Source organism: Malania oleifera, chromosome 5 (genome assembly GCF_029873635.1).
Source record: "Malania oleifera isolate guangnan ecotype guangnan chromosome 5, ASM2987363v1, whole genome shotgun sequence".
Lineage (NCBI taxonomy): Eukaryota > Viridiplantae > Streptophyta > Magnoliopsida > Santalales > Ximeniaceae > Malania > Malania oleifera.
In genome coordinates, this window is record NC_080421.1 from 59,556,871 (window position 1) to 59,701,049 (window position 144,179).

The 144,179-nt window shown below is 36.3% G+C and overlaps 3 protein-coding genes across 7 annotated transcripts in view; 1 reads left to right on the plus strand and 2 right to left on the minus strand.

Annotated features, from left to right (window-relative positions):
- The window catches only part of LOC131155982 (uncharacterized), a 1,866-nt gene extending 1,324 nt beyond the window's left edge, over nt 1-542 (minus strand). The window contains exons 1-2 of the mRNA XM_058109436.1: nt 535-542; nt 292-441 (exon numbers count right to left, since the gene is read on the minus strand). Coding sequence (XP_057965419.1) covers nt 292-441; nt 535-542 — 158 coding nt within the window. The remainder of the gene's footprint in view (nt 1-291; nt 442-534) is intronic.
- A 12,232-nt stretch (nt 543-12,774) lies between these two features.
- Nucleotides 12,775-97,847, plus strand: LOC131155469 (adenylylsulfatase HINT3). The gene is made up of 7 exons (XM_058108635.1): nt 12,775-13,176; nt 17,609-17,664; nt 51,154-51,211; nt 70,406-70,472; nt 82,042-82,097; nt 97,335-97,388; nt 97,469-97,847. Exons 1-7 carry the CDS (start codon nt 12,976-12,978, stop codon nt 97,598-97,600), a joined length of 624 nt encoding a protein of 207 aa, XP_057964618.1. The 5' UTR covers nt 12,775-12,975; the 3' UTR covers nt 97,601-97,847.
- Nucleotides 97,848-127,794: 29,947 nt separating this feature from the next.
- LOC131155355 (uncharacterized) overlaps nt 127,795-144,179 on the minus strand; it is a 24,793-nt gene continuing 8,408 nt past the window's right edge. Inside the window, exons 2-4 of one of the 5 annotated variants that reach the window (XM_058108425.1) lie at nt 135,688-135,964; nt 134,908-135,063; nt 127,795-128,073 (exon numbers count right to left, since the gene is read on the minus strand). In XM_058108425.1, the coding sequence (XP_057964408.1) occupies nt 128,062-128,073; nt 134,908-135,063; nt 135,688-135,792 (273 nt within the window). In that variant the 5' untranslated portion in view covers nt 135,793-135,964 and the 3' untranslated portion in view covers nt 127,795-128,061. Of the gene's footprint in view, nt 128,074-134,894; nt 135,064-135,687; nt 135,974-144,179 lie in introns of all 5 variants that reach the window. The other 4 variants (XM_058108424.1, XM_058108422.1, XM_058108423.1 and 1 more) reach the window with 4 other exon arrangements.

Below are 144,179 nucleotides of genomic sequence, written 5' to 3' on the forward strand. Positions count from 1 at the left end.
AATACCACTGGAATGGGTCGATGCTCCTAAAGCATCTTCACAGACTTCCACCATCTCTCCGCTTCGCCCGACAACTTAAACGTTGCGAAGGCCACTTTCTGCTTCTCAGTGTAGTTCAGGACGTCCAGAATCTTCTCAATCTCCCCAATCCAATTCTCAACTCAAATCGGGTTTGCACTTCCCATGAAAATAGGAGGCTTCGGTTGGGTGAACTGATAAATAGAACAACCCAACTCAGCCGTAAAACGATCTTGCTACCTATTCATCCAAACCACCTCAGCGATTAGTTACTGAGCGAAGTCTTGCAGAACATTCGTGGAGTCACTGCCAGCCTCAGGGCCAGCTCCCTCACTACTATTGCCTCTAACATTGGAAGTATTATCCTTGGATTCCATCCTACTATTGCCTCGAACATTGGCAATATTATCCTTGGATTCCATCCTGAAAAACAAAAGAGAAACCCATCTTAGAATTTTTAATACTCTACATATCGATTACTCACAATACTATAAAACTTCAAGTTCTCAATTCTACATTCCCATTTTAACTCAAATTCCGCCCCCTCTACTTGGAAACAAAATCGTCAATAGATTGCCATTGCTTTTTGAACCTTTCGATTGATCGAGAAAAACACAGAATTCGGTCAATGTATTTATGTCTCCAGGTAATATAAGTAAAACTCAAGGTCTTATCCTCTTCCTATACTCTAGTATATTCTAATCTACAGAACCTAGTAACCTAAGCTCTGAGTATACCCCTAACCAGGAAGTCTAAATCACATTACACTTCCGACTGGTTAAGGGCTCTGATACCAAACTATAACACCCCGACCCTTGATACGAACCCAGAGTGTTACTACACAAATGTTATACCTGTATCTGATAACATACATAAACAACCCGTCCTAAACAGGGACAAACGGGTGTACAAGACTCTACGCGCCAAAGTCCCTCTAGAAGACTAGGATCGACGTCCTGTAGGACCTGAAACAAAGGTTGAAAGATTAGGGTGAGACACTTCTTAGTAAGGTGGAAGATATTAGATCGACACGTGATTGCATGAGTTTATTCTAATTAGAAATAATTGCACAATATCACATTCACAATACTATACTATAGAAGATATATAAACATAATTCTACATCATTACAAGTGAGAATTCCCGAGGTTAGGGTAGAGTACAGGCCTATACACTATACGATCCATCCACTTGGTACTCAACCCTGTGACTTTGCCTATTTTAGTTTTTAAATCATGTATATGAATATTCAAAACAATGACCAGCTTTGGAACTTCATAAATATGCATAATTACGCCGTGGCATGGGTTGTGCACTAATAAACTCTGACAGGGCCCTGTCCATATAGGCATTGTCAAGCATCACATATATAGTCCGACTGCTCCACTTGTTCCATTATTTCACCAGTGGCCTCACACACTCTTGCAAGCCGACTATCTTGATACCCACACTGATTCACATGTGTGGTTGCACTGTACCTTCAGTAACAACAGAACCGCGCCTCAAGTTATTTAAAGTTTCATATAACCTAGAGTGTCTTTCAACTCCTAGGTCAATTCAAATTCTACAAACAGCATTACACAAGCCTAGGGTCTTTCTATATAATCATAACCCAATCAAATATTTAAACAATTAAACACATGTACTGCATATAATAAATCAAATAAAAAACATAAGTGTGCTGAAATTGAAAGTGCGGAAAAATAAAATTGCACTAAATATGTTATCAGGGTTCGACCAAAATTGCCTACGTCCCCGCCTCAAGCTCACAAGTAAGAGGATTCCACTATGGCTCACTTAGCGGGTGGAGCGGCACCTAATACAACACCTTAACAGAATGGTGCACCTAGTTCTCCTAACCTAGTTTGAACTAATTCGAGATTTTTCACAGGGCAAGTCTCCCTCTTCCGACCACATATCGAGAGCTAAAAATGATTTTATCAAAACGCAAAGAAAGCTTATGAAACTTTCAATAAGGATGCAAGTTCTTAAGCCAATGAAGAGTTTTTTCCAATCTAATATTTATGAATAAAATACAAAGGGAAAAACTTTAAGCTACTCTCCAAAATTCAATACACAACAAATGCAAGTATGGGAGAGAGATAACCTTTTGAGTAGTATGGAATATTCTCACAAAAGAATAACCCACAACCTAGTTTCAAAATGCAATCAATATGCAAATGAAGAAGGTGAGGAGAATATGCTCTTTCAAAAGATATATGATCAAATGAGTATAAGAAAGAGTTTTTGGCAATATACTTGTAAAGAGGGTAGGAGTATGAAAGATTTAGCTTAATAAAGTTTTCAAAGAAAACTTGCTAATCTATATGCTAATCTACCTTTAATTATGACAAAGGAGGGGGTATATCTAGAGTAGGGCAAAAATCTTACCGTTGGGGACATATAGGGTATTTTAAAAATTGTTTAATTATGTTTAATGCAAATTAATCCTTAGTTAACCTCAGTTACTGCGGTTAAAAAATATGGCAACCCGAGCGTTTCGGTCTACTATATTTTAAGTTCGGTCGACCCAATTGCCATGTTCGGTCGATCGAGGTACTTTTGAACTACATATATAGTTGACTAAATTAAGGAGATTTTGAAAGAGTTTAAGGTTTGGTTGACTATATTTTAAGTTCAATTTGCTATTCATATGGTTTGGTTGACTCAATCATAAATGAACTAGAAGTTCGGTTGGCTGAATAGTTGGGTGTCAGACACGAGTCAGTTCGGTCGATTGTGGAAGATACGTTCAAAACCATTCGGTCGGTTGAACATTGTTCAAACTATTGACCCCTGAATGGTTCGGTCGACTAAGTTGAATATACACAGCTGGGTTCGGTCGACCGAGACAAGTGACATTCCCATTTTGCCCCTGAGGTCAGCTATGGTCCTTGTTTAGTTCCCTACGGTCGAAGCTTTTGATTTAAGCAAAAAAATCTGGCGTCGGTCGACTAAAGTTTTTGTAAACTTTGTTTTAGCCCTAATCTTTGACCCGAACCAATTAATTAATTTAAGAAAAAAGTTTTTGTGAAAAGTGCTGGTCCCTAGCGTCAGTCTATGGTTATCTGAGCTTATTATCCACATCATGCATTATATTATAGACCAAAACAAAATAAAAATGCATTTACAATTTAAACAATCTTCTTTTTCTTCTTTGCTCGTTCATAGAATGCGCTAGATACATATGATCTTGGTTTTTCTTCTAGATTCCAAATCCCTTGATCCTATATGTGCTGAAATTAAGACATGTTCACATACTTAAATACACATAAGATACTGGTGCTTTGTCAGCATCAAAACAGAAATTGGACTCAAAAAGTCAACTTTTTGATGATGGCAAACACCGAGGAGCAAAATGAGTTATGCTTGAAAAAGGCTCCCCCAAGAATATGCAAAACTTGAAAATAAACAATATAGACTAAGCATATTCACAAAAGAAGACATCTCAAATAATATGTATTTAGTTTTGACAATAAAGCATATATATGTGGCATGCAATATATAGCTAAGAAGTTTTGTCATTTTGCTCTCCCTCTCCCCCTTTTGGCATCAGCAAAAGGGTTAAGCTAAGAAAAAATATTGGATCATTAAAAAAATCTTAGCTTAAAATGGCATTCCCCCATTTTGATATAAGATTTTGAAAATATAACTCCCTTTTTTTGATTTAAAAAACTGTTCATAACAATTTAGCACACAAGCAAGAAACAAAATATATCACATGTAAAATTTCTTACCAATAAAATTATATATATATATATGTATGTATACAAATATATATCCCCCTTCTCATGTCATCAAGAAGTACTGGGGGGGGGGGGGCAGATGCTTGCAAAAAAAAATTAATTCAATGCTTAAGCAAGCCATGTCTTTCTGATTTGACATGTAAGAGCAATCCATAATATAACTAGAAAGAGCAACGACATTGATCCGCAAGATATTAGAAGATTAAAATAGGATCATATGGCAAATACAAAGATCATGTGGCAAAGCAATATCTTTTCATTCAATATATTCAACAAAATCATCATGATTAAGCACATGCCACAGTGAATTCTCAACAGATCTAAGTAAAAGGTCTTGAAGAGCATATCATGATGAGAGTTTAGTTTTAGATGCTTCCCATTTCAATTTGCATCCATGCTTAGATACAAGGAATTGCTTATACTTGATAAAGGTTAATTCCATTAAGTATGCCAAGCAGTATAAGCCTTTTTCCAAAAGCACAACTATACTGAGTATGGATTGATGCTGTCTTTATCATCTTCCCAGTATAGTCTCCCTATAGACCATAGATGCATAAGAAAATGTATATTAAGGTATGCAATAGAGTTCATGACCCAAGAACATTTTATATCAAATCATAAAGCTTTAAGAGCAGGATATAATGTTCAGGGATTTCAGAAGAGCCTCAATATTCAAAAAGGCAAAGTGATGCATGTAAGTCCTCCATGATCTTTTTATAGGAATAGAGCTTAGCTCCCATAATTAGTTCGATGATTATGTGAAGATGAAATTTAATTATTCAATTGATTTTCACTCATCATTTCAAAAATATTTTAACTTTCATTTTATCATAATCATCTTTGTACATGGTTTTATTTGGGAAAATTTTAATGAAATTTCGGCAACATGATGTCTTTAAATTGGACATTTTCCCATAAAACCTGTACTTGAAAAATGATTGTTTTCAACAAAATAGTTCACAAAAGCATACAACAACCTATAATCTACTATCAACATGCAATTCACATCCATTGCATCCGCCATGCAGGAGGCATTCAATTACAAGCATGCAAACCAGTAGTACAATCAACATTTCATTCAAAAATATAAACTATCCATTAAGCATTACATTTTCAATAAACCACAGAGAATAGTTATAAATTCATTGCAATATTCACATGAACATTTAGGCATAAATGATATATGCACATATAAAAATGAGAGCATTTTAATTTATATAGTCATGAAAGATAAGTGCTCCTCCTGAGTTGTGCACAATTACTATCTTATGGCTTTTCAATTCTTCAAATTCTTAGCCAAGAGTTCTTTAAGATTTTCAATGACTCGAACTTGGCTTTGATTGCATTAGGCTTATCGGGTCAAAAAGTCACAATGAATATTCGTTAAGATGATAAGCCTATGTCTGCCTGTTTTCTTATGAATTTCCAAATGTATGAGGCCCAAGATTGAATGGATATGATCGTGGTTTGGTAAAGAGTCCTATGGATGGGATGGTGAACTAAAATAGAGTATTTCTATATTTTAAGCTCAGGGAATATTTTGATTTACTTTGATGAGGAGCTTGATTCTCTTAGTGGATGCCTCTAATTTTGATTATGAGGAGGATGCCTTTTAAATTGCACTTGTATAATAGGCATTTATGATCATTAGTGCTTAAACCTGGAGTGATGACTGAATTTTGATCAAGGCTTTTATGACAATCAAGTGAGTTTAAGATTAAATGATATATAGTGAAAGATGGATCCCCTAAACCGCAAACTTGTGTGATGGACAAAATGTGCTTAACTTAAGATATCCCTATTTAAATATTGATTAAGCATTAAGAATTATTCACCTAGAAAAGATTTCGTGTCCATTTGGAAGTGGATGCGTGTACTGAGTTTTTACATTTTAAGCCCGAACCACTTCGTAAGCCTTTTAGTCACCACTAACCCAAACCCCAAGAACTAAGGAAGAATTTAAAAATATTTATTTAATTCATATAGAGATTCGATCTTCCTTTGGTTCTACAAGATTTGCCATCATGACAACCCACATCATTTCTTTATCTAAGCCTTTGACACTTCTAGATAGATAAGTGAATTGAATGTGCCACATCATTTTACAAAATAAGCAAATTTTTTATATGCGTGAAGGGTTTTGCTTATTTTTTTTATATTTTTATCAAAAGAGGTAGATGAATGAATATGGGATTTATGAATTAGGCCTGAACCCTTTTTGAAAAGAATTTTCTTTTTGATTCCAAAGGGTTTATTTTGATTATTATTTTTATTTTTAGTCCTGAATATAGTTCTTGAATAATCATCTATTTCCTCCTCTAAGTAGATAATTTTCAATATCTTTATGATCTTTTTCTTTTCTATTTTCTTTCTTTATGACTTTGTTTTGCTTAGACATCCAAAATAGAAGCTTATGCATTTTAAGTAAGTCCTTTTCCAGTTCTTCGTAAAATGGCATGCTTTCATTTATCAAATTAGCACATGATTCAACACAGGAATTATTACAATCATTATCATATGAATCATTGCATGCATCATTCTTAGTATAATTACTAGGTTTAATAGAATTTCCACATGAGGCATCAGATGATTCATCACATGATATACTACAAAAACTAGCACAAGAATCATCAATAGATATAAAGTTGGATTCATATACCCCAAATTCTGTTAATGGAATCACCCTATGATTTACCACTTCTAGTTCATTTGAGCTTGACATTTCTAAAGTGGTGGTCTCGTTTTCTTGGGTCTCTCCATACTTCTTTTCGAACTCAACCTAGATCTCCCTCGCATTTGTACATGTCATAATCTCATGAAGAATATTAGTATCTAAAGCACAGTTCCATGGCATGTGAATTTGCATGCATTAAAATATTATCATTTTCTATTAACATACAAATTCCTTTATCAATCACCTGCTAGGCCGTCCAATCCATAGATTTTATAAAAATGCTCATTCGAATTTTCTAGTTGGTGTAGTTAACACCAAAAAACAATGGAGGACTAGTAGGTGACTATCCCTCTCCGAATGGGGATACACCAATGTGAGCCATCTCGATCTTTAGCAAAAACAATTAAGTCAATGCCACGAGACTTTGATACCAATTGTTGGAATTGGTGCATTCCCGAGAGGAGAGGTGAATTGGGTATTTAAAACTTTTCCCTTAGGTCAATTCAAATTCCATAAACAATATTACACAAGCCTAGGGTCTTTTTATAAAATCACAAACCAAATCAAATATTAAAACAACCAAACACATGTATTGCATATAATAAATCAAACATAAAATATACATGTGCTAAAATTGAAAGTGTGAAAAAATAAAAGCTGCACCAGATATGTTATCGATGTTCGGCCAATACTGCCGACGTCCTCGCCTCAAGTTCACAAGAAAGAGGATTCCACTATGGCTCGCTTAAGGGTGGAGCGGCACCTAATACAACACCTTAACAGGATGGTGCACCTAGTTCTCCTAACCTAGTTTGAACCAATTCGAGACTTTTCACAGGGCAAGTCTTCCTCTTTCGACCGCACATCGGGAATATAATAGATATTCAAATATTGTGTACAAAGAAATGCTTCTAATACAAGAAGATATGTACCACTATACGCACAATGTAATTAATGCACTCACGAATGATAAGATATTAAACTCAAGTGAGATTTCATTAACCAATGTGTTAACTCTCAACAATATGTGTGTCAAATATATATGTGAGAGTGAGACCTTTGATTTCAAGATAATGTATTTGCAATATGAGTGTTCAAAGCATCTCTAGAACCCTAAACAAATATCTCAAAAATATTTTTCACGTATCAAGCACAATGGATATTAGGGTTTAAGCTTGCTAAAAATGATTTTATCAAAACGCAAAGAAAGCTGATGAAACTTGTAATAAGGATGCAAGTTCTTAAGCCAATGAAGAGTTTTTTCCAATCTAATATTTATAAATAAAATACAATGGGAAAAACTTTAAAGTACTCTTCAAAAATTAATACACAACAAATGCAAGTATGGGAGAGAGATAACCTTTTGAGTAGCATGAAATATTCTCACAAAAGAATAACACTCAACCTAGCTTCAAAATGCAATCAATATGCAAATGAAGAAGGTGAGGAAAATATGCTCTTTCTAAAGATACATGATCAAATGAGTATAAGAAAGAGTTTTTGGCAATACACTTGTAAAGAGGGCAGGAGTATGAAAGATTTAGCTTAATAAAGTTTTCAGAGAAAATTTTCTAATCTATATGCTAATCTACCTTTAATTATGACAAATGAGGGGGTATATATAGAGTAGGGCAAAAATCTAACCGTTGGGGACATATAGGGTATTTTAGAAATTGTTTAATTATGTTTAATGCAAATTAATCCTTAGTTAACCTCAGTTACTATGGTTAAAAAATATGGCAACCCGAGAGTTTTAGTCGACTATATTTTAAGTTCGGTCGACCCAATTGCCATGTTCGGTCGACCGAGGTACTTTTGAACTGCAGATATAGTCGATTGAATTAAAAAGGTTTTGAAAGTGTTCAAGGTTTGGTCGACTATATTTTAAGTTCGGTTTGCTATTCGTATGGTTTGGTCTTCTCAATCATAAATGAACTAGAGGTTCGATCGGCTAAACAGTTGGGTGTCAGACACGGGTCAGTTCGGTCGATTGTGGAAGATACGTTCAAAATCGTTCGGTCGGCTGAACATTGGTCAAACTGTTGACCTATGAATGGTTCGGTCAACTGAGCTAAATATGCATAGCTGGGTTCGGTCGACTGAGACAAATGAAATTCCCATTTTGCCTCTGAGGTTAGCTATGGTCCTTGTCTGGTTCCCTGTGGTTGAAGCTTTTGATTTAAGCTAAAAAATCTGGCATCGGTCGACTAAAGTTTTTGTAAACTTTGTTTTAGCCCTAATCTTTGACCCAAACCAATTAGTTAATTTAAGAAAAAAGTTTATGTGAAAAGTGCTAGTCCCTAGTGTTAGTCCATGGTTGTTTGAGCTTGTCATCCACATAATGCATTCCATGCATTATATTATAGACAAAAACAAGATAAAGATGCATTTACAATTTAAACAATCTTCTTTTTCTACTTTGCTCATTCATGGAATGCGCCAGATACATATGATCTTGGTTTTTCTTCTAGCTTCCAAATTCCTTTATCTTATATGTGCTGAAATTTAAACTAGTTTGCATACTTAAACACACATAAGATACTGGTGCTTTATCAGCATGAAAACAGAAATCAGACTCAAAAAGTTAATAAAGATGCAATGTTGGGTTCTGATACCAAACTGTAATGCCCTGATTTTCTACCATTTTTTTCCAATAAATAATAATAGTCATCATTACCTGTCAACCAACTCTGATACCATATTTCAAGATAACCCGACCCAAAGTGGGGTACCAGGTAACCAGTCTATCATATACAAATATACCTAACAACGGAAGTCAACATTTACATATCATTTCAAATACAAATAACTAGAGTTTTATACATCCATACACATCCCAAAAAATCCATAACATACTCTAGGGAATCATACATCCCTAGGACAAAACACTTACCCAGACTACTAGGGTACCAGCTCCCCTCTATCTCGGAGCTCTCTCTACTAGACAGTCTTGATTACCTGAAATGTTCAAATTTATGGGTGAGACACCTCTCTGTAAGACGCAATAAATTATTCATAGTGTATGACAATATGAGTTTAGTTATATCTTTATACACTCATTAAAATGATTATATCATTTGAGAAAATATATAGATATGTACTCATAATCATATAGATATAAAACATAGTTTCATAAGCTTTGATATCATTTCTCATACTCATAATCATAAGCTATCATCTCTCATAATCATATACATATACTTTCATTTCTCAAATCATATTTATATACTTTCATATCTCATCTTGAAATTCATACTCTTTCATTTCTCATATTCATTTTCACATTCTAGCATATGGGTATCCTCCAGTATATATCACAACGTGTCTGTAACCCATGGCTCTTCATTATCGTGTCTGTAATGAGTAACCATAATCTAGCTCATGAGTTTCCGCCAGTATAGAATCCACTACGTGTCTGTAACTTGTGGCTGCCTTGACGATATTCACATCGTCATGTTTCACCCTCATGACTGGGTTGTGCGGCCCAAAAGCTGGTCCTAACCGTGATTGGCCTGCTTGGTTAGATCAAAGGGGAACGTGTTTGTAGTACGAATGACCTACCCAACCTTGGTCTGGACCTTGGGGGGGCAACACAACCCTTCACAGGCCCATTTGACTGTCTCGCCAAACTTTGCACCAGATGTGTGGTTGCACTATCACCATGCTAGCAACGATACCGTGTTCTCTGTACAACTATGGTCCATCAGGGTTCTCATTTTCACATTTTCATATTCACATTTCATTACTTCTGTATATCTCAACATATCAGTATTATTTTCATCATTTCTGTATACATTCCATTTCATGTCTGTATATATCTCAATTCAGCATTTCTGTATAAAACACATCTGTGCATTTCACATACATCATCATTTCTCAATAAAACATATCCATATTTCATATTTCCTCATTCATCATAGAAAACATTTCTATGTGTCATATTCCATCATTTCCAAGTAAAATACACATTGGTATGTCACATTTCATCGTTCATATTCCATCATTTCCCAGTAAAATACACAATGGTATATCACAATTCATCGTTTCTCTATAAAACAATTCTGTATTCCACTTTTCATTGTTTCCATATAAAAATCTTATATCATCACAAATAAGTACATAAAATATAACTGAGTTTCCCCTATCTTCATTTCTACATAAAACATTTCAATATGCATACATATATATATATATATATATATATATTAATCTTATTATTCTTAGTGCAAATCACATATCCCAGTTTCAATTACATTCCCAGTATATCTGTTATATCATATTACTTTTGCCACACAATTTTTATCTGATATTCATAGCATTTAACCACAGGAAAGATATCATATTCCTATTTTCATATTCACACCACAGGAAAAATATCATATTCCCATTTTCATATTCATACTCAACAATTAATTTCCAAAAATACCTCTTATAATTTATTCTCTTTACCAGCTTACTGAGAGGCCTGCTAAAATCCCTAAATCCATGCCCACAGCGTTCAGAATTCAAAACCCTGAAATTCATATTTTCCCCAGTTCAAACAACTAAATCTCAGAATTATACTCATTAAAATATCTTTAAACCCATATACTTCATTTAATCTATAAAATACCAACATTTAACACCCTTACCTCAACTTTGGAGTGGTGCTCAGGAACTTCAAAACACAATTTCTCTCCAATTAAATCGCTAAGGATCGCTCCTAGAATCCTGTGGTAGCTTCTGATCGTCAATTCGGGCTAATGAAGAGAGAAGGGAGAGGGTGCTGTAGGGTTTTAGAGAGAGAGAGAGAGAGAGAGAGAGAGAGAGAGAGAGAGAGAGAGAGAGAGAGAGAGAGAGAGAGGGAGATTTATGTTTTGTTTAATAAAATGAAGCTCGCAGGACTCCTTTAATTCAACACTGCCAGACAAAACCATCGACGATTTTCCTTAAACCGTCGACGTTTTGGTCTATACCAAACTAAAAATCCTCTTTTATTTTATTTTTCATTATTTAAATTTCCATGGTCTCTACAATAATAGTTATTACGAATTTGCTTTGAAAAAATTGACTTCTCATTCATTTTTTCTCAATCCCAGCAAATACTTACCAATCATATAATTAGGAAGTAGATGGATCTTCAACCGCATGGTATAAAGAATTTGTAAACTTAACAAGCAAACTCTTACAACAAGGTTCAGTTTTACCCCAATGCTTCTAAGATTATGAGTGATCACTCCTAAAAAACTCCTACAATTATGTTTATTGATCATGACTAGTTTTTTCTCCATATATAAGTCTTGCATATAAAATTTCATACGGAATATAAACCAACTTTTGAAATTTGGTTAATTGATGTGAACCTTTGCATAAAAAAGATGACCCCCCTTTAATTATCATTATACACTATTATGTATATATTTCTCAGGGGATGGGGTGAAATTTTTAACACAAAGTCAATGAAAGGTCAATTAAAATTTGCATGCAACGGTTCTCTCAATTATTCATAGAAATTAACATGAAGTTTGCATGAATTGAATCTTTAGTTATAGAAAATTATGAGTAGTCCATTTGGTTTTTATAAATTGACTTTCTAAAAATCCTAATAACTTGCACAAATTTTACAAGTGACTTTGCAAAAGATATTTGGGTAAGTTAAAAATTAATTCCTGAATATGGGAAAAAAACATCCATTACAATAATATCTTCTAATTATGGTTGTGTGATTTGACATATCTTTTATAATTTAGGAATAAAATATCATATTTTTTTTCATAGGGAAACTAATGAGAAAGGTAAAGAAGAATGAAGTAATTACCTTTGAATCTTTGTGCAATCAACAAAGAATTTCGCTGCCTTACTAAGGTAGCTTTGATTGCCCAGGTAAGACATTGTTCCATTATGACGAGAATGAATTTCTCTGTAATGTAGAATAGAAGAGTTATCAAAACATATTTTTGAAAGTCGGGTTAATGTTAGGTTCGTCTGTTGCATGCATGCATTGTAAAACTATCTTTTGGATAGTTAGTATTTACTTTACGAAAATTATTACAAAAGCTAAAAGTATATTTTCAAATATGGGTAGAGCATCCATTACAATAATATCTTCAAACTATTGTTGTGTGATTTGACGCATTTTTCCTAATTTAGCAATAAAAGATTTATCTTTTTTATAGAGAAATTAATGAGAAAAAAAAAAAAAGCAAAGAATGAAGTAATAATATTCAAATTTTCACGAAGCTCATCTTAATAAGTTTACTTTGTTGCATTGCATGCATGTAAAAAACTGACTTTTCGGTTTTACCTAAGTCGGCTTCGTCGTGAGAGTTAATATCACTAACATTATCCTGTCCTATTGTATTTTTCTCTCTCTCTCTTTTTTTTCTCTTATAGATAGAGCAAAAGGTTTTCAAATCACGACAGCCACTGCCCGACCCACAGCAACCTCATATCACCACTACCACTACCACCACCACGCCAGCAACCTTCGTTCTCCTCTTCTTCTTCTTCGTCTTCGTCTTACATTTGGAGAAAGCATTCAAACATGGCGGCACACTGATGGAGGCGCAAAGAAGGGTCGCTATTCTCTGTGCCCATCTTCGCCCGACTTCTCACTGCCCGTTCGTGCTTGTCTCAACTTTCAATTGTGTTGCTGGTGCCAACAATAGGGGCCGTCTATTGTTTGGCTCCGAGAAGCAGAGTCGAGTGAGCGATTGTGTTTTTTGCGATATTGTTCAAGGGGAGTCTCCCGCTTTGAAGGTATTTTGCTTTACGTCAAATCGCCAATTCTTCTTTTAGCATCTATTTGGCCGTTCATAAGTTTGGGGATAGGGAAATAAAGTAAATTTTTTGTGTTTGGTGCGGTTGGATTGAATTTTGGCCTTTCGGGGTTTCATATATGATGAAAAAATTTATGATTCAGAGTTTCAATTCTGAGCCAATCAATGGAAGAAATAGATGTTTGGTATGATGCGTGTAACTTGCTAAACTCAATGAATGTGGTTGGGGTGGTATTCGTGTATTGTCATGGTACGAGTTTGGCACTGCCAAACACGGATTGAGTTGGTATTGATGTCAATTTGGATGGTCTTAGATCTTTTAGGTCAACTGGTGATCTGTCATGGTATCAAGGGTGTTCCGGGAGATCCTGGGTTTTAGTCTTACTATTTGTGCTTTTTACCCATTATGTTTCACGTTGTTGTATTTGTGTTTGTGCTCCTGTTTAAGTTCACACATTTAAGGGGGGAAAAAGGGGGGGGTGGGGGGGGTAGGTTTGGTTTTAAAAATATTAATATTTATATTTAAAATATATTGAAAAATACATTAATATTAGTTATTATAATTCAATTTGAGATTGAACAAGAATTATTTATTAGTTTAAATTAATATTAAATATATTCAAATTAAAATTTAATTAATAATATTATTAATTAAAAATATTAATCTTGTATTATTTTTAATAGAAAATATTTAAATTTTAATTTTAAAATATTAAAATAATTATTAATGAAATTTTTAATTAAAAAAATATTAGTATACTAAAAGTAAGCATTCAAATACCACTAATTTTAAACACAACCAAACACTAACTTATAACTTTTAGCACTTCTCTAATTCAACACTTATTATCAGCACTTATTAAATTCAGAACATTTTTTGAAAAACACTTCTACATAAATGGTTCCAAACGATCCCTAAGGGCCTATTTGGTATCAATGTAATAAATTATGAAAGTGAAAACTTGAAACTAAAAATAAAAAATCAGCAACTTGTTTGGTTAATTATGAAATTAATCAAATTAGAACTTTTGTTAAGATTAATACAAACTTTATTAATCTTTTTGTACACAAAAAACTGTACAAGGCCATCCTTTTATAGGGGAAGGAGGTAGACTACAAGAGTATTTTAGGGAGATATACGAGGGTATTTTGGGGAGATATATGAGAGAGATATGCTAACATCCCCCCTCAAACTCAAGGTGGCATCAAAGATGTCATCTGGAGTTTGCAGACTAAAATACGATGATGACTAGATGGATGAGCTTTCGTGAAGATATCAGCCAACTGATCAGCCGAAGGAACTGACAAGAGGCGAAGTGTCCCATCCTGAAGATGATGACGCACAAAATGACAGTCGATCTTGATATGATTGGTGCGTTCATGAAAGACATCGTTGTGAGCGATCTGGACAGCACTATGATTGTCACAATAAAGCGGAGTGCTCGAAGGTTGAGGAACTCCCATATCTTGGAGAAGCCAACGAAGCCCAAGAAACTCAGAAGTAGTATCAGCGAGGGCCCGATGCTTAGCCTCAGTGCTAGAGCGAGCAACAGCAGTCTACTTTTTGCTCCGCCAAGAGATAAGAGAGTCACCGAGTAAAAAAAGAAAACCAGTGGTAGACCGACGATCAGTAGGGTCCCCTGCCCAATCAGCATTTGAATAAACTTGTAAAGTCAAGGATGAGTGAGAGGAAAAAAAAAGGCCATGAAATAAAGTGCCCTTCACATAACGTAAGATGTGAAGAACAGCTGCATAGTGAACGGAACGAGGAGCCAACATAAGCTGGCTAACAAGGTGCACCGCATAGGCAATGTCTGGTCTAGTGACAGTGAGATAAATCAAGCTCCCAACAAGCTGTCGGTAACGAGTGGCATCAAGAAGGAGCTCCCCATGAGCAGGACGAAGTTTGATGTTGGGCTCCAGTGGACTATCAGTTATCTTACAATCGATGAGAGCAGCACGTGTGAGAAGATCAGAGACATATTTGGCTTGGGTCAAGGAGTAGCCATCAGAGGTAGGGGACACTTCTAAGCCAAGGAAGTAGCGAAGAGAACCGAGGTCTTTCATCTCAAACTGCTGACACAGAAATTGCTTAAGCTCATGAATACCAGAAGTATCATCACCGGTAATGATCATATTGTCAACATAAAGTAGCAGTGTGACGGGTAAAAAGGGCTGAGTCATATGAGCTAGAAGCAAACCCAAGCTAGGCAACAGTGGAGCTGAACTTGGCAAACCAAGCACGAGGAGCTTGCTTAAGCCCATATAAAGCACGGCGGAGACAACAGACCTGACCGAGAGAATGAGGATACCCAGGAGGGGGCTGCATATATACCTCCTCAGCCAAATCACCATGTAAGAAGGCATTCTTGACATCCATCTGAAATAAAGGCCATCGCCGAGCAGAGGCAACAGCCAAAAGGGAGCAAACGGAGGTAATACGAGCAATAGGGGCAAATGTCTCCTCATAATCAATGCCATATTTTTGAGTAAAGCCCTTTGCCACTAAACGAGCTTTATGTCGTACTTCAGAACCATCGGAGTTTGTTTTTCGTTTATACACCTATTTGTTCCCTACTACAGTTTTACCAGGACGCAGGTCAACTAGGTCCCAAGTATGGGTTTTGTGAAGTGCGTCAAGTTCTTCAGACATAGCTTGCTGCCAAATAGGGACACAACAAGCTTCGCAATAACTGCGAGGCTCGTGAAGGGAGTCAAGAGTAGAAAAATAGTGATAGTCACTAAGATAGGTAGGAGGTGCCCTTACCCGACTAGAACGACAAACATCCAAATCAGTGGACTCGGGCGGAGTGGAAACGACAGCAGGTTCATCAGACGGTCCAGGTGCGGGAGCGGCAGACGCAGAGGGATCACCTGATGAGTTGGCATGACCTGCATTAGAAGAGAAAGCGGGAGAGGGATCGATGGCAGGATCAGTGAAAATGGGGGAGTATGAGGGACATTTGGAAGAAAATGGAGAGATACTAGCGAACATTCTGTGTTCCCAAAACTGAACATGCCGAGAGACGCGAAGACGCTTGGCTATGGGGTATGAAATGTTAATTCACAAAAGTTAATTCTAAATATAAAAGTATTAGCAATAAGTTGCCAAAGCAACTGAAAACCAAATGAAAACTGATAACAAAAAGAGAAAATTGGCAACGTAAACAAGCGTGTTGTCATAATTTGTTTCTTCACTACACAAAATCGAAAATAGAAAATAGAAATGATACTAAACAAACCCTAAAATTTGTAAAACTAGCAATTTGGTTAATATTTCCAAAGCAATAACAAAAGTTAGAAGCCTAATTGAACTTGCTTTCCTTTTTTGTCCTTGAATCAAATAAAAATTAATAATAAAAAGATATAATTAATTATAATTATTTTATTGTAGCTACTATGTTTTGAAACTCACTTTTTTAGTGCCCTTAGAAGAATCTCAGGGCACATGACAATTGAAAAATGCAAAAAATGAATTTTTGAATGACTTGTAATTTTTTTTTTCATATTTTTATAAAATTTATAGATTTTTTAAGTTCACATGGTCATTTTAATTTAATTTAATTAGAAGTATTATAGTGACTAATTTATTTATTCCATAAATGTCAATTTAGCATATTAAAATACCTTTGCAACAAGTTGCCATTGAAAATCATAAAATTTGGATTCTAGTTATTGTGAAAACTGACAAACAGAAAGCAAGCGAAGTGTCTTTGTTGCTTGAAGTTCTAATTGACACCATGTGCCTTGTTTCCTCTTTTTATTTATTTATTTTTTATTCATCACTTCACTGTCTCTTGCTCTCTTATGATATCAAAGTTTCATGACAAGCAACATGAGCAATTATCTAAATAGACCACCTAAGGCTTTATGGCAAACAACATGAGTAATTATTGGCGACTCTTTTTTTGGTAAAGTCTTAAGTGGTATATTTAGTTGTGGAAAGCAATTTTCATGTTGAACTTCCAGTTTTGAAAAAAATGTTGGAAAATTGAAAAACAAGGTGACATTTTGTATTTTGAATTGGAAATGGAAAATGAAATTTATTTTTCATAACTAAACAAGTCCTTAACTGTTTTGACTAAGGAATAGAAATGATAAATCTTGGTCATGGATTTAATTTTCCTTGTTGAAGTTGAAAGAGTTCTTGAAGTCAAAACTTATAGATAAACACACATGGACAGATAGCCATGAGTCTTGGCCAAAATTTTAAAAATCATGACTCTAAAAATGTAGAAAATTTAGAATATGTTTTTTAAAATTTTGCTTTAAGGTTGATCCTTGGAGTAGAATGTGAAAGACCTGCCTTTAAATATTAGTGAGATCTCAAATGATGGGCTTTTCTTTTTAATTTTTAATTTTTATGTTAGTTTTTTTTTTCCCTGCATTTTAACTGAATTTGATTATTGCAGCTGTATGAAGATGATACATGCATCTGTATTTTGGATACAAATCCGCTGAGTCATGGGTAAGGTATCATCTAGCTGAGATGCAACCATAAGATACTGTTCTACTTGTTTTACATAGGTTATGCTAAAGTTTGGAGTTCCCATCTAGATATTTTGTTTGTTTGTTATTTTTATTTTTTTATTTTTTATTTTTTATTTTTTCAGTAACATCAACCTAGTTGAAATAAAAACCCACCATTGATATTATTTGTGAGAATTACAAAAAAAAGGTTACAAATTTTTGGCTTTCTCAGGATTGTTATGTTACTTCCCTAAGATGGAAATGTTTATGCCACTTCAGGCCCTAGTCGGCAAACAAACAAACTTATAAATATAAAAGAAGATCCTCCTCTCACTATGGAAGTATGATTTTGCTTTTTTTTTTTTTTGGTTTTGTTTTTTTGTGTTTTATTTTGCATCAATAAAAAAGGGGCAAGCTGTCGAACACGAAGGAACAAAACACATGGAGCATCCCACTCTATGTAGACAATCAGAGGTGTAGAACAGAATTAGAATGAAGTTGGGAGGTGAGAAGTCTGGTTTGAGGAGTAAAGGAAAGCACATGGTGAGAGTTGGTGATAGTGATTGTGCTTCCAATTATTTTGACGACGATGAGAGGTTTTCCTTATATCTTACAGCCATAAAGGTAAGGACTTGTTGGTTGAGCACCTACGAAAATTAGAAGATATCACAAATGTTTAGAATACAGAAAATGGCCCTACTTTAAAGATGCTCTTGGCAACTTTCAAGGTGAGGAAGGGGAGGAGTTGAACTTTGTTAATGGTTATTTAGTCATTTAGCATTATTATTATGTGTCAGAGTTTTTTTTAGTGAGTTAGTAAGGGTATTATGGTCATTCCAATTGTACTTGACGTATATTATAAATAGAGGAAGAGACCTATCACTGAGTTTAGGTCTTCCACTTTACCCAATTACTCCACATGGTATCAGAGCATGATTCTGAAACCTTACCACCACCCTAAAACCCAATTTGCTGCATGGCTACCATCATAGAAGAATTTGCAGCAATATTATAGCCCAAGAAAACAGTCAGCAGCAGCCAAAAGTCAGACCAGTCACTGGAATTTTCTGGGCGACACTGCCAGTTCGAGAACATCAAATCTACTGTAGATTTTGCAAAAGCAATGCCATAGTCACCCACAGACACTGCCGATCTGCCCCTCACTGAAATCTCATCACCAGGCAGTGTCCCATGTGCCCTCATGAGCCGATCAAAAGCTGCCAGGGCCGACCCCATGCGCTGGCGTGTGAAGCTATTTTCAGGCATGGTTTTGACCTGAAATATCATCCTGCAGTGATCCAATCCCTTTATTAACATATTATTGGAGTTTTTTTGTGATGTTTTTTGTCCAAAAATCTTACCTTTTTTAATTGCTCATGTGCGACACCCAAGGAATGGTTGTTTGATGCTTTGTGAGGCTGTTTATCAATGGTTATTAAGTTTCTTGGGTCTGAAACAGTGGTGTTTGCTGTGTTTTTTGATTCACTGTTCTTATCCTTCCATATACCAAAATATCAAGCTGTTGGGCATGTGTTTTTGCTCAAAGATCCAATTTTTGTTGTGACAATGCACTCGTGGTAATTCGTTAGTTGTTGTTCAGTGTTAGTAATGGTCATTGGTGACTTTCTTGGGGCAGCGACAGTGCTCATAAGCTGTTTTTTTGAGGCTGTGGCAGTGTTTCTTTCTTGGGGCTGCGTCTGAGGTTGTTGATGATTTGTTCATGGTAGTTTTGGTGGTTCACCTCTCCAATTGTTCCAGTGCTGAGTGTTGCTTTCTTGAGGCTGCGTCTGAGTTTCTTGGTGCTGTGGCAGCCTTTTGCTGATTTAGTTGTAACTTGTGCATGATAGGTCACCTTTTTTGTGGTTGTTCTGATTGTTCCAGCAAGTGTTCAAGGTTTGTACAGAATCAATTGCCTCAACAAGCATCTTATCACATTGATTCTTTTGCCCAGAAAGGTCCTATAGTCTGTATGTCATCTGGTATCCTTCCTATTAGTCCTTGGATTATCAATTCTGCTGCCACTGACCATATAACAGGTGCAACCAACTTCTTTTCTGATCTCCAGCATCCTTAAAATCTACCTCAAGTTACCCTTGCTGATGGGTCCACTATTGCTGTTAAGGGGATAGGAACAGTAAATCCTACTCCCATCTCTCTTTCTTCTACTTTATACATTCCTAAATCTCCTTTCAATCTTATGTTAGTTAGTAAGCTTACAAAGTCACTAAATTGTTCTGTCACATTCCTTCCTGATTCTGTGGTTATTCAGGGTCCGAAGACGAGAAAGGAAATTGGCACAAGATGTGAGCCTTGTGGACTTTACTACTTTAAGTCACCTTCTCCACCCATTGCTTGCACAATTGCAGCTACACCACTTCAAATCCATTGTCACCTTGGTCATCTGTTGCTGGACAAGTTGAAATAGCTAGTTCCTACATTGAGTTTTGTGTCTAATCTTGAGTGTGAGTCTTGTCAATTGGGCAAGCATCATCATGTTCCCTTTGCCTCCTGGTTGACAAATGGGTGGTTAGTTGTTTCATGCTCGTCCATTCTGATATTTGGGGTCCTAGTTGTGTCACATCAAAGTTGGGGTTTTGGAACTTTGCTACATTTGTTGATGACTATTCTAGGATGACTTGGTTTTTTTAATGAAAGATCGTTCTGAGTAGTTTGATATCTTTTGTGCCTTCTTTTCCCAAATAAAGACTTAATTTGGTATATCAGTCAGGATACTTCGTGGTGATAATGCTAAGGAGTACTTCAGTACCCGATTCAATACTTATATGACTAACTTTGGTATGATCCTCATGTCAAAGTATTGTGTGAATGGCCGAATGATTTGGCCTTGAGTTTTGTATATTATATATAGACTTTACAAGAATGCCATACATGGAAAGTAAATAAGTTCTAGCATGATTCTAGCCCTATACATGTAAACTATAATTTGTCATGTCCTATACATGTAAACTAAATATATGCTAACTGTACAAAATAATGAATTGAAAAATAAGGAAATAATTGTGGGCTGAAGTAAGGAAAGAAATCGTTTGCTTTGCTGTTTGCTATTCTGTTGACAGCCCTCCTCAAATTGATGCGGGTCGATCAATAAGCATCAATTTGCTACCTAGGAAGCAATGTCAATGACGAGTGAGAGCTTGGTGAAGATATCCGCAATTTGTAATTCAGTGGAAATGTGTGGAAGAGTGATAACACGAGCTTCAAATGCTTCACGGATAGAGTGACAATTGACTTCAATATGCTTCGTGCGCTCATGATAGACAGGATTGGCTGTGATTTGGATAATACTCGTATTATCGGCATGTAGAGGTGTTGGATCAGTCTCAGAAAAATCTAGCTCAGCAAGCAAACCTCAAAGACAAATAATTTCAAAATAAGCAAGAGACATCACCCGGTATTCAGATTCCGTCGATGACTTAGAAAATCTGTCTTGCTTCTTACTCTTCCAAAAGATCAATGCATCACCTAAGAACACACACCAACTAGTAATGGAGCAATGTGTATCCGCACAACTAGCCCAATTAGCATCGTTATAAGCAGCAAGGCGAGTAGAATTGCTTGTAGGGAAGAATAAACCGCAGGCAAAAGTGCCTTGAACATAGTGTATGATCCTATGGACAACAGCCAAATGAAGATGACGAGGAGTCTAAAGAAACTCGCTGACTTGCTGTACAACAAAAGAAATGTCTAGTCTAGTAATGGTGAGATAGACAAGACTACCCACCAACTTCCGATATAATTTGGGATCAGCAAGTAAGTCAACCTCCTTTTTGCGCTTGACATTTAATTCCATGGGAGTATCAACAAAAGTACCCTTCTAAAGGCCAGCTGTGGCCACCAAGTCACTAGCATATTTATGTTGACTGAGTGAAATACCTGAGGGACTATGATTCACCTCAAGACCAAGAAAATATGTGAGAGACCCAAGATCTTTCATATGAAAGGACTCAGAGAGATGAATCTTGAGCTGAGCAAGTAAAGCAGAATCAGAACCAGTAATCACAATATCATCAACATAAACCAAAAGAACAACTATACCCATGTTTGATTTCCAAAGAAACAATGAAGTGTCATACTTGCTCTGCTTGAATGAAAATTGTAATAAAGTGGTGCGGAATTTATCAAACCAAGCCCTTGGAGCTTGTTTGAGACCATAAAGAGAGCAACGAAGCTTATGCACATGTGATGTTGGAGAGGGAAATAAGCCCAGGGGTGGCTTCATATAAATACACTCTTTAAGATCCCCATGAAGAAAGTTTTTCTTGACATCCATTTGATATTGTGGCCAATCACTAGAAGCAGTAATAACCAGAATCGTACGAACAGTAGTCATCTTAGCCACATGAGCAAAGGTCTTTTCATAATTGACACCATATTCCTGATTATTCCCAGGTGCAACAAGGCGAGCTTTGTAACGATCCAGACTTCCATTAGATCGGACCTTGACTGAGTAAACCCATTTACAACTCAGAGGAACAATGGTGGGAGGACAAGGCTCAATATCCCAGGTGTGATTGGCCTATAGAGTGGCAATTTCTTCCTACATAGCTTGTCGCCAACAATCATGCTTGGCAGTGTGTGAGTAGGATGTGGGAATAATATCTAAATTGGACAATGTAGTAGTAAGAGTTGAAACAGAATTGCCATAACTTGAAGAGGGAAACCCATACCTATCCGGGGGTACAGTCACTTGAGAAGAGCGACGTACCAAAGGCTCTGGAGGTGCTGCAACTGACTGAATCTGGAGTGTGGTAGGATTAGATATCGGATGAGCTACCGGAAGAGACTGTGGGCGGGAGTGTCGCGTATACACAATACTTGGTTTGAAACGAGAACTAACTTGATGAGGATCCGAGAACTGCTCCTCAAAGGAGGAGAGAATCACAGTAGAAGAGAAGAGTACAAAGGATACAGGAAAGAAATGTTGATTTTCAAAGACAATAACATTCCTAGAAATGCGTGTACGATGTAATGTAAGATCATAAAAAAAAAAAAAAAGATCCCTTTTGAGACACATTATATCCCAAGAATGCACATTGTACAGATTGAGTAGATAATTTATGTCGCTCATGAGGAGGTAAATGAACAAAACATACACAATCAAAGGTATGGAGGTTATCGTAACTAGGTTGCTTAGCAAATAAGTAGAAATAGGGAGACTCCATGAGTAGGACTTGAGAAGGTAAACGATTAATCAAGTAAGTAGCAGTTTTCAGAGCCTTAACCCATAATAAGGATGGAACAGAGATTCTAGCTACCACATCTAAGAGATGACGATTTTTCTGTGTGGCTACTCCATTATGTTGGGGAGTAGCAGGACCTGAACGTTGATGAATAATACCTTTAGAAGCCAAAAATGCCTGAAACTTAGTAGACACATATTCGCCACCAAAATCTGTGCGTAATGTCTTAATAGAAGCAGAAAATTGATTGTCAACATACGCTAAAAACTTAGTGAAATTACGAAAAACCTTAGATTTAGAGCAAAGAAAGTAGACCCAAGTAAATCTTCTAAGATCATCAGTGAAAGTCACATAGTATTTAAATTTTTCATGTGAATTAACCGAGGAAGGTCCCCAAACATCACTATGGATAAGATCAAAGCACTGAGAAGTCTACTAGCATGCAAAGGGAAGGGAAGAGTTTTGCTTTTACCAAGTTTGCATGTGGCACACTCAAGATATAAAGAAGAACATTCTTTATTACCAGGTAAACTAGAGTTCAATACATGAGATAAGATTTGAGCATTGGGATGGCCTAAACAACGATGCCACACCATACTAAGATCTGAAACATTATTACAAGCAAAAGACTTAATAGAAGAAATTGGAGAATGTGCTAGAACAAGAAAAAGTAGTGGAAACTAGCGCCCCATTTTAGGTTCCTTCGCGATTGGCTCCCCCGTTACCTGGTCCTGCGCTACACAACCATTACTAGAAAAATTAACAGCACAATTGTTATCAACTAATTGACCAACAAAAATAAGATTCGTGGAAAGCTGAGGAGCAAGAAACACATCAGTGAACTTAGAAGAGGCATCTCCGATAGTAGCTATCGGCAAAGAACTGCCAATGGCAATCTGAATAGCAGATTGACCAGCGTAGGGCCAAACATGACATAGGGTAGTGGGATTATTCGTCATGTGATTAGAGGCACTCGAGTCCACATACCAAAGTTTAGTAGAATTGTTACCTTGGAGCCCCATTGCTTATAATGCCGAAATTAGCATTTGTTGCACCATTTCAGGTGTGCAGTAATTCGCTATAGGAGGTGCAGGAATAGAGGAGTCACTTGAAGAAGAGCCAGGGGCTGCAAAAGTCACTGTGGGGGGTACACTAATAGAAGTTTGTAATGCCTGTGCTTGACGATTCTGCGAGCGGATACAACAGTTTTTGATAATGTGACCCTTCTTCTTGCAATAAAAGTGGACTTTCTTGGAACAATTAGCAGCGGTATGCCCAAATTCTTTGCAGCAAAAACACTGCAAGGTGCTGGAATGTGCAGGCGGTCCTCGTCGTTGAGCAGCATAAGCCAGAGGGACAAACCCTGAACTACCATGAGATTGTGCCAGAGTAACTTGAGTACTAAGCCGTTGTTCTTCACGAAGTAACTCACCAAAACAAGCATCAAGAGAAGGAAAAGGAGAGTGATTCAGCAGAGACGAGCGATCAGATTCATACTCGGGGCGGAGTTTCATAAGAAACTGATCACGACGACTAGTCTCGTGAAGACGTTGAATAATGGGAAGAGAGGCAACAGGAATATCTACAGTAAGTAGATCAAAATATTCGTTTCAAAGAGTTAGAAACCCCGAATAATAGTCTTGGATGGAACGATTGTCATGTTTAAACATGGCAATCACATGCTCTAACTGAAAACGACGGGCACCGTTATCTTGATGTTATACTATAATTAAGTCCACATGGATTGAGCGGTGCAATGAGGTCGCAAGTTGGGGACAATATGTGGCTCAACCGAGCCAAGAAGCCAAGACATAATTCAAGCATCAACCACAACACATGAAGGACAAGCCGCTGAATCCTTGGCACCAAGCACAGCCCATGAAGGACAAGCCGCTGACTCTTTGTATTATCAGGATTGGGTGCACAATCCGTGCCATCAATATGACCCCAAAGATCAAATTAAAAAGCCCACATAGAATAATTGTTGCCTGTAAATTTGGCACACACAGGTGCGCAGTCCATGCTAAAATAAAGGAGAGAATTGAGAAGCCAAAAAAAAAAAAAAAAAAACAGATTGTGCCGAAAGAAAAAACCACCAGAAAATCTAGAAGCCCAAAAAATAAACAATGCAAATACAAAGAAAACCAAGAACAACCTGCCGGCACTAAAAAATAAACTTGAACCAAAAATAACCTACTGTGCCGAGAATCACAAGTACAGAGAAGCACCAGAAACAGCAACAGAGAGAACCAAGACCAACCTTCCTGCACTTAAAAAAATAAATCTTGAACCAAGAAACCTGCTGTGCCGAGAATCACAAGGACAGAAACCTGTTGTGCCGAGATAGAGAAGTACCTGAAACAACAATAGAAAGCTGTTGCCTGCTTGCCGAGAATCACAAGGACAGAAACTTGCTGTGTCGAGACAGAGAAGCACCAGGAACAGCAACAGAAAGTTGTTGCCTGCACTAAAATAAATTGCAAGCCAGAAAACCTGCTGTGCCGACAGCCACTCAGCCACAGAAGTAGCGAAAGAACTGAGAAGAAAAAAAATTCCAGACGAGAAAAAAAACAACAACAGCCACGAAACCGAGAAGACAAAAAAATTGGAAGGGGAAAAAAAACTTAGCAGTCGGCTGGCTCTGATACCATGTCAAAGTATTGTGTGAATGGCCGAATGATTTGGCCTTGAGTTCTGTATATAATATATAGACTTTACAAGAATGCTATACATGGAAAGTAAATAAGTTCTAGCATGATTCTAGCCCTATACATGTAAACTATAATTTGTCAAGCCCTATACATGTAAACTATATATATGCTAACTGTACAAATTAATGAATTGAAAAATAACGAAATAATTGTGGGCTGAAGTAAGGAAAGAAATCTTTTGCTTTGCTGTTTGCTGTTCCGTTGACACCTCAGTCCTCTTGTGCCCACACTCCACAACAAAATGGAGTTGCTAAGTAGAAAAATAGACATATTCTTGAAGTCACTTGTACCCTATTGTATCAAATGAATGTCCCCAAAGTCTTTTGGAGTGATGCTGTGCTCACAACTTGCTCCCTCATGAATAAAATGCCATCCTCTGTCCTTGGTGGTAAAATCCTGTATTTAGTTACCTTTCCTAAGGCTCCTCTGTTCTCCCTTCCTCCTTGTATATTTGGTTGTGTGTCCTATGTCCATCAATTATCTCCAAGAACGGATAAGTTGGATCCTTGTGCTATCAAATGTATTTTTCTGGGCTATTCCTATACTCGAAGGGGATATCGTTGTTATATTTCTACTTTACATTGATTCTTTGTCTTTGCAAATGTAACCTCTTTTGAGTCTACACCATACTACTTTGATTCCTTGAGTTTTGTTGACCTTGACGAGTCCTTTCCTCTGCCTTGCCTTCCAAATCCAAACCTTGTATTTGTGTCCAATTTTCTTACATCTTCATCCAATTTGAGTCCTCGTCGCTTGAATCATCCCAATTTGCAGGTATACACATGACGACTTCAATGACCGGGGGGGGGGGGAGGGGAGTGCCTCCTCCAGCTTCTTCCACTGTGCCTCTAGTTCCCTCGTCCAATGATCTTATATCTTATGGTGTTGATCCTCTTATAGCTGTTCGAAAAGGTAAACACACTTGTACCCAAGATCCGATCTCTAATTTTGTTTGTTATGATTTCTTGTCACCCTATTATTACTGTTTTGTCAGTATTCTATCTTCTATTGCTCTTCCAAGATCTATTTTTGAAGCCTTATCCCATTCTGGGTGGAGGACAACAATGGTTGAAGAGATCTGTGCACTGCATGATAATGATACTTGGGATTTGGTACCTCTTCCTCCTGATAAAGTCTGTGGTCGGTTGTCACTGGGTGTACAATGTGAATGTCAATTCTAATGGTTTTGTGGCTTGTCCGAAGGCTTGCCTTGTTGCTAAGGGGTATACTCAATTGTATTGTTTGGATTATTCTGACACATTCTCCGCAGTCACTAAACTTGCCTCTATATGTTTGTTCATTTCTCTAGCCACCACTTTTCGTTAGACTCTACATTAGTTAGATGTGAAGACTGCTTTCCTATACGGTGATCTTCTTGAGGAGGTATATGTGGAGTGACCTCCTAGGTTTGTTGCTTAGGGGGAGTCAGGCTCAGTATGTCAGCTTAGAAATCATTGTATGGATTAAAACAAACTCCAAGAGCATGGTTTGGCCATTTTAGTGTTGTAGTACTTGAGTTTAGCCTCCATCGGTGTGTAGTAGATCGCTCTGTATTTTATCGTCACACTCCATCGGCTAGGATTTTGCTTATTGTGTATGTGGATGACATTGTGATCACTGGTGATGATGATTGTGGCATCCAGGACCTAAAGTTTTTTCTAAAGAGGAAGTTTCAAATCAAAGACTTGGGACCATTGAATTACTTATTGGGTATAGAAGTATTGAGATCTCGTACGAGAACTCTCTTGTCACAGACGAAGTATGTTCTAGATATTTTAAATGAGATGGGGCTGTTGGAATCCAAACTTGTTGATACACCCATGGATCCCAATAGTAAGTTAATACCAGATATGGGTGATTTGTTGCCTAACCCAAGTCGGTACCGGAGACTTGTTGGAAAGTTGAATTATCTCACAGTCACTCGACTAGATATATGCTTCACAACAAGTGTTGTGAGTCAATTTCTTGATTCCCCGAGAACAAGTCACTGGGATGCAGTAATTCGCATTTTGAGATATCTCAAAGGTGCACCAGGGAGAGGTCTCTATATCAAGGTTGGGGTGACACTCATATTCAGGGATATACAGATGCAAATTGGCTCGGGTCACCTTTCGATCGAAGATCCACAACTAGGTATTGTATCTTTGTTGGTGGTAATTTGGCGTCTTGGAAAAGTAGGAAACAAACTGTGTTAGCCAGGTCGAGTGCTGAGTCAGAGTATAGGGCTATGGTACACACTACATGTGAACTTGTTTGGTTGAAATGTTGAAAGAACTAGGTTTTCCACATTCTTAGCCTATGGAGTTGATAGGTGATAATCGAGATGCTACTTATATTGCCTTCATCCTTGTCTTCCATGAGCAGAAAAAGCACATTGAAGTTGATTGCCACTTTATTCGAGAGAAACTTGTATAGAAGCTCATTATGACCACTCATGTGGTGTCTGAGTTTCAACTTGCCAATTTGTTCACTAAAGTCTTGGGAGGTGCTCGTGTAATATTCATTTGTAACATGCTAGGAGCATATGATATATATGCTCTAGCTTGAGGGGGAGTGTTAATGATTATTTAGTCATTTAGTATAATTATTATGTGTTAAAGTTATGTTAGTAATAAGTGTGAGTTAGTAAGGGTATTATGGTCGTTCCTATTGTACTCGACAAGCATTATAAATAGAGGGAGAGACCTATGATTGAGTTTAGGTCTTCAATTTTACCTAATTACTCAACAATAAGGGCTCCAAATCTAGATAGTTAGGGTTCCCAGAGTTTGGATGAAACTCTCAGACTTTGGTTTCTTCCCCCAATGCTTCTCCTTTGAAAATCCCAAGTTCGATTCCTACAGAAACCCAAGTTTGTAACATAGGGGATGAATTTATTAGGACTACTTTGATTAGTGTGGTTAAACCAATATGTATTCTTCAATCCCAAAGCATTCCTAACATGTACCCTTGTGCCAAAAGTGGTTAACTAAGATTTGGGACTTACATTTAGTGGACCTCCTAAGAGATGAGAGGGACAACCATGGAGCTTAAACCTGTCTTGATGTTGGGGCCTTAGAATTGTGACTTGTGAGGGAGAAGTGGTCAAGATTAGCCGGAAAGGGGTGTTTGGGGGGGTGGGGGGGGGATGAGGGAGAGGAAAATATCCTCCAATTTTAGCAAATAATTAGGTAGCTTGCCTCCTTGGTCAATTATGATAAGGGAGAAAGGTGTACGGACAATGTTAATGAAGCTTCTTTCTTGGAATGTCCAATGATTAGGAAATAATAGGAAGATGGGAGTGGTGAGAGAATTAATGGATCAAGCTTCTTTGGAAATCTGTTCATCCAAGAATCTAACTCTAAACAATGGATGCCTTCTTGGTGAGAAGTATTTGGGACTCCAAGCTTAGAGATTGGGTGTTCTTTCATCCTTAGGAGCTTCTATGGGCAAATTATTGTTTCAAATGCTAGGGTGGTGTTTGTTAGGGATTGTGTTGTAGATCACTTCTCTCTCTCTCTCTCTCTCTCTCTCTATATATATATATGTGTGTGTGTGTGTGTGTGTGTGTGTTGCTTGAGGTGAAGGGTTTTGGGGAATGGTGGTTCTTGTTTGTTTGTGGACCATAACTTTCTCATTTTCGGATTAATTTCTTTGAGGATTTGGCTAGCCTCTTTGGCCTTTGTAATACATAGTGGGTGGTGGGTGGGGACATCAATACCATTTGGCATATGTCGGGGAAGGATGGGGGTTGTACAGTGATTAGTAGCTTGAGGACCTTTAATTGCATTGTTTGAGATTGCGGGCTTGTGGACTTGTTGTAGGCTAATTGTCACTTCACTCGGGTAGCTTTGGGAGATAGGGCCACTTCTTCCCATATTGACCTATTGACATTCACCTATAAATGGGAAGACTCCCCTGACTGTTACTTAAGAGATTCTAGTTAGACTAGTTTAGGATCATTGTGCTATTCTTTTGGATGCCAATCCCATTCACTAGGGCTTTATCCCATTCCATTTTGAGAATATGTGGCTCATGCATCCTTCTTTTAGGTTTTGTATAAAGACTTGGTAGAAGGAGAGAAATGGTCAAGGGTGGACAGGCTTTAGATTTATAAGGCAGTTGACATATGTGAAAAACTTTGGAGTAAGGATGTTTTTAATGATTTGAAAGAGAAAAAAAAAAAAAATCTGATTTTGAATGAGATCTAGTGCTTGGACAGATGGGAGGAGTGTGGCTTGGTGAAGAGGATAGGGCTTTAAAGGGGCAACTTTATAATGATTTGGATGTGATCTTTTTGGGAAAGGTATTATTTGGAAACAAAAATTTAGGATGAAGTGGGTCATGAGTGAAAAAAGGGGATTGCAATACCAAATTATTTCACAAGGTGGCCGATGTGAGAAGGTGGAAGAATCTGACTGAGAAGCTGGTATTAGATATGGGAACTGTGGTGTGTGACTCAAAACAAATTGTGGAGGTGATTACAGACTTCTAAAGGGTTGCATGATTACTGGAGCCATATTGAAGAAAACCTTTTGTGATGGTTGAAAGGCCTTTTGACATAGAGTTGATCAAGGGGACAGTTAATGAAATGGATAAAGGCAAGATCCTAGTTCCTAACTACTTCACCATAGCTAGGAGATACTCTATGAGGACTTAATTGCCTTCTTTTGCACCTTTCGAAAGTTCCATAGAAATGGGGTGGTGGGGAAGAATGTGCATGCCACTTTTGTTACTTTTGACCCTTAGAAGGAGTGTTCAAAGTGGGTGAAGGATTTCTATACAAAATGCTTGCCAAGGTTTTGTCTAAGAGGCTATGGAAGGCATAGGGGGAAGAACTACTGTAGAACAGTCTGCCTTCATTAAAGAGAGACAAAGTCAAAATGCTGCCTTGGTTGCTGACGAGGTAGGGGAGGATGTGAGAAGGGGGGGATTGATGGAGAACTTTAGATGTTTATTTGGTCACTAAAATTTTTATTTTAGCCTGGGATATTTTTGGTTATTTTAGGAATTTGGCTAATTTAGGTTTATTTTGCACAATTAAGTACTTTGGGGTTATTTTGTAATTCCTTGTTTTATTGGGTGTTTTTATGGGTTTGTTGTAGAAGTGGTATAAGTGCTGGACATGTGAGTTATTGTAGATATGGGAATTTTTCTTTGCCTTGCAATCTCACTTGACTACTCAAAGTCCAATCTCAACTCTTTTTCTCTCTTTATGCTACATGATGGTCCTTCGAAGCTGCCAAAAAGTTAGACCACTTTGGGAAGGCTGATCCTTGATCCCCTACATGACCTCCCCTCACAGGCAGCTGCAACTTAAGAGGAGACAGTTCTAGAGCAGGGACCCGCTTATTCTCCAAATGATACTGGAAGACTAGCCCTTGTCCCTAACCTCTAGTACTGGCTATGACACTTGTGTGTCAATACCAAGTTTGAGGATTTGATTGATAGACCTCATTTTGATACTTTGAATGACTTAGACTCAAACAACGCTTACTTCAAGAATTAGGTATCTCTTTAGGTTCTTCTAAGTTGAAATTGATAAGCAAAACCCTAGGCGTGTCCTTTGAAGGGTTTGCGGAAAGAGCCTTACAATTGTTTGAGGATATTGAAAGAAAGAGAAGAGAGGATGGGAAGCAATCACAAAAAACCTTTAGCCAGTATTATAAAGTTGGATACCAATAGGGAATTAAAGAGCTTGGAATGCACAATGAACTATGGAAAAACAGGAGGATGCTTAGAAATGGTAGAGGCATGTAGTAGCTAGAGCCCTTCTGTTAAATAATGTTAAAGAAAAATAATTTCTTGGAATGTGAGGGGTCTTAACGACAAATCTAAGAGGAGTGTAATAAAGTCCTTTCTTAAGGATTGGAGGGGTGATGTGGTGTGCTTGTAAGAAACTAAGGTGGAGGTGATGGAGTATCTCTTGATCAATGACCTTTGGGGTCGAGATGCCTATGATTGGATGTCCTTTGGAGCAGTAGGCCGCTCAGGGAGTATAGGAAGCCTAGTGTTGTGGAATTGTTGGACCACTCCATCAACTCCTCAATATCTTGTTTGTTCAAAAGCATGAATGATAACTTTTAGTGGATTTTCATAGCGGTTTATGGACTAGGTGAAGGACCCCCTAGGTCTCTTTTTTCGGAATGAGCTCATTGAGATTAGGAGTAGATGGGATGCTCCTTGGATTATTGGAGGTGATTTTAATATGATCATGTATCTGCATGAAAGAAGTGAGGGTAGCTTGAGACCAAGAGCATGAGAGAATTCCTTGACTTTATCAACGTGAATGCCTTTATTGATCTCCCTTTTGTTGGTGGTAACTTCACTTGGTCGAACTCCATGGAGCTGCCTTCATTTTCAAGGATAGATAGGTTCCTAATCTTGGTAGAGTTGGAACTTTATTTTCCTCATGTGATTTAGAGTCTACTTCCTAGGCTCATCTCAGATCATTTCCCCATCTCCCTTGACACAGGGGGGATTAAATGGTGGCCAACCCCTCTCGAGAATATGTGGCTAAAACATGATGGTTTTGGGGAATTAGAGAAAATTTGATGGTCTTCTTTTCTAGTCATGGGGAAGGCTAGTTTTGTGCTTGTCTCAAAGTTGAAAGGAATAAAAGAAAAGCTAAAGATATGGAATAGAAACACCTTTGGGAATGCCCAAGCAAAGAAGATTGTTATCCTTAATGGCATCAAATAGATTAATGGGCAGGAAATAATCTAGGGTCTTTATGAAGAATAAAGAGCCAAAAGAGCTATGTGTCACAGACCCCCAAAATGGGACTCAAGTAAGGGCCATGTGGCACTTGTTGAGAGCTCTCCCTCAACAAGTTAGCCAAATCTCATACGTTCAAGCCTGCAAGCACGAGCACCAGGTGAGTCTCCATACTCAAGAAAACAAGGAACAACAGGATATCACACGAGCAATATATTCTCATACACAAAATAAGACTATAACAATCAGGAATATCACAATCCAAGGCAACAAAACACCATAATGAAAAGGACTACTTGTATTAATCAACTCCAAGAGAATAACCGTACAAATGTTAACACAGATAATCATATATTCATTCTAAATCCCTGGAGAATACAATTATAGCAGTATCTCTCTCCCCCTTTTCCCCATTACATTGTCACACCCTAACACTATGCTTAAGAAGGAGCTGAACAAGGTTATTAATCTTGAAGAGATATCTTGGAGGCAAAAATCCAAAGCTTTATGGCTCAAAGAGGGGGACCGTAATACAAAATTTTCTTTCATTGGATAGCAAACGTTCATCGTAAAAGTAATACCTTATCTAACATTGAAATTAGGGAAATCACCTCATTGCCAAAGCACTACCTGAGAGGTTAAAAAATACTGGAAGTCATTGGTCAGTATCAACATGCTTTTGTGGTTGGAAGATAGATTATAGATGCTGCTATTATTGCTAATGAGGTGGTGGATGCCTATGTGAAGGAGGGAAAAAGGGGAATGGTGTGCAAGATGGATATGGAGAAAGCATTTGATCATGCCATCTGGAACTTCCTTCTTTATCTCCTTGGGAAAATGGGTTTTGGGGAGCTATGGTGTAGTTGGATTGCTTAATGCATCAAAAGCCCCATGCTTCTCAGTGCTCATAAATGGCTGCCCTTCTAATTTCTTTCGCTCCTCGAGAGGCTTGAGAAAAGGTGATCCCTTGTCCCCCTCTTCTATTTATTTTGGTTATAAGGTGCTTAGCGTCACGCTGATGAAAGATGCTGGAGGAGGGATCTTTAGAGGTCTCAAGGTGGGCAGAAATGGAAGTCTTACAAGTTTCATTCCGCGATAGTTATTACACTTCTACGTATCACCTTTGTTTTTGTATATAGGTATCAACGTGCTTTTCCTCTCATCCTTCGACATTTTCTTAGTTTTTATTATAATGTTGGTAGATCTGTAAACTCTCAAAAAACCCATTGAAGATCGAGAGAGAAACTGAAGCCAACCGTGGTAGATTTGTAAACTCTCCAAATAATCACAAATTTGACCACCAAAAGGTGGGATCAACAAGGATTCCTTCAACATTAGCAATGATCAGTGCAAAGAGAGACTAGCAGATTAGAAGCATCGGGGAGAGAGGAAATAAGGGTTTTTTCTTCTCTTGTAGATTTGGTCTCTGCGAGTGTGCTTCACAAAGACAATGCAACAATTGAAAACTAATCATAGAGAGACGTTTGCACTTTGGATTGAGATAGTACAACGATCATAAAAATTTTTTTAACTTAATTTGCCTTAAAGAGACTAAATGAGTAAAGTGAGAAATTGCAAAATTATGAGTTTTGGTACATTGGAAAAGAGAAACCTGCAAATGGGGGTGGGAACCGACAAAGGCCTAATGATGAGCTTGAGATGTCTCCCTTCGAGACTACAAGCATGGCGGGATTCATCTTTCCACTTTCTCCTTACCCTACTCCTTGATACCTCCTTCTATTGGTACCGTAACCTAGAAATTGAATCAGAGCATCACCAAAACAACATCAATCGAACCTTATTTTGCTCCTACTTCTAGAAATTCCTTTTGCCCACTGGAAAACTCCTTGATTAGATTGCCACATCTTCTTTCGGCAAGTCCTCCTTGGCCATTAGAGACCGCTCAACTTCCAACAATGCCTATTTACAATGCACCATCCATTTTTTTCATCAACCATCATTTGCCCTTCGGATCAAATCTAGAATCTTTTCGATTCAAAGTTTGCTCGACTCATTCCAGTGAGAAAGTCCCTTTTATATGCTAGTTTCCTCCACAAGCAATCTTCAACCATGTCTTTTTCTATCATGATTGATAGGAAAGTGTTCTCCTTTGAATGGTTCCTAATTTGTATGTGCTTAGAATATGAGAAAGGTTTGGGACTTGAGTATCTCAATGCTTATTGTTGGCAAATGAAGTGAAAGGGATCCTACAACAATTCAACAAACTTTGGACACAAAATTCGAATTACCATTGGGTAAAAATGATGCGAAACCTAGGAGGATTAGTGATTATGTGTTTGTTATCCAATGAATTCGAACTCTTGTTATAGAGAAACTCTCATATTCTTGGGGAAGAGTTCCACTGAGGATTTTAGAGGGGAAGGAGGCTTTCAATTGGTGGTGTTCCTGCAAAATGCTAATAGTAGGTAAAGGTAATGGATAGAATATTGAAGCTCAATAGTTGTTGGACAAGATGGGTTTATGGTTGACTAATTCTGGAGGCAAAGAAGTTGGTTTAGGTTGATGTGAAAGCAATGGGAGATCGGTGAGGATGAGATAGAAAATTTAAAGTCTTCTACCAATTATGTTAGCAAAGGTTTAAGAAAGGGCTTCTTAGTTTGTTTATGTTGAGTTTTTTTTATTTGCCCCTTTTTGTATTTTTTTTTCCTATTATTTTACTTCCTTATTTCTTGAGGATTTCTAGTCCTTCTTTTGCTTGTAATTCTTTTTATTCTTTCTTAATATGTTTCTTTTCTTATAAAAAAAATTATATATACATGTTCACTTTGGGAGAATGTACATTATGTATCTATCATTATAAGTTAAGGGATATCTGGTAGTTGAAATAACTTTACGTGGTCAATGCTAACTTTATGTGGTCAGTGGAAGGTGCTAAAGAGGTGGCAAGTAGGCTTGATAGATTCCTTTTTTGCACGGAGAGGGAGGATGAGTTCCCTAATCTCACTTAATCTATTTTACCTAGGCCCTTCTGACATCTTTCCTGTCATGTTGGAATCGAGGAAGGTTTCTTAGAGTCCTAATCCTTTTAGATTTGAAAATTTTTGGTTGGATAATGATTCCTTTTAGTCCTTAGTTAGGAATTCTTGGAATAAGGATGTGGAGAGGGCATGGGAAAGTTTTAGATTCATGAAGAAATCGATGAGGTTAAAAGAGAAGTTGAAAGATTGGAATGGGGAGGTGCTCATAGATTTAAGGTTTAAAAAGGCTAGTAGTTTAGGAGAGTTGGCCCAGTTAGATAAGAAGGAAGAAGATAGTATTCTCTCAGGAGAGGAACAAATGAGAAAAGTATCTTTGAAGAATGAATTGGAGGAAGTGATTTTTAAGGAAATGAGAAGGAGGACTTCTACCTTTTGATAATGGACTTCTTTCACAGGCTCTAGCTCTCCAAGATACAAATTGAAATGATCAAACTTTGGGACAAAATTAGAATAGTAGTAGGTTAGTTTCCACACAATATTGTGATGTTAAAGATGAGACTAGTGTTGAAGAGAGATCAATAGGTGGGGTGGCTAGGAGTGAAAAACTAGAAGCCATCTTTAGGAATTTCATATTTTTTGTCCAAATTCTAACATATTTGAAGGCAACAAGGTTTATTGCTTGTTGGAAGGCAGCTCGTATGGGTGCGGAGATGAGGAAGGTGTTTGATGATAAGAGAGAAAAATCTGGTGTGTCAATTCCAAAGGTATTAAGGAGAGATTCTAAAGGAGAATTTCACATATTGGAATACTCTCATGCAAAGAAGGAAATTGGGGGTAGCAACGGGGCAAGTAAAGGAAAGGAGATAAAGAAATGGTGGACTTTTTCAGATTTAGAGAGTGACAATAGTAGTGAGCTCAATAATGGTATGGGATTGTAGTTGGATGAGATTTGAGAACAATATGGCTATGTTTCTGATTATTGTGATGAACTAGGGTATTTATCTTATGTTCATCCTCCTTAACTGGAAGGATTGAGGGAGTATCTTTTTTTGAAAATGATGGGCTGGTTAATAATTTATTTAGTCTAGTGATGGAGTTTTGCCTGCACTGGTGGAGGAGATTACTAAGAAGGAGGTAGAAGCTCAAGATCTTTTGGATAAAATGGATTTAAAGTTGTTTGATTTTAGAGAAAATGAAGTGTGATTAGATGGTGGCAAAAGTCAAAAGATGAAGGGTCGAAGAGAGTTAGAAAATTTGAAGAGCTCAATAAATTATGATGGAAAGGGTTTGAAAAGGGCTTTCATTGGTTAATTTAGTCTAGTTTTTTTTTTTGTGATCTTGAGTGATTTGTTTTTTTGTTTTTTGTTTTTTTCTTTGATGGTTTTTATTTGGCGGACTCCTTGTTCTCGCACGTTGTATCTTCTCTTCATTTTATCTAAGATAGCTTCTTTTATTATCTGAAAAAAGGAAATGAGAGGTTGGAGGCAGAAGATGAAGTTTAAATGGATCAAAGATGGTGATTGTAATTCTAAAATTTTTCATGGGATAACTAATGGGAAAATGAGTAAGAATTTGATTAGGGAGTTGGAAGTGGAAGGAGGGGGGGGGGGTCATGATCTTCGATCAAAGTCAAGTTGCTTCTGAAATCACCGAGTTTTATTATAATTTGTATTCCAAGGAGAATGTTAATAGACTAGTTGTTGAAGGTTTAGATTGGAACCCTTTGCTTGGTGATGAGGTAGTTTGGTTGGAGAGACCTTTTGAGGAAAAGGAAGTGAGGGCCATGGTTTTTGGGATGGTGAAGGATAAAGCTCTAGGACTTGATGAATTTAATATGACTTTCTTCCAAGATTGTTGGGAGGTGGGTAACGCCGACTTGCTTAAAGTCTTTGTTGAATTTTATGGGAATGAGATTTTAAGCAAGAGTACCGATTCTAATTTCATAACTCTAGTGCTGAAGAAGAATAAATCTATGAAGATGTCGGTCTATAGACCTATTAGCTTAGTTTCTAGCGTTTATAAAATCACAATAAAGTTGAATTCTTTTCCTATTAATGAATTTCTTTTTCTATTAAAAAAGTCATTACTAAAGTTTTAGCTTATAGCTTGAATGCGGTGCTTGATAGGACTATTTCGAAGTCTCAAAGTGCGTTTGTGGGGTCGACAAATTTGTGGATACCATTTTGGTTGCCAGGGAGGTTGTTGAGGATATTCAAAGAAGTAAGAAGGAAATACATTTTAAGTAGGATTTCCAGAAAGCTTATGATAGAGTGAATTGGATTTCTTGGAGAAGATTTTTGTGAGGAAGGGGTTGGTGAGAGATGGCAGCGTTGGATTAGAGGCTGCTTGCATAATGTGAGCTAGTTGTTTTTAGTGAATGAAGAGTCTAAATCTAGGTTTAAGGCTATGAGAGGGATTGGGCAAGGTGACCCTCTTTCACCATTTTTGATTGTTTTAGTGGTTGGTATCTTGAGTAGGATGGTGAATAGGGCAGTGGATAGAGGTTTAGTAAAAGGATTGGAGGTGGGGAAAGAGGGGATCAAGGTGTCACACCTTTAGTTTGCCGATGATGCTATCTTCTTTTTAGAGGATCATAGACCCTCCTTTATGAATATTTTGGGTCTTCTTCACGTTTTCAAGAAGATATCTTGGCTTAAGATTAATATGGGGAAGAGCGGTATTGAGGCTATCAATACGCATGTCAAGAGTCCTAGGGAGTTGTCTGTGGAGGTGGGTTGTAATGTGAGTTGGGTTTTAATGTTTCGGATTGATCGTTGTCCTATCTAGGGTTCCTTCGGGTGGTAACCCTAGACCTGTCAGCTTTTGGGATCTGGTCGTGGAAAGGGTTTCTAAGAGACTGGATGGGTGGAAAGGTGCTCTTTTCTTTCTCGGTGGTTGAATTATGCTTATCTAGGCTTGTCTTTCTAGTATCCCTTTATACCTTTTTTTTTTGGTGTCAATTTTTAAGATTCCAATGGGGGTTGCTAGCAAGATTGAGAAGATAATGAGGGACTCTTGTCGTCAGGGATAGGGGGTTTTCAGGATCATTTGGCAAGTTGGGAAGTGGTGGGTAGGTCTAAAGAGGAGGGTGGTTTGGGTATTGGAAACTTGGTGTCTAAAATTGCAACTCTTTTGGCTAAATGGCTTTGGCGGTTGCTGCTAGAGAATTATCCTGTGGCATTTAGTTGTTAGAAATAAGTACGGATTAGACGAGAATGGGTGGGATACTAATTTGAGATTTAGATGTTCTTCAGAGTCTGTGGAAAGCTCTCTCTCAGAGTTATACCGTCTTCATTCTCCATATTAAACTCCTGGTGGGAAGAGGTAGTAATATTTGTTTTTGGAAAGATCTTTGGTTGGGGAAAGCAATTTTGTCAACCTCCTTTCCAAGCCTATTTCGCTTGAGCTCAGGGCAGGTTGTTGATGTAGGTGGTCCTTTGCTTTATTGGGATTTCCACTTTTGTAGAATTTTAAAAGACGGGAGTTGGTAGAGCTATCCTCTTTGTTAGTCTTGTTGAATAACTGCCGTTTTTTCTTTAGAGGAGGATAGTTGGCCTTGGTCTTTGGATCATTTGGGGGTTTACTCTTGCAAATCTTTTTATGATTTTCTGAATAGGTCTAATTTATCTTTTCCTCTCTATAGATTCATTTGGAAGGCCAAAGTTCCCTTTAAAATCAAGGCTTTTATTTGGTTGGTTGCGCTTGATAGAATTGATACCAATAACTTGTTGCAGGTTAGGAGAACTTTGATGGCTCTATCTCCAGATGTCTGTGTTCTTTGTTTTAACTGTTCAGAATCTGCATCGCAGTTGTTCATTCATTGTGATTATGCTTGGAGGGTATGAATTAAGCTATTTGGTATTCTAGGCTTATGTTGGGTGAGCTCAGAGGTTGTGGAGGATTTTTTGGCAGTTTCTTTTGCTGGTTTTGATGAGAAAAGGAAATGGCAGCGCCCAGGAAATGTGTGTGTTTTTTTTTTCTTTGTGCAGTCTTTTGGGGGTTGTGAATGGAGTGTAATGCGCATATTTTCCTAGGGAAAAAGTTATCACATTTGTTGGTTTGGGAAAAGATATGTTATTTGGCTCTTATTTGGTGTGTGGGGCAGGGAATTTTGAGGGGTTGAGCTTTCAGACATTCATTGCGAATGGCGTTTTGTGCTGGATTGTTAGCTTGGACTTGTTTTTTATGTTTTTTTGGTTTTTTTTTTTTTTTTTTTTTTTTGTTTTTGTTTTTTTTTTGTTTTTTCGAGTTTTCAGGTTTTTTCTTTGTTTTTTTTCCTGGATTTTCCATACTATGTTAAGGAGATGTCTTGTTCTCCTGGCTGTATATTCTTAATCTATTAATGAAATTCTTCTTTTGCTATAAAAAAATTCTAGTTGACATTACAATTTGAAGGCCTTATCTCCATATGTTTGCGTGCTATGTTATTTGAATTCTGAAACGGCACCTCACCTATTTTTACACTGATTATGCTTGGAGAATCTGGAATAAATTTCTTGGCATGATGGGAGATTCTTGGGTTTGCTTGATGTTGGTGGGGGGAATTCTTGTCCATTTCTTTTAAAGGGTTTGGTAGAAGGAAGAAGAGGGTTGCACTTTGGAAATGTGGAATTTTTGCAGTGTTGTGGGGATTATGGTTGGAGGTAAGCACAAATTTTTCCAGGGAGAAAATTGAATTGGTAGCTGGTGTGGGAGAAGGTTTGTTACCTGGACTTTTTATGGTGTGTTGGCTTCTGTTGCTTTAAGAGAGTTTTTAAGAGGTTTTGGTATCAATGAAATCTCTTCTTTTGCTATCTAAAAAAAAAACAAAATTAAATTTGGACTTGATGGGAATGGATGGGATACTAATTTGGGTTTTAGATGCTCTTCAGAAAGTTTGTGGAAAGCTATATCTCAGATTTACCCTCATTTTATTCCCCATACTAAATTTGTTTTGGGTAAGGTTTGTAATATTCGTTTTTGGAAAGATCTATGGATGGGGAATGTTGTTTTGTCCACCTCTTTTCCTTACCTTTGTCGCTTAGCTCATGGCAAAATGATCCCATTTCTTCATTTAGAGTGGGCTTGGGCGGTTCTTTACCCTCATGGGATTTTCATTTCAGGAGAGCCTTGAATGATAGGAAAATTATTATCTTCTTTATTGATTATGTTGAGTAATTGTAGGGTATCTTCTGAAAATGATAGTCGATATTGGTTGGATTCTTCGAGAGTCTATTCTTGTAAATATTTATTTGAATTCTTGGTTGGGACCAATTTCTCTCTTCCTCTTTACAAGGTTATATAGGAGGTCAAAGTACGCCCCCTAAAATCAAAGCTTTTCTTTGTTTGGTTTTACTTAATAGGATAAATACTAATGACTTGTAGCAGATGAGGAGACCTTTAAAGGCTCCCCTTCCTGATCTATGTATGCTTTGCTTTAATTGTTCAGAGTTTGTTTTACACCTTTTTCTGCACAGAGATTTTGCATGGAAGGTTTGGAACAAATTATTCAATTACTTTGAAGAAAGCTGGGTTTGTCCTAATACAGTGGAGGAATTCTTGGCAATTTCTTTTGTGGGGTTTGGGGGGAAGAAGGGAGGAATTGCATTATGGAATTTTGCTTTATTTGCAGTGTTTTGGGGTTTGTGGAAGGAACATAATGCGCGTATATTTGCAGAGAAGAAGTAACAATATTGGTTGGTGTGGGAAATGATTCTTTTTATGGCTTCTTTATGGTACATGGGCTTTGGAAAGTTCAAGGGAATGTGTGTTTCAGATGTTCAGTGCGATTGAAAGTCTCTTCTTAGGGCATCTTGAGTTTCTTTTGTCATTTTTTATTTTTGCAATTTTATTATTTTTTGGTTTTTCTGAGGATTTTATCAGACTTTGCTAAGGAGATGTCTTCTCTCCTGCTTGTAAATTCCTTCTTTATCTAATGAATTTCTTTTTCTATATAAAAAAAAAAGCTGAATCTAATATTCATAAGAATCCTGACAACTGAACAAAAATGTGCTTGTGAGACAGTAATCTTATTCCTGGGCATAAGATATGTTGGAAAGTAATTCTAAGAGGGCACTTAGGACAACCGGGGTCAAATGTCCCCGGGTATCACATCAGGAGTCAATGAGCATCAGCTAACTAACTGAAAGTCAAGGTGTAATCCCAAGAGAGGGGTGAATTGGGTATTTTAAAATTTTATGTGCAGAAGCTTAATCAATTTCAAAACTGATTCTACACGTGCTCTAACTTCTTAACAACAGCAGTATTCTCAAACAATAGTCTTATCAATTTATATATTCTTAAATTCTAAAGAATATGAGCTAAGATTTAAATATGAAATCAAACTACAAGATATTGACAATACTTACAGCTGATCAATATTGATAAAAATATGCTTAGCCACACAAAAGTTTATGCTATGATTTGAATGAGTAATAAACCAATACAATAAAATTCCCAGCAGCTAAGCAATATTATATTCATAACTACAGCAGATGTTTAATCAATAAGAGTAATCACAACATTCACAAATCAAAGTAAATATGCTTGGAAAATAAAGGAGATAGTAACACTCGATTTTTTACAAGGTTCGGCTACTATGCCTACGTCCTTGCCTCAAGCAACCTGCTATGAGGATTCACTAATTCCTCCTTCAGTAGGTGGAGACACTTCTCTCCTTCAGTAGGCGGAGAAGCCTCTCAAGCAAAAACAATCCTTCCGCTTGTCAACAACTCAATCACAGAGTCGTTAGTTTACACAAGGAAATCAAGAACTGATTTTGTACAAAGAGAACTCTCTAACAAGAGTAGATTAGTACATAATAAACACTCTACAATACTCTCAAAAGATATTTGCTAAGAAGTTCAAGGAGATTGGCTAAGTTTTCTGGGTTTTGAAAGCTCTGAACTTGAAAGAACAACTCAGAAAAATATACTCAGCAAGAATGGCGCAAGGGATAATTAATCAGTGTAAAATCGTTGTAATCTCTGTGCAAAACACGATTAGGGTTGGCTATTTATAGGTAAGTTTGACTTATAGCCGTTTGTGCGTGTTTTGGTAACATTATATTTGAGAATCAAAAAGATTTTCGGCCGTTTGCGAAACTTATCGCTGCGCTTCGGTCGACTGAACTGGCAGTTCGGTCACCTGAACTAGTTAATTTATGAATTTCAAAACTGGCAGTAGCCATTCGGTCGATTGAACTCCAAGTTCGGTTGTCTGAACACATTCGGTCTACTAAACCTCAGGTTTAGTCGTCCAAACTAACACTGTCTGGAACTTTAACAATGGCAGTAGCCATTCGATTGACTGAAGTTGCTCAAACTCTCTGTTGCCAGACCAGTTTGTTCAGACTCCCGCATTCGGTTGACTGAGCATTAGCCCCAGGCGCCTGAACATTTTGAAATTCTATATTCCTTTAAAATTTTGATTCCAAAAATGATTTCTAACTTCTTGAAATAACATTTGGACTTTGAAAAAATATCTTCCAAATCTTTAAAAGGTATCTAGGGTCCAAATATATAACCTAAGAGCTTCATAACAAAAACCAACTAAGGTGTAATTACATGAAGCCTATTTTACAATACACATGATACGCTATTTAGGTCTTCATGTCCTTAAGCTTGGTCTTCATCCAAGCTTTCCTTCAACAGCCATCTTTCATTTACTTGTGTTCTTCATGGCTTTCCATTATGCATCTTTTATTGTGCTTTTATATAGTACTACCTGTAAATACACTTGATAGCACAATTAGATGCCTTGGTTTGTCATTATCAAAATGAGATTAAGCCTTGTTAGGCCAACAATCTCCCCCTTTTTGATGATGACAAACAAGGAACAAAATGAGGTAGCCTTGATAAGGCTCCCCCTCACAATAAGCATAATCAAAAGAATAAGCAATGTAAAAATATTTGTTTAAGCTCAATTGTGATTAAATTCTCTCCTCTTCTAAAAAATTCTCCCCCTTTTTACTTAGAATTCAAAAAGGTATTTTATAATAGTTTTTGCATTTTGCTTAAAAATTTCTCCCCCTTTTGACATAGAAATCAAAAGTATTATTTTACCATTTAAAAATTTCATTTTGCTTATTATTCTCCCCCTTTGGACATCCGCAAAAAAACTCTCAACAAAAATTCAGCATTATAGTACAACCAACATTCGGCAATCAGCATGCATACACAGTCAGCATTTCAACATAGAACTCATAATGGTTGCAAAACAAGCATATATCTATTAATAGAGATAATCATACATAACAATGCTGTTTTCAACCGAACACGAACTGAAACAAGTACAATTAAAGTACAATCAGTTACAAAAAGTTTCAAAGATCTCTCTTTCTAATAACTAGCAAAACTCTCATCTAGTCCTCATCGATAGGATCTCCACTGGATGAGCTTTCATCCTCCTTATCATCATCTTCACCCTCTTCTTCGTCCTTTTCACTTGAGCTGGTTTCCATGGGTGCTTTCCCTTTAAATGAGGAAGCACTACCCATGTTGCTTTCAATCCTTGCGAGGCGCTGATTGACGGAACTGAAGTTACTGTGAATATCTCGCTGCATAGTGTCAAATCTGAAGTCCATATGCCGACGAAGATTATTTAGAGTTCCTATAATGGAGGCATAATCAGGAGGAGCAGTGGCTGTAACAGCAGGGGTAGGTGGCTGCTCATGGTGTGGATCATCCCTATGCGCATATTCACGTTCCTCCTCCATGCGTACATTCACATCATCACGCGGAAATTGACGGTTTTTAAGGAACCAACCAAGTACACCATCCAACTCATAGCCCATTTGTTTAACAGTGGTTGATGAGAATTTATCAGATGTTTTTATTCTAACAAATAAAGTGGAAGGGCGGGCAATGCCAAGATGTTCAAAAATGAGGTTTAAAGCCCCTCCATAAGGAAGAATGATTCTACAGGTTTCCTCTTTGACGATCATCCACTTTATGATGAGAGAGGGAAGATTCAGACGCTACATCACAAAACAATCCAGATAAGACATGTGATCCCAAGACCCGGTTCTAGGAAGGATGTTATTTTGGCTTCAAGAGTCAGATTTTTATATAACGGGGAATGTCCAAAATCATTGCTTGGCTCAGTTAAAACAAGAGGCAAAGAGGCTTGGGGGGTGAAATCATGTTCCATTATCCAACTAGGTCCTACTCTAGAACACTCAAAATCTCCACATCTAAGGTTGAACCTTGCAACAATGTTGATGGGAGTGAGCGTAAAGGTTATGGACATGATTTGTGTAGTATATTGGTTACCTTCCCTTACTAAATTAGCATAGAAGAGGCGTACTAGATTTGATATACCCCTTGGGGTTGATAAGTTACAAACCTATCCCAACCTAAATCAGAAAACATACAAAGAATATTTGGAAAATGTTCTTGCATGAATGGAATGTCAAGAATCTTACCTAGAATAGGTTCCAAAGAGCGAAGATGCTCATTGTATATTTTCTTAGCTCTTGGATTCAAAAGCCATTGATGAATGAACTCAGTGTCATCTTGACTTGAGGAGGGAGTTTTGCATGCAACACTCTTGGCTCTTGGCGTGGTTTTGGATTTCGAATGCAGAGAAAACACGAATCTGGAGATGAAATATGAGATTATGAAGAGAAATTGAAGATTAGATCTTAGTTTAGGAAGATAAATTGAAGTGTAAAAGGTTCAAATAGGTTGAGACGCATGTTCGGGTGAGAGAGAAATAGGGTTCGGGGAACTAAAGAGGCAAAAGTTAGGGCTTTTATGCGAGTTTAAGTTTTTATATCTGTGCGGTTCGGTCGACTAAATGAGTAGTTCGGTCACACGAACGTACTGGATTTTTAAAAACACCTAACACAGTAGGTGTTCGGTTGACTAGACAAGGGATTTAGTCGCCCGAATGTCCTAAATTTTCAAAATACTTGAAATTACCCTGAAATACTTAAGTTAATGAACTAATTCTTCTCAAACTACTTCCCTAGCATGCAATAAGCCTAATTCACATCTTATTAAGATGAAACGATGTTCTTGAAGGGGTTTCGTGAATATATCGACCCATTGTTCATTTGTGCTCACAAATTCAAGACTAATATTCTCCTTTTGCACATGATCTCAGAGAAAACGATGTCTTATATCTATGTGCTTTGTTCTTGAATGTGATATTGGATTTTTAGAGATGTTTATGGCGCTGGTATTATCACACTTGATTGGCACAGACTCATAATTCAATTTGTAGTCTTTAAGTTGTTGCTTCATGTACAATACTTGAGCACAACAACTGCCTGCGGCAACATATTCAGCCTTAGTGGTAGATAAAGCCCCAAAATTCTATTTCTTGGAAAACTAAGATACCAAAGAACGTCCTAGGAAGTGACACGTACCACTTGTACTCTTGCGGTCAATTTTGCACCCGGCATAGTCCGCATCAGAGTAGCTGATTATTTCAAGGGATGTGTCCTTTGGATACTATAAACCTAAGTCTATAGTACTAATCAGATATCATAAAATCCTTTTAATAGCTATTTGGTATGATTCCTTAGGTGAGGCTTGAAACCTAGCACACATGCAAATGTTGAACATGATATCTGGTCTACTAGCTGTTACGTAGAGGAGACTCCTAATCATACCTCGGTAGTACTTGATATCTACCGATTTCCCTTGCTCATCCTTATCAAGATTAGTGGAAGTGCTCATTGGTGCTCCCAATGCCTTGCCACCTTCTATATCAAATTTCTTGAGTAGGTCTTTTATATACTTTGATTGGTTTATGAATGTGCCATTCTAGGCTTGCTTGATTTGAGTCCAAGAAAAAATGTAAGTTCGCCCATCATACTCATTTCAAATTTGTCTTGCATGCATTTAGCAAACTCTTTGCATAGATCCTCATTCGTGGCACCAAATATGATATCATCAACGTAAATTTGAATGATGAGCATATCATTTACTGGGTTTTGATAAAGAGAGTACTATCCTTCTTTCCTCTCGAGAATCCATTTTCTAGCAGAAAACCACTCAGTCTTTCATACCTAGCTCTAGGAGCTTGTTTTAAACCATAAAAGGCTTTCGACAATTTTAACACATGGTTTGAAAAATGGAAATCTTCAAAACCTTGGGGTTGTTTGGCATAGACTTCCTCATCTATGAAACCATTTAGAAATGCACTCTTCACATACATTTGATAGAGTTTGAAGTTTTTGTGGGATGCATAGGCAAGTAGCATGCGAATGACTTCCATTCTAGCTACTGGTGCATAGGTTTCCTCAAAATCAATACCTTCCTTTTGATTGAAACATTGTGTGACTAGTCTAGCCTTGTTACGGACAACAATGCCATTTTCATCTTTTTTGTTGCTATATACCCATTTAGTCCCTATGTCTGAATGATCATTTGGCCTAGGAACTAACTTCCAAATTTTATTTCTTTCAAATCAACTCCATTTCGTTGAGGTGATGGAGGTGCTGAAAAATTGTGTGAAATGCCATTTTCATCACAAAAGTTTTCAATATCTTTATTTCTAAACTCTCCACCTCTATCACTTCGGATGTGTAAAATGCCATGACCCTTTTCATTTTTGAGTTTCTTACACAACTTGGTAAGCATTTTACACACTTCATCTTTGGAGACTAAGTATAAGTCCCAGGTGAACCTGGTGTAGTCATCTACTATGACAACTGCATATTGTTTTCCTCCTAGACTTTGTGTTTTTGTAGGGCCAAATAGATCAAGATGAATTAATTCCAATGGCCTTCCAGTGGATATTAATTGCTTCTTTTTGAAGCTTGTCTTGGCTTGCTTTCCAAGTTGGCAAGCATCACAAATTTTGTCTTTCATGAATTTAGTTTTGGGTAAACCCTTGACTAAATCCTTCTTAACTAACTTTGATAGGAGATCCATGCTTGCATGTCCTAGTCTCCTATGCCTTAACCAGCTAGATTCATTCAAGGCTGTAAAACACTTTACGTCTTGAGACACGTTTTCACAACGATTTGCAATAAAAAGTGTTTTGTGTTTTTCTGCATTCTCAACAATACACTTTTAAAGGTAATGTCAAAGCCTATGTCACAAAGTTGACTAATACTTAGCAAGTTATGTTTTAAACCTTCTACCAATAAAATGTTCTCAATAATTAAAGAATGCTCCTTAACAACTTTGCCGATGCCGATAATCCTACCTTTGGCGTTGTCTCCAAAGGTAACGTGTCCACCTTGCTTTAGTGTTAATGATGTGAACTTGGACTTGTTTTCCGTCATATGCCTTGAGCATCCACTATCTAAGTACCACTTTTCTTTAGAAGGGGTCGACCTAAAGCGTACCTACAAAAGGATTTAAGTAACTTTCTTAGGTTCTCAAATCTTCTTTGTTCCTTTTAGGTTAGCTTTTGATGTTTCTTCAATTTTCCACACCTTTTTAGTTTTGACATTCTTTCTTTTAAACAGGCAATCAAATTTAATATGACCCTTCTTTTTGCATAAGAAACACATGGTGTGTGTTACACACTGTTTGAAGAAGTGCTGGCATAATGTTTAGATTCTCTTACAAAATAACCCATGTAGAGATTCTTCTTTCTCTTATTTTCTTTTCCATTAAAGCCAATGCCTTTATCCAAAGTCATCTTTTAAGAACCAACTAGCTTATCAAAGTTGTCTTTCCCATTTGTGAAGTTATAGATTATTTTAGAATAATCTTCTACTTTTCTTTATAAACTAGTGATCTTTAAATCCTTCTCATTTTCAAAAGTGGCTTGTGATTTCAAGTCTTCTAGTTCTTTTGACAGTTTTATAGTCTTATTCTCTAGTGTAGCAATGTATGAGTCTTTTTCCTTTTCAAAAATGTGATTTGATTCTAATTCCGTCACTAATGCTTCCTTCTCACTTTTCAGTGTGGTGTTTCGTTTGGATACCCTAACAAAACTTTTATGTAATTTAAATAGTTCAATTTGCAATTTAGTATATGAGGGCATGTTATCACATGATTCATTATAGGATTCATCAATAGGTTCAATAAACAAGTTAGAGTAAGAGTTTTGTACCTCATCATTTAGTGCCAGAAGGCAGAAGTTTGCCACCTCCTGATCGCTCGAGTGACTTTCTAAGCTGCTTGAGCTGGAGTCATCCCAAGTTGTGGCCTTCATAGCCTTCTTCTTCTTCTTCTTCTTCTTAGAATCCTTTTTGAGCTGTGGACAATCAGGTTTAATATGACCCACCTTCTTGCAGTTGTAGCAAGTAGGAGGTTCTGCTTTTGTTTCTTTTCTACTTGATTCTCCTTTGTCCATCCTAGATCCTTGAAATTTTCTAGTGAATTTTTTATTCTCTTTAAAGAACCTACTGAGTCATTTGGTGATTAGGGCAGTATCTTCTTCATCCATCGCTTCATCTTCCTCATCACTTGAGCTTTCCTTAAAAGCTTTTAGTGTGATGGCTTTCTTAGCTTTGCTGTTTTTAGTTGCTCTTTCATTTATGGCCATCTCGTATATGAGAAGTGTCTCGATGAGCTCGTCTAAGGTCATCACCTTTAAATTTCTACCCTCAGCAATTGTTGTGGCCTTAGGTTCCCATATGGATGGGAGTCCTCTGAGAATTTTTCTAATCATCTCATATGTGGGGTAGTTCTTTCCAAGTGCGTTGAGGGAGTTTATGATATGAGTGAACCTAGCGTACATACTAGATATGGATTCATCAGGGTTCATTCTAAAGGCTTCATACTCACTAGTGAGCATGTCTATCATACTATTTGCTAACGTCTATGGTTCTTTCATAAGTCATTTCTAACTTCTCCCTTTCTTTGGCACTCTCATAGCCCATTATCCTATTAAATTCATTTGTGTCTAATGCACAGTATAAGGCACTCATGGCACTAGAGTTGATTTGCATTAGTTTCATGTCTGTTTCGTTCATTTCACTTTTAGCCTTAGGAACTTCTTTATTTTTAGTGAATTTTGTAGGCACGTAATTTCCTTGGACAACAACTCTCCAAGCTCTCCAATCCATGGTTTGTAGAAAAATTCTCATCCTTTGTTTCCAAAAGGTTTAGTTAACACTGCAAAATATTGGAGGCCTTGTGGAGGATTGACCTTCATCAAATGGGACACACCTAGGTTTGCCATTTAGATCTTTGTGCAACTACTTATTAGGATTTGTTGTAACCTACGCTCTGATACCAATTGAAAGTCGAGGTGTAATCCCAAGAGTGGGGTGAATTGGGTTTTTTAAAATTTTATGCGTGGAAGCTTAATTAATTTTAAAATTGATTCTACAGGTGCTCCAACTTCTTAAAAATAGTAGTATTCTCAAACAATAGTCTTATCAATTTCTATATTCTTAAATTCTAAAGAGTATGAGCTAAGATTTAAATATGCAATCAAACTACAAGATATTGAGAGTACTTACAGCAGATTAATATTGATAAAAATATGCTAATCCACACAAAAGTTTATGCTATAATTTGAATGAGTAATAAACCAAAACAATAAAATTCCTAGCAGCTAAATCAATATTATATTCGTAACTACAACAAATGTTTAATTAATAAGAGTATTCACAACATTCACAACATTCACAAATCAAAGTAAATATTCTTGGAAAATAAAGGAGATAAGGGAGAGAGTAACACCCGATTTTTTACAAGGTTTGGAAACCATGCCTACGTCCTTGTCTCAAGCAACCCGTTATGAGGATTCACTAATCCCTCCTTCAAGTAGGTGAAGACACCTCTCTCCTTCAATAGGCGGAGAAGCCTCTAAAGAAAAAACAATCCTTCCGCTTGTCAACAACCCAATCACAGAGTCATCAGTTTACACGAAGAAATCAAGAACTGATTTTGTACAAAGAGAACTCTCTAACCAGAGTAGATTAGTACATAATAAACATTCTACAATACTCTCAAAAGATATTTGCTAACAAGCTCAAGGAGATTGGCTAAATTTTCTGGGTTTTGAAAGCTTTGAACTTGAAAGAACAACTCAGAAAAATATACTCAGCTAGAATGGCGCAAGGGATAATTAATCTATTTAAAATTGTTGTAATCTTTGTGCAAAACACAATTAGGGTTGGCTAATTATACATAGGTTTGAATTATAGCCCTTTGTGCATGTTTTGGTAACATTATATTTGAGAATCAAAAAGATTTTTGGCCGTTTGCGAAACTTATTGCTGCGCTTCAGTCGACTGAATTGGCAGTTCGGTCCGCCCGAACCAGTTAATTTATGAATTTCAGAACTGGCAGTAGCCATTCGGTCGACTAAGCTTGAGGTTTGGTAGCCCGAACTAACACTGTCTAGAACTTTAACAATGGTAGTAGCCATTCGGGTGACTGAACCTGTGATTCAGTCGCCCAAACTCTCTGATGCCAAACCAGTATGTTCAGACTCTTGCATTCGGTCGACTTAGCATTACCCTTAGGCGCTCGAACATTCTGAAATTCAATATTCCTTTAAAATTTTGATTCCCAAAAGTATTTTTAACCTTTTGAAATAACATTTGGACTTTGTGAAAATATTTTCCAAATCCTTAAAAGGTATCTAGGGTCCAAATGTATAACCTAAGAGTTTCATAACAAAAACCAACTAAGATTACATGAAACCTATTTTACAATACACATGATACGCTATTTAGGTCTTCATGTCCTTAGGCTTGGTCTTCATCGAAGCTTTCCTTCAGCAGCCATCTTTCATTTACTTGTGTTCTTCATGGCTTTCCATTATGCATCTTTTATTGTGCTTTTATATAGTAATACCTGCAAATACACTTGATAGCACAATTAGATGCCTTGGTTTGTCATCATCAAAACTAGATCAAGCCTTGTTAGGCCAACACTTACCATTACATTTTGTGTATAAATAGGGTTAAAGAGTTTGCTTTTATCTGGGAATCTTTATTATTATTGGACACCATTTACTTAAATAATATGTGTAGTACCCTCTATTGTCTTCATATTTATTTATATTGGCCTTTGTACGTTTTGTTTTCTTCCAGGCACTCTCTTATTATCCCAAAATCTCATTTTTCTACTTTGGAAGCAACTCCTGCACCTGTAAGTAATTTCACTGTGATCACTTTGCATTTAATTTTTTCAGTTCTTACTGGATTTTAGCACCTGAAAGCTTGCCTTTGCATAGCCCCAGTGTGACGTAGGAATCTTGTACATTGGGGACATTTTTTAGCTCATTTATTGGTGCAAAATTCTTTATACTTGTTAGCATGGCTGTATTTCCTTGTATATTTTGGAATGAGAGATTTTGGAGTAAGGGCATGGTTCTACTTTCCACAGAGATAATATAAATGCAGGAGTCATAGTGTGAGATGAGCTACAACACTTACGTTCTCTCTTTCTCTCTCTCTCTCTCTCTCTCTCCCTATTCTTCCATGCTAAGGAATCTTATTTCGATTCCTAGGTTCAAAACTCAACTTGCTATCAGAGCCAATCCACAAGAACATATTGGATAACCTTCAATAAAGGTTGTGCCTATTGACAAGCAACATCTCAAGACTGAATGATTGATGCCAGCATTTGAATGATTTCAGTTCGCTGATTTTAATGCATGCCTGTGTTTCTTTAATTTTTTTTTTGGTTTTATTAGTTTAATCCAACTCAGAACCATGCATTTAGAAGTTCTTCCCCCTCCCCCCCCCCCCCCCAAAAAAAACCCACCAATTCCTTTGTTGTTCTAGGAGATGTCAGAAGGTTGTGCGACTTCTATCAATGCCAGGATGGATTGTGTGTATCTTGGAAATAACCCCTCCCTTCAGATTAATTTATAAAAGTTGAATGGAAGTAATTATTTGGCTCAGTCATGGTCTTTCTTCTTGTCAATACAATTTAGTGGCTCGTAAGGTTACCTCACAGGAGCAAATAAGAGGCCAGTGGATTTTCTTATTCAGCTGCCCCAATGTATTGGTACTCCCTGAGAAAAGATTCTTCGAGTGGTAAAAAAGTCAGCGAATGGACAATTGGATGGTGACTGCACTCTTGTACTTGCACTCGCTTTCGCTCAACTATTTCTGCTCTCAATCCCCCCCTCGAGTTTTCTTTCATTCATCTTGATTGATAGAATCATATATAGTTACAGAAGTCAAACTTCCACAAAACGGTGCAGATTGAAAGAAAGTCCTTCTGTTTGCAACTGGAAAAGCTTGGGGTAGGGGATCTTGTTCACCTGGAAGAGAAAACGCTGATTTGCAGCCAATGGATTAGGATTTCCCTCTTGTCAGCTAGATAGGTTTGTGAGTGCTTAACTTCGATTTTGAAGTTGGAGAAGAGCACTTGTTAGAGAAAGTTTGGCAAGATAAAGGTTTGGCTGGCTACTAAAGCAAATTTGAAGGGTAATTTTTTGGAGCTGGGTTTATAAATGAATGGTAAGGATCATGAGGTTTTCATTCCAGAAGGTCTGGAAGGGGAGGGTTGGCAGAGCTTCTTTCAGGAGTTGCAGGCAATTTTTGATTTGGAGACAATGAATACAGTTGAGGTTCAATATTCAACGAATCACAACTTCTGGGGCTGGAAGAAGGTCCTATCTGGTTGTTCAGAGACAGCGAAGAGTGGATAGCAATGTAGGACTTGTGGAGGTTCTCAAATAGTGAATGCAAGACTAGTGGCGGCTAGTGTTCCAGGAGTTTTTGGGAAAACTAGGAATTCAGAGGGGAAGGGGTTGATCGCAAAAGTACCAGAGGGTGGAGTGGGATTCATCTGGGCCCAGGCCTAATTGCTGGAAATAAGCTGGGGGCTTTTAAGGAAGATCTGGCCCAATTCCAACTAGTTGGCTTCTTGAGGGAGCTTTAAAGGTTTTGGAGATATCTAATTCAAAGCCAGAATGAGGTTTTTTCTTCTTCACAGGTCCATGCTCCAGGGGGGCAATATACAACCAAAGAAGCTGTACAGTTGACCTCACCTCAAGCCCATTAGCTAATTTAGAAGATTGGGAGTGGTGAGAGTTGTACAGCTGAGGCTTACAACAGTGGGCTTTGAAAAGGAGAGCGGCAGGTATGGCTTGGGGAAAAGTGAGCAAGGGAAGGAGAATCAGATTTGTAATACATCATCTCTGGCGAAAGGGATTTGTGTGAGTGGCAGCATATATCCTCTTCTGATGGGCAGCGAGATGATGGGAGGGATGTGAAATTTAAAGACTCCCTAAGAGGGAGTTCTTTGGAGGATGAGGGTCCCAATATGCAGCGGGAGGCTAATTTAGTTGCTGATCAAGCTGGGAATCAAGACAAGTGTGAGTTCAAGTAATAACAAGGTGGGGATGTATGAGGAAAAAATCTCAAGAATTGATCTACCAAAAACGGTCAGTCTGGAAATTCTATTGGGCAGAACAAATGGGGTGGTGTTTCAGATGAGGAGGGTGAGTTAGACACTGATTTTGATTTTGATGGAGGGCTACTTATGGATGAAGGTTCGTGAACAGCTTGGGTCAGAATCAGAATTTTCTGAGGGAGTTTCGGACTCAGAGAAGGATGGAATAGGCAATGATGAGCATGCTAAGACTGTTCCTGGTTCCTCAGTTTCAGCATTTTCTGGACAAAATGGGTCTGGGGCTAGCTAACTCAGAAGGGCAGGAAATCCAGTTGGATGGTGGTAAGAGTAAGGCTTAAAAGGGTCAAAAGGAATTGGCAAATTTGTAATGATCTATTCATTATGATGGGAAGGGTCTGAAAAGGGATTTCTTCAGTAGTGCTTGTTAGGTCTTTGGGTTGGTGGGTAGCTAGGCTTTGGGAAGGTTTTCCTTTCTTTGTTTTTAGTTTCTTTCTTGAGGACCCCTTATCCTCTACTGCTTGCATTCTCGTCCTTTCTTAATTTATCTTTTTTTTTTTAATGAAAAAAAAGGCCAGAGTTGATCCTAGTTATGGCAAGTGGGTTTCAAAAAAGTCTGGTAGTAGTGGTTTGTCTTACTACTACGATATTATGCAGAAAATTTGGATTGCTGTGGTGCAGACTTATTTACGGACCGGGAATCATGCCTAAGCTTATGAACTTATAAAAAAGATATGGAAGACTCATAAACAAGAAATGATAGTTTCTTTTGCAGAATTATGATCTTTATGGCAAGAAATTGATTAATATTTAGACTTCCAGCCCAAGTGAATTGATGCTGCAACATGCTTGAAGATGATCAGGAAAGAGCATGTGTATCAGTGTATGATTTTCTAGCAGGGCTTAATATGTAGAATGACTTGATACATGTTTTAGTCTTGCTCTCTTTCCCTCTTAATGGCAAGTACAAGCCTGTGTTTAGCAAGATGAGAGTCTGAGAAGTGCTATGTTACATTCTTCTTCACAATATCATTTTGAATTGCTTGTTATCCCTCAGTGGGATGCAAACTTAGGTCCAATACATACTTCTAGCAAAGGGAAGAGTAGACATACTAAAGAGCATTGTTGCAAGGTTGATGGTTGCCCTTCCAGTGGACCCTGGTGACTGTAGTTATAACCATGGTTTTAAATTTCCATGAAATTGTTGAAATTTCTCGTTTCAGTCACCCCTGAAATTGAAATGGCAGTCGATTTCTGTCTTGCATATTTCCGTCGAAATCTCAACGAATCATCCAAAATTTACGAAATCTCGATATTTTAGCACAACTTGTCAAAATTTTAACTATACACTGAAATTTGCTCAAAATTCAAATGAGAGATTTAGGAGTGAGTGAAATTTCTCTCTTTATTTATTTTATTTATTTTTATTGAAATGAAAGATTCTTACAAGTGCTTTTGAAATTATATGAAAAAATAAACTTACAGTAACATTTTATTTAACCATTCATGTCTAAATTATCATTATTTGTATAATAAATAATATTTAAATGATTTATGAATTGCATTTGTTTCAACTGAATATGTTTAATGTATATTATTTTACAAATATGTTTGTAACACATTCTATATTGCAACATTTCCACCTCATGCACAGCATAGATGTATTTAACTTGCAATATATTAGTCCTCAAACTTACATTATTATGTCTATTAACCATTTCTAAAATTTCACAAAGTATTCCATGCTTTACTACTAATTTCTGTTATTTTTTCAAATCAAAATCGAAATTGACATTGAAATCGAAATTTCCGTCGAGATTTCTCTACTTTTTGGAGCTTCGAAATTTGAGTTGAAATCAAATTTAAGACCTTGGTCGTAATGTGTGGTCACATGCTCATCTTAGACTTTAGAAGCTCTTCACTCTCCATTGCTAGCAAACTCTCAAGCATCTAAAGGCAATACTTGATATTTTTTCTACTAGTGGTTCTTCTTCCATGATGCTACTTCCTGCTTTGCTCATACAGGCATATCTGCATTGTGTGTCATACTTCTACTTTCTGGATCATTGATTTTGGAGCTCTTGATCATATGAGGTTCTTTTCAGCATATACTCTTTGTTCTGGTGAAGATAAGTTAGTAGCACATGGTAAGGTGTCCTCCATATCAGGCAAAGGCTCTATTTCTTGTTCTTAATCCATTCACTTTCTTCAGTACAACATGTTCCAAATTTTTCTCTGTTAGTTCTATCATCATCACTTTGAATTGCTGCCGAATGTTCTTCCTACCCATTGTGTTGACCTAGAGAAGAGGAAAATGATTGGCAATGGTTGAGCACATGTTGGTATATGTTTGTTGGACATAGTCATCCCAGTTCAGATAAGTTATCAACAGGAGGAACACTTAAAGTTTCTGTTTGTTTTAGAATAACTTCTCCAGTGGCTTAGGCAATTAGTGCTTCCATATTTTAATGGGTTAGACAGATTTTTTCCTTCATTATATAGACAATGTATCATTATATCTCTTTTTTTATTCGATGCTTTTGATTTTGCTTAGCATAAATCTATTTCATATCAAAGCAATAACAATAGAAGTGTCTCTCCTTTCATAATTGTTCATCTTGACGCGTGGAGACCTTCACGAGTAACCTTAAACTTCTGGATATCACTGGTCTGTTGCCTCTATTTACTGTTTATTGTGGTGTCACTTGGGTTTATTTACTTCACTCAAAAACTTAAGTGTTCCCTTGTTTTGAAACCTTCCATAGAATGGTTTCTATTTAATTTGATGGCAAGATCAAAGTTATTCGGAGTGATATTGGGACTGAATACATTGAACAAGAGTTTAGAGCAGCTGTTAATGCTTGATATACATTGTTGGCTTACAAGCTAAAGGTTGAAGCTTTTAGGTAAAGTTGTAATTTAGCATAGTATGAGAGGGTGTTCCTTGTCAGCCTTATGCCTGTATATCACCCTAGGAGGGATGTCCATGTACTGCTGACCTGAACAAACTCCCGAAATTGTCGGAAAATTGCTGGATAACTCTGCCAGATTAAAACCACAGATCCCTTCAAGTTTTTGGAAAACAAACATGATAGTTGTTCATAAACCATGCCAATCTACAAGTCCCTGAAAGATTATCACTGGCACACACCCCCTCTCGCCAATCGCAAGCTGACAGCTCTGTGTACACCGGTGTGTGAAGCTTCATGGAAGCCTGTTTTTGCTTTGATTTGATTTCTGTGGCTTGAATCCTCTAATAGGCCTTGATATCAAGTCGAATGCTATGTTTTTCAGCCCAAAATTTCATCCTTTTTGGTTGTTTGCTTGCAGTCAATCAGCTGCATTCTTTTAAAGTGTGTTTGCTACCTTCAGAGATCTGTTTGTTAATGGTAACTGATGCCATTGGGTGCTGGAGCAGTTACTATGTTACTGTGTTTGTTATTGAATCTGTTGATGTGGTTGTTTGTTTTGTTCGTTGTTGGTCTTTTTAGTGTTTTTCGTAATGGAGTTCATTAATCCCAAAAGTTTAATTCCTTCATTGTTGCTGCATATTATGACCAATAAATGGAATGGTAATGATTATTTGTGAGGCTGCCAAGATCTATTTTACAGGCTTATGCAAGTCCGAATACCTATTTCAATTTTGGCTAGTAATGATAACTGGAAGAAGGCATGTACTTTTAGGAAGATGTGGTGATTATCTTACTTCTGTTTGGGAAAAAGCTGTATTCTTTGCTCGTTTGGGAGAAGATGCATTACCTGGCTTCACTTTGATGTGTTGGCTCTGGGTGCTTTAATGGTGCGAGCTTCTAAGATATTCAACGGGATTGGATCTATTTTCTGGCTTGGTTTGTGCTTTCTATTTTTCTTTTCCCCTTTGTTGGTTTGTGCTTTCTGGGAGCTCGTGATGTACTAAACATTATGCAACCCATAACAGCCAATGTCTGTGAGATGCAAAAGATGAGGGAAGAAATCATAGTTCTTTGGGTCCTAGTGGGCAAGGTCTTAAATTTCAATTTCCACTCAAATTTTGAAGCTCCAAAAGTACGGAAATTTCGATGGAAATTTCGATTTCGATGTCAATTTCGATTTCGATTTGAAAAAATAATGAAAATTAATAGTAAAGCATGGAATTCTTTGTGAAACTTTAGAAATGGTTAACAAACATAATAATATAAGTTTTAGGACTAATATATTAAAAATTAAATACATCTATGTTTTGTATGAGGTAGAAAACTTGTCAAATAGTATGTGTATCAAACATATTTGTAAGATAATGTACATTAAACATATTCAGTTAATACAAATGAAATTCATAAATCATATAATTATTATTTATTATACAAATAATGATAATTTAGACATGAATGGTTAAATAAAATGTTATTGTAAGTTTATTTTTTCATATAATTTCAAAAGCACTTGTAAATCTTTTTTTTCGATAAAATAAATTAAGGTAGAAATTTCACTTCACTCCGAAATTTCTCATTTGAATTTTGACAAAATTTCACCATATAGTTAAAATTTCGATAAGTTTCGCTAAAATTTCAAAATTTCGATAAATTTCGGATGATTCGTTGAGATTGTGACGGAAATTATGCAAGATAGAAATTGACTGCCATTTTGATTTGGAGGGTGACAGAAATCGGAAATTTCAATGGAATTTTTGACAATTCTGTGGAAATTTAAGACCATGCTAGTGGGTCTGAAATTGTAGTTTGAGGCATTCTGATCTCAAATTCTCTCAGTAGTGCAAAGTTGCTTGCTTTTGATGAGATTAAGTCTCATCTAATTGTTCCACTCTCCAAAATTCATTAGCCAGTGCCTAGTTTGGGTGTTCTAGCTTCTGGGTTCGAGAAGTCCTCATTTGTCACATGATGGGTAGGTCTGTCAGTCAGTCGAGTAGTAATAGAAGTTCTTGGGGTAGTTCAAAAAATCATGGAGGAAGGGGTGGATATGGTGGAGATACCTCACGCATGCATCCTCATTGCAGGTGGGGTGTGTGGCAATTCAATCGAGCAGTGTTGGTATCTTCCTCAGAAGAGATTTAGCGCATGAAGACTCATTGTGACGGTTCAAGGATGTGATAGCCAAGTTCCAAGAAGCTATGATGAGTATGTCAACATATTAGGTGGTGGAGAATGTCCCAACCTGCCAATTCAAGCTTATGAGGGGCAATGTGGATGCATACATGGGCATTACGTGGATGCCTATGTGGTTCTCCTCTAGTCTTCTTTACATGCTTTGGCTCTTCTTAGTCTTCTCGACATGCTTTTTATAGCTGCATTCTTGGAAGAAGTTAAATTCTAGACATGGGGTGTGTGTATATTTATTTATTTTGGTCCACTCTACCTTATCATAGGGGTCAATCATTTGTTGCTATTGTTTGGATTTAGAAACAACTAAGGTAGATCTTAACATTAGTAGATTAAAACACTGATTCCCTTCCCTATAACGCTCCTGCAAAAAGGACCTGCAAAAAGAAGCTAGAGTTCTTTCTATCAAAGTCCTCATCGCACCTACCCTAAAGAAAAGTAAATGCAACACAAGGCACAAGGCTTCAAGGCCCTAGGATTCTACTGGGGTCAAATGTATGCATCTTGCCTCAACAATTGGAGGTTTGATGACTTGATCAGCTTCTTGATTTGATGTAAATAAAAAAAAAAAAAAAATGTACCACATAAATAGTTGTCCAACGACTCTAGCCCATTTCTATCTTCCTTTCAATTGGTTATATATTTTCTTACTTTTAATGACTAATAACTAGTCTTCCCCACACTCTAATTTCTTTTCACTTTGATTACCTCATGTATAATTTATCTATATCCCAATATATGGTCACATGTGAGTGTAGGGTAAAATAAATATACTTTGTTCAAGGAGTTTCATCACTTTCATGATGTTTGGAGTACAATTTCTTTCAATATATCAATATTCAAAGTATCAAACTTTCATCTTTCTACCTCTATTGAATTAAACTTAAGTTGTTAATTTGTTCAATGTTTCAAAAGCAGCTGTTGAAGTTTGGTTTGAGGTTCACCTCAAGACGATGTGTGCATAAAATTCCCCAAAATTGAAGTCCTCCCCAGCCCCACCCATTAAGAAAGTAAATGCAACGCATAGTGCACAAGGCTTCCAGGCCATTTTGGGATTCTTGAGGGGTCAGATGTATGGGATCTCACATCAACATTTGGAGATTTGATTACTTGGTTGGCTTCTCGATTTGGTGTAAATAAAAAAGAAGAAGATCTGTACCATATATAAAGCAGTCCGGCCAATTCCTATTTCCTTTAAATTGGTTTTATATTTTCCTTACAAGTGACTAATAATTTGTCTTCACCACCCTTTAATTTCTTTTTCCCTCTGGTTAACCCACCTCTCTCTCTTTCTCTCCCCTTCTCTCATATGCATAATTTTTTTTTTTCAAGACTGCTGGGATATTATTGAGGATGACTTTGTTAAGTTTTTGCTGAATTTTTTACGGGAATGGGATCCTGAGCAAGAGCATTAATTCCACTTTAATTACCCTTGTGCCTTAGAATTCTAGGTGCATTAGGGTAGAGGACTTCAAACCTAATAGTCTAGTCTCTAGTGTTTATAAGATCATAAGCAAAGTTCTAGCTAATAAGTTGAGTACGGTGCCTAATGAGATTACTTCTACAACTTAGAGTTCTTTTTTGGGGGTAGATAAATAGTGGATGCTATTTTGGTGGCTAACGAGGTGGTGGAGGATATTTATTGGAGGAATAAAAGAGGTTTCATTTTTGAAATGGATTTTGAGAAGGCTTATGATATAGTTAGTTAGAGTTTTTTTGGAAAAAGTTTGACAGGGTTTTGGTGAGCGTTGGCGTAGGTGGTTGTTTGTCTAATGTGCAGTTGGGGAACCTAAGTCATGGTTTAGGGCTTCGAGAGGTATTAGACAAGGTGATCCACTTTCTGCCTTTTTGTTTGTTTTAGTAGTTGATATGCTGTGTAGAATGGTGGATAGGGTTGTGAATAGGGGGTTGATGAAGGGTTTGGAAGTGGGGAGAGAGGTTGTGGTCGTTTCTCAACTTCAGTTTGTGGATTGTTGTTAGTCATTTTTTACCTAGTAAAATAAAGATTGAGTTGAACATATGAAAGTTAGGTCAAAAACATAAAAGGAAATAAAACTACATGAGGTGAAACTATTGAGCGGTCGACCGGTCCCTTTCTAGCTTCTGTTGTTTGGCACCTCAAGTAGTTGATTGACCAGCTCATTCAGGCAGTTGATTGGTCTTGGAAAAATTTAAAATTATGTGTTGTTTCCATGTGATTGGTTGGGAGATTTGGGCATGCCATATGTCCTAAGGTTGTCGCATGTCAAGCGGCGATATTGGCAATTGGCGGTTGGTAGTTAATTTGAGTTTGAATTTTCAAATTCAAATTCAATTTCAAAGAGGCTTTTCCCTCCATTCCATTGGTGGTCTATAAAAAGACCTCTTGGGAGAGAGAGGAGGGCATGTCCAGCAGTCCAGGTGGGGGCAAGGAGAGAAATTACAAGTGTTTTCGTGCATTTACTTGGGAAATGATGAAGGGTTTTGTTGAAGGATTTAAGAGAGAAGTCCATCTCTCATTCATTGTTTTGTGGTTTTTGGGGAGTGAACCAAAGTGAGGGTGTTTCCACTTGATCTATGGAAGATTTTTCTTCAATAAGGTCGGTGTCTAATCCTTCACTTCATTCATTTTCACATTTTTCTATGAGTTTTGTATGATGAAGCATATTGATATGTTCGGGAATGTCCATGTTTAGTGATTCATGATTTCTCCATTAATTTATGTCAATAATGCATGTTAGAGGTGCTAGGACATGTTTCTATTTTAATTGCATAGAAAAAAGCTTGTTTGAAATTCAAAATTGCATGTTTGATCAAAATTGATAAGCGGGTGGTCAACTAGTTCATCCAGGCGACTGACCACCCCCTGTTGATGTGAAAAAGTAGTCATTGGCTACCAGGCAGTTGATGCCCCCTTTGCAAGTGGTTGACCACCAAATCTGGAGAGTGCATATTTTTGCACTTTTTTGTGGTTTTCTCCAAGATTTCAAGTTCTTTTGAGTCGCTACATGCAGTAAAATGTATTTGGTCGAGTTTGGATGCTGTTTTGCTGAGAGTTTTCATGGTTTTTTCATAAAAAAAGGAGTTTTTTATTTTAAAAATGAATTCACATGAGTTTTCAAAAAGTTTTTAAGTTTTGCAAAGTTTGCAATCAATTTTTGGAGACATACATGCATGATGTGGCTTTTGGATGTTCTCCAAATCTTTTCTATATATATTTCATAGGCAGGTTTGTGGTTCTCCAACCAAAAATCCACATTTTATTTTTTCAAATTTAAATAATAAAAAACACAATTTTCCAAAGTAATCATCTATGAAGTGGCTTGAGAGCGGAAAAATGAGTTTTCCTTGTAGTTTAACTTGAATTTAATCTTTATTTTATAGAGTTTTCATTGAAAAATCAGTCTTTTTAATAAAAAACAAGTGGTTTTTCAATAAGTTGTTAAGTGTTTTCTAATGTTTTCTAAAAGATCATTAAAATATTTTCTTAAAAGCTTGTTTTGAAACATTTTGTTGAACTACAAGTGGCTTGATTCTCCAATGGAGGATATGTAGGCAATATACCTTCGTAGATTCAGTCACAACTCTAAAAAGCTTTAAGTATTTTCTTTGTTTTTTTTTTCTCTTTTCTCTTTGTTTGTGTGTTTTATTCGAGGATTTTGGAAAGGTACTCAAAAGTTGTAGAGTTTTCATGGAGCTGATTCTTCTGCATGAACTCTACGAAGGACTTTTCAAAAGGGGTTGGGGGCTGGTAGTTGAATTTTTAGAAAACAAACATAGCAGAAAATTTGTAGGAGGCGATTGATTGGCCTTTGTAGGTGGTTGACTGCCTGATCTTGCAAGTATATCTTTTTTCTTATTTTCACCCCCCCTCTTTTTTTTTCAAATTTTTGAACTTTTAAATGGGTGACATACTCTCATATAGTTCAAGTGCAGTAATTATTCTTGAAATGGGTGCTTTAGAGTCTTAGGCAGTTGACTGCCTGATCTTGCAAGTATATCTTTTTGCTTATTTTCACCTTCTTTTTTTTTTTTTTTTCAAAATTTTGAACTTTTAAGTGGGTGACATGTACTCATATAGTGCAAGTGCAGTAATTATTCTTGAAATGGGTGCTTTAGAGTGTTATATTTTTTAAATGTTAACTTAAGAAGATTTGAAAGTCTGCATTCCCTATTTATAATGGTACTCTTGAACCGGATATTTTTTTTTGTGAAAAGGTTTTAGTCTATTTTACCTTTTCAAAAACCAATTTAAAGTGATGATTTTGTTTATAAATAAAAAAGGGGTAAGCAAAGGAACCAATGGTTTGGTTCATTTTACTTGCTTTCGCTTTCTTAAGTCACCAAACATTGGCAATCAATATGGGTCAATTAAACTTTGTGTCCACACGGACGATACTATGTTATTTTTAGAGGATCATAGCCATTCTTTTAGCTGTATTTTGGGTATCCTAAACAGTCATTGAGAGGGTGTCATGTTTAAAATAAATATAGGGAAAAGTGGCTTGGGAAATATTAATCTGCCAGCTGAACAAGTTAGGAAGTAGCCTTTTGTCTCTGGGTGTGGTCTTTTGGACTAGCCTTTGACTTATTTAGGGGTCCCTTTGGGGGGCAATCCTAGATATGCTGAATTTTGGAATCCGGTAGTGGAGAGAGTGGCCAAGAGGCTTGATGGTTGGAAAGGGGCACTTTTTTCCTTTAGGGGTAGAATCTCCCTTATCCAGGCTTATTTATTGATTATCCCATTATACTTTTGTTTGTTTTTAGGATTCCAACGAGGATCACTAACAAGATTGGAAAATTATAAGAGATTTCTTGAGGTTTGGAGTTGAGGGTTTTGGGGATAATTTAGTAAGGTGGGAAGAGGTTTGCAGGTCTAGCGGGCGGGCTGGGTCTTAGAATATTAATGTCTAAAAACATCGCCCTCTTAGCTAAATGGTTATGGCATTTTCTGCTAGTAGATCATTCCCTTTGGCATAGTGTAATTAGAAGTAATTACGGTTTGGGTGAGAATGGGTGGGATAATGTCACGGGCCAAGCACGCACTTCACACCTTGTGAAGGGCAGTGCAGAACCAGCTAAAACCCCCTTGCTTAACTAGTAAGCCAAAGTATATTGTGGTTTACCAAAAGAACACATTCACAATAGTTGAATGAAAAGTAAGCAGAAGCAGTAAGCAATTCATGTAAGCAAATGAGAAGCACACGGTAAACATTGAAGCGACGTAATTCATTAACAACACCTGCGCAAGCAACCTGTGTTTAGCGAGGCAGGCAAGTAGGCTAAACACGTTTACAAAATGCTATTGAGTGTTACAAGACTGACGGACATTCACCCTCCCCTAAAGAGCTTTATATGCTATTTTAGCTCTAACACTAGCAAACATCAAAATGTCCGAGGAGTCATACTCCTAACTAAAACATTGAAATGATTAATTAACAAAACGTATACACTACTATTTACATAATGATATTCCATCCCATACACATAAGACAAGTGGTCATAGGCAATCATAATGCCTTGAACTAGCTTGACTTGTGACATTTCACCCCACTTATGCGGCCGACATCCTTGTAGACTGCGACTCTAGGTACTCTTTAACTTTGTCCATGTACGGTTGCAAGTATTTTGTTGAAATCTAGCTGATTTCTTTGTTTTGAAGGATTTTCCACTTCATTAAGAACTCATGCCAGTTCTTCCTTGATGATATGAACTTTCTATTTGCATGGATGACTTCAACTTCTCTTCTATTAGGTTGCACTATCTTCTCTTTTGGGCTTTGAAACATAATTGAGCCACATTAAGTAGCTGCACCCAATTCTTCTGATTGGCAGTGATAAAATAGCATAAGTACACCTCTAATAGTCCATTGAATCTCTTTGTCTGTCCATCTGTCTGTGGGTGGTAGCTTGAAGAGATGTCAAGCTGTGAATTGAGGATTTTGAAAAGTTCTATTTAGAAGTTGCCTTTGAATCTTGAGTCTCGGTTACTAACAATGTCTTGGGGAACACCCTAATAGCTCACAACATGTTTAAAGAATAGTTGTGTTGTCTCCTCTATCAAAAAGTATTTTTTTTTGCGGATTTTAAACTATTGAACTTTGAAACCCCGTCCATAACCACAAGTATATAGCTTGTTCTAGCTTTGGGCAGGTTAGTGTTGAAGTTAAGTGAGACACTCTCCCACTGTCTCGTTGGTAGTTGAAGAGGCTGCAATAGCCCTACGATCTTCTTTCAATCGACCTTGCCTTGCCGTCAGGTGAGACAAGTTAGGGTATACTTGACCGCCTCATTATGCATGTGTGGCCAATAGTACCTTTGCTTCAACAATGCCAAAGTGTGATGTCATCTTGGATGACTTGCCCACATGGTGTCATGACACTCTCTCAGTAGTGTCTTGCTCAAGTCTCCAGCTTGAGGCAAAAAAAGTTGGTTACCATGTGTCATCACCATTCCATATTCTAAGCAACACTAGCGCACTTTGCCCTATTTTGCAAACTCTATAAGGTTTTGGGCAATTGGATGTTTGGCAAGGTTCTCCTTAATGTGGTCTTACATTGTCATGGTAACCTTACAAGCAAGTGTGTTACCATCTATAAGGCCACAAGCTTGGCCTTCTTGCTCAATGCATCTACAACTTGGTTCATCTACATTGCCTTGTGCTCAAATAAGAAATCAAATTTAGCTAGGAATTCTTGTTAGTGGGTCGACCTGGGTGTTAGTTTTGGCTGTGTAAAGAAGTGATTGATAACTGAGCTATTTGTTTTCACCACAAACTTCGACTTGAGCAATGCCGCCGTGTACGAAGGCAATGTATCACTGTTAGCATCTCCTCCTCTAGAGCTATGTACTTCCGCTATGCTTCATTAAGCTTACGACTCTTTTACGCAATAGGATGCCCATCCTGTAGCAAGACTCCCTTGTTTTTCATGATGTCTGGAAGTGCAAGTGCCATATCTCGCATCATAGCTTCCTTCAAGTTGTTGCAGGCTTCTTGACACTTCTCTATCCTGCTCAACCTATGACCCTTCTTTAGTAATTCTATTCATGGGGCAGTTCTCCTCGAGTACTCCACAAACATTCGATAATAGTTGGCAAGTCCAAGAAAGGAATTCAACTCTTTAACATAAAGGTTGTTAAATACCTTTCGTAGATTCTTTTCATGTTCCTCTAGAGTGGAATTGTAGACAACAATGTCATCTAGGTATGCAATGAAAAACTTGTCGACATACTCATGAAATACCTCATCAAATTGCAATGACGCATTCATCAACCTGAAGGGCATTGCCAAGAATTAATACACCCCATACTGTGTCACTGATCGTCTTTGGTTCATCACCATTTGCTATTCTCACTTGATAGTAGCTTGACCGAAGGTTAAATTTTGGTGAAATACTTTGCATGACTTAGCTGATCAAACAAATTAGAAATTAGTGGAATTGAATTACTTGTTGTGCACAATTACCTTGTTGAGTGTGCGGTAGTCCACACATCTGCATGCTCCCATCATGTTTCCTTCGAAACAACACTAGTGCTCCGAATGTGCTTTTGAAGGATGTCTATAGCCCACTTCCAATAACTCATCAAGTTGTTTCCTCTACTCTGCTAACTCTGGAGGCACCATCCAATATGGCCCTTTAGCAGGTGACTTCACTCCTAGCAACTCAATCTCATGCCCCACTTCCTGTCATGGAGGCAAGATGTGAGGTAGCTTGTCTTACATCTATACTCATCTAACGCAACTATGGATTGTAGTAGGCACACGCTCTTGGACTACTTCATGTACCACCATTGTGGCAAGATATGTTTGTTTACCCCTTTTCAATCCCTTATTGAGCTGCGTGGCAAATAGGAACTACTCTTCGTCTCCTTTCTTTGCAAAAACTTACAGCATGCATGGGTGGTCTCCCATTAGACAAAAGATCTAGAAAATGACATCGGTATTGCCTTTGTCTCCCTCAAGAATTCCATTCCAAGTATCACTTGGAATCATCCATCGGCATGGTTGTGAAATTCGCATGTCTTGCCCATGTCCAAGTTTCACAGTCACCTGCTTGGCTACTCTCAGAGTAGGTTGAGTTGTGGAGTTAACCACTTTCATGCATCCTAAGTCCATCTCTAAGTTCAAGTTGAGTGTTTGTGCTTCTGCCTATGATACAAACTTATGGGTAGCCTTAGTATCCACCGTAGTATGGGTGCTCTTCCCATTGATCTGAAGACCCACAAACATTAACCCTTTCGCTTGGGTAGCTTTCAGTTCTTTTGTTTGCCTCTCCAACGTGTTGAGTAATTGCATAATTGCATTGCACTGATCCTCAGGGTTTCCTCCTCATCCTTGTTAGATCCTTATGCCCGTTCTGCAATGGAAGCTTGCAGGGCATTAGGGGATGACTTGTCAGGGCAATCAACAACTTTGTGAGGGTCTCAACATAATAAGTTTGTCATCTTACCCTTACCACTTGGTGTGTTGAATGATTTAGATGACGAAACTACCTTTGAAGATGATGCCATAGTGTTGACTCCATAACTTTTGGGTTTACCCTTCTTGAAAGACTTTTTGCTGTTTCCACCCATGCCACTCTCTTTGGACATTGTGGAGCTCTTTCTGGCGTAGTTAGTCAAGCATTTCGTGGCAACTTATGCGGTAGGAAAGTCTTGAACTCTTTGTGAACGAAGTTTTGCTCTTGCCCAATAGTTTTAGCCCCTCAAGAAAATAGAACGACTTGTCTTTCTCCAACATATCTCACATATCTAACATCAAAGTAGTGAACTGTTTCACATACTCCCTGATGCAATGTGCTTAAGATCTTATAGTTCTTGCCGAGCATTGTCCTCAACATTCTCAAGAAAGAATTGGGCCTTGAGCTCTCTCTTCAATTCTACCCAACAATCAATTACACAATGTCCATTCTCTATTTCATCATACTTGGCATGCCGCCATAGCTTAGGTGTCACCACCAAGGTGTTAAATTTCAATTTCAAATAAAATTTCAAAGCTCCAAAAGTACTAAAACTTTGATGGAAATTTCGATTACGATGTCAATTTCGATTTTGATTTGAGAAAATAATGGAAATTAGTAGTAAATCATGGAATTCTTTTAGTATTCATTGGCATGGGTTCTTACTGATGCTTCACAAAATCTCACTATATGAAGGCAATTGAATTAACGTAGCAATTAACCAAGCTCTGATACCGCCACGGGCTGAACACTTCACACCTTGTTAAGGGCTGTGCAGCACTAGCTAAACAGCTCTTGCTTAACTAGTTAGCCAATGTATACCGCGGTTTATCACGTGAACACATTAACAGTAGTTGAATGAAAAGTAAGCGAAACCAATATACAATTCATGTAAGCAAATGACAATCATGCGATAAACATTGAAGCAATGTAGTTCATTAACGACACCTCCATAAGCAATGTGTGTTAGCGAGGGATGCAAGTAGGCTAAACACATTGACAAAATGCTAATGAGTTTTACAAGACTAATGAATGAACCGCCCCCTAAAGAGCTTTATATGCTATTTTAGCTCTGGCACTAGGAAGCATCAAAATGTCTAAGGAGTCATACTCCCATTCTAGACTAAGGGATTGACACACTCAATTAAAAAAATCTATACTACTATTTATGTGATGGTAACCCATCCTATGCACACAAGCCTAGCGGTCACATGCAAGCATAATGCACTGAACAAGCTTGGTTCATGATAGATACCAATGTTAGTTTGCAAAGTTCATCGTAGGGCTCATGGAGATCTATTTCTCAGATTTATCCCTCATTTACTCATATTAATTATGTGGTGGGGATGGGTTCTCACATTTCCTTTTGGAAAGATTCGTGATTGGAGAACGGTATTTTAGCCACTTCTTTTCCTCAGCTCTTTCATTGAGCTTAGACCAAAAAAGCATGATTTTCTTCTTTGTGGATGACTCGAGTAGCCCTATTTTCTTGGAACTTTAATTTCGGAAGATCTCTTAATGATAGAGAGATGTTGGAACTTTCCTCATTGTTGTTGTTATTGAACAATTGTCATCTTTCTTCAGCTAGGCATACTTGGTCTTGGGCTTTCGATCATGCGGGGTATATTCTTGTAAATCATTTTTTGAGTTTTTGACCCAGTTTCAATTTTTGTTTTCCCCTATATTCATTTATTTGGAAGGCCAAAATCACCCCCCAAAAGTTAAGGCTTTCATTTGGCTGATTGTGAATAAAATCAATACTAACAACCTGTTGTGGATTAGGAGACCTTTGAAGGCCTTATCTCCGGATGATTGCATGCTTTGTTATTTGAATTCTGAAAGGCGCCCCATCTGTTTTTACACTGATTAAACTTGGAGAATCTGGAATAAATTATTTAGTGTGAAGGGAGACTCTTTGGTTTGACTAGCGTCAGTGGAGGAATTGTTGTCTGTTTCTTTTGAGGGGTTTGGAAGAAGGAAGGAGAGGGCTGCACTTTGGAAATGCAGCATTTTTGTAGTGTTGTGGGGATTATGGTTGAAGTGTAATGCATGGATTTTTTCAGGGCGTAAATTGAAGTGACAGCTGGTTTGGGAGTAGGTTCATTACCTGGCCTCATTGTGGTGTGTTGGCTTCGGTTGCTTTAAGGGAGTTAATTTTTTAGAGGTTCAGCAAGAATGGAGGAATCTTTTGCTCTGACTTTTGCTTTTTCCAGTTTTTTGTTTTATTAGTTTTTTTTTTTCTGGATTATTCGAGAATTTTGAAGGGAGAATTCTTTTTCTCCTGTGTAAATTCTTCTCTTATCAATGAAATCTCTTCTTTTGTTATAAAAAAAAAATCTATATCCCCACGCATGGTTACATGTGATTGTCAATGTGTAGAATTAGAGGTAAAATAAATTTACTTTGTTCAAAGAGTTTCATTCCTATCATGAGGTATGAGATAGGGTTTTTGTTAATAGATTGAAGCATCAAATCTTCATCTTTCTACCTCTGTCCAATTAAGCTTAAGTTGTTAATTTACCCATTGTTTTAAAAACTGCAGTTGAAATTTTCCTTGAGGTTCATCTCAAAAAGAGTTGTGCGTTAAATTCCCTAAAGCTAAATACAAATATCCAAACAGCAGACGCATAATATATTGTACAGGTTATGCATTTATGCTTTGTTGGTTAAGGCTTATGCATTTTGACCTGGTCCATTTTAAGTGAAAGATGGTTTTTGACTAGGCTAGCAAAAATTAATAAGGTGTATACAATAAAGGATTGAGGAATGCTCTAACATAAGTGAATCTTTAAAACTCTTGAACCTGAACTTCTCCAAAATAATTGAATGTTGCGTCAAGGATCTTGAACACTACTTGAACTATGTAATTGTCTTGTACCTCATTGCATGGTATACTCATGATTTTAAGTTCATATGCTTAGAATGACCAACGAGTAGTTACAGATCATATTTGAACTTCTTTTTCAATTTTTTTTAAAAAAAGAATTCTTACTTTTTTTTTTTAAAAATAAATGTATATATAATTTATTTTTTTATTTATATATAAAAAATAAAACACCAAGAGACCTAGGCTTGCCTTGTGGCAATTTAAATGCCTCGCATGCCTTTTCCTTCTATACCATTGATTTATACCGGTATGTTGTGTACAAGGATTCTTATTGTGCCTTGGTCATACCATATTTAGTTTTTATATTGCTGATCTGTGAAAGTACGGTAAGGTTGTCGCCATGTGACCTGGAGGTCACGGGTTCGTGGCGTGGAAACAACCTCTTGCAAAAGTACAAGGTAAGGCTGTGTACTATAAATCCATTGTGGTCCGCCCCTTCCCCGGACCCTGCATACGCGGGAGCTTTGTGCACCGGGTTACCCATTTCTTTTTTTTTTTTTGATCTGTGAAAGTGCATAATTCCTCTTTTCATGCCTCCTTGACAACTTATTGTGCAGGTCGTAGCTGCAATGTGCTCAAAAATACCCTTTATTAGCAATGCAATTATGAAAGCTACTGGTTGTGGTATGTATTCATGGCTGTCTATTACTGAAATTCAAGCCTGTCATGTGGGCTGTTTTTTCCTGTCTATGTAATGGCATTACTATGAGGTGTTTAATATGCTGTTGTGTACTTAGGAGATGTCATAGCTGTGGGAATGCAATTCTAAGCTGGCAGCTGAAATGAGCTCCAAAATACCCTCTATCAGCCTTTGGTTGTCATATGTATTCATGGTGATTGTCCACTGTTGACATTCATGTATGTCAATGTGACGTGTATTTGCAATGTAGTGTTTAATGTTGAGCACTTTAGCCATTGGAAAGCTATTATCAATGAAGGGAGGGAGGGAGGGAGGGAGAGAGAGAGAGAGAGAGGAATTGCAAAGGGGTTGGTCTTCTTGCCAAACCCAATTCACCGCAATTTCTGGTAGCATTAGGTTAAAACTTGGTTTCTATTTTGTTATAAACGTTTTGTTTATCTCATTTTATTTTATCTGCTGACTGAAAATAATCTAGCATACTGATCTTCTTAGTAACCAAATGAAGAGCCATGTGCTTCACAGGCTAAACTCCCTCAGCCATGCCTAGAATTTGACTTAGTTCTTGTTTTGTAGTAGCAGGTATAGCCCCAGTGAAATGGCTGATTTTAAAGGAATTGAGTTGAAAGCGAGTAAAATAAATCCAAAGACTCAAAGAGTTCTTTATACTTTTGGCAGAGGCAACATTACCATATGGGAAAATCAAGAGATCATCTGCAAAATACAGATTACTGATATCTAACTCCCTGCAATTTAAGCTTAAGCTCCCCCATAGCAGCAGCAGTCCCCAGGACTTTTTGGTCAAGGTTTCCATTCCCTTTTAATCACCTTGTGCCAAAGGATTAACCTCCAAGGGAAACTGCCATAGCCATTTTTCCTCATAAGGGCTAAGTTCTTAGTCTCCAAATTGCTAGGACCTAAGCCCTCTCATTCTTACATGTTAAAAACCAAGTGATTCCCCCTCTCCCACACTTGAACAATAAGCAGAGGGATAGAAGTAAGATGTGCCTGAATGAAAATGACCACCTAAAGAAAGCCACTAAAACGTCTGTGTGGACACCTAGAGGAATGAGGAGTCTTTAGGTAAGTCATAGGATAATCTAACACACTACAACTAGCCAAGGAAGTAAGAGCTGCAATCCTCCTGTTAAAGTGAAATTAATTGCTGTGATAGCACTCTTTACTCACGTTAATCCTAGGATCAGACATCCTCATAAAAATCTAGAGGAGACTCCCTGCCAAGGATTGTATCTTAATCAAACTCCAAATGAGAAGTATTTCTTTTGCCCATTGTGTTCCCTGTGCAAAATCTCTCACCACTACCCTATACATCAACCTACTTGAAGCATGAGGAGCAAGAACAAACCAAAAAGGGAGAAGGCATCACCCTATAAGCTAGGATTTGGGTTCCTTGTAAATAATTATAGAGAAAGAAGAACTCGAGAAACTTCTCATCCACAATCTCAACCTATCATTATAGCCCTTCCTAGCCGTAAAATTTTATCTAAAGCCCCAACCAACCAACCAACACTGTCATAAGCTTTAACAAATTCCTGCTTGAAAACAACCTGCTTATCCTTTCCACTACTGGCATCCTCAGCCGGCTCTTTTGCCACCAAAATTGCATCTAAAACTTGCGTATCACCTACAAAGGCACTTAGAGAATGATAAATAATATTGCTCAAATCATACTCAGCCTATCCATAAGGACCTTTGCGGTCAAGGTTTTAAATTTCAATTTTGAATAAAATTTGAGGCTTTGAAAGTATAGAACTTTGTTGGAATTGTATTTTGATTTTAAAACTGTTAATAGGCCTAAATGGAAGATTTTGAAATAAAGTACATCAATGACAAGTATGTAGAATACAAGGTGCAATACCTCTAGCACAACAATCATATTCGAGATATTCAATTAATATTAATGAAATTCGTAAATTATCTAAGTATTAGTTAATGTAAATACAACTATATTTGACCTAAATGGTCAATAAAATGTTGTACCTAATATCTTTGTTCAATTTTGCATAAAATTTAAAAAATCTAAAAGTTATCAGTCATATCCTTCTCATAGTGGCCTTCATTTTTTCAATAACATAGATGATTTATCAATAGAGAAATTCCAATTTTGAGTTTTGAATTTCAATTTCAATTTGAAGTTTGTTTGATGGTCAATTTTTTTTTTTTAAATTCACCAAAATATTGTGATTTTGGTAAAACATTGATGATTTGTGGAACTTTTGTAAGACAGAAATTGACTACCATTTCGATTTTGAGGGTGGTGGACAGCGGAACAATTTCAAGGAAATTTAATACCAAGCATGCAATAATGATTTTATGCACACTGGCCAAGGGGCCAGTAGGTCTTATGTCCTTTACTTCTTATAGTACAATTCATAAAGTGGACTTAATGCTTTACTGATAATCCCATTAACAATTTTTTTTTTCCTGGATAGAAATGACCCCATTAACATGAACTAAGGGACTCATTAAACATGCACTCTTGAAAAACCTTCAGCCAGTTACTCCTCATCCCTACCCAATGATTTTGTGAAAAAAACCAGTAGTAAAGCCGTTTGGATTTGGAGTCTAATCCTCCAGCTCAAGCACTGTATTCCTTACCTCTTCCTCACAAAGAGGTCTCTGTGATTGCTAATCATAAAAAATAAGACACCAATATAACCCTCACTTGTACTCTTGCAATCATCTTTCTCTGAACTAGGGCATAAAAAAACCTAGTAATTCCCTCGTCAATTAATAAAATTAGAGTCATTTATAACTTCATTCATGCTAGATTCTAGCTATTTGTATTTTTCTTTATGTTCCCATTAGCAATATATTAAAGAACGAACCCATTTAGATCATCTTTGGCCTCCCAGATTCTCTCTTAGTTAAATAAAATCTTTCAACTCATTTTTAATAGAAGGGTGTCTCCTGGACCCAGCATTTGAGAAGCCCCCAGAATCCTCCCTCATCCAAAGAGAAATACCGTGCAACCCATTCTTGACTCTAACCTCACTAAAAACCTCTAAATTTCATTTTTCAAAACCTCCTTAAGATGCTTGCTTCAAGCCTTCAACTTCTCGACAAACGTGAAGGGCCATGCTACCTGCCTTGACACAAAAAGAAGTTTTTCTAGTCTCCTTAATTATAGAATGGAAAGAACGATGAGTAAGCCACATTTTTTTAAATGAAAAGAAATAAATCTCCCAATTGATTGTGCTAGAATCTTGCAAAATAGGAAAATGATCATATTTGAGTCAGCCACAGAATGATCTGCTGAACCAACCAAGAAAAAACGACAGGATATCCCTCAACCACAATCTTCATAGTAAATCTAATTGTGTATACAAGTAAACCTAAAGCCTCTTTGTCTCTCATGGTCTATGAATGTAAAATCTCCTATTAGGGTCTACTAAGAAGAGAAAAGAGCATACACAGAAAACAACTCATTCCTAAGGAAAGTCCAAAGGCTAGGAGGACTGCCCCCTCCCATTAATCTCTAATAAAGACAAAAAGGTGTGTGTGTTTCAGTGGCTAAGGTTTTCATGTTTGTATTTATTGGCTGTGATAGTTGTTGTGTTCAATGTTTGGATTTCCATCTATAAAGGCCAGGCTAATCATTAGAAAGGCCAAAATGATACTTTGAAAAGAACAACATAACTGTTTGATTGCCACTTTACTTAAAAAGCTTAAGCTGTTAGGTTGTAAGACAACAATGCATATCAAGCTTTGACTCTCTCCTACATGTGCAGCTCGACAGTGCATGTAGAGATAAACACCTCAAAGATAACAACCATTACCAGGAATACAATAATTTTTTAAACATCACCTAATAAATGCGGGCAACAAGAACCTAGGACCTCTTGGTAACCAGCTCTGATACGATATTATATTACCACTTTACTTAAAAGCTTAAGCTGGTAAGTTGTGGGCCAATAATGTATATCAAGCTTTAACAATAACAAAAAGAGAAAAATTAATTGGTACTAGTCTTTTGTCTGCCCCAAAAATGGATTGCATCCAAAGGCCAGCCTTGTACTATGTGAATGGGCTAAAAGGCCCTCCCTCTTGGTTGAGTGACTTTAATGCGCCACAAGGGAACAAGACCCTCTATAATACCCCAATAGTAGGGATATTCACATTCTTTAAAGTGTAAATCTCAGGTACTTCTAGCCACAATATCGACACAATGAAGCTTCACTTGGGGAAAAAAATAGACAGAGAAGTAGGAGCCTCCGCTCCCCGCCCCCCACCTTCCAAAAAAAAATATACTTCTCTGGATAAGGTTTCTTAATCCTTTTAATGTTCCAACCAATAATCTTCATAAGTTGATCATTTTGCTCCCTTTACTCCTATTTCGACCACCACCATAACTAATATCAGATGCCCACTTGAGTAACACTTTCAAATCTATATCTTTTTCTGCTTATAAGTATTAGAGGGCTCGATACTCTAATCTCATGTCTTTATGGACTTGCTAATTTAATAACAATGCCCTCAAAGAGAGTCCAAGGGTCTCAATTTTGTCTCTCTCCCCCTAATGAACTTTATGCTCCCTTGTTCTTTAGTTCTTCCTTTTGGCATATAGTTGATTTGTCAAATTCAGAAAATTGCTCAAGAATGGGTAAAATGCTTTTATGGATTATAGAGCCCTCTCAAGATACCTTAGCATGCTTATTAGAAAAAGAGGCAGCATAGGCACTGGAAGGGAACAGAAATTATAATATCAAAGCAATTACAACAAAAAAGAATAATATTTAAATTCCTCTCCTCAGCCACAAGTTCATCTGGAGTTTCATATTCTTTCTAAGGATCCTCTTTATAGGCTGCCAGGGCTGCAGAAAGGTGGGAAAAAAGAGTCTGCTCTAGGAAGTTAGCAGAGGAAGCAAACTAGAGATGTCAGCATGGGTTTGCGCCACGCGACACTTCCTTTTTCTCCTCCTATTTTGGAGCCTTGGTGAGATATGGTAAGGCTGGGCCATTAAATACCCCGTTTTTAGATCCAAACAAGTTTTGGGACTCCTTAGAAATTACAAGTACACCATAATGCTAGATAGTTCCTCAATTATGGCAAATTTGAACCAAGCCCCCTGAAAAACGATGAATTTGCACAGGGCCAAAATGTGATCTCTACGATTGAAGTTCTTATGTGGTTTATCAAGTTGATTATTGATCAATACATTGAAACAAGATGGGCTGGCTGGATGGATATTATGGATAAAATTGGTAATTTGAAAATTTTGAAAGATGTTGCAAACTACCAAGGTAAAATTTGAGGGAATATTTCTTCCAATGGAGGGAGTTTGAGACTAGATATGTTGTGCAGGCCCATTAGGAAACATTCATGCTTGCAAGTTGCAACAATGTCAAGGGGCTCCATAACATCAATGTTTATTTCATGTAATCAAGTCCAAGACATGCAGCTGGAGTATCATATGAGGATGCACATTAGTGAAGCTCTTGAAACCATTAATCAACAATATGATGGGTTGGTTTTTGAAGGCAAAATCATGCTACTTTAGAGAATCAATGGAAGCATTGTGTTGTTGTGAAGTTTAGAAAAACTTGGTTTTAATGGTTTAGTCATGCATTCTTCGGCGTCTTCTAGATGAAGATATGAATGGTTAAAACCAAGTCTGTTTTGCTTTCAATTCAAGTTCTTTTAGTATCTGTTTGTGCTTCCCATGAGTCTAGAACGAGTTTACACTTATTCTGGCCTAGTAAGCATCCGTTTGGTAGCTACCTTTGCTTTGGAGAAGGTTATTCCAAGTATATCTATATATGTAGTTTCTACCCATATACAGTAGAAGTAACTTATTGAATGAATTTTTGATTTCCAGCTTCGGCTATGCAGTTCTATATTCTTTGTTGCACATTGTGCACTACATTGAGTGGTGATCTTTCTTTCGGCTATGTATCTCTAAGTTGGTAGTTTGCTGAATCTTAGTGTGGGGAGATGATTTATCCCTCTAGATTATGTGCATTTTGGTTTTGAGCTTTAATTCATCTTGAACAATTTGGTAGCTATCTGGGTGCCATTGCAATATTCCACAACTATGTTAGTTGAAATATATGACTTGTTCCTTTAACATGATATTTGGGTTTCTTGAGCAATTATAAATGATCGAACGAACCATTTGATTAGTTTTTAAGACATAGTTTGTGCAAGATGGATGTGGCTAGCAAAAACTATTTGAACATTGCCTTGGAGTCATCGAGGAGAATATAATCTTGGGGTTATTCAGCACTCTTGCTAGTATTCGTGACAACATTATAATAAAAAATGATTAACTTAGCACCCATTAAAGATTAATAAGGGTAACAATCCTACATCGGCTATGTACTAGGGATATCTTAGACTTATAAGGATGGGTTGGGCTCCCGCTATGTGAGGCGCCTTTTATAGGACAAACTCATGAGACCAATGGGCTAAAGCGAACAATACCCCATTCGAGTTGGGCCCAAGACCGTTACATTTGGTATCAGAGCCACCCTGGGGGTACTATCATGTGGGTGGATCTTACACTGAGGTGTAAGCCACTCTGACGAGGGCGTCAGAGATCGGAAGGGAGAGCATGTCATGGTCCTATATCGGATGTGTACTAGGGAAATCTTGGGCAAATAAGGATGGATTGGGCTTCAACTATATGAGCAGCCTTTTATAAGACAAACCCGTGAGGCTAGTGGGCCAAAGTGGACAATACCTCATTGGAATTGGGCCCAAGACTGTTACATTTGATCTCATTGGATTAGGGGTTGTTTGTTTAATGTGTGGCTCGTAGTGAATCTGAATGGTGAACCTAAACCCTGGTTTAGTGCTTCGAGGGGCATTAGCCAAGGAGACCCTTTATGCCCTTAATGTTTTTCCTTGTACAAGATGTTTTGAGTTGGATGGTGGATAAGGCAGTGGAGAAGGGGTTGGTAAAAGGATTAGAAGTGGGGAGAGAGGGAGAAGTGGTCTCTCATCTCGAGTTTGCCAGTGACGACATTTTCTTTCGAGATGATCATTGTATCTTTTAGCAGAATCTTTGGTATTCTCTATATTTTCAATAGGGTGTCTAAGTTTAAACTTAATATGGAGAGGAGTGGTTTAGTGGCTTTGAATGTGCTCCTTGGGCGTAATACTTGGTATTCTCTATATTTTTGAGAGGGTTCTAGGCTTAAAATTAATATGTGAAAGAGTGGTTTAGTGGCATTAAATGTGCCCGTTAGGTGTATTAGTGAGTTCCTACTGAAGTGGGGTGCAATATTCTAGTTTGGCCTTTGATTTTCCTAAGAGTCCATTTAGGGGGTAACCCTACTGTTGCGGACTTTTGGAATCCAATGATAGAAAGGGTGATGAAGAGGTTAGATGGTTGGAAGGGAGTCTTTTTCTCTCTTGGGGGTAGAATAACTTTTATCCAGGCCTATCTTTCTAGCATTCCGTTGTACTTCCTGTTTGTTTTTAAGATTGTAGTGGGGATTGCTAGCAAGCTTGAGTGGATTATGAGAGACTTTTTGTGGTCTGGTGGGGAGAGTCATAGGGACCATTTAGTGAGTTAGGGAGAGGTTTGGGGGTCTAAAATGGAAGGTGGGTTGGTATTGGTAAGCTGGGGTCTAAAAACATTGATCTTTTAGCTAAATGGTTGTGAATCGTGATGCTTCCCTCTAGAAGAATCATCCCTTTGGCATAAAGTTATAAGAAGTAAGTTTGGGTTGGATGAGAATGGGTGGGATAGCAATGTTAATTTAAGATATTCTTTGGGAAGTCTGTGGATGTCTGTTTCTCAATAATATCCTTCATTCATCCCTCACACTAAACTTGAGGTGGGGAGGGGTTCTTATATACTTTTCTGGAAAGACCCTTGGCTGGCAAACACTCCCTTTCCCACTTCTTTCCTTCGTCTCTTTCATTTGAGTTCCAAGAAAAATAGAGCCATATTTTTCTTTGCTGGTGACTAGAGCAGCCCCTTGGTTTCCTGGAATCTCCACTTTAGGAGACCCTTAACAATAGGGAGATGGTGGAATTGTCATCTTTGTTTTCTTTTTTGAATGGGAGTAACACCTCTCTTTGTGGAGGGATGTTCATTCTTGGTTTTTGGATTGGTTGGGATTGTATTCTTGTAAATCTTTTTTTTTTTTTTTGAATTTTCAATCCATTCCAACTCTTCATTCTGCTCTATTCCACTCTTTGAAAGGCCAAGGCTCCCCCAAAAATTAAGGCTTTCACTTGGTTGGTTTTGTTTAATAAGGTAAATTCTAATAGATTGCTGCAAATTAGAGACCTTTGAAGGCTCTCTCTCCTAATGCATGTGTGCTCTGTTACAAGGACTCCGAGACAGCTTCTTATCTTGTTTTGCATTGTGAATTTGCATGGAGGATTTGGAATATGCTTTTTGGTATTATGGGAGAGAGCTGGGAATGTCCTTCTGTGGAAGACTTGTTAGCCATCTCTTTCGCTGGCTTTGGTAGGAGGAAGGATAGGGCTGCATTATGGAGGTGTGGTATCTTTTTGGTTTTATGGGAAAATAGGTTGGATGCAACCCTCGGATATTTTCTGAGAAAAAATTATATTGGTTCTGGTTTGGGAAAAAATTCAGGACTTGGTCTCATTGTGGTGTGTCGGTTATGGATATTTTAGAAGGGCAAGTTTCCAGGAGTTTAAAAAAGATTGAAGGAACACATTAGCTTGTTTGTCTCCTCCCTTCATTGTTTTTTGATTGTTTATTTTTGAATTTTCCTAATTTTCTCAAGAAATGTCTAATTCTCACTCTTGTAAATTCTTTATCTATTAATGAAATCTTCTTTTGTAATTAAAAAAAAAAAGGAAGAGCTAAACACAATGATAGGTCTCTCCCTCTATTTATAATATATGTCAAGTACATCCCAACGACCATAATACCCTTACTAACTCTAAATATTAACATGACCCTAACACCAATAATGCTAAATGACTAAAATAACCATTAGCATTTATCTCTCCATGTGCAACCGGGGCATGTATCTCATGACATTGTTTTTATTTTTTATTTTTAATCTAAAAAAAGAAATTGAAATCGAAGAATTTCATTAATAGAGTAAGAATATACAACCAGGAGAATAAGAATCTCCTTAACGTAGCCCGGAAAATCCAGATAAAAAAATGCAAAGAAATAACCTTAAAACTGCAAAATAAGAGAGAAAAACCAACACAAACAAACACTCCAACACATAATGCTAGTTTTGCTGAATATCCGAAAAGCTCACCACCTTAATGTGAGCCTAATAAAGTATCTTTTCCCAAACTAGTGAATGAGACGGCTTCTTCCCTAGAAAAATATGAACATTATGCTCCATCCACAGCCCCCAAAAGACTGTGAAAGAAGCACCTTTCCAGAGCACTGCTCTTTCCTTTTCCTGCCAAAACAAGCAAAAGAAAGAGCTAGAAAGTCCTCCGCTGCCCCTGAACTCACCCAACATTTGCATAAAATACCAAATAGCTTATTCCATACCCTCCAAGCATAATCACAATGGATGAACAAATGTGATGCAGATTCTGAACAATTAAAACAAATAACATAGATGTCTGGAGATGTAGCCTTCACAGGTCTCCTAACCTGCAGCAAGTTGTATTAATTCTATCAAGCACAACCAACCACATAAAAGCCTTAATTTGAGGGGACGTTGGCCTTCCAAATGGATCTATAAAAGGGAAAGGTAAATTAGACCTATTCAGAAAATCACAAAAAGATTGGCGAGAGTAAACCCCCGAAGGATCTGAAGATCAAGATCGTCTATCCTCCTCTAAAAGAACAACAGTTATTCAACAAGACTAGCAAGCAGGATAGCTCTGCCATCTCCCTATTGTTTAACAATCTGGGGAAGTGGAAATCTTAAGAAGGCAATGGATCACCTGGATCAACAACAAAAGAAGAAATGGAATCATGCTGTCCTGAGCTCATGCGAAAAAGACAGGGAGACCCATATTGATAACCACATTACCACTCTTTCCCATATTAATCTTAAGTCCTGAGCTCATGAGAAAGAGACAGGGAGACCCATATTGATAACTGCATTACCACTCTTACCCATATTAATCTTAAAGTCTAGAAACCTTCAAAAACATGAAGGAGGCCCAAAATATTCACTAAGAAGGGTCTATTATCCTTTAAGGAGAAGATAGTATCATCGACAAACTGAAGGTGCAACACCCTGGCCCCCTGTTTCCCCACCTCCAAACCTTTCACTAAACCTCTAATCACTGCCCTATCTACCATCTTACTCAAAATATCAGCCACTGAAACAAACAAAAATTGGGAAAGAGGGTCTCCAAGTCTAATCCCTTTTGTAGCCTTAAACTAAGGTTTAGACTCACCATTCACTAAAACTGAGTAGCTCACATTATACAAACAACCTCTAATCTAAGGCCACCATATCTCACCGAACCTCTTCCTCTGAAAAATCTTATCCAGGAACTTCCCATTCACTCTTATCAAAAGCTTTCTCAAAATCCAACTTCAAGGTGATTCCCTTCTTCTTTCTTATCCGAATATCCTCAACAACTTCATTGGCAACCAAAATGGAGTCCACAATTTGCCTACACATGACAAACGCACTCCAAGCCTTAGTGATAGTCCTATCAAGCACTGTGCTCAACCTATTAGCTAAAACTTTAGTGATGATTTTATAAACACTGGAAACTAAGCTAATAGGTCTATAGTCTGATGTCTTGGTGGATTTATTCTTCTTTGGTGCTAGAGTTATCAAAGTGGAATTGATACTTTTGCTTAAAATCTTATTCCTATAAAATTCATTAAAAACCTTAGCAAATCAGCCTTAACCGCCTCCCAACAATCTTGGAAAAAAGTCATATTAAAATCATTAGATTTTGGAGCTTTATCTTTCTCCATCCCAAAAAACCATGGTCCCTCTTATCCTCTTCCTCAAAAGGTCTCTCCAACTAAACCACCTCCTCACCAGACAAAGGGTCCCAATCTAATTCTTCAACACCACTGGTCTCCTATCATCCTCCTCGGAGTACATATTAGAATAAAAGTGATTTCAGAAGCAGTTTGACTTTGATCGGAGATAATATACCCCTATCCACTTCCAACTCCCTTATCAAATTCTTCCTCATTTTTCCATTAGCTATCCTATGAAAAAAATTTAGAATTACAATCACCATCTCTAATCCATTTAAACTTCGTTTTCTGTCTCCAACTCCTTGTTTCCTTGAAAATCACCTTGTCCAATTCATTCTTCAAAGATATTCTTCTTATCTCATCCTGCCTTGAGAGAATACTATCTTCCTCCTTTCTATCTAACTCGTCCAACTCTCCCACAATACTGACCTTTCTAGTATCTCACCACATTGTTGGCCCACAACCTAACAACTTAAACCTTTATATAATGTGTTGGTTGCTAAACAATAACTCCTAAGACACTTGCCAACACTAGCTTTTTATGGTTATTAGAAGGGGAGCTGCAAGTTGGTGCTTTTCTCCATTGTACTCTTTCAAGCAAAGAATCATTACCCACTGCATAAGTGCATATACCTTATTTATTTATTATTTTTTTTGGAGTGTTTGGATTTTGCAGACTCATTCAACTTGTTGGTTAACAATGGGGCTGCAGCAGGCCAAGTTATATTCCACGTAAGTGTTTTTTCTTTTTTTATTATTTATTTTTTCATTATTATGAACTTTCTATTTCATTATTTGCTGTGATTTCATGGGTTGTTGGTACTCTTGAGCAACCAAATTTCATAAGTATTTCTTCAAATGCTGGGAATGGACAGACAAATTTAAGCTTTTGCTTGAAAAGAAAGGGAAGGGGTGCAGTGGTGATGGCAATTAGTCAATTCTCAGTTCCCTCTTCATTTAATATATATATATATATATATATATATATATATATTGATTATTTCTTAAATGATTGGATGAAATACTGCTTTAGAAACTTCACTATTAACTAAAATTGTTAAGGATCCCATTGTCAGGTGTCACAGGCTCAACATTTCACGCAATGTGAAGGGCCGGCACTAGTTGTGGCGCACAAGTTTAACTAGTCAGCTAAAATTAAACCATGGATTCACCATATGCACAAGTACACAAGCATCAAATACAAATTAAGCAGAAGTAGTAAGCAATCATGAAAGTAAACATGAAGTAAGTGGTAATCTGTAAAGGAATGCAATTCATTTATCAACCTCTATTGGCAATGTGTGTTTATTGAGGATGAGGTTTATTAGGACAAGAAGTTCATTGTGCCATTTGTGCATTCGCACATATTGTGGCAAAGAAAATCATATTGTTGAACATTGTTGGGATCTCCTTGGGAAACTAACTTGGGCCAATAAGTCTTCTGCTGAGGGGATTTTACCGTTGACACTTCAAATGGACCTAGCCATTCCAGAGTTGGGCACATCATCTGCCAAGAGTGTAAACATCTTGTTTGTACGGTTCAATAATTCCGAGCTTAGTATTCTACATCAACTTCTACTGTGGCCCATTTAGGTACAAAGGGCTTCTAGCTTCTGCATCCATCTTTACTTATTCTGGTGCCTCCTCCCATATGATAGGTAGTATTAATTTGTTTTAGTCCTTAACGCCACTTCAACGCCACTTCTTTACACTCTTAAGGTTAGTTGATTCTATTACATTGGCTTTTAGCTGTGGTAATATCGTTTCAGTTCCTTCTATTCCTCTCTCCTTTGCATTATTGTGCCTAAATTTTCCGTTGAAGTTGTTATCAGTTAGTTAACTAACTCCCATAACTTTTTTGTGACCTTCTTTCCTTCTCATTCTCTTATTCAGGATTTCTAGATGAAGGAGAGGATTGGTGGGGGGCTTAAGAAGGACGGTTTGTCATATTTCAATGGTGGATCTTGTTCTTGTCATATGAATTCCTCCATTTCTATTCATGGTGTTTCTTTGGCTCATTGGCATGCTTATTTGGGTCATCCATCCTTTCAAAAGGAAAAAAATAAAGAATTTTTTCCCATGTTCTAGTTTGTTTCTTGTTTTGAGTGTTTTTGCACTTTTGTTAATGTTGAAATGTGGAAAAGAAAACTAAATATTCCACTCACTTATGAAAAATATTACATTCCCCTTTAAATAGATGATAATTCTCATCTATACTAGGGATATTTACAACCTACTGAAAATAGAATATTCTATTTAAAATGGAAAGCAGTAAAATAGGAAAGACTATCTACAGAATCGGGTAACATGCTACCCAAATCCCCTAGGATCGTGGAACCAAAAATAGCTTACAAATCAATTGATTTGTTAGTTGTAAATCTCCTAAAGATCGGCCTATTAAAGGCTGACAGATATCTAATAATTCTACGATTAAGAAGGCATATTAGGACATTGTTTTTGTCTTGAGTGTAGTCTCATAGTAAATCACCGTTCTTCATATTCATTTGGACATTTGGGGTCTATGGAGAGTTTGTGACTGATTTTTCATGTATGACTTGGATCTATTTGTTAAAAGATATTTTTGAATTTTCAAATGTATTTACTCAATTCTACCTAGAAATAAAAATTCAACTTTGCATTGGTATTCAAATTTTTTGATATGATACTGCACTTGATTGTGTTCAAAATGAGTGTTTTTTTGCTTGGCCGAAGGGATTATTCATCAGATATCTTGCATACATACCCTTGAGTAGAATGAAGTAGCTGAACAAAAAAGATAGACATTTATTTGACGTAACATGGTCTCTACTCATTCATGTGCATGTTCCTAAATCCTTTTGGACTGATGCTCTTCTTTCAGTTTGTTTTTTGCTTAACAGGATGCTTTCTAGCATTTTAGGGAGATAAATTCCCTTCTCAACGTGTACACAGAAACATCCATGTTCTTTGTTGTGTCTTTGGGTCCACCTATGCACATTCATGTTCTACATACTGTTCAAGTCAAGTTTTCTCATTGTGCTGTTAAATGTGTCTTTGTCGAGTACTCAAGAGCTTAGAAAGGGTAAGGATGTTCCGACCCCACACTAGAAAAAAATATGTTAGTGCTGATGGCCCCTTCCTTTTAGGGCACATTGTCACGGACGCCCAAGTTAAACTCAATTAAGGGGCCATGCGACACTCATCGAGGCTCTCCCTTGATAGACTCAAAAAACAACTAATACATTCAAACTTGCTGTCATGAACACCCAAGAGGTTTTTGGAAGCCATTCATAATCATGAAATATTAGTTCCAACAATAATAAATCATGAACACAAGCGACTTTCATACTCAATGATAAGTAGAACTAGTTGTTTTATTCAATCAACAAGACAACCACACAAGTCATCATCCGAATAATTCAACATCTAGTATAAAAATTTCTGACAGATAGAGGTGACACCATCTCTCCTCCACATTTAACCCATATCACACTGTCAACCCCTAACACTCCCCCACTCACTCTATCGACGTCATCGTCGATGTGCTATAAGAATTCTTCCCCCTATGGTCGTCGGTGACCTTCATCATTGACTACTTGTCTACCTTGCTATACTCTGCATATTTAGTCCCTACCCTATACAACTCATCCACTGTGTGGGGGAACTGCAACTACTGATTGGCAATGAGCTGAAAAGATATACAACTCATTCACCGTGTGAGGTAATGGTAGGATCACCAAGGCTTAGGTCCTTAACTACCAAAAATAATATTTATAAAACTAACTTGAACCCAAGCTCAGGAGAAAGTGGGGAAGTCGGGCGTCGATCCATGGGGACTAAACCGTGTAATTATAAACCCTTTTCTGAACTAGTCTATTATTGCCTCGTGTATAAGAAAGTGAAAAAGATGGTATTTTGCAATGAGTGTGCTAAAAACTACTGGAAAGCAGATAAAATCTAAGTTAACCCTACTCCTACAAAGCGATGCTTAGATATGAATCAGACTCAGGACGCCATGCCTCTGATTATGCTCGTCTAGTTATACGCAGAAGTACTAACTCGAGGATCTTAGGCCAAGCGGGAGAGGGTCATTCGAGGGAACAGGGTAGCAAGGGTGCACCAACCACCCGGAGCACGGTTGGGACCCTGTCTCAACGATCACACGAGCACCTCCGCGGTATCCGTAGCCAATGATTTCTATCTGGTGGAGACTGTAGTAGTGCTTATCCTATCATGCAAGACTTCATCATAATCAAAGCAGTAAATCGAAGCATGTAAATCGAAAGCAGGAAAAATGGTTTCTTATTGCAAACAGATTCGTCTGTCACTAGCGATTAGAAATACAAAAGAAAATCACAACAGGAATGTAAATGAAAGCAAGTAAATCTATCCTAGGGTTGGTTCTCAATGGCGTTTTAGGTCTATCGCTAACCCAAAATTATCTAAAGAGGAACCGAGAGCTCATGTTTGTAGCGAATATTTATAGGCTCTAAGGTTTACAAGGTTTGATTTTCAGTTTAGGAAAGTTTGCAGCAAATCTTGCGCAGAAGATCGTCGCTGTCGACCAAGTCGCTCCAATGCTTCCCTTGATCGTGTCCTAATCGAGACTTGCGGGAAATCAGAGATTTGAATCTTTAGCATCTTCGACATAGTGTCTTGCTAGTCGAGTTGATGGTCAAGACTTGCAGTATCTAGATTCTCAAGAAATCTCAAGAACTCAACATAGTCTCATGGTCTCTCTGGTCGAACACTTCGTCGATCTTGGTAGTTTTGGCTTCAGTATGCTTCACTATCTCAATGTGGTCCCCCTTGAGAATCACTTAGTCGAAGACTTGGTCGAACCTTGCAACAAATTGTCTTCAATCTGAACCTTGGAATTTGCAGATGACTTGGTCGCCCCTTATGTTGCTAGTCGCACTATTTGGTCGAGCATAACCTTCTTTTCCTTTAATGATTCGGAGCTTGGCTGAACATCTGATTTGAACTTTGTGGACTCCAAATTCTCCTTTAGCTTCTCGTATGCCTAACTCCTTGGTTTTAACCTATTTTTCTTGAAAAGACCAACAAACCTTGCATAGCTCCGAATAATGATAATAATGGGTAAATACATAATAAAGTAAGGATAAACAAAGGTAAATAAGAGTCTAAAACCATGCATTTTTGGGACTGATCATAACCCCCAACTTACACTTTGCTAGTCGAGCAAAGCAAAATCTAAGAAACTTCTAAAATCCTATCTACCTCCTTTTTCGTGGGAAACACGATTGTATTTACCGTATGCAACAAGGTTTTAAACCCGTAGGTTGATCCTAGTGGACGAGTTCTTGTCTCGTGAGGGTTTCCAAAGCGATACCCACAAACACCAATTCCAATGAACATCAAATAAAAACACATGCAACACAGATGTACCATTTTTTATACAAGAATATCACCCAATTACATATAAGTTCTTTCGTACCTAACTTTGCTATTCAAGCAACTTTGAAGCAAATCACTCATGCAAGTCTCAACATTATACAACCATTAGGAACAACATATTCACAAAGAGTCAACTAGCAATTACATGTGTAAAGTGCATGACTCGTTACACTTAGGATATCCATGGACACCTATCTTGACTCAGCCTCACTAATATACTCTCAAAAACACTCAAGAAGATGAGTTTACTCGTCATATGTGAGGAGGAGTGTCATGATCAAAGATCCTACATATTTTAAAAAACAAACGCTAAAGATATGGAGTGGACTATTCTGAAGAGAATCCAGCTTATGTGTGAGGTGTCGAGTCATTCATTCTAGCATCTTCTCATATACTTTCCATATCCAACCAAGACCACCCTAGATCAACTTAGTCATAGAATAGGCGTAAATACATCTTAGGCATTGGACAACTGAAGAATCTTCATACTTGTAGAACATGTGTCATGTCCCTAGCTTGACCTTTGTTGTATTCATGGAGCTGGTGTTCTATTTTTTTATTAATTTTTTCTCACTTTTCTGTTCATTTTCTTCTTTTTGCATATTTCCTTTTTATGGTTAGCTGTGACGATCATTACAACTCTTTGTGTCTTTATACCGGCAATGGAAATTAAACTCGAACAGGAGTCAATGAACTAAATCTATCTCTAGGGATGGCTCAGTCTTCACATCTTGAGTAGGCTACAAGACCTAGGTTTCTATCGCCCCACTAGATGTCACCTTTAAGCTTGCAAGTCAAAAATAAAGACTGCTATGCAAAGAATATCCAGGAAAAGGAAGTTGAGTTCGTGAACTCAGAGTTTGACGTCAACCACCGAAAAAGAACGATCTCCCAAGGTGTCATAGTCGTCACGGGTGTTCTCTCAGTGCTCTCAAGGAGTCCTAAGTGCTACAAATCACGTGGAAATGCGTTATTAGCCTTATGAGGTACCATGTAAATACAAGAGTTAAATAGCTTGCTTAACACAAATGAATCACTAGTCAACCTACATAGAGTTACAAATCATAGATTAACCATATAATTAGAAACTAAACACAAGTAACCTACTACATTGTCAGTGATCATAATAGGGTCATGTTAGTGATGGGCCTAAACATGTAACTTCTAGGTTATATACAAATATGTAAAGGGTATAAATCAGTGTTAATCGCGGCATATTCAACAGGGTTCACTGAAATTTTAAAATTTGTGTCATTTTTATGCTTACAAGTTCCATGCATTGTTTTCCTACCCCCTACCCCCAACTTAGAACTTCAGTGTTTTCACTAAAGTGTGGAAAGAAAGCATCAGGAAGGAAAGGGAGGAAAACATAGGATGGTGCAATGAAAATCAATCAGTGTACCTGCATTAGTTATCTAAAAACCAGAGACGGGAAGCACATGCATAGATACACCAAGGCACAAAAGACATGTCAAAAGCACCATGTGATTTTCATTACTAACAAAGGCATTACACTGTGAAAAGAAGCATTACAAGCACAAGTACAGCCAGCCAAAAACATGGTGTAGTGTGAGAAAAGAAAATGCAAAGAAAAGAAAAACAATCAAAAGTGTGCCGCAAATTTTTATTCAATGGTCTCCTTTATTACAATGAGTGCATGCTATTTATAAGCAGCATGGCCGAAGAAAGGACTACAAAATAGGTAAGTAAATCAGCCAACTAATTTGTCTGGAAAGTCAATCGGTCAACTAATTTGTTTGAAAAGTCAATCCGCCAATTAATTGGTTGTTTGGAAAGTCAATCGGCCAGCTAATTTGTCTGGAAATTCAATTCGCCAACTAATTTCCCTGGAAAGTCAATCGGCCAATTAATTGGTTGTCTAGAATGTCAATCGGCCAACTAATTTGTCTGGAAAGTCAATTGGCCAACTAATTTGCCTGGAAAGTTAATCGGCCAATTAATTGGCTATCTGGAAAGTCACGCTTAATTAAGCAAGATCAGTTCCATAAAAAAAAACTTGGATAAAGTTTATTAAGCCTTCATCTTTCTTTGGGCCAAGCTTGGAGTGCCTCGTTTTTGAATAAGCCCAAATATCTTGAATCAACCCATTAAGTGCTTCTTTGATCTTCTTGGATCTCGTTCTAGTGGTAGGCCCAACTGGAATATGCAATGTGGATCCCTTAATGGTGCTTATTGATTCTCATCAACCTCTTCTCTCACTAATTAACTAAATGAAAATTCCAATATAAATTAAAATTACTCAATTAATGGATAACATGGTTAATATGAACTCATTCAATACTAAAGCAAATTGGCCATGCAAATTTATGAAAGTAATTTAAATTAGCATGGCTATCAAATTCTTGGTAATGAAGCCAATAGATATGTTTTGCTATAATCAAGTTGCCATTTATATTGTTATCAATCTAGTATTCCATGATAGGACAAAACACATTGAAGTTGATTGTCCTTTTCTGAGTGATGTTGTGTTGAAAAAGGTTGTCAATTGTGAAGACTACCTTAAGAAATCTGTGGATCAAGGTGATGTTTTCATGAAGCTTTTATTTAAGTCTACTTTGTCTAATGGTTGTAACAAGTTGTGCTTAGGTGATATTTATACACCTCTTGCTTGAAGGGGAGTATTAGAAGATAAAAATATTATTTTAGTAATTAGGTTGTGCGAATGAGGGTATTTTTGTCGTTAATTCTTTTTTATTATTTGTTTGGCAACCACTTTACCTAAAAGCTTAAGTTGTTTGTTGTCGGCCAACAATGTATCAAGCCTTAACACTCCCTTGCATGTGCAGCTTGTTTGCACCTGGAGAGATGAACGACAAATCAACAATAAACAACACTTACTACAGTGAATAAGATAATTTTTAGAAAATAATCAATAAATGCGAGCAACAAGATTAGAACCTAGGACCTTTTGTCAATATCATGTTAGGAAATTACTTTACCAAGAAGTTTAAGTTGTTTGGTTGTGGGCCAACAGTGTATATCAAGCCTTAAGATTATTTATATATCAAAGGGTAGACTGGAGTTGTACATAGGCTCAAGGAAATTGCCTAATATTTCCTCTTTCTCTTCCTCTCCTCATCTCCTCATCTCTTTTTCTGTTCTTCTTTTCTTCTCTCCATCTTGGACTTCACGAAAAGAAACCCAAAAAAAAAAAAAGAGGAAACCCCAACTTAGCAATAGCTTGATTAGGACCCCCACACATTTGAATAGACTAACACAAAAGGACTTATTGCCCATTTATTGACCCACAAAGCAAAAGTGAGATGATGCTTTCTCAGCTCACGAGAGTCCCATTCTAAAGTAGATACAATGCTCAAACTAGGTTCCAACTTTTTTAAAATGTCGAATAAAGGATGACCAAGGTAACAATGAATAGGCATGTTTGTAACTAGATGAGGATAGCAGATCAAAATGGTAAAGTCTTGTTTGCCAAATATCCTTCTCATCTTCAAATCTTAAAAAGCAGTGTAATTAGGGAGAAAGGTGATGGAATGATTCAATGATTTTGCCTATGCACTAATAGGCATAAGATTAAAGGGAAATTTAAGAATATAACAATAGAAGATAAACATAATTAGTAGGTGTTGCTACTAAAGGAATTGGTGTAGAATTTGTAGTGCGGCATTGGCAGCTTGAGGGGCTTGCTATGAAGGTTCCTGCATTGATCAATTTTGACCATCTCGCAGTAGGCATGCTTGCTTGGTGTACCTCAATCATGCTCATCTTCATTGCCACAATTTCCTGAACTACTCTGGGAATCTCTATTATTGCTAGGCTGAGTACCAGAAACACCAAGTAGTAGAAGTATCTTTTTCTCTACTAGAATTCAGAGTTCCAGGACTAGTAGCTGAATTTTGAGCACTAGAGGAGGCATGAAGTACACAATAGACATCGGTAAAAGATGGTAAGTTGGTAAGCCCGCATTAGTGAGATGAGATCTCGTTCACCTGTTCCCCATTAGGTACACATTGTCCAAATTTGTGCAATTTTTCAGGAAATGAGAGCTTGTTAACCATAAGGAATATTGCACGGTTCTCAATCTAGTGTAGAAAGAAGCCACCAACGACTATTTGAAGACGTAGTTCTTCCCCAACTCCTTAACCCACTTGGCCTTAATGTTGTATTTGAATTTACCACACAATTTGCATTTGGGAGCTAATCTTATAGGACTGAACTAGATAGAGTAGGCAACTCTAAACCCAATGCAAGAGGTTGGTTTCTATGGTTTAATCTTCCCATTGTTATTCACTAATATCTTTCACCATTATCTGATTAAGGAGCGTGTGGTGTTGGTTTTAATGGTTTAAGCTTCCCTTTGTTATGACTTCACTAATCTCTTTCACCAACCCTTGGAAGTTTCTGTTTATAAAAGACTGCTCAAAGAAAATGAGCTACACCAATCCTCTTATAGGGTCCATATTATAGTGATCTTCTCCATGTGATAGTTGTGGAATTGGAATCATGAAGTTAAGGATTTGACGATCAGGGCTTTAAACAAGGTCTTAAATTTCGATTTCGACTCAAATTTCCAAGCTCAAAAAGTACGGAATTTTCAACGAAAACTTCGATTTTGATGTCAATTTCGATTTCGATTTTGATTTGAAAAAATAATGGAAATTAGTAGTAAAGCATGGAATTCTCTGTGAAACCTTAGAAATGGTTAACAAACAAAATAATATAAGTTTTAGGATTAATATATTACAAATTAAATACATCTATGTTTTGTATGGGGTGGAAAAATTGTACAATTGTATCAAACATATGTGTAAGATAATATACAGTAAACATATTCAGCTAATACAAATGGAATTCATAAATCATTTAAATATTATTTATTATACAAATAATGATAATTTAGATATGAATGGCTAAATAAAATATTATTGTAAGTTTACTTTTTCATATAATTTCAAAAGTACTTGAAATAATCTTTTGTTTTGATAAAATAAATAAAAGAAATTAAGATAGAAATTTCACTTCACTCCTAAATTTCTCATTTGAATTCTGACGAATTTTCATCATATAGTTAAAATTTTGACAAGTTTCGCTAAAATTTCGACAAGCTTCGCTAAAATTTTGAGATTTCGATAAATTTCGGATGATTCGTTGATATTTTGACGGAAATTATGCAAGACAGAAATCGACTACCATTTCGATTTCGAGGGTGACGGAAATCAGAAATTTCGTGGAAATTTAAGACCATGGCTTTAAACACAAGACTTTAGTGGTACAATAATTTTGATTGCAATTTTGATGTTGACGTCGATTAGATTTCAATTTTTTAAAAATATAACAACAAGAAGCCTTAAGTTCCACTATGTGGGGTCAGCTACATTAATCCTTTTCCACAAATTCACCTGATCAAGAGCATTTTCCTCTGCTAGTTTAAGAGCTATTAAACACTTTTTTACTACCTCATTCCTATGTATTTAAACCTATCTTGCTAGAAACAGTAACTTAACTCATTCCTCATCACAGGTGTGCTCCTACCTGTGTCGCAAAAGCCCAACTCATCTAAGCATCCATCCCTTAACTTGTCTTTGACTGGTGCTATGCCTATCTTACTATGTATATGTTTTTTTCTTAATTTATCTTTTAATGCTATACTACTCATCTCCCTTAACATTTTCATTTTGCAAACTTTTACATTTTGAACATGTTTCTTAGTTGCCCCAACATTTTGAACCTTAAAGTATAACTGGCCTTATAGCCGTCTTATATAACTTTCCTTTTAAAGTGAACATTTTCCCCTCATTGAAATAGAAATTCTGGTTACAAATACTAATCCTCACTCAACTCATGAAGTATGGTGATAGTGTGGTAGTTGAGACTCTGCCTATCACTTAAAAGGCAGTCGTCCCTGCTAAGAAATTACGACCAGACCTTTTATACCTTTGTGCTGACCTCCTGACAAATCACAAATGCCAGGCTGCATTAATAACAAGGGCCCTTGCACAGTACCTGTTTCCCATCTTTTTCCTTGGCTACTTTCTCTTTTTGAGCTATAAAAAAACTGTGGAATCTCTCTGGAAATTGCTGCTGAGAGGCTTCTGTTTGGTCAGACATTAAATACTGTCTCAAATTGTGCTTATGTATATGTTGCTTATAATAAATTATAATTAATATTGTTTATAATAATTAATAAAGTAATATGAAAAATTTCTTATATGATAGTATAAAGAGGTTGTCATATGGCACAAATTTACTTACATTAGCTATATATATATATAAACACACACACACACATATATATATTTATGTTATATTTTTCATATTAAATATTTATATGGCTAGATGTTGAGTGGCAACAATGACAGTATATAAATATGAAAATTACTAAACTTCAGTTAAATGTCTATTGGGTAACTCCAGCTAGGAAAATCTATAACATTCTTGAAATCGCTAAAGAAATCTGTTCATGCTTCCATGAGGGTTTAAAAAGTGTTTCCTTTTTGTGTTCTTCTAGATTTGATGGTGTCCTAATTGAACTTTCTGTCAGCAATGTGCCATAAGGAGTTAACTGATGGGGGTTCTTTCAAAATTGTGGACCTTTAAGTGGATGAGAGGTGCCTGGGGTGAGGAAAAAGCTAAGAAATTAAGCAGTGAGCTGGAGAGGCTAGCTTCATTTAATTATGATAAGGGAGGCAGGTCCTTGGAGGTTCCAGAGATTGTTAAATGAAGATTCTATCTTTGAATATTCAGGGTTTAAGGGGGCTGGAAAGGGAGAATGGTTGAGGAACTTGTTAATAAATATCCAACTAGAAATAATTGATGCCTTATTGATTAGAAGCATTCGGGACCCTTGGAGGAGAAAGTGGGCGACTCTCCTCTCTTTGGGTGTATCGGTGGGTCAAATGGTGATGTGAGACTCGAGGGCTGCTTCTCTTAAGGAGTGTCTCGTGGGATCCTTTTCTCTATCGGTTTTGGTTGAATAGAGAGTACAGGAATGGTGGGTTATGTTTGTCTACGGCCCAAACTCTCTCCTCGTGAAATTCCTTTTTTGAAGATTAATTTTGCTCCTTTGCCTTGTGTAGTCCATGGTGTGCGGTTAGGGGTGATTTCAATGTTATTTGCAGCTTGAGGGGGCACCTATAGACTGCCTGATCTAGGGTCACTAGTTGTATGAGGAGGCTTTAGTCCTTTATACGTGACTAGGCTCAACAATATTCCTCTTATTATTGGCCCTTTCACCTGGTTAGCATCCAGAGATGGATACACATAGTGACATCAATATATTCATGTATTGCTATTATCCTATTCACCAACATGTGGGAAAACGTTTTTCCATAAATAGTGCAAGTGTCCTTTGCATTGCCTGTCTCAGACCACTATCCCTTCCTCTTAGATTCCAACCTGATGCAATGGGGCCTTACCCCTTTTAGGCTTGAAAACATGTGGCTTACACCCCTTGTTCAGGAGTGTGTGAAGGGCTGGTGGGGCGAAGTGTCACATTCAAGGCCGGGAAGAGTTAAAAAGTTTGTGAGATGAAGTTGGAACAATGGAATAAAGAGGTGTTTGGGAGCATCAAAGATGCTATACATCTTCGTGGAAATTGTTAGACCGGATAGGCTGGAGGAGTGGTTTGCTAGATGAGGAGGCTAGAGTCACGAGGACTAGTCTTCACAATTATTAGTATATGTTGTTATTTAGGGAGGACATGAGTTGTAGTCATAATTTGAGGGGGATATGGGTTAGAAGAAAGGATTTTAATTCAATGTTCTTTCACAAAATAGCCCGTGGGAGGAAGAATGCCTTCAAGGAATTTGAACTGGATTCTTGGAATAGGGTTAGAGGTGATAAGATTGAAGAGGTTACAAAATTGTACAAGCATCTTTTTACCAAAGATTGCTCAAGTATTTTGATGTTGGAGGACTTTGATTGGAGTCGCATCAGTATTTGAGATTTGTGGGGAGAAACCTGCTTGAGAGATTTATGATGACCTCTTATCAGGAGAATAGTGAGATCCTGCATGAGAACATTGTTTGATTTTTTAAGGAATTCTATAGAAATGGGGTGGTGGATAAAAGCACGACCTTTTTTACCATTCAAAGAAATAGAGATCTATGAGGGTGACTTCCGATTCAGGCCCACAAGCCTAGTTACTAGCCTGTAAAAGATTCTATATAAAGTTTTATCCAAGAGGCTGCAGGAGTTTCTAGGAGGAATGATGATCATGGTTCAATCTCCTTCCATTAAAAATGGACAGATATTAGATGCTGCATTGGTGGCCAACGAGGTGATAAAGGATTTGAGGAGGGGCAGGAAAGGGCTTTATCTTCATGATGGACTTTGAGAAGGCTTATAACAGGGTGGGTTTGGGATTTTTGGATAATGTGATGAGTGATGACTAAGAGAGGCTTTGGGGCCATGTGGAGAAAGTTGGTTAGTGGTTGTCGAAGTTTGGCCAATACATTTGTTATTGTCTTTGGTCAGCCTAGAGAGTGGTTTAAAGACTTCTAAGGGGGCTTAGGCAAAGGGATCCCTGGTGGCTCATGTTTTGAGCGAGATGTTCTTGCATGCTCAGGAATTTTTTTTTTTTTTTTTTGGGGGGTGGGGGCGGGTGGTGGTGTCTCATCTCCACCTTGCAGATGATACTATGTTGTTTCTTGAGGACAATGTTATGAAATTCCATTAGGCAATTATTATGCTGAAATTTTTTTTAAAAATTTCAGGATTAAAGATCAATTTGCCCAAGAGTGTAGTGGCAGGTGTGAATGTGAATGGTAGGGATTTAGAGGGGTTTGAGGTCCTGGTGAGCAGTGCTCCTTTGGAATGGCTGGTTTCCTACCTTGGTTCATGGCTTTTTGTTATCCAGTGATTGAGATGGTCAGTTGGTGGTTGGATGGGTGGAAAGGGAATACATATCTTTAGAAGGTCATACCATCCTGATTAGTGTTGCCCTTTCCAACATTCTAGTTATTTTCTCTTTTTAGAAAACCCAAGTGTGTTGCTAGGATACTCTGAGAGGATGATGCCTGATTTTCTCAATTCGGCAGAGTAAGAGAGATCATCTTGTTAGCTGGAAGATGATTAAGAGACCAAAATTGGTCTGGTATTGGCCGTTGTAATGTGGTTTCCAAGAAAATCTCGCTAATGGTTGTGGAGGTTTCCATTAGAGGTTAAATCTTTTGGCGCATGGTGACTAAAAGTACAGGATTCATCAGAATGGATATGGGATTTTAGAGGAAGAGGCAATGTTTCTCTTGAAAGCCTATGAAAGTTCGTGCCTCAAATTGCTGTCTTCTTTCCCTCACCTGATTCGAAGTTAGGAATGGCAACAGGTTTTGGTTTTGGGAGGATGTTTGGGTGGGTGAGGGAACTAATGGTGCCTTACCTGTTAAGGCTTTCTACCCTTCACAATGCACCTATCAGTGCTTTTTTCTTTTCTGAAGAGAGTCTTCCTTGGGACATATGTTATTTAAGGAATCTCAATGAAAGAGAGAGCGATGGAAAGCTTTTTTCTTTTCTGAAGAGAGACTCTTCCTTGGGACTTTTGTTTTTTAAGGAATCTCAATGAAAGAGAGAGCGATGAGTTTTCCGTCTTACTATCCCTGTGGATTAGTTTGTTATGATCAATCGGAGAGATGAGAGAGTTAAGAGAGGGTGATGCATCATGCCTCTTTCCACCATATCTTTCTTCCCCTCGTCCTGCGCCTAGCTTTCTCACTTGGAGCCACATCATTTCGAAGGATAATGTTATGTTTGGTTCATGGAATGTCTATTATTAAGAATAGATTATTTATAATATGTTTGTTACAATTAGTTATATAAGTTGTGAACTTTTTATGAGTCCCTAAGAAGGAATAGACAAGGAGTAATTATTCTTAAATTTTACTGTGGAGACGTCTATTCTTTTCTTACTAAACGAAATAATTAGGAATATATAAGGAATAACTATTCCCTCAATTTCCCAATTTTTCACTGTATTATATTGAACCAAACAAGCGGTAAGTTTCCTTCCAAGATTCGAGTTTTCACATGGATTGTGACTTCGATTAGGATTAACATGCACGATTTGTTTACAGATTACAGGGTCTTTCAAGGTGCTCAACCTTGATATATGTGTGATGTGTTGGGATTTCAATAGAATTATAGAACAGATGCTCACCTCTTCCTTTTTTGTTGTGGCCCTTGTTGGGATTAGAGGGTCTTTCAGGCCTGTTTCCGGGTCCATTCCTTTGGTTGTTTCAGGGTGAGCCGCTGCTTGATTTGGTTAGGGATTGGTTAGCAGCATTGTCCTTTGGGTTTGTTCTCCTCCTAACGTACCCTTTTACATAATTGTAAAAACATTTTTCTTATCCAAAGAAAAAGAAAAAGAAAAAAAAACCTAGACATGGAGGCGCAAGTTCTTTTATTCAATTCTGACGTGTTTAGATATGTAAATAACCCAAATAAGATTGCCTTGGGGTGGGAGCGGCTAGGAACCCAACTCCATTGGTTGGGACATGCATGCCTTTCCTTTTTCAGTATGCCAGTGCCGTGACTTTCATTTTGGGAACTGATTATTGCTTTGGTCATATTTTCATATTTAAACGACACGGGTGATCTCAGGCTCACATCCATATAATTCCTCGAAAGGCAAGTGACTGCCTGTGGGATTCCGAGGTATGCATGTTTGCTTATACAGTTCGTCATCTTGTGGAATGGAATTCCCTGGATCATAAATAATGGTTGAAATTAAACAGAGTTTGAGGCGGATTCCCCTAAAGTTGGGCCAAGAAGCTTCTCAACTTGTAGACCGTGTCCAAGAAATGCTGACATTGTCAGACCACTCAGAAGACGGCAGTGGCCAAGGATCTGGTCTCCATGGGAGCTAGTGAAATCAATGAATCTGTTGATTCTCTGTTGTAGAGTTCATTTTTGCGAGTGGTTTGCATGACTGGATAATTTAGAAAAGATTTGCTTTCTGGCTGTTGGATTTCTTTTTGATTGGGGTTTCTAGTGTTTTGGTTCATTCTTTGAAATAATTCTCTTTTTATTTGCGCACAAAGTGGGAGTGCTCCTTCTCAGCTTGGTACTAATAGTCAAGCCAAGATATTGTTAAATTATATAATTTCGTTTTCTATTGTTAAAGTTACTTAAATTCATTGCCTACCAAACTATTTATTTTACAACATTTGGTTTTGTAAAATATCTATTGCTAAGAATAAAATCATCATAATATAAAAATATGATGGGTTACAAAAGAAAACTTCTCATTAAAAGCATGACATGAATATACAATGAATGGCTATTATTGAATTTTATGCTGAGAATTTCTTTTCATCGAATGAAACGAAATAAATTTTACAAGTTATTTTTTTTTTTAATTTGATACTTCTACAATTCGTATTAGTTTCCATCTTATTCTATCCTAATTCTAGGAATAGAAAATCTTGAACCTTAATTCATAAATCATTTGAACTTGGAGTTTGATTAAGGAGAAATTTATTGACACATCATTTCTCCTCAAAACATGGTTGGGTAGCTTGTTGCTTGTAAAATTTCATTCCAGATGTCCCATGAGAATTTCTTTTTGAATTAGAGAATTTGTTTTTGAAGTCCCGATTGAGTTTAGGTCAAAAGGGCATTCTAAAAATCCTCTTGAGCCATTTTGATATTTGATTTTTCACTTGATGAATTTCTCTTTTCGGATTAAGCTATAGTTTATTTAGAGACTGTTTGGCAATCATTGTCAAAAAAGAAATATAAAAAATAAGTTATGATGCTTATTTTTTTTATCTAATGAATTTCTCTTTTCTTTTGGGATTAACTTATTTAGGGGTTGTTTCATATCATTGCCAAAAAATTAAGAAAATAAAATTTTTAAAAAAAAACTTTTAAAAAATAACATAATTTAAAATTTAAAGATGTTAATATTCTCAAATTTGAAGCAAACTAAAATAATTTGAGAGCATATTCATTTTTATTCACTTAACATTCTCAAATTGAAGGAAACTAAAATAATTTGAGAGAATATTCATTTTTCTCCTTGAATAATTAATTAATAAATATGACTTAAATAAAAAAAATGCAATGCTAAACTACAAATTTAAACATATTAAAATAAAAAAATAGCTAAAATTATTTTATTTGATAATATAAATAATCTTGTTTACATATGTTGGCGAAAATATTTTTCAGAAAATTTTGAACATTTTAGAAATATTTAATTTATTGATTGATTTGTGAGTAGCAATCTAAAGAGCGTTGCCAAATATGCTCAAGGTTAAATTGCAACAAATGTGCAAAGTTTGATATTGTTACTATTTTTTATTTTTTATTTTTGTTTATGTAGAGTGAGGAAATTGATTATAAAAATACATTTATTTACACAGCTAGTTTTCTCTTTTTTGTTCAGTTTTTCAATTGTTTGCTAAAAATATTGAAATCGGATTTTACAGTTTTCAATTATTTTGACGACCTATTAACCTAGTATTTTTGTAAGCATAATTAAAATTTAGATTAAATAATTTATTTTAATCATATGAGTTTAAAATATAATTAAAATAAAAATGTTCATAAAGTTTCAAAAATAAATTAGTAAATAAAAGTCATTTACAAAATGTTTTTACTATTTATCAATTGTGATGTACAATAAGATTATTATTGTAAAGTGAATTTTGAAATATAATAATTAAGCAAGATAATTATAATAATTTTTATTTTTGTCATAGTATTTTAAATTTATATTATTTTAATTTATTATTTTAATTATATACTATTAATTTTTATTTTATTCAAGGACGGTTTTTTAATTAAAATTTTAATTTATTTTAATTTAAAGAATATTAACACAGGCTATTAGTTTTCAGTTTTTAATTTTTGATTTTGATTTTTAATTTTTAATTCTTTTTTAATTTTAATTTTAAAGAGTGGATTATAGAGAAAATTAAATGTGGGAGAAAGCATCATAATGACTTATAGAGATGCAAATCTACAGGTAAATGAGTGGTTTTCAAAACTTAAAACTAATTCAAATACTGTAATTAATTTGCAATAATGAGAATTAGCTTGAACTCATCTTAAGCGAGCATTCATTCTCCTTTACTTTTCTTTTTCTTGATGGAGACTTTCTTCTTGCCAACCTGTTTCAGTGTACCCATGGAAGTAATGACTATTTCAATATCCAATAATGATGGGTTTATAGCAATGTCAACATTAAATTGGGTGGGTTTGTTATCTATGTTCTATAAACTCATTCCATTTATAGCAATGTCAACATTAAATTGATATTGTTTCAAAAACAATTGGCCAAGTCTCACCATATATATATATATATATATATTTTATCTCGATTCTAGTCAAGTGAAACATACCATGTCAAAGCTGGACCAATTAAACTTTCATGGAATATGTGAATCAACAACTTTTGTTTCTTAGTATATGGAGCCATATTGTGAGCATTAAAAATTTAGTTTTTGTGTGAGTTTGTGTCCGATTGAGTTTTTTTTTTTATTTTTTTATTGCGTGCTAGAGTTGTGTTTAAACTATTGTTTCCAATTTCTTTCCAAAGTTCGACGCGTGTTTCAATTCTTGCCTGATTAAATAAAGGATTTTTGTTTCTCGTTATTTAATTCAGTGTGTGTTAGGAATTAGAATTTGAATTGCACGTTCATTTAATTTGTCAAAAGAAATCTCAAACAATCCAGAAAACCCGAATCTGAACTAAGTTCAATGACTTTTTATTTTTGATTGGAAATAAGTAAAATTTGGAATTTAAACTGCATTCCTTGATGAGACGATCTGACACTTGGGCTAATTATTACACGACTGAACTCCTATACTTGGGATAGCTTCCAAACTATTCATTTTTAGAGTGAGTCAATTCCTCTTGGAGATCCTAATTGATGAAGATTGAAAAGTCTGACTGGAGACGTTAAAACAAGCTCTTGTGGGAGGCAATTCGGAGAATTTTCTTTTGTTTATTATTTTATTATTACTACTTTATTTGTTTAGTTATTCATTTTTGAACAATTTGGATTTTTGATGCAGGTTTATTTAGCACGAATAAAGAGCTGAAAATTTAATTCTTCAACTAATTCACCAAGAAACTAGGGAAGCTCCTTTCTTTTCTTCAATCTTTCTCACCTTTGAATTACAATGAGGACATTGTTGAGCTTAAGTTTGGGGGTGTGATTTGGTCTTCTTGATTGTTGGTTATGTTTATTTTTCTTATGATATTTTTTTCTTTGCTTGTGATTTTATAAGTCTTGAGTTGTTGGATTCTCTTACCAGGCATGTATTTGAGTATGATTGAATTCTCTCTGACTCTCAAATTTGTGATTGAGGATGGGATTGAGAAAAATTTTCAAAAATTTCTTTTATGTCAAGTTGAGTTTGGTGGATACTTTGATTTAAATCTCTATCCTTGAACATAATTGCGCACATAGTCATTTTTTTTCTCTATTCCATTTTTTTTATACAGAGAATGAGTAGAATTGATTGGGTCAGAGGAGTTCAATCTTGCTTTGCTATAGAATCCTTGAGGCGAAGTCCTAGTTGATACCAAATATTAGAGAAATGATCTAGGCAATTTTTTTTTCATAACAAAAAAAAAAAAGCTTTCCCAGCCGTCCTAATTGTCATGCCATCATTACATGGTGTATTTCCATAGTCAACCCCCTTGAGCCTCATGTTACATAAGCCTTTATTTGTTCTTTTAACTACATAAATCATTCCCATTCTAAGCCTGAAAAACCATGAATTTACCTTTACATTTTGAGAAAATACTTTGGTGGAAATTTACATTTAAAGAGAAATTTTCTTCAAAAAATAAAAAAAAAGGAAAAGAAAAGAAAAGAAAGAAAGGAAAAAAAAGAAAAAAAAGAAAACTCAATAAGTGGTGTATGGATCACTTTAGATTTTGTTAAAGGTGTACTTGATACTACTTCATTGGTTACAACAACAATATTGTCATCAGTATGAGCATATTGTCGAGAGAGAGTTATGGTTTGAATCCTAGGGATATCTCTTTGATTGTTCTTTCCACTAAGTATTTTTCCCAATTTGCTTTAATTTTCCTTATCCATTTCTTTTGTAGCCCTTATCTAGTGGTCTTTCATTACAACTTTGATTAAAGACCTTTTGATCTCTAATTTTGGCGTTTGACTACATTAGTGGAGAGAATTTCTAAAAATTGGACTTATAGGGTTAAGTTTGGAGAGAATTCTTCTGGTTTCAGTTTTTTTATTGCTACCTGAATTTGTTGATGGGTTGGAGTTAAATTAACTTAAGCACTGTTGACTTTTTGAGTCCGATTCCTAATTTTGATAATGACAAATCGCATGTTACTAATGCGTGTGCCTAAGTACTTGAACAAATTAATCATTTAAAACACACACATGTAAGTGAAGTGGAAGCCAGAAAGGACTTAAGGCATATAATCCTGACTGATTCCATGAAGAGTCAAAAGCAAAAGAAGAAGACATTCTTTTTAATTGTAAATGCAATTTGTTTCATTATTTGGTTTGTAATATTGTGATCTGTAATAATTGCATCTCATGCATAATGAGTTTATATGCTCAAGACCATAGTTTGACCTTAAGGATCAGTCAACTTACTTCGGATTTTTTGAACTTAATGCTCAAGGCCATAGATTGACTTTAGGTCCGTAAACATCACATGAAAAGTCCCTATAACTCAGAAGTTATACTTATGTGAACAGGGGTGACTTCAAATGAAAATCAGGACTTAAATGCATACTCTAAGTTGTTTCGATCGATCGAACCCAAAGCTATATAGAAGCTTCGGTTGACCGAACTTACCAAAGTCAACATGTTGACTACTAGGTCGACCGTTCTTAAATGAACGTGCCTTCACACGGTTGACCAAACTGACATGTGGCTGACTCCCAACAACTTGGTTGGCCGAACCGTTAATTCAAAATTAACCTGGTCGACTGAACTGTGAACGGTTCAAAATCGCTTGAATATGATCAACCATATTGTCAATTCAAAATCTCAATGGTCGATTGAACTTGGCAATATGGTTGACCGAACCATGAATAAGATCGACCAAAACTCTCAGGTTGCTATATTTTTAACCGTAGTAACTCACTCTAAACATGGGTTAATCATTAATTAAACTTTTCAGAAATTCCCTCTGTATCCCTAATGGTCTAAAATTAAGGGAATATACCCCTCATTTGTCCAGATTAGGACAGGATTAGCAAAATAATTATAAAAAATTCTCTCCAATTTTTCTTGAGCCTATATTGCTTGTACTTCATATTTCCAAGCCAAATTTTTAATACTCTCTCATTTATTCTTGCTAAATCTTTTTCAAAACAGAGAGTCATATTTTTCTTATGCTCCTTCCTTGCAAACTAATTGCAAATTAAAGTGAGTTTGATTCTTACTTGTGTGAGCTTACATATATTTCTCTTAAAGCTTTTTACTCTCATTGTCTTGCATTGTTTGATAATTTTCTTGGAGAGTAAAGCTAGGGTCTTTCTCAATATATTTTATTGATAAAAATTATTTAAGAAGAACTCTTGTTAGCTTTTGAGTCTTGGCATCTTTGTTGCCAGATTCGAAAGCTTGCATGCACTATTTGATAAATTATTTTTTAGCAAGCTTGATCCCTAAATTTCGATTGTGCTTAATATTTGAAAAATATTATTGTTGAGATTCTTACCTTAAGATTCAAAGTTCCTTTGATATTATATACTGATTATAATCTTTCTAAATCAAAGGTAGTCACTCTCACATATACACACGTTTATATACATCTTTGGAGAGTTGAAATCTTGTTAGAAATTATCTCACTTGAGCATATATTCCTATTATATGTGAGTGCATATTTGGATCACAATATTGTACAAATCTTCTTGTGTTAGAAGCACCTTTCATTGTACACAAAATTTGTATTGATCGGTTGTAATTCAGGCGTGGCTTGAGGGGGGTCTTCTCCGCCCCTTTAAGGAGAGGTTGTAAAGGTTGAGGTCAGTCCTGGTAATTTGACCCAGTGTTGTATACAATGTCGCTCCACCCATTAAGTTAGCAATAGTGGTAATCCTCAGGCTTGGGAGCTGAGGCGGGGATGTAGGCAGTATTGGCCAAATCCTGATAACATTTCTTGTGTCTGCTTTTAATTTCTGCAATTTAAATTTCAGCACTTGAATGTTTGTGTTTAATTTTTTGAATATTTGATTGGGTTTATGATTATATAGAAAGACCCTAGGTTTGTGTAATACTATTTTTGGAATCTAAATTGACTTAGGACAAAAGTTTTAAATACCCAATTCACCCCCTCTCTTGGGAATACATCAATTCCAACACACACACACACACACACACACACACACACACACACTCAAGGTCTTAGCCTTAGGTTGAAGTAAACACCTAACTCTTGTTTGACAAATAGCTAAATTTTTTATTGTTTTTATTGCCATATTTGATGTTAAAAGAGTAAGATACTAGTGATGTGTTGACTTTGGTGTATTCCCAAAAGGGGGGGGGGTGAATTGGGTATTTAAAATTTTGACTTAGGTTAAACTAATCCAACTATAGTATTTCACAACCTAGGGTCGTTTTATATACAAATAAACCCAAATGCGCAGATAATATGTAGAAATTAAATCATGTACAACATTCACAATATATCGAATATAACATACACGCACAGGAATATAAAGTGTTGGAAATATAAAGTATATGCATGATATGTTATCGGGGTTCGGCCAACTGTGCCTACGTCCCTGCCTCTAGCTCGTAAGCCCAAGGATTCCACTAATGCTCACTTAACGGGTGGAGCGGCACTATTTACAATCAGGTCAATTAACGGGACTAATCTCAACCTACAAACACACCTTCAGGATGGTGCACCTAGTTTTCCTAAACGGGTCTAAGCCAATCCGGAACTATTCAATAGGGCTAGTCTCCCTCTTCAGGCCCATGCCTAGAATACAAGAAATGTAATTTTTACGTGCATGGAAATGTGTTTCACAAGAAGCAGGTATGTACTACAATACAACAAGATCTATAAGCTCAGTGCAATTTGTGTGCTAACATTCAAAGTAATGTCTATATTCAACCAAACACATGAGTGTATCAACAAGCTAATCCTTAAAACTTTGTATAAAAATATATCTCAATAACAAGCTCAGGGTTTCAAAGATTTCTACCAAGCGTATTCTAAATATCTCTAAACAATATTTTCTCAACATTCACGCACAAAGAAAATATTCAAAAATAAGCTTGTAAAATGATTTTTACACAACCAAAAATACAAGCCCAAATGAGTCTTGCAATAACAATGCAAAGATCCACTTAGCTATAAAATTTTTCCCACACTCAGATTTATCAAATTAAAATAGTGAAAAAATCTTTACTTAACTCTCAATATGAAAATCAAATATCAACAAATGTAATGAGAAATTCTAGCAATGTAGAACAATATATAAACACTCACAAGACTTTGATTTTTCAAAAGAATGAAGTATATGAGTGTACAGGGTTTGAATGAACAAATAGGGCTTAAGAAATTTAAGAGGATTTTTAGTTAATCCTATTTGCTAAGCACCCTTTAATATGGGCAAATAAGGACATATATATAGAGATGCTCAAAATTTTGACCGTTGGGGGACATAGGGGTAATTGTTAAATTTGTTTTAAAAATGTTTAGGAAAATTAACCTTGTTTAACCCCTTATAGCCGCGGTGAAAAATTTTGCAACCTAAGAGTTTCAGGTGCCTGACCCATGGTTCGGTCGCCCAAACAGACACAATCAAAAAAGTTATTTTTTGAAGTTCGGGTGCCCGAGTATGGGCTTGGTTTGTTGGCTAGAGGCAATTCCCACTTTGTCCACGATTCATGTGCCCGATCTTGAGTTTGGCTTGCCAAACTCATAAGTTCGGTAGCCCGAGACAAATTTGAACGTGAAGTTCGAGTTGCCGAGTTGGTGGGAAAAGTCATAATCAAGGTTCGATCGCCCATGGACGCTACGGTCAAAATAGTTCGGCCACTCGAAACCAAGTTAACCTTTTGACTGGTCAAGGGTATGATCGCCTGAAACCTCACAATTTTACCTTTAAGTCCTAATTTAATTCTATTTATTCCCCTAATATTATATATGATCATGGGGACTATTTTATGTGTAAGTGCAAGGACCTAAGGTCATTCTAAGGTTTTAGGCATTTTAACTTAGCCTAAAAACCTGACGTTAGTCAACCGAAGGGTGATCCCTAAGGTCTTTCTAAGGTCTTGAGCTTATAGTCCTACATGCATGATATGCAGATTATTATAGACCTTTTTGGATTTAAATATTATAGACTCGAATATTAAAATACAACAAGTAAATATGCCGGGGTCTTCATTCCTTTTCAAGTAGCCACATGCCATCAATATAATCTTGCTAGTATTATTGTGCACACAAACTTGACAGACATTAAATACCAAGGTATTTGTCATGATCAAAATGGGATATGACCTATAAGGTCAACAATCTCCTCCCTTTTGATGATGACAAGTACATCATGCAAAAGTGGGTACAGCCTTGAAAGGCTCCCCCTAACAATATGCATAATGAGAATTTTGAAAGATTTATAAGCTCAAATATTTTTCAAAAGTACCCAATTTTGCTTCTTCTCCTCCTTTTGGCAACAACAAAAAGGGTTATGATGAACATAAAGCACATAGGAATGGGTATTGAGTATTAATCATTTGAATACAAGATATGTTTGGGAAAAGGTTTTTAGAAAATTCGGCAGCATGCCGTTTGAAAATTAAGCATTTCCCAAAAATATATGTATAGAAATGACCTGATTAAATTCAAATTTTCAATTATCCAGAACAATCAACTCAAACAGTTCAGTATGATAAAAAAGAATTACTTTCAGCATCTAAAAAGATAATATAATCATACAATACAAAATGAATGACAAAATATGAAATATAGAAATTAAGCACACAAACAATATAACTGGTCATATAAATGATTTAGATGACATAAAAATTGAATTAAATCATAAATATGCACAAACCATTGCAATTGAAACATGTCATAAGACCCGTGAAATATTTGAGTTTAAAGCACACGACATATGATAAAAAACAAAAGGAATGAGCACAAACATAGTCTAACTAGTTCGCAAGCATTTTTATGTGAAGTTACGAAACCAGTCATGCAATTTAAAAATATATATGTATATAATAATAAGGCAAGAGATAAAGAGTTTAGTTTTGAAATTTGATCTTGCCAAAAAGTATATGTAAATAGATATATATGTATACATATATATATATATATATATATATTTCCCCTTTAGGATATTGTCAAGAAATGCTAGGGGTGTGCTTGCTGAAAAAGAGACTTTAATTTAAAATAAGCAAGCACAAATTTTCTGATTTGTCAATTAAGCACATAATGAAATATAACCAAAAAACCACAACCATAATGATCCTAAAAATTTAACAATCCCATGCAAGATCATATGGAAAATCAAATGGCTGTGGCAAATTAACATATTTCAAGTCAAGATTTTCAATAAAGTCACTACATTTTAAGCACATGCTGTTAGCTTTACCGTGATCCCAAGAGGGGGGTTGAATTGGTATTTTTAAAATCTATCCCCTAGGTGTTCCTCCTAACAGTAGTATGTTCACAACCCTATGGTCAATCTAGTGCAAGTAATATCAGAAGTTAAATAAAGCAGTTTAATCAATTACACAAGCACTAGAAAGCAGTAAAGAACAGGGTGACACACAGATATGTTATCGAGATTCGACCAACTGCCTACGTCCCTGCCTTGGCTAACCAACACAAGGATTATCACAATAGCTTGCTCACTTAAACGGGTGGAGCGGCACGTATACAAACCAGGTCAAATTAACACAGGGTTGACCTCAACCATTACACCAATCCTTACCGGGTTGGATTACCACCCCCTCAGGCCACGCCTGGAATCTCTCAGATGTACAAACAAAAAGTACAGTATAAGTGTGCTTTCACATAAAGCAAATTTGTACCACAAATGCGCACAATCACAAACACCACAGATGATTTAAAATGTAAGTTCAGTGTGGTCTAGATAGTTTAACTCTCAAAGGTCTTTTCTATCAGTGTAGTACGTACGTGAGAGTGTCAACAAGCAATCTTTGTATTTCAAGATGTTCTCAATCAAGGTGCTCAAACAAAGATATCATGCAAGATTCAAATATCCCAAATAGCATAATATGTCAATCACGTGAATAGTGTATGTGCTTGGTTTGCAAGATATATGTAATCTTTGTATTTCAGCAAATGATATAGACTTGAATGGATATTGCCACAAAGATTAATATAACACACACAAATATCTTTTCACAAATATATCAATATGAATGCCACAAGATATTTGAGTACGTTTGAAAATATTTTTACAAGCCAAAAACAAATACAAACTTCCTAAGTTATTGCAATGAGAGTGCAATACTCGGAAGTTTAACAAGTCTTCTTAGGATAGACTTATTAGAAAAGCCTCCTAAGAATACTTAGGTTATGCTCTCGTTAAAAAAATTGATTTAAAACACTTCAAACAATGAGAGCAAAACCTTTTTGAATATACACTCAAAGCTCTTACAAATGATTTTCAACTTGAGAAGGAAAGCTGGAGTGTTTGTAGGGAAAGTATGAACAATAGGAATCAAAAGAGAGTATTTTTTCTTGAGAGAGAAATTTTTAATCCTTTTTTCTAATCAATGCTTAATTCTCCCAAATGAAGGAGTATATATAGACATACCGAAATTTTTGACCGTTGGGGACCTATTAGGGATTGTTAGAAAAATTTAATAACATTTAACCCATTTTAACCCTCTTTAAAAATTTTAACTGTGGTAAAAAATTAGGTGCAACCCGAGAGGTCCGGTCGACTAGAACAAGTTTGGTCGACCAGGACTCATATGGTTCAGTCGACCAGGGGAATTTTGAACTAAGTGGTCGGTTGACCAAAAGACCTTTTCCAAAGGTGATTTTCCATTTCTCCGAGGTTCAGTCTACCAGGCCATTTTGAACTGGATGGTTTGGTCGACCAGACCGTTAGGAATTTTCCCAAGGACCCTCGATCGACCAGGTAGTTGGTGTACAAACCTGGCTCGGTCGACCAGATGGTCAAAATGTTGACCAGAGAGGGTTTTGGTCGACTGGGGCTTTTTGAACTATTCTGATTAGGTCGATCAGGTGGTCAAAAGTTGACCTAGAGAGGTTTCGATCGATCGAGGCTTTTTGAACTACCTGGTTCGGTCGACCAGGACCTTGGTCAACAGTTGACCCAGGTCTGGTTCGGTCGACTAGGGCAGAATGAATTGTCTGGTTCAGTCGACCGAAAGTGCACCAAGTGTGCATTTCGGTCCCATTTCGAAACGTATGAACCCTATTCAAGTGCCTAACAAGCATATGTGCAAATGTGAGTGTCCTAGGGTCATTTATGTCCAAAATCAAGACACCGAAAAAGTCCGGTGTCAATCGACCTTCGGTCGACCGAAGGATACACCCTAAGGTTTCTCTATGGTCACTTTTAATTCGTATTTGGTTTTGAGCTTATAAGATAAATCATGCATGTGTTGTGGGTGCTTATTACATACCAAATATCCTAATTACTATTATAGACCAAATAGATATGAAATGTATTACAAAAAGAGATTTGGTCTTCAACTCTGCATTTTCTCCATGTGCATGTGCATTATGATTTTGACAGTTTTGGTTCCTGCACATAATCTCAAGCACCCATTAGATATATAATGAGTATTTGTCATTATTAAAACCGGGCGTGACCTATAAGGTCAACACATGCCACACTTGATTCAATAACAGATCTAAGCTAAAAAATTTGTGAGAACAATATGATAGACATTTTAATTTTAGATGCCCCCCTTATCAATTTGAATTCTAGCTTAGATGCAACAAACTGCTTATACAAGATAGAGGAATATTTCATTATGCCTAGTAGTATAAGCCATTCATTTTAAATCCTTTAACCCAACCATACTGATGATTTATTAACTATATTATGATTAGTATTGTTATCTTTATAGGCCACAGATGCATCTTAGTAAATATATTAAGGCATGAACTAATACTCATAACCTAGAACAATCCATATCTATTCATAGACCTTTAAGCACTGGATATGATGTTCAGGGTTTTCTGAAGAGCCTCAATATTCAAGAATGTGAATTGATGCATATGAATCCTTTAAGTTCTTTCTATAGGGATGGAGTTGGGCTCCTCTAATTATTCGATGATTATGCTAGGATGAAATTTAATATTCAATTATTTTCACTCATCCTTTCAAAAATATTTTAACATTAATTTTATCATAATCATCTATGTACAAGGTTTTACTTTTGGGAAACTTCCTTTCGAAATTTCGGTAGCATACCGTCTGTAAGTTGGACATTTTCCTATAAAACCTACACCTAATCGATTCAAGCATGCAATATATAGTTCAATTTAAGCATGCAAGAACCTATAATCCACTACCAGCATACAATTCACATCAACTACATCTGCCATGCAGGAGGCATTCTAGACTAAGCATGCATTCCAGTAGTATAATCAGCAGTCCATATAAAATGTAAACCATCCAACTAGATACCATGGAAAATAAATAACCATGGATAGTTAGGAATTCAGTGTAGTACTCATATGGAAATTTATGCATGAAATAAAAAATATGAGAGCATTTTAATTTATATAACCATAAAAGAATATGTGCTCCCCCTGAGTTATGCGCTCAACTCATTTTATGCCTTTTCTTATTTTTGAGGTTCTTTAGCCAAGTGTTATAAGAATTTCAATGATTCAATCTTGGCGATGAATGCTTTAGGCTTATCGGACCAAAAAGTCACAATGAATACATGTTTAGGTGATAAGCCAATGTCTGCCTATTTTCTTATGAATCTTAGTACGTGTGAGAGGCACAAGTTGGAATGACTTTCGATTTGAAAAAGCACATGCATAGGTTTACTTGAATTTTTTGCATTCATCTATATTGAGACCTAGAATATCATATTAGTCATTCAACATTATTTGAAGCTCTAAAAGATTTGATTGATATTTGAGAGCTAGTGAGAGAAGTAGGGATAAATACTCTTAAGATTATAAATCACTATTGAGTTTCGAAGAGTATTTAGAATGAGTGGACATTTTCAAAATATTTTCGTGCTTAGTAATCATGTCTAGGCTTGGGCAAAGAGCATATAGGATATGTGAATGTTGTGAAGAATGCTCTTTAGAGAATGAAAAGTATCTCTTAAATATAATCGCAATTTAAAGTAAGGATATGAACCACGGGATAGGTGACTCTTTATCGAATGTGATCGTGGTGTGTAAAGAGTTCCTATGGAGGAGATGAAATAAAATTAAAGGATTTTAATATTTTAAGCTCAAAGAGAATATTTTGATTTTCTTAGATGAGGAGCTTGATTCCCTTAGTGGACACCTCTAATTTTGATTGAGAATGATGACTTTTAATAAGCACACAATAGATATGGAATTTTAATAAATAGTGCTTATACCTAGAGTGATGACTAGATTTTGGTTGATGAGATTAGGGTTAAAGATATATAGAATAGGATGAAACCCTAAAGCTCATTTATGTGCAATGGACAATAGTTGCTTAACTTAATCTTTTATTTTTTATGCATGCGTTAAACATTTAGAATTATTTACCAAGCAAGAATGCTTTGTCCATTTGGAAGTGGATTTCATTCAAGTATGCTACAACCAATGTTTTCATATTTTATCCAATCATTATGATATATATTCACATTAAGTTTAGATTGGATATATTGCATGTATTTCTAATAATATTTGTTGACTCTGTGAGTCCAATATCTGTTTTGATGCTGACGAAACACCGGGAACTTATATGTGTATTTAGCATATGGACAGGTCTATGATTGAGATCACACATAAGGGTCATAGAGCACAGAGGACAAGATGGATTATATACATTCACCTGGAATATCTCATTCAGTGAAGAGTATGAAGACTAAAGAATTTTCTATTTTTCATTGTAATTGCATTTTAGATTTCGGGTCTGTAATAATGGACTGTGTCATTTGCATAACATGCATGATAGGGTTTAAGCTCAAAGGACTTAGACCGACCTTAGGACCCTCATGTTTGCATAAAAATATGCCCTATTAGCTTAAAATTAATTATCATATGTATAGAGACATCAATATAAATAGAATAGGACCGAAATGCTCTAGAAGGGCATGTTCGGTCGACCAAACTTTTATGCATAGGGACCTTCGGTTGACTGAACCTCCACAGGGTCAACATTTTGACCCCTTGGTTGATTAACCAGAAATGTACTCCAATGTTTTGGTCGATAGAACCTCCCTGGGGTCAACAAATTGACTTTTCGGTCGATCGACTAAAAATGAGTTGTAACACTCTGGTCGACCGAACCACCTCGGGGGATGTCCCAATGCTTTGGTCGACCAAAACTTCAAGTTTAAAAGACCTTGGTTGACCAAACCTCAGAGATCAGAAATCGCCCCAAGTCTAGTCAACTAAACTCGTAGTTTCTTACAAAACCAAGAGACCAAGGAGTGTCCTAAGAAATGACAAGTACCACTAGTGCTCTTCCTATCCACTTTTCTACCCGCAAAATCAACATCTGAATAACTAAGAATCTCAAAGGATGTGTACTTAGGATACCATAACCCAATGTCCACGATTCCTATCAGATATCTAAGTATCCATTTAACAACTAGAAAATGAGACTCTTTTCGTGCAGACTAAAATCTTGCACACAAACATACGCTAAACATTATATCTGGTCTACTGGTAGTCAGGTATAACAAGCTACCTATCATTCCATGATATAGCTTGACGTTTACTGGTATACCTTGTTCATGTTGTCTAATTTCAATGAAGCGCTTATAGGTGTACCTAGTATTTTTCCGTCTTCCATATTAAACTTTTTGAGTAAGTCTCTAATATATTTTGATTGATTTATGAATATTCCATGATTTTCTTGTTTGATCTGAAGTCCTAGGAAGAAATTTAGTTCACCCATCATGCTCATCTCAAATTCATTTTGCATGGTATTAGCAAATTTACTACACAATTCTTTATCTGTAGCGCCAAATATGATGTCATCTACATATACTTGCACTAGGAGAATATCATCTTTCTTAGACTTTATGAATAGGGTTGTATCTATCTTTCCTTTTATAAATCCATTTTCTAATAGAAAACCGCTTAACCTTTCATACCAAGCTCTAGGAGCTTGCTCTAAACCGTACAAGGCTTTTGTCAGTCTATAAACATGATCTGAATTCTTATGGTTTTCAAAGCTTGGGGGTTGTTCTACATATACTTCTTCATTTATGTTACCATTTAAAAATGCGCTTTTGACGTCCAATTGATATAGCTTGAAATCCTTAAAAGCTGCATATGCTAAAAGCATTCATATGACTTCCATCCTAGCTACAGGTGCAAATGTTTCTTCAAAATCTATACCTTCTTCTTGATTATATCACTGAGCTACTAATCTAGCTTTATTTCTCACAACTACTCTGTATTCATCTTTCTTATTCTTATATATCCATTTGGTCCCTATGATTGACTTATCCTCAGGTCTAGGAACTAATGTCCATACTTTGTTTCTCTCAAATTGATTTAATTCTTCTTGCATGGACAGCACCTAAGATTCATCCTCTATAGCTTCACTCACATTCTTAAGTTCTTCTTGAGATAGAAATGCAAAATGACTAACCATGTTCCTAAGAGAGGAGCGAGGGGCTACTCCATTTAATGGTTCACCTATTATTTGGTTTATGGGATGATTTTTTATGTATTTCCATTCTCTAGGTGGTTCATTAACCTCATTTGTTGTTTGATCAATTTCAATGGATGGTTCTTTAAGTTCATTTTTCTTTTCTGAATCATTCTCAATTGATAGTTCTTCGAATTCCTTGTTTAATTCAATTTCATCTTCATCAGTTATTTTGGAGAAGGGATTTGACTCATCGAACACTACATCAATAGATTTTATGACCATCAATGTTCGTTTGTTATATACTCTATAGGCTTTACTATCCAAGGCATACCCTAGGAAGATACCTTCATCTGATTTCACATAAAACTTTCCTAGATGCTCATTGTTTATAAGCACAAAACACTTACAACCAAAGACATGAAAATATGATATGTTTGGTCTATGACTATTCCATAATTCGTAAGGAGTCTTATTAAGTGATGGTCTAATCAGAACTCTATTTAACACATAATAGGCGGTATTCACTACCTCGGCCTAGAAGTATTTAGGTAATTTATGTTTGTTAAGCATAGTTCTGGCCATTTCTTGTATAGACCTATTCTTCCTTTCAACTACACCATTCTGTTGCGGTGTTCTAGGTGCTGAAAAATTATGGGCAGTTCCTAGTGAATTACAATAGTTTTCTATGCCTTGATTTTTAAATTCTCTACCCCTATCACTTTGAATTTTAGTAATTGTATATCCCTTTTCATTTTGGACCTTCTTGCATAGGTTTATAAATTGTTCATATGCTTCATCTTTGTGACCTAAGAATAGTACCCATGTGTATCTTGAAAAATCATCAACAATGACAAAGGCGTATGATTTTCCTCCTAAACTCTAAATTGGGTTTGGTCCAAATAAGTCTAAGTGTAGCATTTGGAGTGGCCTAGTAGTGGATATCTCTTTCTTCTTCTTAAAGCTTGTTCTTGCTTGTTTTCCTAATTGGCATGCATCATAGATTTTATCTTTCTCAAATTTAGTCTTAGGTAGGCCTTTAACTAATTCTTTCTTAACTAGTTTTGAGATTAAATCCATGTTTACGTGTCCTAGTCTCCTATGCCAAATCCAGCTTATTTCATTCATAGCAGATAAGCATGTCACACTCTGTGAAGTTAAGTTATCAAAGCTTGTGGTATATACATTTTCATGACGCTTAGCAATGAACAATATCTTATTATCAGTTTTGTGTTCAACTATGCACTTGTCATGTTCAAATGATACTTTGTAGCCTTTATCACATAGTGACTTATGCTCAATAAATTGTGCTTTAAACCTTCAACTAGTAAAACATCATCTATAATGAGTGATGAATCATTACCGACTTTACCTACACCTATGATCCTTCCCTTAGCATTATCTCCAAAAGTAACAAACCCTTCATCGTTGGGTATGATGGATGTGAACTTTGCTTTATCCTCAGTCATGTGGCGTGAGCATCCACTATCCATATACCATCTATTTTTTGAGGATGCAGATCTTAATCAAATCTGCAAAACACAATCAAAGAACTAGCTTTGGTTCCCAAATTGTCTTGGGTCTAGGGGGGTTAGTGCTAGATTGATCTTTGATCTTCCATACTTTATTTATTTTAACATCTTTATTTTTGAAAGGACAGTTGAATTGTATGTGACCCAACCTTCTACATTTAAAGCATGTAGTATTTCTATAATAATTCTTAGTTGGAGCATATGACTTTGAATCTTTTGTAAAACAACTCATGTAAAGATGTCTTTTCTTTATATTTTCCTTACCATTAAAACCGAGCCCTTCCTTTTCTAGGGACTTTCTTTGAGATCCTAGGAGCTTTTCAAAATTATTTTGTCCTTCAGTAAATTTACAGATTGTTTCAGATTTATCTTTCAAATCCTTTTCTAACTCCTCAATTTTCAAATCTTTATCTTTTATGAAAGATGCATGGGATTCATTTTGGTATTCAACTAGATTTGAAAGTTCTTTTACTTTGCTTCTCAACTCAGAAATTTTCTTTGTTTTCTTCTCAAGCATTTTAATAGTGTACAGGTATCCTTGTTTCAGTTCATCATATGAAATCGTATCATTTTCATTTTTAGATTCACTAGAATAATATGAAAATGATGAAAAAGATGATTGTACCACAAGGTCATCATGTGCCATTAGACACAGATTGGCCACCTCGTCGTCGCTGGATTCAGATTTTGAAGCGCTAGTGCTGTGTGTATCCCAACTGACTTTTAGCGCCTTCTTCTTTTTCTTTGAGGCTTTCATGAGCTTAGGGCACTCAGGCTTGATGTGTCCAACTTCTCGACAGTTGTAGCATATGGGTGGATCCCCCTTCTTTTTCTTCATGCTTTGCTCTCCTATTTTTGATTTAGAGTTCCGAAATTTTCTATTGAACTTCTTGTTCTTCTTCAAGAAATTCCCAAACTTCTTTGTTAGCAAGGCCATGTCATCATCCGTTTCAGAAATGCTTCCTTCACTTGAAAAGCTTGATGATGCCTTAAGTACAGTGACCTTCTTAGCTTTGCTTTGCTCATTTTTCCTCTCGTTTATTGCCAGCTCATAGGTGATGAGTGATCCAATGAGTTCATCCACCGACATCTCCTTGAGATTTCTCCCTTCTGCTATTGTAGTAGCTTTTGCTTCCCACATTGGAGGTAATCCCCTGAGTATTTTCCTGATCAACTCATAAGTAGGGTAAGTTTTTCCAAGAGCATTTAAAGAGTTAATGATGTGTGTGAATCTAGTGTACATGGATTGTATGGATTCATCAATCGTCATTTTAAATACTTCATATTCACTAGTGAGCATGTCTATCCTACTATCCTTGACTTCCTTAGTGCCTTAATACGTAACTTCTAATTTTTTCCAAAGTTCTTTAGCCGAGTTACATGCCATTACCTTATTAAATTCATTGACATCTAATGCACAGAAAAGTAAGTTCATGGCAGTGGCATTGATTTGAATTGACTTCCAATCCTCTTTAGTATATTCATCTTCAGTTTTAGGTACATTAATCTTATCAATTACTTTCATGGGAATGTGATTTCCCTTAGTCACTATTTTCCAAAACTTCCAATCTACGTTCAGTAGATATATGCTCATCCTACATTTCCAATTGGTGTAATTTGCACCACAGAAAATGGATGGTCTAGTGGATAAGTGTCTCTCACTGAATGGAGTTACACCAATGTGTGCCATATGATCATTTTACAAATTAACTATCAGGTCTATGTAAACCCGCTGTGATACCAAATGTTGAGTCAGGTGTAATCCTACGAGGGGGGGGGGGGGGTGAATTGGGTATTTAAAAAATTGTTTGACACTTATTTACCGCTTAAACCCTTCTTATATATTTACCAATGAATTTTTGTTACTCAATTACTTATGTGTAAGGCCATCCAACCTATACATGCAATATACACAATTTAAATGTAATGCTGAAAATAAAAAGTAAAGGGAATAGAGAAGACAAACACGGTTTTTACGAGATTCAGTCGACTTGGCCTATGTCCTTATCTTGAGCAACCACTCAAAGATTTCACTAAATCCCTGCTCCTTAAATTGGGACGTAGCTTCCCTTACAATCCGCTACTTGCAAGAGGCACATCTCTTTCCTATTTCGCTGCTTACAAGAGATACAACTCTCTCCTCACACTGGTTCACACACAGAACCGTGTATACAATAGAATTTTAAAAATAACACTCAAAACAATGCTTCTATAAAAATCTTGTGAGTACAATTTAATTTCCTAGCACATTAACAAATGATTAAACTTGAAGCTCATGAATGTATGAAAACGATACAATTGTTTATGTATGATATGATTCAACACACAAACCCTCATTAATCACAACTCCCACGTAATGATATATTTAAAATGCTTTGGATTATACTAGGGTTCTAGTTCTCTTTGTAAAGATGCACACATATATCTAATGTGAACTTGATAAAAGCCTTATCTTGAATATTTTATCAATATATATAAAAAAGCTTTCTATCAAATATTTAATCCCAACTCGATCTTTGTAATATGTAAATGTATATGATATGTAATTCAAAGAGCAAAATCCTGTGTATGAGATTTTCCAAACAAGATATCCATTAATAAAATAGATATTTTTGAATACCAAGGATATATATATTCAAGTGTTTTAATATATCTAATATATAAATCTTTTATCTTAATACACACTTGAATCAAACCATTCAATCAATCACACAACCTTAATCAAGTAATGATCTTATTTAAAAAATATGTATATGTATAAGCAATTTCAAGATCAACCTTTTAATACCTAATCAAAAATAGATTTTTCAATAATATGCTCTATGAACACTATTTATATAAATATATATACTCTTGAATCAATAACAATCAATTAATAGCTAAACAACTTTCTCAAGTAAAGATCTTTTCAAAAACAATTTTTTATATGTATGAACGCACACAAGATCAAACTTTTCTAAGATAATCAAGAACACGTAATGAGATGAGAAGTTCTTGAGAATAATAACTTGAATAATCAAACCTCAATACTAGATTGAAATACAGTTGAATGAATGAATTCCCTTTGATTTTAGGAGTAGGTTTTCCCAAAGAAGATGAAAGTAGAATGAAGTGCAGACAATCAGCTCAAGTTTCTCTATATTCTTGCAATAAGGTGTGTTCTTCTCTTGTTGTGTGTCTTAACTTTGTTCTAGGGTTTAGATATTTAGTATATATAGTGTCTTACCCTTAGGATTGATCTCAGCCGTTGGATCAATGAAATAGCTCGCAAGTTCTTTTAATAAAAAACAAGTTTTTAAATTTCCTGCAAGTTCAGGCACCTGAGGGTGAAAGCCCAGGCGACCGAAGTCCTTTAAGCCTTTGAAAAAATCAAGTTGAGCTGCAGGGTTAGGCGACCGAGGTGCCTCAACCAACTTGCTGCCGAACTTAATCTTCAGGCTCCTGAAGAAATTCTTCAGGCTATTGAGGGTGAGTTCATGCTACTGAAGTCCTCTTTTCTCAATTTTCTTCTTCTAACTTAAAATTATGCTTTGCTCTTTTTCTTGATCCTTTTATAAAACATATTTTCCATGATTTTAAAAAACCTATCTAAGTCCATGAAGGTTCCCTAATGATATACATGAAATGCATGAATCCTAAAATCATTCTAAGTTACGTTGAGCCTCAAATTAAATCATATGAAAATGTAAGTACATGAGTTCTAAATACCCATTCCCAAGCTGTTCTTGAACTTTGCTGCTTGCATCTTGATTCTCATACTCTTTGAGTTCCATGGAACTTGCCAAGATATGTTAGCTTTACTTTGTGACTTCCATGACTCGTTATCTTTCCATGCATGCTTAATATGGTTCCTGTTCACAAACTCAATGCACAAATCAAATACCAAGTGATTTGTCATTATCAAAATAGGATTGGACTCGTAGAGTCAACAGGTTGCTTATACATGCTTTATGGCTTAGGATGATGAGGAAAGCTCTCCATCTAAATCTTCAAATAATTCTTATAGTGATGAATCCAGTGATGAGTGTATGTCATCTTATGATGAATTACAAAATGATCTATTTAAAGTACATAATATGCTAATTAAAGTAACCAAACAAAACACATCATTAAAAAACAAGAATGAAAGAATGATGGAAGACCTAGAATCTCTTAGAAATGCTGAAAGAGAAAAGGATTCAAGAATCAAGAAAATAGAAATTAAGAATGAAGCTATAACAAAGGAGTGAGAATCCAAAAATATTGCTAAAAAGGAAAAAGACTTGAAAATCAAAGAATTAGAATGCAAGAATGAAAAAATGATAGAAGACCTTCGATCCCTATCCTTTGCGGTATATGAGAAAGATATATATATTTCTGAATTAGAGGATAAAATCAGAAAATTATCTCTAGAATTAAAGAAATCACAAAAGAAGGTTGATGACAAGAAAGATAAAGAGATAAATGATCTCAAGAATCAAATTGAAGATAAAGAAAGTATCATTTTTAACTTTAGAAAAGGAAAAACAAACTTTGAGAAAATGGTAGGCTCCCAGAGAAAGTCTCTAAAGAAAGAAGGCATTGGATTTAAATGAATTGAAAATAAAAAGAAAAGGAATCTTTACATGGGTTATTTCTCAAAAGCCTCCGAAGATAATGCAAGCACATCCTTTAATGCTTACACAAACACCATATGCTATCAATGTAAGAAAAAGGGGCATATAAGGTTTGAATTTCCATTTAAGAGAAAAGGTGTGAAAACTAAAAAAATATGGAGAGTTAAAGAAACATCCTTAATGAAACTAACTGGACCCAAGAAATAAGGGTACCGAGATGATAGACTAGTTCATAAATGAAAAACTCCATGGATTAAGTCATTCCATTTAAAAATTGAGAAAGTAACTTAATTCATGATCAACAAACAAACTAATTAAAATATAAAAACTTAATATGAGTTTAAGATAAGTTTGAGAATGAATGCCTATATGAGATGCTATATGCTTACATGCCTATATGATATGCTACATGATATGCTTGACTTATATTGAAAATTTATGGCTCACTGTGTTGAACATTTGAGAATGAGATTATTGAGTATGAGCATGAATTTTGATATGAGATTAATTATTGATCATGCATGCTATTGATGAATTACATGGATAGACTTACTGCTTTTTATATTGATATCCATGAGCTATGAGAGATATAATGGCTATATTGGTATCCATGAGCTGTGTATAATGAAATAATGACTTTGGTATCTATAAAGTCTTTGGTATCCATGAATATTTTTGGTATCACATTTTAAAAATTTTAATTGGTACCACAATTTTTTTTTTTTTTTAAAAAGGGGCTCATTTGGTATTTCAATCTAAAAGATCAATTGGTTTTTTAAGCATGATAAGAATAATTATATCAATGAGCATGGTACGACATTGATGATATGAGCATAATATTGATATTTGATACATAATGTGAATCAATGTTTTGAAATATAGGATGATGAAATCAAAATTGATAACAAAACTACATGTATTGAATTCAGGGGGACTGTTATGTCATATTACTTATATTATGATTCTTTCCCTATTAATCAATTCAGAGAATTTTCAATTGGTATACATTCTCAATTGGTATCATGAATTTTAAATAGATATCATGAATTCAATTTTAAATTGGTATCATAAAATCAAAATGAAATCTTGAGTATTGTCAAAAGAAAATAGCTGTTAGTAATGATATTACAACACACTACACATGCTATATTGAAAAATAACAAATTGAGTATGTACATATGCATGTTTGATGATATGCTCAGAATATGAAATTATTTGAACTTAATCATTTTTTTCCCTTTTTGATTGATGTCAAAAGGAGGAGAAGTTTTATGCAAAAATTGAGCATGATATTGTAAAAAATAAGCATGAACATAATATATATCAAAAGGAGGAGAAGTGTTTGATATTGATTGACAAACTTGAACTTGAATGAAGTGATGAGCATGATTGTAAAATAAAGCAATGATCATGATTGTAAAATAAAGTGATGAGCATGATTGTACAATGAAGTGATGAGCATGATTGTAAAATGAAGCGATGAGCATGATTGATCTTGCAAACATTGTTAAGATGATGTTTATTGAAAGGGAGAGTCTTTTTAAAGATCACTCCAATTTTTGCTTCTTGTTTGTCATCATCAAAAAGGGGGAGATTGTTGGCCTTACAAGGCTTAATATCCTATTTTGATACCAATAAACAAGTAGAACTTAACATGTTTTGTTTGAGTGATGTATTTTTAGGACTCAATGATGAATGCAAGGTTAAAGAATTCATGAAAGCTTATATTTCAAAGAAGGATGATCAATATGAAGCTTAAAACATGGATTCAAAAATGGATTTAAAGATAAAAATTGAAGATCATGAGAGCATGAGGATTAAAGAGAACTTGGTGAAAGCTCAAAGAAAGATGAAGCAAGCATAAAGATGGAAATTTCATATAAGTACTTCAAAGAATTTCAATATGGATGCATGAAACTCTTAGGATAATTTATTGGACCTAGATACATTTTAACATACTTGGAAAATATTTTTTTAAAGTCAAAAATTGTTTCAAAAAGGATAGAATCATTTTTGGAATGAAAAGTACAAAAAAGAGGATTTCTCAATTGCTGTCAATTTTTCTACATCCGAATTGATGTAAATTTTTCTCCATCAAAAAATCTTTATTTTAAAATATGTTTAACATGAAAGTTTTAGTATTTTATCTTATCTTTCATTTGACACCAAGAAAGTCAAATTTGGAGTTACGCAGATAAAGGTATGATCAAAATACTGAAGGATACTCGAAGCTGACATCCTGACAGACGACTGTCAAGAACTGGACAGCCGATTGCCAGTGCATTTTGAGGCATCTGTTCATGTTTAGATATCCAACTGCCACCTTGCTGTCCCTTTGGTTTAACTAGATAGCCGACTGCCAAAAATGGACAGTCAACTGCCATGCGGCTATTTTGAAATTTTCATAACGGATAAATTTTTAAATGTGGTTGCTTGGGGCTCAAACTTTGTGAAAACTTGGGGAATACCCCAATTCACTTGGGGATCAAATTACATACCTTTTAAAGTCTATAAATAGGCCTCAAATATCATTGAATTAATGGAACCAATAATTCAATTCAGCAAAAATTCAAAATCTCTCTCAATTGCTCTCAAATTCTCGAGGCTCTCATTTGCTCTCAACTTGCACAAATTCAACTAAGTTTTTTCTGATCTTCTTCCACTGAAATGGTGCTACAAATTCTAAATCTTTCAATCATTGAAAAAATTAATCAGTGATATACTTCATTGAGCTTCAAGTTAAATTCCATATTATTATTTACTTTGAAGTATATAGTTCTGAATTGTTGTACTAATCAGCTCTTTGAGCAGCAAATTATTTGTACACATCTATTTGATTTATTTCTTGTAGATTGATGATTTCAAGGATTGTTTGGATCATTGGCTAAGTAAGGGGATATTGCTTAGAGAGGCGGGCTCTAGCATAGATAAGGAGTGACCGGACGAGGGGATATTGTTTGGAGAAGGCGGACTCTAGCCTTAACCAAAGAGTGTTGTAAAGGATTGTTCCGTCCGTCAAAGGAATAGGTTTAGTGAATCCTTTGGTAGTTTGCCAAAGGCGACGACGTAGGCTGGGTATAAGCCGAACCTCATAAAAATCTCGGTCTCACTCTCTCTTTCCCTTATTCTTTTTATTTTCAGTACATATACAATTGCGTGGATGTTTTAAATATCAAAATCATGCAAACTACGTGTGTGCACCAATGCAGCTCAATCAATATTACAAGTATGAATGATATGTAAATATGGTCAATGCTCTAATGTGTGCTAAACACTCAATCAAGTATGATAATCAGTTAAGATCTAGAGTTTATATCAAAGCAAGATTTGAAACACAATATGTAGATAACACAAGATCAGATCATGGTTTGAAATATGCTAAGCAAGTTGAATCAAACAAACTCAATAAGATATTTCAATGTACAAATCACAATGGAGTTGTTTGAAAAAACTAGCTTTTGAAAATAATTTTTGCACACCAAAATATAGGTTTAGGTATCTTGCAATTACGATGCAAGAACCACAACCCTCAAAGTCTTCCCACACAAGAATTATCAAATGAAATCGGTGGAAGAACTTTAATGCTAAACTCAAATAAAATCAATCAATCAACAACACAAGTGAGAGTTCTAGCTGGAGAGATTAAGCACAATAGCCTTAGAGATACTCACAATGCTTAAAGAGATCAAGAGTGTGGAGTATGTGAGTGCTTGGAAGTAGTATTGGCTATAAAATGTTTTTTGAATTTGAGAAAATTTTGGCCTTAATGATCTTTCTAATCTCCTTACTAATTATTCCAAATGAGGGGGTATATACAGACTTCCCCAAAAATATGACCGTTAAGGACACAAATGGAATAATTATAAAAGTTTTAATATTATTTAAATAAATTAACCCCATTTAAAAAATATTAACTGCAGTAAAAATGAGGGGCAACCCGAGAGCACTGGTCGACCGAGGTGAGCTCAGTTGACCGAAGTGCTTGAAGTTTGGTCGACCGGAACTAAAATGAACTATAAGCTTGGTTGACCGAACTTGTAAGTCCAAAGCCTTTTTGCAAGGTTCGGTCAACCAGGACTAAAATGAACTGCACGTTCGATCAACCGGACTTGCAAGTCCAAAGGCAATTTTCCATTTTTGCGAGGTTGGTTGACCAGAAAGATTTTGAACTGCCTCGGTCAGTTGACCAAACCGTTGAGTTATCGTACGTAGGAACTCAGTTGACCAGGTGGTCAAAATTTTGACTCCTGGGGAGTTTAGTTGACCGGGCTATGGTTAACTTGTTGACCCAACACTAGTTCGGTTGATCGGGCATTTTTGTACGAGGAAGTTTGGTCAACCGAGTGTGCACATTTAGTGCATTTCGGTCATGTTCTAAGCATTCAATCACCCTAATCAAATGATCAATCATATGTATGCATGAGTGAGTGTCCTAGGGTCATTTTGAGCCTTTTTGAGTGCACCGAAAAAATATGGCGTTGATCCCTAAGGTCTTTCTATAGTTTGTGTAGATACCTAAAGTCCAACTAGGGTCGATTTGAGCATACCTACCTATCATGCATGATGCAAAATATTACTGGCCATAGGAGTGCACAATCCATAATTAAATTTACATCCCAGAATGAAGTAATGAAATAATGAATACAAATACAACACACAAATCTTCATTCTTCGGCACGAACACCGCACGCCATCATGGTATGTCTTTCAGTCTAAATGCATGTGCACAGTGAACCTACATGCAAGCCTTAGTACAACCACCAACACCAAGAGTATTTGTCATAATCAAAACTGGGTTCGATCTATCAGGTCAACACAAAGTTATAAATAATAAAGGTCTCAAATGAAAAAAGTTTTCATAGTCAAATCTTAAAAAAATAAAGTTTTTAAAAGTTTCAAGTGCCTGCTCAAAACTCCCAGGCAACTGACCATTTTTGTGTTTTTTAAGAACTGCCAGACACAAAGGTGCTATGCACTTGATGGTTGCCTGACAGGCGCCTGCCTTGTCATTTGAGGTGCTACCTATGTTTTGACAGGCGACTACCAGTATTCTAACTTTTGAATTTAACTGCAATAGATGCCTGACTAGTCGTGCTAGGCCACTACTACTCGAGAGAATTTAAAAAATACCAAGGGGAAAATTTTTTAAATTACTTTCTTTCACTCCAATCTTTTTTTTTTTAACTTGACCAACACTCCAAGTAAACTTAGGGAGCAAGGAATTAACTTTTTAAACTCTATAAGTAGCCACCAAGACAAGGATTTTAATCACCAAGAAATATTTTTAGCAATCTAATACTCCCAAGTGCTCTCAATTCTCAAAAGCTTTCTTGCTACCATCTTGCTGGTATCTCAATAGAGTTCTTGCTGATCATCTCACCCAAAATTATGCTTTAAAGTATAAATCTTTCGATCAAAGGAGGATTAATATGGTGATAGAATTTCATTAAGCTTCAATTTCTTTATATTGAATATACATTGAAGTATATTGTGCTGATTGTTGTACTAACCTATTCTATCTGAGAGTGTATCTTGTACACAAGTTTTCTTCTACTTGTTTCTTGTTTCTTGATGGTTCAGGGATATTGGATCGTTGTAACCAAGTGTGGGGTATCGCTTGAAGAGGGATCTCTACCTGTAAATGAGGGAATTGTAAAAGGCTTGCTCTGCCCGAAAAGGAGTGTCTAATGAAATCATTTGGTGGTATTGGCCAAAGGCAAGAACATAGGCTGGGGATTAGCCGAAAAATCTCAGTGTTCTTCTTTCCTTTCTCTTTATTTTTAGCACCTTTATATATTGTATTGTCTTGCATGCTAGACCACCCATTTTTTGTCGACTTAACTACACATTTTGGAAACAATGTATGGGACTCTATCTTCAAACAATGGATTGGAAAACTTGGAAGGTTGTCACACATGGTGACTTAATCCCTCCTAAACTAGTGGATGGAAAAGTAGTACCTAAGGAAGAGAAAGAAATGACCGAATTAGACCATAAAATGCTGCAAGTAAACTCAAGTGCCATAAATGTATTGTATTGCGCCCTTGACATAAATGAGTTCAATAGAGTCATGGCTTGTAAAATAGTAAAATAAATATGGGAAAAACTTGAAGTAACTTATGAAGGGACCATTGATGTAAGAGATAATAGAATTGACATGCTCACTAGTGAATATGAAACCTTTAGAATGAACTCGAATGAATCTATCACAAGTATGTAATCTAGATTCACTCACATCATAAACTCTCTAAATGCCTTAGGAAAAACGTACTTAACTTATGAAATGGTACGCAAAATTCTAACATGCCATTTTAAACTCATATGGTCAGTTATACTGTTTTTGTGTTCAAAGACTGCTTGCCATGCCCAGTTTTTATGTCAAAAAGGGGGAGTTATTTTTTAAGCTAAGGGATTCTTTAAAATTCTTAATTGATTTTATGCTTATCTTAGCCCTTTTTTGATGACAAAATGGGGAGAAGATTCTGAGAAAAATGGAAAAATTTTTAATACTCTCCGCTTCTTGAAAATCTTAGATGAGATAAGTGTTTGAGCTCCATTGCCAAAACTAAATGCATAATGAATTAAAATGTCTTCTTTCTTAGATATGCTTAAGCTTCATTGCTTATTTTAAGATTATGCATATTGTAAGGGGGAGCCTTTTGAGGCTATCCTCATTTTGCTTTCGTGTGTTTGTCATAAAAAAAAGAGGGAGATTGTTGACCTTTTGAGTCCGATCCCATTTTGATAATGACAAATCACAAGTATCTTATGTGTGTATTTAGTATTTGAACAGGTTTATAATTTAGCACACATATAAGGGAAATGTGAAATGGAAGCCATGAGGGACTTAAATCTTATATCACTTGGCGTATTCCATGGAATATTCAAGAGCAAGGAATAAAGACATGTTTTATTTCAGTTGTAATGCATTTAGATTGTATTGTATATGCATGTCTTGCTTGGTATGATGCAAAGCTCAATAATGACTTTAGAATGACCTTAGGGAACCAAACTTTTCATGAAAACCTTTCACTTAAATTTCTGAATTCATACAAAGGTTTTGAAATTCTTTTAAGGTCAAAAGAGGGCTAAACCTCAATTTTTTAAAGGACCCGGCCAACCGCCCTCATAAGCCCAGTCGACCAGACTGAGCACTTGGCCAAAAATGCTAAATTATAAAAGGCCCAGTCGACTGACCTCTTGAAAGCCCCTGGAAGGCCAGTCGATTGGCCTTCATAAGCCTAGTTAACCAAATCATATCGACTGCCATGCCAAAGCTCTCGAAAAAGCAAAATCGCCTCGGGCCAATCGACTGGACCAAGTGCCAATCGACCAGAGCTCTCGAGTTACGATGATTTTGAGCTCCCAACGGTCATAATTTTTGAAATAAAATTATATTTAACTCTCCAAGGGCCATAAAATGGTTATATGTTCAAAATGCCTATATATACCAAGCCCAAAACCTTTTAAACAACTTTTGCATATATTTTTTGAATGTTGGGCATTTTTATTTTATTTTATCAAAGCTCTCTTCTAGACATTCTTTGCAAAATTCTTTTTGAAGAGAAACCCTAATTTCTCCTACTTTTTCTTAGACAACATTTTTGGAGAGTCAATTTATTGCAAGTAAATCCTTGAGCTTTGTTATCACCCATATTTTCAAAAACAAAAGATTATTTTACTCACCTATTCTTTCATTTGAAAATTATTTCTTGAGACCAAAATTCAGATTTCTCCAAGCATCATTTATTTGAAAAAACTGTGTTAGAGAAGTCATCTTAGATCTTTGAAAGCACTTATTGCATACTTCATATATTAAATCAAAGATCACCTACTCTCATCTACTTTCATCTTGATTTATTTTGAGAAAATTATTTTGAGAGCAAAGCCCTAGCTTCTCCCACTATCATATTGAAAAATATTTTTTTGGAGAAATTTTCATTGGGTTTAATCTTTGAAGTTTTCATTATATACATTTTATTAAAAGATTGCAAAAATTTTATTGAGAAAAATATGCATACTCTATTGAGCTTAACCCATACCTTGTGAGAGTGCATTAATGATATTTTTACCGTGATCCCAAGAGGAGGGGGGGGGGTGAATTGCTACTTTTAAAATTTATGCCCTAGGTAAATCTCCTAACAACAGTATATTCACAACCCTATGGTCAATCTAGTGTAGGTAATGTAAATCAGTTGTAATATGTACCAATAATTAAATAAAGTAGTCTAATTGACAACACAAGCACCAGAAAGCGGTAAAGTAAGAGTAGCACGTAGAAATGTTATCGAGGTTCGGCCAATTGCCTACGTCCTTGCCTTGGCTAACAAGTACAAGGATTATCACTATAATTGCTCACTTAAATGAGTGGAGCGGCACCTATACAAACCATATCAATTAGCACATGGCTGACCTCAACCTTCACACAATGCTTACTGGATTGGATTACCGCCCCCTCAGTCCATGCGCTGAAATACAACAGTATTCACTCAAATAGATGGTACAGTGATTATGCTTTCATGTAAAGCATATATGTACCTAAATACACACATTTACATACACATATATATCAATAACATCGATATAGTGTAAGCTCAGTGATGCAAGTTTTGTGCAATCAATACTCAACACAAAATAATCAGTATGATGCTCAAGAGTGTTCAACACAAGTAATATCTTGGAATCTAAACAAAACACTTCAACAGCAAATCAGTATTCCAATGATGCGAATTAGATAATCAAAAGAGATTTCCTCAATGAAAGATGCACAACACTAGTTTGAAAATACTTGCTTGTTTGAGAAATCATTGCACAACAAAAATCAAGCTATTGGACACATGCAACAAAGATGCAAATATCCTAAGCTTACTTGGTTTATCCCCACATAAGATTTATAATATGCAAATCTATAAGATAAACCTAAGCTAAAACTCCCTAAAAGAAATATAGCAATCAATCACTCAAATGGGAGTTTCTAGCAAACTATAGTTCTCTTAAGCATTGTAGAAATGTTCACACAATCTCAGAAAGATGTCAAATGAATGGAGATTTGAGAGTATTTGGCCAAAAGATGTATTTTCAAAAGAGAGGATATTTTGGCTAATCTATTTGCTAATCTTATGCTAATCTTACAAATGATTTCATATTTATAGCCAGGGGTAAAAATATAACCGGTTGGGACATGTTGGGAATAATTAAAAAAGTTCCAAATGGTTAAAATATAGTAAGCCCAAATTAACCCTGTTTTACCATGGTTAAATTAATTTTAACCGGTTGAGGTTCGGGTGGCTGAACCTAGGTTTGGTCGCTCGACAAGACTCAGTAATAAAGTTCATTTAACTACGTTTGGTTACCTGATTTTATCGTTCAGAAACCCGAATCAAAGTCAGTAGCAATGCTTCATGACTTAGGGTGCCCGGTCCTATGTTTTGTGGCTCGAATCCATGTGTTCGGTTGCCCAGGGTCATTTTTGAACTAAAATAGTCGCTCACCCGAGTTGGTGGACTGTCCCTTTCAAGAGGTTCGGGCGCCTGTGGAAAGTGTGCATGCTATAGATCGGTCACCCGAGAGCCCTGATCAAGTGTTGACTTGTCAACAGTTCGGGGGCGCCCAAGGAGTTTTGAACTTCAGGGGTTCGGTCGCCTGAGCTCTCTCAATATCCTAATATTTGTTCAATTTAAGGCACAATTTCAACACTTCTATATATTATATGATCTGTGTGAGTGTTGGGACCTAGAGTCTTGCTATGGTCTTATTGAGCTTACCATATATCCTATATGCATGATGTGCGGGTAAGGTAAATACAGACCACATCCTAAGTTACTATTATAGACCCATATTACAATCGTTGAATTTATGATTACAAATTAAAGGTGTTCAGGATGTTATGGTTGCTTCAAGTGTCATTCCTTGGGATGTTCATTAAGCTTGCACAAACACTTGACAATCATCAAATACCAGTATTTGTCATTATCAAAACCAGGTGCGACCTATAAGGTCAACATTCTCCCCCTTTTTGATGATGACAAATACATCATGCAAAAAATGGGTATGGCCTTAGGAGGCTCCCCCTAACAATGTGCATCATGTAAAAGTATAAACAATAAGTTCAATGCAATTTAATCCTCAATTCAATTCAATCTAATAAGTTAAACCAAAATTTGCCTCTACATCTCCCCCTTTTGGCAACAGCCAAAAGGGCCATAAAAGTGAGAACTCTATGCAATGGCAATGGGTAATAAGCATTGTTATACACAACAAGTTTGGTAAGTTTTGAAAAAATTTCGGCAGAGTGTCATTTGTAAATAGGACTTTCCAAAATAAATCCTATATAAACAATGATCTCTTTGAGTTTATAAATCCTAACAGTTTATCCACAACTACTCAAACACTTCCAGTATGATTAACTAGTAAAATATCATGTTGTAGATATAGGAGTTATACACACAAGCAATAATCAATATTTACAAAGTCTAAGGCAATAAGGCATATCAACAATAAAATTAGTTGCTAAGACTTGTAAATATCACTTAAGAACTCCCCCTAAATTTATGCAAACTATGAAACATCTAAGAAGCTTCTCTATTGTGCATTAAACCTAAGTCACCTCTAATTTATATGAACTTATCTTCGGGAAGTTGTTTAGTGAATATGTCCGCCCATTGGTCATGGGTGCATACAAACTCGGGTGCAACATCTCCTTTTTGCACATGATCACGAAGGAAATGATGTCTAATCTCAATGTTTTTAGTTCGTGAATGTGAGATAAGATTTTTAGAGATGTTGATTGCACTAGTATTATCACATTTAATTGATATTGTATCATAGTGCAATCCAAAATCCATATGTTGTTGTTTCATATAAAGAGTTCAGGCACAACAACTTCCAGCCGCAATATATTCTGCTTCGGCTGTGGATAAGGCAATTGAGTTTTGTTTCTTGGAGAACCAAGAAACAAAAGATTGTCCTAAATAGTGACATGTGCCGCTGGTAATTTTTCTATCAACCTTACTACCGACAAAGTCAGCATCAGTATAACTAACAATCTCAAAAGTAGTATGCTTAGGGTACCACAAGCCTAACTCTATAGTTCCAACTAGATACCTAAGGATTTGTTTAACAGCTTTTAGGTGGGATTCCTTAGGGGCAACCTGAAACCTAGCACACATACACACAGTAAACATAATGTCAGGCCTACTAGCAGTGAGATATAGGAGACTCTCAATCATGCCACGATACAGTTTTACGTCAATAGGGATGCCTTCCTCATCTTTATCAAGTTTAATGGAAGAATTCATAGGTGTACCAAGAATTTTACAATCTTCCATATTAAATTTATTTAGCAAGTCCCTGATATATTTAGATTGACATATGAAAGTTTCATGTTTAGCTTGTTTAATTTGTAGTCCTAAGAAGAAACTAAGTTCACCCATCATGCTCATTTCAAATTCACTTTGCATGCACTTGGCAAACTCATTACACAACTCATCATTAGTTGCTCCAAAAATGATATCGTCCACATAAATTTGAACAAGAAGCATATCATCATTTTTGGATTTGATGAAAAGTTTAGTATAAATCTTGCCACGGGTAAACCCATTTTCTAGTAGAAAACCACTAAGCCTCTTATACCAAGTTCTAGGATCTTGTTTCAATTCATATAAGGCCTTAGACAATCGGTAAACATGATCTGGATATTTATGATTTTCAAAATCGGATGGTTGTTCTACATATACTTCTTCATTGATATTGCCATTTAGAAAAGTGCTTTCAACATCCATTTGAGATAATTTAAAATTTTTAAAAGTGGCATAAGCAAGTAGCATATGAATGACTTCTAACCTAGCAATAGGAGCATATGTTTCATCAAAATCTATCTCCTCCTTTTGATTGTATCCTTGGGCAACTAGTCTAGCCTTATTCCTAGTTACTACCCCATTCTCATCTTTCTTATTACTATACACCCATTTAGTTCCAATAATTGTGTGATCATTAGGCTTAGGAACTAGAGTCCACACTTTGCTTTTTTCAAATTGATTAAGTTCTTCTTGTATGGACATCACCCAAGACTCATCCTCTATGGCTTCTTTAATATTTTTAGGTTCTTCTTGGGATAAAAAGTAGAATGGTTCACTAGATTTCTTAAGGATGATCATGTGGCTATACCACGAGATGGTTCACCTATGATTTGATCTATAGGATGATTTCTAGTAAATTTCCAATCTTCAGGCAAAACCTGATTTTCATTATCTTCAAATGATTTTTCATTTACTTCAAGGTTTTCACTTGCATTGTTTTTAATAGATAATTTTTCTAAATATTTTCCAATGTCAATATCATCTTCATCATCTTTCTTAGAAAATGGATTAGATTCATCAAACATAGCATGAATAAATTCAATGACAGTCATTGTTCTTTTATTGAAAACCCTATAAGCTTTACTATTAAGTGCATAACGTAGGAAAATACCTTCATTAGATTTAGAGTCAAATTTTCCTAAGTGTTCATTATCCCTAAGCACAAAACATTTACAACCAAACGTATGAAAATAGGAAATATTAGGTTTATGGTTGTTCCACAATTCATAAGGGGTTTTATTAATTGACGGTCTAATCAACACCCTATTCATAACATAACATGCAGTATTTATGGCCTCGGCCCAAAAGTATTTAGATAAGTTATGTTCATTCAGAATAGTTCTACCCATCTCTTGTAGTGACCTATTCTTTCTTTCTACCACACCATTTTTTTGAGTTGTCCTAGGTGTAGAGAAGTTATGTGATATGCCCTCTAAGTCACAATATTTTCTTATGCTCTCATTTTTGAATTTCGTGCCTCTATCACTTCTTATATGAGTTATCTTATATCCCTTTTCATTATGGATTCTCTTAAAAAGTTTGGTGAACTGATCACATCATTTATTTTTATGTGCAAGAAACAGCACCTATGTGAATCTAGAAAAGTCATCCACAATTACAAAAGCATATGATTTACCACCAAGACTTTGCACAGAATTAGGACCAAACAAATCTAAGTGAAGCATCTCTAGTGGTCAAGTAGTAGATATGAATTTCTTTTTCCTGAAACTAGATTTGGTTTGCTTTCCCATTTGACATGCATCACAAATTTTATCCTTTACAAATGACATTTTAGGCAAGCCTCTTACTAATTCTTTTCTAACAAGTTTTGACAATAAATCCATGCTAGCGTGTCCTAAGCACCTATGCCATAACCAACTAGCTTCATTTACAGCAGAAAAGCATGTCACTTGTTGTGAAGCTAAGTTATCAAGAGAAGTAGTATAAACATTTTCATGGTGATCGGTAGTAAAAAACACTTTGTGATCAGTTTTATTTTCTACTATACATTAATTATTTTCAAAAGATACTTTATATCCTATGTCACACAACTGACTTATGCTTAGTAGATTATTCTTCAGCCCATCAGCCAATAAAACATTATCAATAGTAAGAGAGGAGTCCTTACCAACCTTACCTACCCCGATGATGCGTCCTTTTTCATTGTCACCAAATGTCACATAGCCTCCATCCTTGGGAATGATTGAAGTGAATTTTCCCTTATCGCCGGTCATTGTCATGAGTAACCACTATCCAAGTACTACCAGTCCTTGGAGGAGGACAATCTTAGGCATACCTGTAAAATAAACTAAGTAACTGTTGCTAGTCTCCAAATTTGGTCGGGTCCACGGGGGTTAGTGGTCGGATCTCCCTTAACTACCCATACTTTCCTAATTCTAGCATGCTTATTCCTAAGTGGACATTCAAATTGAATATGACCAATTTGTTTACATTTAAACATCTTAATCTACACTTAGGATCTTTAGGAGGGACATGAGACTTTGACTCACGTGTAAAATTTCGTAAGTAAAGATTAGGTCATTTAACATTTTCAATACCACTAAAACCAAGACCCTCTTTACTTAAGGAGTTTCTTTGGGCATAAAGTATTTTTTCAAAATTGCATTTGCCCTCGGTGAATTTAAAAATGATTTTGGAGCTATCCTCCAATTTTCTCTCAAGCTCAACAATAGTGGCATCTTTTTCTTTTAAAATGGAAGCATGAGAGGTTTTCGCAATATTAATTAATTTTGACCAATTTTCACATTTCTTTTTCAAATCATCATTTTCTTTGGTCATTTTACTCAACAATTTAGATAAATAAATATGTTCAAATTGTAACTCTCTAAATGTAGGCATGCAATCAGAATCACAATCATCAGATGAATAATACGAAGATAATGAGCTAGAAGATGATACCTCATCACCGTGTGCCATCAAGCACAGATTAGCGACCTCTGAGTCATTGTGGTTTGATTCTTATTCGCTGCTGCTAAGTTTATCTCATGATGTCCTAGCCTTCATGGTTTTCTTCTTTTTCTTAGCCTCCTTTTTCAACAGTGGGCAGTTTGGTTTGATGTACTCGACCTTGTTGCAGTTATAACACGTGGGATCATTTAATTTTTCTTTTCTTTTACTAGACTCTACCTTCTTAATAGTAGACAACCTATATTTTTTATATGGCTTTCTATTCTTCCTGAAGAATCTACTAAATTTCCTGGTTAGCGTGACCATATCATCATCAGTGTCAGATTCATTGCATTCGCTAGACGTGTTAGTGGAAGTTTGTAATGCTATCACTTTATTAGCCCTATTATGTTCATTAAGCCTCTCATTTATGGCTAATTCATAAGTGATTAGGGAACTTATCAATTCATCTAGAGTCATGGCCTTAAGGTCTCTACCCTCAGCAATGGTCGTAGCCTTGGCTTCCCAAACAGAAGGTAAGCCTCTAAGGATCTTCCTAATCATCTCATATGTGGGATAGGTCTTTCCTAATGCATGCAGTGAGTTTATGATGTGTGTGAATCTAGTATACATGCTCTGAATGGACTCACCTACATTCATCCTAAAGGCCTCATACTCATTGGTAAACACATCTATCCTACTATCTTTCACATCTCTAGTACCCTCATATGTAACCTCTAACTTATCCCATATTTCTTTTGTAGTAGAACATGCCATAATTTTGTTAAATTCATTTACATCAAGGCTACAGTACAAAATATTCATAGAAGTGGCATTTAGACTAACATTTTCATGTCTCTCAACAGTAAAAAGAACTTTGTGGTCCGTTTTATTTTCTACTATGCATTTGTCATTTTCAAATGATACTTTATATCCTATATCACACAATTGACTTATGCTAAGTAGATTATGTTTCAATCCATCAACCAACAGAACATTATCAATAGTAGGAGAGGAATCCTTACCAACCTTACCTACCCCGATGATGCGTCCTTTGGCATTGTCGCCAAATGTCACGTAGCCTCCATCCTTGGGAACAATTGAAGTGAATTTTCCCTTGTCACCGGTCATGTGTCGTGAGCACCCACTATCTAAGTACCACCGGTCCTTGGATGAGGATGATCTGAGGCATACCTGCAAAATAAGCTAAGTGACTGATGCTGGTCCCCAAATTTTATTGGGTCCATGAGGGTTAGTAGCAGGGTCTCCTTTAACTACCCATACCTTCCTAATTTTAGCATGCTTATTCCTAAGTGGACAATCAAATTGAATGTGACCAATCTGTTTGCATTTAAAACATATCAATCTACACTTAGATTCTTTAGGAGGGATATGAGATTTCGACTCACGTGTAAAATGTCCTAAGTAAAGATCAGGTCGTCTAATATTTTCGATGCCATTAAAACCAAGACCCTCTTTACTTAAGGAATTTCTTTGAGCACCAAGTAATTTTTTGATATTTTCTTTGCCCTTTGTGAATTTAAAAATGATTTTGGAGCTATCCTCCAATTTACTCTCAAGCTCAGCAATAGTGGTATCTTTTTCTTTTAAAATAGATGCATGAGAAGTTTTTGCCATGTTAAACAATTTTGACCAATTTTCACATTTCTTTTTCAAATCATTTTTCTCTTTGGTCATTTTGCCTAGCAATTTTGAAACATGAATATATTCAAATTGCAATTCTCTAAATGTAGGCATGCTGTCTGAATCACAATCATCAGATGAATAATAAGAAGATGATGAACTAGAAGACAATACCTCATCCCCGTGTGCCATTAAGCACAGATTAGCGACCTCCGTGTCACTATGATCTGAATCCGAGTCACTGCTGCTGAATTGATCCCATGAAGTTCCGGCTTTCATGGCTCTCTTCTTTTTCTTAGCCTCCTTTTTCAGTAGTGGGCAGTCAGGTTTGATGTGCCCCACTTTGTTGCAGTTGTAGCATGTAGGAGCATTTGATTTTTCCTTTCTTTTACTGGACTCTCCCTTCTCATTAGTGGAGTCTCTATATTTTTTAAGCGGCTTCCTGTTCTTCCTGAAAAATCTACTAAACCTTTTGGTTAGCATGGCCATTTCCTCATCAGTGTCAGATTCACTATATTCACTAGATGTGTCATTAGATGCTTTTAGTGCAGTCACCTTCTTAGCCCTGTTATGCTCATTAAGTCTTTCATTTATGGACAGTTCATAAGTAATCAAGGAGCCTATTAGTTCGTCTAAGCTCATGGCCTTAAGGTCTCTACCCTCAGCAATGGCCGTGGCCTTAGCTTCCCAAACAGGAGGTAAGCCTCTAAGAATCTTCCTGATCATCTCATATGTAGGATAGGTCTTTCCTAATGCATGGAGTGAGTTTATGATGTGTGTGAATCTAGTGTACATGCTCTGAATGGACTCACCTACATTCATCCTAAAGGCCTCATACTCACTGGTCAACATATCTATCCTACTGTCTTTCACATCTCTAGTACCCTCATATGTGACCTTAAACTTATCCCATATTTCTTTTGCAGTTGAACATGCCATAATCCTGTTAAATTCATTTAGATCAAGACTGCAATATAAAATATTCATGGCAGTGGCATTAAGACTAATAGCTTTCATGTCATCATCATCATATTCATCCTCAGTCTTAGGAACCCTAGCTGCACCCTCAATTCTCATAGGGACATAATTTCCCTTAGAGACAATCCTCCACACCTTCCAATCAGTATTCTGAAGGTAGATGCGCATCCTCTGTTTCCAAAAGGTGTAATTAACACCGTTGAAAACAGGAGGTCGTGTGGAAGATGTTCCCTCAGGGAAAGGGGTTACGGAGCTATGAGCCATATGTGATCTTTGTGCAAAATAACAATTAGTCTATGCTACGTGGCTCTGATACCAATTGTTAGCTTTACCGTGATCCCAAGAGGGGGGGTGAATTGGTATTTTTAAATTTTATCTCCTAGGTATTCCTCCTAGCAGCAGTATGTTCACAAACCTAGGGTCAATCTAGTGCAAGTAATGTAAAAGTACTTGGAATTTAGTAAAGCAATCTAAACAACCATACAAGCACCAGAAAGCAGTAAAGAGCAAATGACATGCAGATATGTTATCGAGGTTCGGCCAACTGCCTACGTCCCCGCCTTGGCTAACCAGCACAAGGATTATCACAATAACTTGCTCACTTAAACGGGTGGAGCGGCACCTATACAAACCAGGTCAAATTACCACAGGGCTGACCTCAACCTTTACACCAATCCTTACCGGGCTGGATTACCGCCCTCTCAGGTCAAGCCTGGAATCTCTCAAATATACAATCAAGGGTACAATACAAGAGTGCTTTCACGTAAAGCAGATTTGTACCACCAATGCGCACAAATACAAACACCACAGATGATTTAATAATGTAAGCTCAATGTGGTCTAAGCAGATTAACTCTCAAAAATGTTTTCTATCAATGTAGTGAGTACGTGAGAGTGTCAATAAAAATCCGTGTATCTTAGAGTGTTCAATCAAACGCCTTCACACAGAGTATTAAACAAGCCTCAATAATATCACTCAATAGAATGTGTCAATCATATGAATGTGTATATGCTTAGATGGAAAAATAAATAATCTTTGTTTTTGGCAAATGATGTATATACTTGTATAAATAATACCACAAAGATAAATATATCACACACACGAATATCTTTTCACAAATATATCAACATGAACTCCACAAGATATTCGAATATGTTTGAAAGTGTTTTTGCAATCCCCAAACAAAAACGAACTTCCTAAGATATTGCAATGAGAATGCAATACTTGGGATGTCACCACAAGTCTTTCTTAGGGTAGGCTTATTGGCAAAGCCTCCTAAGAAAACTTAGGTTATGCTATCAAAAGATCGATTCAATTATGCAACAATATGGAGAGCAAACCTCTAGATAACAATACTCAATACACTTACAAATAATATGGATGGATGAAGAAGGTACGCTTGAGTTGGTTTTCAAAGATGTAAGCAATGAGGAGTAAGATAGAATGGTTTTTGCTTGAGAGAGGATTTCTTAATCTTTTTGTTAATCGCTGCTTAATCCACCAAATGAAGGAGTATATATAGACATACTAAAAATTTTGACCGTTGGGGACTTATTAGGGATTATTGGAAAAGTTTAATTACACTTAAGACAATTTAACCCTGTTTAAAAAATTATTAATCGCGGTAAAAATAGGACCAACCCGAGAGGTCCGGTCGACTAGAACTGGTTCGGTCGACCAGGACTCAAGTAGCTCGGTCGACCAGGGTAATTTTGAACTGAGTGGCTCGGTCAACCGGAGAGGGCGATTTGCCAAATTTCCGAGGTTCGGTCGACCGGGGCCTTTTTGAACTACAGGGCTCGGTCGACCAGGCCGTTGGGAATTCTCCCAAGACCCCTCGGTCGACCAGGTAGTTGGAGTACAAATCTTGTCGGTCGACCGGGAGGTCAAAGAGTTGACTCCCAGGAGGTTCGGTCGACCGAGGTCAAATGACCTATAAGGGCTCGGTCAACCGGGCCTGGGTCAAACAGTTGACCCGGACCAATTTTGGTCGACCAGGCCAAGAATGAACTGTTTTAGCCGGTCGACCGAAAGTGCATCAAGTGTGCATTTCGGTCCCTTCTTGCAACATATAAACCCTATTCAAGTGCCTATTACATACAAGTGCAAAGGTGAGTGTCCTAAGGTCACTTGGGGTCCAATTTGAAGTCACCGAAAAAATCCGTTGTCGGTCGACCTTCCCTAAGGTCTTTCTATGGTTCGGTTTGAGCTTACAAATTAAATCATGCATGTGATGTGTGTGAGCTTATTACAAACCGAAAACCCTAATTACTATTACAGACAAATTTCATTTAAAAACTATTACAATTAAGAGTATGAAATTGTCTTCAAGTCTTTAAGCTTTTCACGTGCCACTAAAGATATGTTAATATGAACCTGCACATGAACTAGATATTTATTAAATACAATTATTTGTCATTATCAAAACCAGGGTGTGACCTATAAGGTCAACAGAAGCCCTGCTTTGGATTGAATTTTATTGCGTTTCTCTTAATTAAGATTTTCACAAATTAACCAACGTACTCCCTTGTAGGTTTCCGCAAATGATTAATTGAAACATACTTTCTATAGATTAAGAATATTCTTTGAATTCGGTGTTTAAGCCCTACAACCTACACTTAGCATGCACAAGAATATATATATATATATATATATATATGTGTGTGTGTGTGTGTGTGTGTGTGTGTATAGTGCAGAAAATAAAAAGAGTAGGGTTGAGAAGAACACCAAGTTTTATGAGGTTCGGCTTATCCTCAGCCTACGTCCTCGCCTTTGGTCAATTCCACCAAAGGATTCCACTATGTACGCTCCTTTCGGGGTGGAGCAAGCCTTTTACAATAATCCCTCTTTTTCAGGAAGAGAAACCTCTCCAAGATGTCAACCCACGCTTGGTACAATGATCCAAATTAGCTTTGAATAGTCAAAATACAATGAGAAGGTTACAAGATTCTGAGTACAATGAAACTCTTAAAATAGAGCAGATTTGTACAAGTTAGAGCACATAATGTACTTCACTCAAATAATAATGTAGAAAGTATGAAACTCAAATATAGAGATCACTAAGGGTTCTTTTAGTAATTGAGAAAACTCAGTGTTAGAACCATAGGTTGATGATTCAGCAACAATTTCAAAAGATATCTCCCAGATGGAGTGTGAGCAATAGAGAACTTTGAGAGAGATTGAGAGCTTAAATGTAGGAATGCTGTGTGATTACATGGTGATTAATTTATTGGGATTAAGGAAGTATTTACAGGCTTTTTAGGATTAGTTTCCTTGTTCCCCAAGTTACTTGGAGTATCCACCAAGTTTTATAACGTTTATATTTGAAAAACTAATTTTTAAAATTTCCCGTTGAAGTTTAAAAATTTGAAATCTTGCGGAGTTAGTTGGCTGGACAGGCGACTAGGTAGTGTATTTCATAGGGTCAGTTAGCTGGATAGACGGCTGACACCTTTCTGTCTACTAGAAATAAATTCAATAAATTTGTCATTCGACTGACTTAACCACGTTCAAAATGGTCAGTCGGTTAGGCGTGTTAGTCGGTTGACTGATTTCAGTGCGAACTATTAATCGGCTGGGTAGTTATTCATTCTAGTGTTTTGTTAGTCGGCTAGCCAATCTCAGTGTGTTCTAGTCAGTTGGCTGATGAATCCATTTTGTTTTTTAAAATTTCCAATTTTGATTTGTAAACTTTTGTAATTTAAAAAACTCAAATGTAACTATACAAAATTATTTTCCAATTTTTTCAAAAATTGGTCTCTAAGTCTTTGCACCCTAATGAGTTTCATATTTCTAAATTATATTTGATTTGAAGTACTTACAAATGACTTTACTGAATATGACTTTTTAAGTACTAAGTCTTCAAGTCTCTTGAGGTTCATCTTGACTTCGAGTCCCATTTAGCCTTTAAGCTTTTCATTTGTTTTTTATTACTTCAATACTCTGAGAAGCTTTCACTTAATTGGCTTTGATTTCCAGCTTGCTTCCATGACAAACATGAGTGTAGTTTTATGTAATTGTGAAATAAAGTCACTCAATAGCATATGTTAAAATATCCTTTATTTGTTTTCATCAAAACAAGATTGAAAAGCCTAGTTAGGTCAACAATTTCTCCCTTTTTGATGATGACAAATGAGGAGCAAAGATGAGGGTTCCTTTTTTAAAAAAATAAATAAATAAACTCCCTCTTACTATCTTATGGCATCAAATATGTATAGCATGTGGAAATGTTCAATATGCTCAAAGTCAAAGATAAGATTTACAATATGCAAATAATGGACTCAATTATAGCTAATCATAGCTTATCATAAGGCTAATTGTTCAACATGTTCATCATAAATATTCCATATATTTAATATAACATCTTTGTTTTTCACAATCTCTCCCCCTTTGGACATCATTCAAAACAAGGGGAAAGAAATAGGCCATAAGAAATAAGCAAAGCAACCAAGCTAAGTGTTTTGTCATACAACGTGCCAAAATACAATAAAAAAGTTACAAGTTTCAGATTTTTAAGAAATGACATCAATTTTCATTAACATAATGATGTTCTTCTTCTTCTTCATCGTCACTTCCATTTTTTGAGTCCATATCGTCACTGGCAGGAGCGGAACTAATATGCATAGGATCAGTGGTACGAGAGGAACTGACTAAGTGTTTCTCGATGTGACTCAAATGTTCATCAAGTGAGGAGTAATTAGCTTGAAGGGAAGAAAAGTTGGTTTGAAGGGATTGGAGCCTTGTTTGCATGGTTTGGCTAAAGATGGTGAATTGTTGGTCAAATGGATTAAACCATGCAAAAGTAATGGTAATAGGGGGTTGACGTATTTGACCTTCACTTCCCTTTAGAATCCATCCATCCTCATACTTTTCATTACCCATTAATTTGAGAGTTGTGGAGTTGAAAATGTCATAATTGGCGCATTTCACAAAGAAGTTAGAAGAGGAGGATATTTGGAGTTTTGAAAAAAGAATGTTTAGGATTCCTCCATAGGGAAGGGTGACTCATCATGCTTCTACACGCGATAACTTCCATTTAAGCATAAGACTCGGTAAGTCTAGTTTCTTGCCCTTGAGTAAGCACTAGAGGACAAAGCAGTCTACATAGGAGATATATGCATGTGATCCAGCTTGAGGAAGTATATTATATGTGATCATTTTTTGTAAATTTTGAACTTGAAGATTCAAATGTTTGTATCGCGGAGGATTGTCAAAAGAAACACGCTTGGTATCCAATATCAAAGGAAGGAATTCTTCTAGAGTGAAAACTGTTTTAGAATCCAAAAAGTACCGAAAGTAAGACATTCAAAGTCTCCATTAGTGATTTTAAAAATTTTTACAAGGGATTCGGGAGTGAGAGAGATAGATTTTCCTATCACTTTGGTAGAAAGTTTGCTTTCTTCCATAACAAGATTTGTGTAGAAAATTTTAACAAGGTTTGGGAAGTGTCCTTTAGCATGATAGAAAACGAAAATTTCCATCCTAGGGCCTCAAATGAGGAAATTATTTATGGGAAATCAGATGTGAAAAATGAAGTATCAAGGATTTTACATAGGATTGGATCCGTCGTACTTAGATGATTTTGATAAAAGCTCTTGGCGCGTGGGGCTACGAGCCATTGCTTGATCGAAGAATCTTTAGTAGGTTGAGATGAGGTGGAGGGTTTCTTACTTCCTACAAACTTAATTCTCGGAATTGTGGAACTTTTCTATGACAAAACAAAGGTGGTTTAGATAAGGCAGTGTTAGATTTTGGAAATGGAAGACAAGATTGTGGTGATTTTTGGAAGAGGAGGAATTGAGGAAAGGGAGAGAAAAAGAGCACAGGTGATAATAAACCCTAGGTTAGTTGGCTGACCACTCGAATTACTCTAATTTTTATAAACGAGTCCAGGGTTTTTCCGTCAGTCAATTGGCTGACTTCATAGTCAGTTGGCTAACTGGTCTCTGTTTCAAAAAAAATAGCTTAGTTAGTCAGCTGGGCATGTGGTTAATCAGCTGACTATTTATTTTTCTTAAATTTTCACTTACTCAAATTTTCTACTATTTAATAGACTAAACTCTCTTCTAATGGTTATGAATCTATCTTCTAAGAAAGGTTTAGTGAAGATATCAGCCCATTGATCATTTGTATTGATAAATTCAAGAATTAGGTCTTCTTTTTGAACATGATCTCTTAGAAAATGATCTCTTATGTCAATGTGCTTGGTTCTTAAGTGTGAAATAGGATTTTTAGATATGTTTATCGCACTTGTGTTGTCACACTTAATTGGTATTGTTTGATAATCTAGATTGAAATCTTTTAACTATTGTTTCATGTATAATGTTTGCGCACAACAATTCCGGCTGCTACATATTCAGCCTCAGCGATTGACAAGGCCATAGAGTTTTGTGTCTTTGAAAAGCAAGATACTAATGATCTTCCTAAGAAGTGACATGTGCCACTTGTACTCTTTCTATCAATTTTGCATCGGACATAATCTACATCCGAGTAGCTAATCATTTCAAAGTTAGCGTCATTTGGATACCATAGTCCTAGTTCAATTGTGCCTAATAAGTATCTTAGAATTCTTTTTACAGTAACTTGATGAGATTCCTTAGGTGCTGATTGAAATCTAGCACATATGCACACACTAAACATAATATCGGGTCTACTAGCTATTGAATACAATAAGCTTCCTATCATTCCTCAATAATGTTTTGCGTCAACTAGTTTTCCCTTTTCATGCTTATCAAGGCTTGTGGAGGTGCTCATGGGAGTTCCTATAGGTTTGCTTCCTTCCATACTAAACCTTTTCAACATATCTCTAATGTATTTGGTTTGAGTTATGAATGTTCCATTTTTAGCTTACTTGATTTGTAATACTAGGAAGTAATTTAGCTCTCCCATCATACTCATTTCAAATTATTTGTAGCACCAAATATGATATCATCCACATATATTTTAACTATCAGCATGTCTTTGTTTTTAGTCATAATGAATAGAGTGCTGTCTACTTTTCCTCTTGCAAAATCATTGTTAAGTAAGAATTTACTTAATCTTTCATACCAAGCTCTAGGAGCTTGTTTTAAACCATATAAAGCATTAGTTATTTTAAATACATGATTGGGATATTTTATATCTTCAAAACCCAGAGGTTGTTTTACATATACTTCTTCATTTATACACCCATTTAAGAAAGATCTTTTCGCATCCATTTGATATAACTTGAATTCCTTTGAGCACTAATTGTCATACTTGACTTCTTTCAAACTGATTTAGTTCTTCTTGCATAGCTATAATCCATGAATCATAATTTAATGCTTCTCCTATATTTTTAAGCTCATCTTGAGATAGAAATGCGTAGTGATTGCATAGATTTTTCAAGGATGACCTCGTAGTTATACCTTTTGATGCTTCTCTGATTATTTGTTCTTTTAGGTGATTTCTAACGTATCTCCATTCTTTTGGTAATTCAAAATTTTCTATGGGTTTATCATTTAGAGTCTTTTCAATGATTTCTTCCTTTTCTTTTACTTCTTCTTTTGCTTCAACTATTTCCAACTATTCTGATTTTTGAGTGGGTTGTCCATCTTCAGCTTTTGGTGTTTTGTTAAAAGGGTTTTCTTCATCGAAGGTTACATGTATTAATTCAACAATAGTAAGTGTCATTTTATTGCATATCCTAAAAGCTTTACTTTTTAATGAAT

What these genes read in the sequence shown, in the direction of transcription:
- LOC131155469 (XM_058108635.1), top strand. Translation starts at nt 12,976, where the DNA reads ATGGAGGCGCAAAGAAGGGTCGCTATTCTCTGTGCCCATCTTCGCCCG. An exon ending in GGGAGTCTCCCGCTTTGAAG is followed by an intron (nt 13,177 to 17,608) that starts GTATTTTGCTTT and finishes TGATTATTGCAG; the next exon opens with CTGTATGAAGATGATACATG. An exon ending in ACAAATCCGCTGAGTCATGG is followed by an intron (nt 17,665 to 51,153) that starts GTAAGGTATCAT and finishes GTTTTCTTCCAG; the next exon opens with GCACTCTCTTATTATCCCAA.